Source organism: Alosa alosa, chromosome 15 (genome assembly GCF_017589495.1).
Source record: "Alosa alosa isolate M-15738 ecotype Scorff River chromosome 15, AALO_Geno_1.1, whole genome shotgun sequence".
NCBI classification, from domain to species: Eukaryota; Metazoa; Chordata; class Actinopteri; order Clupeiformes; family Clupeidae; genus Alosa; species Alosa alosa.
Genome location: NC_063203.1, coordinates 12,513,967 through 12,626,466, shown reverse-complemented (window position 1 = coordinate 12,626,466; position 112,500 = coordinate 12,513,967). Strand labels below are relative to the sequence as shown.

Below are 112,500 nucleotides of genomic sequence, written 5' to 3'. Positions count from 1 at the left end.
CTGTCCCTACAAGCGTCTCATGCTTGATCACCCTCAAGCACACTGGATTTTTTACATTTAATTTATATAGTATATTTAGTTTTGTTAGTTTTTCTTATCTCCTACTGTCTCTATTGTACAGTGGAGTTTGGTTATATGTTTATACTTATACTTATATTTACCATTTCTGCTGTAAGTGCATGTTGTGTGTGATGTCTGTATGCTACTGAGACCCCCTGAATTTCCCCTTGGGGATCAATAAAGTATATATCTATCTATCTATCTATTTGCTCAGTGCAAAGGCCAGTTTGTTTGATTTTTGCTTCCGCTGTCACACTGAATGCTGGACAATTGTATGACTTCAATGCACAGCTCTAAGTATAATGTAGCCTAGGCCTACCGTTTTCTTCAAAACATGTATGTGCTTGCTGATGTGCATGGTTCCATCACTACAGTCATGAGGAATATATATATATATATATATATATATATGTCTCACTAGCAAAATATTTTATATGCAATAACATTAAAACTTTCTTTATTTCTTAAAGCTGTGCATTGAAGTGACACAATTGTCTCAGAAGCAGAAAAAAAAGTCAATGAAGGACATGGACACATCTCTAAATGGAGGAGCGTAGGCTACTGAATTTATGGGCGGGGTTAACTTCAACACAGACTTGACAAGAGGTAGAGGTTTACCGTGTACACTTAGATTAGTGGCATGATGCATATTTATACCACAAATAATGGTATTTTGTTTGTAGGCCTATCAGACTAACTTCACATTACCTAGCAGGCCAATTGAACACACGCTGCTGCACAATGCTCGGCCTACTATCATAAATAAAACCAAGAGATCGCGTAAGGTGAGTAGGCTATATTTAAAGTACGAGAAGGGGTAGACTACAACGGACTGATAATACATCAACTATTTATGGTTTAAGGTTGTTGCAGTCCTGTTTCAGTTGTTTTGTTTCGTTAACCTTACGTTCGGTGTAGTATTACTTCCTTCCTTCGCGTAGCGCGCACATGGGCTTGCCATTTAGAGCTGATGCAATATTTCCACAAATAAAGGACGACAACTGTGCTTTTATTCACATTTAGTTCGAGTGTTTAAAGACAACATATATGTTGAACACATGAAATAGTGGAGAAGGAAAGTAGATGCTCGACAGACTATACCTATCTCTATTGGTTGATGATGTGGACATATTTGATTCCTTTGTGCCAGTGCATCGGCGTGGATTTCCTTTTATAGTCTAAAAAACGTGGTGCTGCTACTAGGTAGGTATGCATGTGTTCGAAGTCATAGTAAATGCTCGGACACATACTTGCCCCATCTTTATATAAAAAAACAATTACATTGTCGCGAAATTCCTCCACCAATTGCGTGTGGTTTTAATGTAACATTTGGATAATGCAGAAGTACGCGCACATTTGAGGAAGTCGGACCCCACAGAGACCATTGCCATTCCACTCGCAGTAACATAAAAGCTGTGAGACGAGACGAGCCACATCCGGTTAACAATAATTAGCGGGAAACTTCCATTGAAGAATGAATGGATGAATTACTTGGTGTAGAGATAAACGATAGGTTACGCCAATTGCCTTTTAAAGTTAAATAATACCGTTCGATATGCCATTTAGGCTAGTACTGGACGGGCACAGGTGATAGGTAGGTGAGATTTGCCAATCTTAATCTTCTGTGCGTGTGTTGTTAAATAGTAATAGGGTACCTTGCAGTCGAGATAACGAACATTTACAACAACTAGGTCTACTATACAATTTCCAATTTGTTTGACCTGTATAAAATGTATACTTTTCTGTTAATTGGCATATCAATAGGCTAATGGTTTGTCATCCTTTGCCCGCCAGTTAGGCTGTATGCATAATAGTGAGTGGAAATAAAAAGGCTATATTGTTATTGCCTATCCTTTGGGACGAGCCGAGGCTTTCGCTCTTTAGTATTTATTGGGTGTATTTTCATGGGTGTGTTTAGCGTAAGACTACAGTAATTTGAAATAACAAATGAATAAACTATTGGAATTTAGCCAAGTATGCTGACTGAGTGCACAGTATCTAAAGTGTGCTTTAATCTTCTTACTAGCCTAATGACAGATGTCATTTCAGCTTAAACGTGGTGGCACCATTGGGTGGCACAGTCCGGACGCAGCGTAAAGTGCGGTAACTGGAACCTTGGTACAGGATGTAACCTGTCACAGCACCATGTTAGCAATGACGCTTTTTTTATTTTCAAAAACTCTAGTAACATCTAGTAAATCGCCTGTCTGAACTGCCACGAATTTCATGGGCTTGTCTTGACATGATCAATGTTGTGGGTGTGTAAGGTGCGGTCACATACTATTGGTTAGGTGAGAGTTAGGCTACACCTAGGTTACACTCAGTTAAACCTGTTTTAGAGCACGAGTCTTGGGCATACCAAATTTTCATTTTTTTACAATTAACTCACCTGCGAGCCAGTCTGCCAGGGTATCACAATTACAATTTCACACCCACTGGAGTTTGACACTGTTAAACACTGTTTAATGAGTTTGCGGGAGTGGCTACAGTTGTATTTTACTGATAACATTACAAGTCTGATCTGTTTTGGGAAAGAAAGCCTTACTGCTATTGTACATAAAAAATGAAATTGATATTTCCCTCTTAAGGGTAATGCAGAGCTTCAGTTAACACAGAGATGGGTCCCTGTTTGGTTAGAATAGGCCTGTTGTTATGTTCACATGCATGTATTGATAATGGTGGTTCTAAGTCAACTGAAGGTCAAAGAGACCTATTTTAGTTTGAAGTTTGGTCAAAGAAAGCACTCAACCTAGAAGTGCCCCTACACACACACACACACACACACACACACACGCATGACTGTTTTGGAGTGGGCTCCATTGCGTCATAGCAGGTGGTTTTGTTGTGTTGTATACCCTTCACATTCCAAACCAGGGCCAGATCAAGTAATATTAGCATCAGCAGCACACAACATGTCCTGATTCTCTGGTCACCTGGACATCCTTGGGGGCGTGTGTGTGTGGGAGTGTGTGTGTTTGTTTGTGTGTGTGTGTGTGTGTGTGATAGCTCTCTGTGACCTATCACACTGTCCTTGATAAAATCCCTGCTTGCAGAACGGGGTCATGGTGCCCCACGATGGTCCTATGACTCACAGATGTCGAACTCTGAAGCCATAGCTGACATTAGGGACCGTCAACAAACCTCCACCAGCCTTGTTAGCCAGAGATCACCAGAGCTGAAAAGCCCATTTCTCTGTAGGCAAACAGCCAAGGCACAATTATTTTGGAGAATCCCAGAAGTGTTGCCATGGGCTTGGTCACTACATGAGTTGTGGGGAGGCAGAGTAGAATTTTTCTGATTACTAAGTCAAATCCCCACACACACAAACCTCTTGACCATCTAGTAAAAAAAAGTCTTAGCTGCCAGCCACGGGCTGGACTACACTGGCTCACCCCATGGATTTTTGACCCTCGTGAGTCGTAAGGAAGATCCATGTGACCGACTGCCGTTCCCAAATTACTCTCGTTGCCCGCTGTGTAGCGCCTTTGATGAGGACACATACCCCCACACCTCCAGCCCTGATTGGTGCAGAATGGGGCAGGGGCCCATTCCTTTCCTTGTCCACCCACCTCCTCTGGAATTAACTCTGGAAGAGTGGCACGAGTTTGCGTGTATGGGGCCATGGGGTGGCACTGTTCTTGGACTGAGTGTTGACTTCCTGATTTACCGACCTGGCTTATACCTATTTTATGTTTTTGTCCTCCAGGCGTGAGAGAACGTCATGTGTTGCCCTTGCAGCAGCCTGATTTCCAAACAGAACCGCATATTTGCAGCCTGTTACTTTTTCCTCCTCTGCTTTTTTCTTTCTCTCCTGTCATGTGTGGGCTACAGTGTGGAGGTGAGCATAGTCACAGTGGCAGTGTAAGATGTGCCAGGTGACTTCCAGTGCACCTTTCTGTCTACCACTCTGTCTCTCTCTGTTGCCACTGTTCCCAAGCTCTCACAGTGTGTCACAGTGATCTTTGAGAGCCTGTGGCTGAACTGTCAAATGGCTCCTGTCATGAGGCAAAAATGCAGCTGTGGTCTGGACTTGATATTTTTCAAATGTTATGTTATGTAACAGACAGGTGCTAGACATTTCTCCCTGTAAGGACACATGGTGGTACCTGGCAAACTAGCAGCATATCTTTCATTCATGTCTGCTGTGAAGAATTCAGTGAGCTCTGGCTACCACACTGTAGCAAGTCCATGAGGAAAATATTAGTGTCTGTTATGACTAGACAGCATTATGTAACTATTTTCTCTTTTGCTATTTTAAAGCTATGATATAACTTGCTTGGCATTTAGAAATTGATTGGGTATCAGTATCTTGTTTATTTTTTGATTGAATGCAAACTCAGTCTGTCTACAGTACCCGTTTAAAGATGTTGAAAAGATGCTGTAAAAATATTCATATGAATAGAGATTATTTCATAGGTCAGAAGAGGACTGCATTCTTTGTTTACATCAGTATCTGGTGGCTATTTGTTGATGAATTGAGGATCTGCAAAATGTTTGTACTGTTTAAGATCAAATACTTCACAATAGAAAACGGCTTTCGTTCAGACTTTAGCCACAATGTGGACTGATTTCATAGTCATTTAATTTGTGAATTTTTGTCAAATTGGGAATTTTTTCAACACTGCTACTCCCTCAAGAATAGGAATTGTAAATGAGATGACACATTATGTGGTATCGTAAGTTGGCAAATCAAATCAGATAGGCTACTTTGTCCTCTCATCTATCTGTGCACTGATAATGTTATAGATGTCCAAAGTGTTCTGGGTGTATCTGGTGCTAAATTACAGTTAAAAAACTAATATTATCACATTTCCAAGAAATGTTTCTGCAAATCTTTCAGCCACATAAGGGCATCAACAGTACATAGAATATATCCTCAAATAGGCCTTCTTCATGGCCTTTATTTATTTGTAAAACTCCAGGTAATGCAGTCTTGTGTGACTGGGCCAGTGTGTAGACTTGTCAGGCGTTATAGGGATTGGAGGAGGCATTGTGTGGGGGTTGGAGTGGGTGTGTGAAGGGGTGTGTGAGAGGTCTGGTCGTTACAGCTGCTGGGAAACGCTTAGCCACGTGACTTGTCACTGTTTCTATTTGTGAGCCAGAGGCTCTGAATGGTTTGTACTTGGGGTCACTGATGTACAGGCATTCAGACGTGTGCTCTTTAGGAGCAACACTTCAAATGAAAAAGAAGCCACTCGTCTTGGATATTACTTCAAACCTTTGGGATTGTTGCTCGCTCACACATCTAAGAAGTTGTTGTTTGTGTTGTTGACACCTCAGAGGGAAAGACTAGTCTTAGAGATCTCTGAGTGCATTCACTACGAGGATATCCAGGAATCATTCTTTGCCTTGAAAAGAGAGAAGATCGTTTATATATCTTGAAGGTTAGTTCACCTAGTCCTGGTATCACTGGTCTCATCATAGTTTACATTCGAATTGCATTTCTACTAACCATTTTAATCTTAAAAGTAAGATTTGGTTTTGATTTGTTTCTAAACTTTGTATATCCTTAGGGCTTTACTTTTCTCCCTTGAGTGATTGAGTATGCTGCTGAGTATATAGCAGCCATAGCTTGTACTGTAGTATGATGTTATTAGTGGCCATGTTTCATCATACTGGGTATGCGGCGTACTTAAGCCGGGGGTCCCTGCTTTTACCGTGGATGGAGGCTCCAGAAATTGGAGTAGTAGTAGTAGTATCACTCTTGAACCTGAGCCAAATTTATTAAGTTCACAGGGTACACCCTAGTCCCATCCCGAGCATTATTATTACACCCTAGTCCCATCCTTTTCATTATTTATTCCCCCTGCAAACTGACCCTTCCATCTACACATGTTGAGAGGAACCTTATGTGTTCATTTAGTTCTGTAAATGGCAGATGCTAAAAAGGGGCCTGTCATACTGTACTGTTGGGAGAAGGGACTGATACTCTAAATGCAGCCTCCCTCCTCCTGTGAGTGTGTGTGTGTGTGTGTGTGCGTGCGCGTGAGTTGTGTGGGTGGGTGGGTGTATGACGGTGTGACACCTACTGTATCATGTGTAGGCTGCCTTCTCTAGTAAGGGTGGCTGGCGTGAGAGCTGCTTCCGTTGCAGTTAATCATGTCCCCCTTGTCCCCTCTCCCCATGCCAGGTTCGGTGAGCAGCTGAGACGCAACTAGTCAACTCGAGCTGTATGTGGTCTGCTGCGGCTGTTGCTGCTCTGGTGACCAAGACTTAGAAGAATCCGAGAAGCTTCAGACAGCTCTTTCCAGGTTTGGCTACCATCTGACTTCCAACGACTGCCATATCTACAGTTGCAGCCTTGCCCTTGCCATTGCCAAGTTTGGGATAGGAGTGATACTTTAAATCAACACACCCACTGCACACACACACTCAAACACACAACAGTATATACAGTTGAAGGGGCTCCCACTTTGGTCGCTGAACCTAGTTCCAGAAGCTTCCAGAGTTTTACCCAAGATCTCCCAGCTGATTGCAGAGGCCCCGACTCCCGGATCTGGACTATTTTGTTATTGGGGCAGCAGTCATGTTTCTGAAGGACATTGGGCGGCAGCTACTGCGGGTAAAGGTGGTGGACTGCAGCGCCACCGAGTCGCGGCTGGCGCGATGCCTCAACACCTTCGACCTGGTGGCACTCGGTGTGGGCAGCACGCTGGGCGCCGGCGTCTACGTGCTCGCTGGGGCGGTGGCGCGCGAGGACGCTGGTCCAGCCATCATACTCTCCTTCCTGATTGCCGCGCTGGCGTCAGTCATGGCCGGCCTGTGCTACGCCGAGTTTGGCGCGCGCGTGCCCAAGACGGGCTCGGCATACCTGTATAGCTATGTGACGGTGGGCGAGCTCTGGGCCTTCATCACGGGCTGGAACCTCATCCTCTCCTACATTATTGGTAAGAGACTGCGAGTGTGTTTATTAGCTGTCAGGATGCACATGTTCATACGGCTGCATTTCTGCATTCCTATAAATATTGGAATACCTGAAAGATGATCTGCTACTCTGTTATAAATCCCAAGTTCTGTGAAGTATGTTATTGCGCTGATGAATGACTTTTTCATTTTCATCAATTAAAACGTTTCTTTGGTAGTTATAAATGTCAGTCTTTTTGTGACATGTTCCAAATACACAACTACACTTTTGTGTGCTCAGCTTAACATGTTTAGATAATACGACTCATAGTGTGTTCTTGTGCAGGGACATCTAGTGTTGCCCGAGCCTGGAGTGCTACGTTTGATAGCCTGATCGGCAAGCACATTGAGAGCTTCTGCATACAGTACATGACTATGAATGTTCCAGGAGTACTTGCTAAGTATCCAGACATGTTCGCTGTCCTAATCATCCTCACTTTAACTGGTAAGGCTCCTTACTTTATTCCATCCACTGTATACTATACTGAAATGATTTCATCGTATTACTACTTTAAATGTCTGTGTAGTCCATTTTAGACCATTGGTTTAAGTGTCATCAATGTATAAAGCCCTTCAGACCGGTTTGTGTTCCTTGGATAGCGTGAATATTACACTGTAGCTAACAAGATATAACATGGGAGGACCTAGAAGTATGTTGGCTGCACTTTTTCCCCCACCAATTTGTGGTCGATGATTCCCGGGACACTGAAGAACATCACAATTTCTTGTGATGTAAAGATTACAAATTTATGAAATTTGACGTCCTGAATCACTGTTATAATCTTTGCATGATTGCATACACACCAAATTTCATGAAGTTCAGTCCATGAGGTGCTTGCACAATGCTCCAAAAAACTCGAAACAAGGTTGGGTCAGTCATCAGTGTCTGTTGATCTTTGTTGTTCAATTTTGTCATGTCCAGAGACTCATTCTTGTCTGGGCAGTGTGAAAGAGGAAGCTCAATGCCCACGCAAATAATTACACTGCCAGTGCACGTACAGACACATAATCACACACCAACTAATACACTCTCTCACACACATGGGCAGACAAATACATACACACACACAAACACACGGTAAAAATATAGATGTACAGCACAGTAATGAATAATATGACCATTGTATAATGGCAGAAGTGTACTTAAGATTAATATGTGGGAGTTGCCAGAGTACACTTTGTCTGTTGTTGCAGACTTGTCTTAGGCAAACTCCGCACAAGACTGTACAGACACACACATACATGTGCGTGCACACACACACACACACACATGTATACACACACACACGTACATGATGCACGCACACACATAAACATGCATGCGCAGTTGCGCACACACACACACACACAGGCACACGGGTATACACTCACACTGGCACTCTATGGCAAAAATCTAGACATACTGCAAAGCAATGTGTAATATCATAGTGCCAGAAGCATACTTGTGCAATTCAAATACAGATGTACATTTGGATTTCATCAAAGAATATTTTGTTTGATGTTATAGACTTGTCTTAAGGAGCACACAAGTTCTCAAGTGACCTAATTTTAGACATACCAGAGCTCGTCTATGGAGAGCCTGTTCACTTAATATTAAGCCCCATTGTACCACTGAGTTCCACTGGGGGCAATTGCGGGCAACTGCAAAGTGAATGGGAGTCTTTGGAGCACGAAGGGCTAAATGTGTCTCTTTCACCTGACCTGATTGTCGTTGAAAAATCAAAGATTTTATTGTAGTTTCTGCAAGTTCAATATGGATTATAGAATCGAAAGTTGAATGAACGAGTACTTATGTCCTTTTGATTTCTTACAGGTTGGGTCATTGTTGCCCATAACATGCTAGTGTTCTGTTAATAATTGACGTCATTAACAAGTTTGAAAGGCTTTTTAGAACAAATAAAGTGACTTTAAAATATATAATACTCAGTAGTGTGTATTTTCTTTGCCTCCCCTTTCGAATGCAACATTCATTTCTAGACAAAAAATGATATCCTGATATATTATAACACCTTCTTTCAACAGTGTTTCATTAAATTAGGCCCACAACACCTCTAGAAGACTCAACAGTAGTATCTGGCATCCCAGACCCAAACCCATTCACACTTATGATGGTTCTCTACCAACAAATTCTTAAAGCTGCCTGGCTACTCTAGCTGTTGGCTGCAGCAACTTGAGATAGGTAGCTCCGATTTGTTTTGTTTTAGCCAGCAGCCAGACCAACTGATACCTTGTCTCAGCTGAATTACTGAAGCTAAGCAGTTGTGGGCCTGGTTAGTACTTGGATGGGAGACCTCCTTGGAAAACCAGGTTGCTGCTGGAAGTGGTTTGGTGGGTGGTCAGTGGGTGGCACTCTTCCCTCTGGCCAAAAAGATTGATGCCAATGCCCCAGTGTAGTGACAGGGACACTGTACTGAAGGAGATGCCCGACAATGTGACGTCACAGAAGCGCCGTAACCATTTATACTCGCGCTGGTGGTCACGACACTAGTTATAATTGTAACGTATTGTTGTTGTTGTTGTTGTTGTTGTTGTTGTTTTATTTCGTACTGGCAGTTCTCTGTGACCTCAACAAACAGAGATAGCAGGAATTGACCTTTAAGGCATTCCTCTTCATTAATGTGGCCGTTTATGATCCGATCGACACAACTAAACAAAACGCAAGCCCTTGATGTGGGCACCAACAAATACCAGCACATTTTTATGTCATCCCTGTTCATTGCTCTGGCAGTTCATGATCCTATCAGCAATATAACTAAACAAACCAAACTGCAGCCGTGGTGATATCCTTTACCAACACCACTCCCACTCGTATTATATTGCTTAATTAAGTAATAACTAACCAAAATGGATGTCTGTAGTTATGCTATATTGTTTGAAGGGAAGCAAATGTATTCTGAGCAAAAAACAATACCTCATTAAAAATAAATATTTTTGATCAAAAACACGGAACAATTATTGGTACAGTTGTGTTAAATGCATTGTAACGCCTCCCTTGCCAATAAAACAACTATTACTTTGTGTGTAACTTTTGTGCATTCTCCTCTTTAGCTCTCTGCACTGGTTTTCTATGGAGTTCAGATCAGGGGACTGTGATAGCCATGGCAGAAGCTTTATTTTGTGTACAGTATAAAAAGAGAAAGGTGAAGAAAGGTTCATTTTTGACACGGTGAATCTGAGAAATTGTACAGTTTTGTTATGACTATGTGTTTGTTTAAACAGCATTGAATTTAGAGCTTCCTGTCTGTTCCTCAGGCTTGCTTGCTTTTGGGGTCAAGGAGTCAGCCATGGTCAACAAGGTGTTCACCTGCATCAACGTACTGGTGCTGCTCTTTGTGGTCGTGTCGGGCCTGGTTAAAGGAACATTGAAGAACTGGTCCCTTGATCCTGATGTGGTGCTCAATCAGACAAAGTGAGCATGACTGTTTTTGTGTTTGTTTTTTCACTCTGATTTGATCTGATGTGACCTGGGTGTGCTCACTCTACTATTAAATAGAATTAGTGCAGTGCCCGCTCAAACATGCATAGCCAAATTACATGCCTGCAGGTAGGCCTGCTTTTTTCGGGATGGGGGAAACATCATTCCAGGTCAGCATTCCATAATGAATACTGAATATTATAATACGTAAGGGATAATGGACGACACACGGTTCGACTATACAAAGTTAATACACGTTTTAGATAGTTAAACGGCCCGGTGTGAAGCGGAGGGTTCCATCTAGAAAAGTGTATGATGATTCATCATTCCACAAAGGCCTTTGCCCTGTGAAACGTAGGCCACTTCAGCTTGAACATTCAAAGGATGTAATCCCTTGCTGTGCCACCACTTTTTTCACCACAAAGTAGATGTGCACTGTCACCCACCATTTTCATACATAGACTGTACTAAACATACATTTACTGTGTGTGTGTGTGTGTGTGTGTGTGTGTGTGTGTCCGTCCGTGATCACCTCTTCCTATTGTCCAGTGTGACAGTGACGCGAAATGAGGTAGGTGCTGGAGGCTTCATGCCCTTTGGGATTAGTGGAGTTCTCTCTGGCGCTGCCACCTGCTTCTACGCGTTTGTGGGCTTCGACTGCATCGCCACCACAGGTGAGCTCACGACTCCTTCACACATGGGTCAGGTCCACCTGGCTCAGGCGTTGAGACATACAGTGGATAACAACTGTTACTTACCTTACCAGTTGTGGTGCTAGAGCAGGGAGATTTAATTTTATGTTATTTCTATGGTTGGCCGTGCGTCAGACTTTTTCACCCTTGTGGTCCTGCAACCTAGTTCTTGCAGGTTTCCGTAAACACCCCACCCCCATGGTGACACCGCTGCAAGGTGACATTGGCATGAAACAATATGTTGGCTGAAAAGTGGAGTGTTGGTGTGAGTGTGAGTGTCAGTGTGTGTGTGTGTAAGTGAAAGGGGTTTAATATGTACGTCTGTATGAATGTCTGTGATTCTTTGTGTGTGTGTGTGTGTGTGTGTGTGTGTGTGTGTGCGTGCATGCGTGTGTGTGTGTGTGCGTGTGTTTTCAGGAGAGGAGGTAAAAACCCACAGCGTGCCATCCCTATCGGTATCGTGGCCTCCCTGCTTATCTGCTTCTTTGCTTACTTCGGCGTGTCCGCCGCCCTCACCATGATGATGCCCTACTACCTGCTGGACACCAACAGCCCTCTGCCCGCAGCCTTTACGCATGTCGAGTGGGGTGGTGCCACCTACGCAGTAGCCGTAGGTTCCCTGTGCGCCCTCTCCACCAGGTAAGGAACTTTCCGAGGCCAGGAGCTACCAGTAGTTCTGGTATTTGGTCACTCTTCCTCTTACTTTAAAGGTTTCATAGGTTTTGAACTGTGCTGGTGGCTTTAGTTAATGGCGTCTGCATGTGTTAGTATGATTAAGCACATGCTCTGTAGAATTGAAAATGTATTTTCCACCTTTTGCATATTGCTAAATGAAAATGAAAATGCTAATGAGCTGTTAGATACAAATGAGTTATTAATTAGTTCATTTATGTTTATTTAATTTAGACTATTTATGATTTGAATGTGTGCCTTGTGTTTGAGTTCTACTGCATGAAGCCCTGAGACTTACTGCAAGTAACTATGCTCTCTAACACTATAGGAAATGTAACCCAACTTGCCCTTCTCTCTCTTTCTTTCTTTCTTTCTTTCTCTCTTTCTTTCTCTCTCTCTCTCTCTCTCTCTCTCTCTCTCTCTCTCTCTCTCTCTCTCTCTCTCTCTCTCTGTGTCTCTCTCTGTCTCACCTCCTCTCCCTCTCTCCCCACCAGTCTTCTAGGCTCCATGTTCCCAATGCCCCGTGTGATTTGGGCCATGGCAGAGGATGGGTTGCTCTTTAAGTTTTTGGCTAAAATCAACCCCAAATCCCAAACCCCTGTAGTCGCTACGCTAACATCTGGAGTCGTGGCAGGTGACAAGGCCGCTTTCTCTCTTTAACATTTTAACCTCCTTTAAATCCCACAGGTATCCCCCCCCTCCCCCAGTGTGCTTTACGTTCAAATCCAGAGCAGAATGAGTGGCTGTCGTCCAAATAACCACGTGGCCCCCACTGTATGCCCCTGTGTTCAGAGAGCTGCAGGCTTCAAGCATAGTGGCTCAGCAAGAACAAGAATGTGCACGGTCATATCCATTCTTGCCCAAGCCTAAGTCCCCTTTTTGAGGCCTATGCTCAATGCTTGCAGCTTTTGTATGTCCATAACAGACGTGGCAGCAGGTCATGACACCGGATGCTAAGTCTTCCTCATCCTCCTCTTCCTCCACCCTTTCCCTTGTGCCTAGTCTCCTGGGCTCCATGTTCCCATTGCCGCGCATTATCTGGTCGATGGCAAGTGATGGCCTGCTCTTCTCGTTTCTGGCGAGTGTCAGCGAGAGAAAGTCGCCCGTCGCCGCCACTGTGGCGGCAGGGGTCATGTCCGGTAAGCATGGAAGGAGAGGAGAGAGAGAGAGAGAGGAGAGGAGCTAATGAAGTGGAGGAGATCAGACAGAGTCAGATGTTAGTGGAGAGATAATTTCATTAAGAGAAAGAATGAGAGTGAGAGAGTAAGGGAAGTTGTTGCACCATCACAAATATGTCTGTGTCACTGTCAGGTCAATTACTGTCAGCCCAGACCACAGATGGGAGAGATAGGTGCTGACCTTGGACCAGGCCGGCTTCCAAGGCCAGGTCCCTGTCTGACTCCACAGATAGATCTGATCCTGAGTCAGTGGCCATCCAGACGCCTCCACCATCAGACTAGACAGGCCTGCTCACCAGAGTCCTCGAGGCGATCTGAAGGAAGAGTGTGAGAAAGATGGGATGAAGAGAGGCAGTGGCTGTTCTATGTAAGATATCAGAGTCAGTTAAGCTTGAAGGCTATCAGCCCTCTTAAACTGCCTTAGAAACTGGTCCAAGATGATAACCAGACAGGCAGCATTTTAGGCGTTCTGTGGTGTTATTGTGGTTTATCAATTATGCATACCTGATATAGGAAGGTTTCTCTCTGACTATAAACTCAAGGGAAAAACATATTGTTAGGCTACTTTTCTCTTGCCCTCGGTGGGTTAAATGAAAGACTTGCTGAGGTGAGGTTAACAAGTGTTTAGGCCTACTCGCAAATTCAGGTTCCATAGCAGCTGGCCGTTTTGAATTGCTTTTCTTGAAACAAAAGCGACTCTGCACTGAGTCACGATTGTGAATTTAGCTTGGCTTAATAGTTTAATATTGTCTTGGAAAGTTATTGCTTGTTCACAAGTTATTTCATTTAGCATTATATTTTCCATGTGTCGATGATGGTTAGACATGACGTTCTCAGGGAGCGCAGACCTTTCCAAGGCCAAATGTAGTTATTTGCAACAAATCTGAAAGTGGACCTAGCAAAATATTTTGACTTGCTCAGTGATAAGTGTTTAATTTGTTTGTTTTCTGTGTAGCATATAGATCATAATTCTTGATAATTAAAGCAAAACAAAGCGAGACCTAGGCTTCTAGAGTAGACTGACATAACGCACCTATTGCTGAGACCCGCCCCTTTAGTTGGAATGTGATCATTGCAGCCTCAGTATACACGAGAGGAACAGAAAGACACCAACATAACATGAGGGATAGATGTATTTCTTCACAAAAAAATATCAAATAATAATGGATTGAAAAGAGGTACTAATAAACCAGACATGCTAGAATAGAGACCAGAAAATGGATATCCACAGTCCCTTTCTATCAACACCAGTGATTTTTATAGATAAGGATTAGGCTTTAAAACAGATGGTCAACATTTATGTTGTTTGGTCTGTTTTTGGCTGCATACATGAAGGCCAAGGTGGGCCAATGTATTTCCCCTGGTTTGAGGTAATACTGACATTTCTTCAAGGATGGCAGGTCTGAAAATATCTTCTCCATCATTAAGTTATTCAATTAGGCTAAACATGGCCTTAACTCAAAACAGCTGGTAGGCCTACTGTTAGGACTATGTCATTTTAACATGTAAAAGTGTCAAATGCAGCCATATTTAAATTCTGCTTACTGCACGTTTATTATAATATGATAATATTCAATATTAATTATTGCAGGTCTACCTATGTGCATGTAATGGAAATGTTGGTTATTCCCGATATCCCTTCATTTACGTGTTAAAATGTAAAATCTTTTTCAAATCTTCTGCGGGGGGTCTTTCGGAAATATGTCACCTTTTTCAGCCCTTCTGAGTTTGCAGGTATGTCTGTTATGTAAGGGATAATGTGTTGACCCTCGGTCCTTATCGGAAAATAAGTCCCGACTGGGCAAACAGGACCCCGACGGTGATCGGTGGAGAATGCATTATTCCTTACATGACAGTCATATACTTTGCAGCGGTCATTATATAGTTTTAACAGGACCCCGACGGTGATCGTTGGAGAATGCATTATTCCTTACATGACAGTCATATACTTTGCAGCGGTCATTGTATAGTTTTAACAGACCGCCGAATGTTGGAAAGGCCCATACATGGACATGAATACATAAATGGAACTTAATAAAAGACTTCATTTCAGCGTTCACTAGTAGGGTTATCTGATAGAATAGTAGAAAAGACTGACCAGCATTTACAGCGAATGAGAGTGACGACAAAGCAAAACTGGAATTTCATACGGAATCTGTGATATACAATCACTGTTTGTGTGCCGACATCTCATGCCCTGCTAAGATATGGAAGTTTGGCCTTCCATTTGCAAACAGTTTTCTTGGAAGAATTCCTGTTTACTTTGTGTCTTTTATTTATTGTATTATGATGTAAGAGAACAACCAACAGAAAGATAAATTTTGAACTTGTACAATGTGTACTTTAAAATTTGTCAAATGTTCATTAATTTACATTTCAGAGCTGTACATATGGGTTTACTCAAGCTTACTGAAAGTTTTTAACTTTTACTGAAGTTAAAATTATTGTTCGTAATTATTTTTGTGCCTCAAGTGCAGCAGCCTTATGTGTTAGAGCATACTTGTTACATGCTTATTTTGAAGGCTGTCTCTCTCTCTGACTGCAGCGGTCATGGCTTTCCTGTTTGAACTGAAGGACCTGGTGGACCTCATGTCCATTGGCACTCTGTTGGCATACACACTGGTGGCAGCCTGTGTCCTGGTGCTTAGGTACGTTAGCCAAAACTAATAGTCAAAAAAAAAAAAAAAAAAAAAAAAAAAAGAAAGTCTCCAGACCTAGGTTTTTCTTCAATTAAAATGTCTTCATTGAATGTCCTGAATGAATAGATTAAAAATGCCCACGCTTAATGCTTAACTTCCTAGCCACCTCTTTTTTCTTTCTTTCTTTCTTATTTACTTACACTCTCTCGTAGCAGATTGCCACACACGTGTACTGTGATGTAAAAACACGTGTGGTAAGTAAGCAACATTTTTGAAAGGAGCCATCCATGCAGTGTCAGCCCAAATGTTCACTATTTGTTTAGTGTCACTGCTGCATTTAATAAACAACAACACATTTTTTCTCAAGGCATTCAAACCATTTTCCCCATCGTTGATCCTGCCTGCAAGTCCTAGTAGGAAAGTTTGTTGGATCAAGATGTGTGAATTGCATTATATTACATTATTTCTCAGGGCTGATTGCTTTGCCCAGCCACATAATGGTGGAAACTCTTGGAATTGAATACCACTTGGATGGCCTGGTCCCTAATCCACTTGGATGGCCTGGTCCCTAATCACTAGACCCCCCCCCCCTCCCATCTGGCCATGTGACTGACCGGATCTCTCCTCTCTGTGTCCCCCTGCAGGTATCAGCCGGACCAGCCCAGTGCGGTCTTGCCCTACCAGGCCGCCTCCCAGGAGGAGGCAGAGGCCGAGGCCGAGGAGAACAACTCCGGGTTCCTGCCCCTACAGCTACAGGAGAAATTCTCGGTGCAGAACATTCTCTTCCCGAAGAACACAGAACCGTCTCGCCTCTCCGGCTCTGTGGTTAACATCTGCACCAGTCTACTAGGTGATAAACTGTTTATGAACACATTCCCTCTCTCTCTCTCTCTCTCTCTCTCTCTCTCTCTCTCTCTCTCTCTCTCTCTCTCTCTCTCTCTCTCTAACACACACAACCTCTCTTCCTGTCTCACACACACACACACACACACACACACACACACACACACACACACACACACACATACACACACACACACACACACACCTTCCACCTCTGCACAGACCATCAGGCCCCCCATCCCCTGACCGCTGCCCTCTCCCCTGTGTAGGGCTGCTGGTGTGTGTGTTCTGTTTGTGAGCACATGAAAGTTTCACGTGAGCACATGAAAGTTTCACGTGAGCACATGAAAGTTTCACGTGAGCACATGAAAGTTTCACGTGAGCACATGAAAGTTTCACGTGAGCACATGAAAGTTTCACGTGAGCACATGAAAGTTTCAGGTGAGCACATGAAAGTTTCAGGTGAGCACATGAAAGTTTCACGTGAGCACATGAAAGTTTCACGTGAGCACATGAAAGTTTCACGTGAGCACATGAAAGTTTCACGTGAGCACATGAAAGTTTCACGTGAGCACATGAAAGTTTCACGTGAGCACATGAAAGTTTCACGTGAGCACATGAAAGTTTCACGTGAGCACATGAAAGTTTCACGTGAGCACATGAAAGTTTCACGTGAGCACATGAAAGTTTCACGTGAGCACATGAAAGTTTCACGTGAGCACATGAAAGTTTCAGGTGAGCACATGAAAGTTTCACGTGAGCACATGAAAGTTTCACGTGAGCACATGAAAGTTTCACGTGAGCACATGAAAGTTTCACGTGAGCACATGAAAGTTTCAGGTGAGCACATGAAAGTTTCACGTGAGCACATGAAAGTTTCACGTGAGCACATGAAAGTTTCACGTGAGCACATGAAAGTTTCACGTGAGCACATGAAAGTTTCACGTGAGCACATGAAAGTTTCACGTGAGCACATGAAAGTTTCAGGTGAGCACATGAAAGTTTCAGGTGAGCACATGAAAGTTTCACGTGAGCACATGAAAGTTTCACGTGAGCACATGAAAGTTTCACGTGAGCACATGAAAGTTTCAGGTGAGCACATGAAAGTTTCACGTGAGCACATGAAAGTTTCACGTGAGCACATGAAAGTTTCACGTGAGCACATGAAAGTTTCACGTGAGCACATGAAAGTTTCACGTGAGCACATGAAAGTTTCAGGTGAGCACATGAAAGTTTCACGTGAGCACATGAAAGTTTCACGTGAGCACATGAAAGTTTCACGTGAGCACATGAAAGTTTCACGTGAGCACATGAAAGTTTCACGTGAGCACATGAAAGTTTCACGTGAGCACATGAAAGTTTCACGTGAGCACATGAAAGTTTCACGTGAGCACATGAAAGTTTCACGTGAGCACATGAAAGTTTCACGTGAGCACATGAAAGTTTCACGTGAGCACATGAAAGTTTCACGTGAGCACATGAAAGTTTCACGTGAGCACATGAAAGTTTCACGTGAGCACATGAAAGTTTCACGTGAGCACATGAAAGTTTCAGGTGAGCACATGAAAGTTTCACGTGAGCACATGAAAGTTTCACGTGAGCACATGAAAGTTTCAGGTGAGCACATGAAAGTTTCAGGTGAGCACATGAAAGTTTCACGTGAGCACATGAAAGTTTCACGTGAGCACATGAAAGTTTCACGTGAGCACATGAAAGTTTCACGTGAGCACATGAAAGTTTCAGGTGAGCACATGAAAGTTTCACGTGAGCACATGAAAGTTTCACGTGAGCACATGAAAGTTTCACGTGAGCACATGAAAGTTTCACGTGAGCACATGAAAGTTTCACGTGAGCACATGAAAGTTTCACGTGAGCACATGAAAGTTTCACGTGAGCACATGAAAGTTTCAGGTGAGCACATGAAAGTTTCACGTGAGCACATGAAAGTTTCACGTGAGCACATGAAAGTTTCACGTGAGCACATGAAAGTTTCACGTGAGCACATGAAAGTTTCACGTGAGCACATGAAAGTTTCACGTGAGCACATGAAAGTTTCACGTGAGCACATGAAAGTTTCACGTGAGCACATGAAAGTTTCACGTGAGCACATGAAAGTTTCACGTGAGCACATGAAAGTTTCACGTGAGCACATGAAAGTTTCACGTGAGCACATGAAAGTTTCACGTGAGCACATGAAAGTTTCACGTGAGCACATGAAAGTTTCACGTGAGCACATGAAAGTTTCAGGTGAGCACATGAAAGTTTCACGTGAGCACATGAAAGTTTCACGTGAGCACATGAAAGTTTCACGTGAGCACATGAAAGTTTCACGTGAGCACATGAAAGTTTCACGTGAGCACATGAAAGTTTCAGGTGAGCACATGAAAGTTTCACGTGAGCACATGAAAGTTTCAGGTGAGCACATGAAAGTTTCACGTGAGCACATGAAAGTTTCACGTGAGCACATGAAAGTTTCAGGTGAGCACATGAAAGTTTCAGGTGAGCACATGAAAGTTTCAGGTGAGCACATGAAAGTTTCAGGTGAGCACATGAAAGTTTCAGGTGAGCACATGAAAGTTTCACGTGAGCACATGAAAGTTTCAGGTGAGCACATGAAAGTTTCAGGTGAGCACATGAAAGTTTCAGGTGAGCACATGAAAGTTTCAGGTGAGCACATGAAAGTTTCAGGTGAGCACATGAAAGTTTCAGGTGAGCACATGAAAGTTTCAGGTGAGCACATGAAAGTTTCAGGTGAGCACATGAAAGTTTCACGTGAGCACATGAAAGTTTCAGGTGAGCACATGAAAGTTTCAGGTGAGCACATGAAAGTTTCAGGTGAGCACATGAAAGTTTCAGGTGAGCACATGAAAGTTTCAGGTGAGCACATGAAAGTTTCACGTGAGCACATGAAAGTTTCAGGTGAGCACATGAAAGTTTCAGGTGAGCACATGAAAGTTTCAGGTGAGCACATGAAAGTTTCAGGTGAGCACATGAAAGTTTCAGGTGAGCACATGAAAGTTTCAGGTGAGCACATGAAAGTTTCAGGTGAGCACATGAAAGTTTCAGGTGAGCACATGAAAGTTTCAGGTGAGCACATGAAAGTTTCAGGTGAGCACATGAAAGTTTCAGGTGAGCACATGAAAGTTTCAGGTGAGCACATGAAAGTTTCAGGTGAGCACATGAAAGTTTCATGTGCTCACGTGAAATTTTCATGTGCTCACCTGAAGCCTATGTGCGCACACGAAAAGTTTCATGCGGAGCACATGAAAGTTTCAAAAGACGTTAAAACCTTTTCACATTTTCATAATGCACACGAAACTTTCACGTGAGCACATGAAAGTTTCAGGTGAGCACATGAAAGTTTCACGTGAGCACATGAAACTAAACTTTAGATTTTGTTTTGCTCATGTCCCCTTAGGGGCTCCGTACACCAACCTGTCTTACGTCGTCTGTTTTATTGTCTTGCATTTTTAGTATCGGTTTACGTTTTTAACTTAAATTGTAATACTTTTGTTATTTTGTTGCTCTTTGTAATCATGTCAGGAGTCATTCTATCATTCTAAAACCTCTCTCCCTCTCCTCCCCCAGGATTCTGTATCTACTTTGGCTATGGCATTTGGAACAGCACAGAGGCTGCTCTGGCAAAGTCCAACATGACCAACGACATCACAAGCTTTAAGGACCTGATGAACGGGCATGCCATGACTCTCGAGAAGGAGGCCTTTCTCTGTAATGGCACTGACACTCCAGGGGATGAAGATAGTGATCCTTAAATGTGTCAGGTTGCAGAATTGTATCATCCTGTCGGACTGGTATGTTATGTTAGGTAAACCTGATTCAGGTACAGGATCCACAGATGAACCGCCAGGTTAATCCACACCATCATACCAAGCCAACCTTGTTAGCTTTTGCTTTCCAATCTCTGGTAAACACACTCAATGTCAGAATTCAAACTAACCAGATCAATTACGGAAACTCAAAAGGGACATTTGCCAAGTAACCCACAAGTCATCACAATCTCTCCTGCTGGGAATGGACATTCTTATTGTCATCGAAGCTGAAAAGATCCCAGGTTTCAGAGCCTAGGGTTCTCCAGCACAGTACAGATTCACACGCTGGGACTTAGCAGACCATCTAAGTATAACTCACCTGTGCGACAACACAGAGCTGACCAGCATTGTAGAACCAACAGGTGCACAGTTGAAATGCACCCATTTCAGGGACAACTGCTGCTCTAGAATAGGTATAATGATTAGCATAGTTAAAGCATAGTCCTGTAGATTGAAATTGAAATACATGCCATTTTAACTGTAACATTTGTATTACATATAATTTATACAGATATTGTCACAATTAAAGATGCCCCTCCCTTCCCAGATGCATACAGCTTCTCCACCCTTTGAGGTTAGTCAGAATGTTAGGCTTTTGTGCTAAGCCAACGTGACTAGGTACAGTTCATTCAAACACAGTGTTGCCCCCTAATGGTCATAATGATTGACTGAATGACATTTGGAGCATCCAGTGTATTTTATAGCGTTTCAGAATTGTTGCCTGCAATGGACCTGGTGCCTTACTGTCCTGTCCACTTTTAGTCAACACAGACCATCACGGAGCAAATTAGTTTTTCACTGTGGTTGTACAAATGGCTGTTGTTACTTCACTGTGATGAAATTGTTACGAATTTTACTTTCAAGTATGTATTGAGTATTTCAACAACCGGGTGAGAAAATGTATACAAAACATTTTAAACTGGTTGGTTCAGGCCAAGGATGTTTTATTCCAAGATACATACTTGATTTCTACTTGCAGGAAAAAAATAATTTGTATGATGTTATACACTTGTTGGTGCAAACTGAAGTTGGAGTACTATTTGACAACTGTTACTTTGTTCTTGGAAGTATACATCTTGAAAAATAGCCATGATCATTGGTTTGGAATGATTTTACCTAGAACCATGGTCCCATTTTGAAATGCATAAATTAATCTTTTTGTCAAATGTTGTAGCAGTATTTCCATGTGTGTCCATCCCTTGAGAACAACTGTATCATACTTAGGGTTGCAAAATTCCGGGAATTTTCAAAGTTGGAAACTTTCCATGGGAATTAACGGGAATATATGGGAATTAACAGGAATAAATGGGAATTAATAGGAATAAACTGGGAATTTTTAATATGGCAAGTTAGTCTATAACAGGGAACTTCAATGTAGTGGACAAAACCCCATCTTGCAGTCTAATATTAGTTAAAACAACCTGATTTAATGCAATTTCAGTCAGATTTCTACCCTGCACATATGTCAATCACATGCATACAGCAATCGGCATAGGCTGCTAGACATAAAGAAAACCTATGGTGCGTTCATATGCATGGGGAAAAATGTTCCAACCAATCGGATTTTGTTGTTGAGTGGTGTGGTGAATCTTGGGCAGTTCAGTGTTGCTAGTTTAGCACGCTAGTTGAGGCAGCCGTGGCCTACTGGTTAGCGCTTCGGACTTGTAACCGGAGGGTTGCCGGTTCAAACCCCTACCAGTAGGTGCGGCTGAAGTGCCCTTGAGCAAGGCACCTAACTCCTCACTGCTCCCCAAGCGCTGCTGTTGTTGCAGGCAGCTCACTGCCGGTATTAGTGTGTGCTTCACCTCACTGTGTGTTCACTGTGTGCTGAGTGTGTTTCACTAATTCACGGATTGGGATAAATGCAGAGACCAAATTTCCCTCACGGGATCAAAAGAGTATATATACTTATACTTATACTTAGTAAACCATAGGCAGAGAATGGGATTCCCGCTAGCATGCTAGCTAGCTTTGTATGCTAAGCTAAGCAAAAAAATGAACATATAATCATATTGCTTATTACAAAACAAAATGTTAATGTTTGTACATGAAACAGTTTGTATGAATTACCCAAAATTCCCAGTTAATTCCCGTAAATTTCCATTAATTCCCATAATTTCCTTTAATTCCATGGAAATTTCCCATTTGGAATATTTCCAAAATACCCCAGCTTAACTTCCCATGGTAAATTTCCAGAAATTTACCGGAAATTTCCGCCCCTTTGCAACCCTAATCATAGCCAGGTGTAGCAGATATGTTTTTGCTATGATTGTGAGATTGTATTAAGAGATTGTACTCTGTATTTTTTTTTTCTGAACTGTGCCTCCACAAATCTTCCCAACTATTCGATTCCATGAATTGAAGAATTCTAGTGCAAAAGCCATATCCTGCATACATTACAAGAATGTACTATATTAAAGGGATGTCTTATTGTCATTAATGCACAATGGAGAACTGAAATGAATGGATTAATGTGTATAAAGATATGCCCATGTATATCACCTAAATTATTTTTGATTTATTTTGAAGTTTGTATATGTTCAGCTGGGTTGAAAGCCAGCCAGCCAGCCATTCAGTCTGAAAGCCTGGACTTGAACAATATTGTCTGGTACCATACAGAAAGACCTTGACCGCCCATACATAGATACTACTGTGATTCAGCTGCTAGTCTTCACAGAGTTGTCATCAAAGGCAAGCTCTTTTTGTGTCAAGGTCAGTGGCATTTTGTGATGCCCCTCCAAAACATGTTTAAACTCTCTCTTGGTAGTGATGAGAATGTACATATAGTTTTTTTTTATGTGTCTGTGCTGTATAGTGCCTCCGCTTGACCTTTGCACTAATGGTGAACCTGGAGATTTGGCCAATCAATCTGGACACAAGTTTTCTGCTGTTTGATCGGCTGTTGCCTAACTGTGCCTTCATTTTATTTTAGCTTGTGATGATTTTTTTCCCCTTTCTTACACTTTGCTCTACAAGAGTTGAATCTTTGCCTGGCAAATGGTTGTATTTCTCAGTCAGTTTCTTACTAGCATATGAAAGTTTTTCTCTCTTCTGAAACTATGTTACACTGGGACTGTAGGGTCAACAAGAGAGTGCAGTGTGTGTGTGTGTGTGCATGTGTGTGTGCGAGCGTGAGTATGCGCATGCATGTGTGTATGTATGTGTGTGTATGTGTAACTTGTAAATCTCTGTATATAGTGCAAAGGGCTGTTAATTATGTGACACTGTTAAAAGAAATTCCAAATTTATTAAGACAATCTTTGTCAACATAAGTTAGCACAGTTGTGTTTCTTTTGTGCTATATCATTCTGTGATCAACACATGCCAAAAATTATTAGATGCCCCTTGAATATTTGTTATGAAGTGTACCCCATGTATTGTTTTTCAAATTTGGACCATTTAAATTGTCATGTTGTGTCATTCAGTTGCAATAACTGTTTACTGTTGCTATTTACTGCTGTAAATAAATATCTTATGAAGATTTTTCTTTGTTTGGCGTTTTTTTTTTTATGCTTGAAGAGGAAACAAGGGTAATGGCACACCAAACCAAACCTAATGGAGGTGTGGTAGCTTGCTTTAGGGGCAGCCGTGGCCTGCTGGTTAGTGCTTCGGACCTGTAACCGGAGGGTTGCCGGTTCGAACCCCGACCAGTAGGCACGGCTGAAGTGCCCTTGAGCACTCACTGCTCCCCGCTGTTGTTTCAGGCAGCTTACTGCTCCGGGATTAGTGTGTGCTTTACCTCACTGTGTGCTGAGTGTGTTTCACTAATTCACGGATTGGGATAAATGCAGAGACCAAATTTCCCTCACAGGATCAAAAGAGTATATACTTATACTTACTTCACACTAGATGGCGATGTTTCTCAGTAGTGACATTCTTACTGTAAGTATATTGGAGTTGGTTGAGTTTGCTGGTGCATGCAGCTACCTATTGCCATTCATAGTTTATTGTATTAGTTTACATAATTAGCACATTCTTAGAGCTTACAAATTTAACACTGAAATTTGGAATTTAACAAGCAGTCACACCATCATGTAGACTCAAATACAACTGTAGATTAAGTTAGTAGGGAAATGTGATGAAAGTCATTGCCCTGTATCATTTGTAGCTTCCAAGACACTTAGACTAGATCATTCCTCAACTGATGGTAGCAAACGATTTCATGTTGCAATGCAATATTGGGAATAACCTGGATGATTACAGTGCCATCACACATCTGTTTGTCAGTGCATAGCACATTCAGCAGAATGTGCCAAGTAGGTCTACTGCCATTTATGCCCTGACAATTAAATCTCTTGTATATTTTTAATGTAGTTGCGTTCTGTGCACAGCTGGAGTATGGTAATCCAGCACATGGTGCAATGTACTGTGTAAGTCTTTCAAAACCTCAGAACTACCTGAGCGAGGCGCTCGAGGCTCACTGTAAAATGGCAGTTTGAAACAGGGAAGGCTCCCGCCTGTTTACCATCCTATAGGTTCTCATTCCACCTCCTCTCCTCTCCAGCCTCTCCCTCCCCGTCTTCTCGTGATGCTGCCCTTCTGTCTTGGTACCATTCACACAGGAGATTGAAAGTGGACGCGGAGCGTTTACGACAACGACATTGTTTACTTGTGCTGGTAGGTCACACCTTTGTCATAGCGCATTCATTCTAAAAGGTGCTCAAATGTCAGTATTATTTAAATAAAAAAAAGCCTATGGTTTTCTGCGAGCCGATAGAAAACAACAGACAATCTCGCATTTGTGAAGGCAAGATAAACTGGTGTATGCGCATCATCTCCTTTTAGCTAAACATTTGTTGAACGTGTATGCTTTTTTTTAATGCAGTGACGCATCGCAGGTAAAATGTAATCTGCTCACCTTGTGCTAATAGCTTTTGATTATAGTAGGGATCTTATGTTTAAAATGTCGATTCAACGATAAGCCTCTGGCGTTGTTGTTTGTGTAAGTATAAAACTGAATTGGTACATTGTATCTATGTTAATGTGTTTATCGTTATTTTTTGCTTCTTTACCTGAGACATCCATGATTGGCAATCATGCGTGCATGCGCGCGCGTGAGTGTGTTTGTGTGGAGAAGCTGCATGTTGTCCATGCCACTGAAGCTGTCTTAATTCTCAGTTTGGCGAAAAACACGTTAGCCATGTCGAAGGGATGTTCAGTGGCGTCCTAGACTAGTTAGTGGCTAATTTGGTCCATGCCTAAGGGAACCCATACCAACACGAAATCTCATGCATGAAGGAGGTTAAGCAGAACTATTGCTCAGTATTACTATGTGCTTGCGGGTTTACACCGCCATGATTGGTATCAGTTCGGGTACAGTTTCTGTGTGGTTCAATGGATTTTTCAATGGCAAATTCATAATTCTAAAGTTTGTCGTTTTTGAAGTTTTAATTTAGTTAGCAGAACTAGTTCCTCCCTCTAATCTAAGCTTTAACATGCTATGATATCTATCTGACTATATCTAAACTCAGTATACTCAATTTAATAGTTAATGGACAACCTCTCACAAAGAGTTAGTATGTAGTTTTAAGTTATACTTATATAAAGGATTAGGTTTAGTCTATTGTCTAGTAGTAGTATCAAGTAATGCAAAAGACATGGAAATATCAAGAAAAGGTCTCTGGACACTCTCATACATTTCATCACCCTATTTCCCAAAAACATTATCCACAGAACCCCCCCTTTCTCCTCTCTTTCTCTGTGTCTCTGTGAGCAAATTATGCCTTTTCATCTAATTACTGAAAGAAGCAGTGGTAATAGGCCCATTTTCATAATCGCTTCTCTGTATTAATAGATGCTGAGACTCCTTTGTGAGAAATGAATTTGCCAAGGCAATGGCGCGGTTCTAAGAGTGCACAGAAAGGTGAACTCGATGTTCTCAAAACGGTGTTCCAGCTCATTTACTGAAATTCAACTGTTTTTTTGTTTTGCTTTTCTCGATGGTAATGTTGCTTTTGGGGGATGACGGCTGTGTCTGTTTTGTACTGCAGAAAACCACCAATCTGTTCTTTGATGATGATAAAATTATTATAATGTTGGTGAAGACATTCTGACTCTCAAATGCAGCATATTTATAAGTACAGGGAAAAACGGGTATATTTGATTAATTTTCAGTGTTAGGATTTGCTTGGGAGCAGAATAATTTCAGACAGTGTGGCCTAGAAAGAAGTGTCAAAATTCCCAAGGCAACAGACTCTGGTCACTGTTTCTGCATCTGCGGTAGAGAGTGAAGGCAGGAATTGAGCTGTGCCAGTGAAAAACGTAGGAACTACGCAAACCGCATGAATCAGGTCTGGACATGTGGTCATGTTTTGGTCATTTTTCACCTCTGAAGCTGTGAAGCTTACAGGCGCAGGTCAGGACCGTCTCCCCCCTCCTCTGTGTTTGGCTCTTGGACAGGTGGCCTGAGACGTGCCCCAGATAGGGCGAAACATTTTTTATGTCTGGGGAAAGGCAGGGTATTTGTTATTGTAGTATGGTTTGTGTCAAGAGTTCCTCCTGGACCCTGGTAGTCAACTTGACAGCCTTGTGTCCAGCAGGTAATTATCTGAGTTCATTAATTACCTCCACTGCTGAGGTGAAGGTAGGAAGTAACGATTTTTTTCTACCACTTAATCTTGAAGAAAGGATTAAAAATAAACTAATTAAAAAATAATGTCTTTGCTAAAAAGAAAAGGTGAAAGTCAATTTAGTCTTGAGCATAGCGATAATTCCCTGAATTGAAATATCAGTGCTGGAAATGTTTTAGAGTGCCAAATAAATGCTATCACCAAAACAGAGGCATGACTAGTGCTGTTGGTGGCCATTAGGTTGCTTTAGCAAGTGGGACACAGTCCATGAGCTGTTTCTCTTGTGGGGTGGGCTCACTGAAACGGTTGCAGTGATATGGAGGGAGCACGGCTGCCTTACAGGCCTGCAGGAGTTCACAGCTGGCAGACCACCACAGTCACAGGCAGACACGTTCCTACTTTCATCCACAAAGCAATGATTCAGCCGGCGGGAATGTCAGCGGCTAGTGGCCAGTCTAGTATAGGACCGGCCTGTCGAGAAATACCAAAACACATACGTGTAGCTATAATTAGAAAGCTGTTAGTTCCGTTCTCTCTCTCTCTCTCTCTCTCTCTCTCTCAGTCAACCTCCCTCGTTCTCCCACTCCATATCTTTTTAAGCCCCTCTCACTGTTGTTCTTTTTCTACCAGTCTCCTCTCTGTAGGCCTATCTCTCTGTTCAGCAGTGTGTCCATCTTTCTCTCTGCTGTTGTTTCTTTTCACATTCCCTTTTAATATTCCCCTTCATTCTTGTAGTATTGTAACAAGTGACCAAATATAGTACAACCACTGGTCATCATTGTGCTGCCTGTGTATAATATTCTTACATAACACTGAATTAGCTGTTTCTATCACATTCATGGATTACACAGGTCACTGTGTTACACAGTTGTAGTTGTATAGGCACATCATTCTATTATAAGAAATATTCTTTCTGCTCTATGATATTCTTATACGTAGTTGTTTTCAGTACTAGACATGAATAATCTTATAATTTAATGAATGTTTATATAATTCCCATAATATGTCTTTCTTTATTAGCTTTTGATTGGCTTATTTTTTATGCATGCTATTGATGAAAGGGTGCTGAGAAGATCTCTACTCTCTGGTTTTGAGGGGATGGGCCTTAGCACAGTGTTGCTGTGGGATGAGCTGTAACAGGCTGTTGACTTGCTGCTCATCTTGACTGAGAGCGGCTGGTCCAGGAGACCAGAGGCGATGAAGGGCTGGCGATAGAGACGGGGTGAGGCTGAGTGGAGAGAGGAGGAGGATGGGGGGAGGTGGGGTTGAGAAGGGGGTGCGGCCCCCTGTTTAATATTTCATGAGGTTCCTCCTCCAGTTTAGTGCCCAGAGACCACGCAGCAGTCGTTATCAATGTTCACGTGAGCAGGGGAGCGGAGGGGGGCTTGTCACAAGGGACATGCTTAGGGCGGACATGTACACACACACACACACACACACACACACACACACACACACACACACACACACACACACAAATACACATGCCACATGCACCTATATATATATATATATATATATACACACAATGATTGTATGCTCACACACACACATACAATGTCATGATACACCTGCCAATAGAAACAAACACACGTGTACACACACATGCACGCACATACACACAACACAGATATGGTTCACTCGCCCATGTTGTCCCAGAAGGTTACATTGTATGATTAGTGAGCAGGTGCTGTGGGCCTGAGCTTTGAACACAGGCTGGGGGAGTGTGCGTGTGTGTGTGTGTGTGGGGGGGGGGGGCTACTCTGTCAAGCCGTTAAGGCCGTAAATTACCTCTGCTGAAGAAAACCTCTTCATCAGCAGGAGCAGGAGGCTGGACAAATACAGACAGAAAAAGGGAGAGAGGAGAAAGGAGAGGAAGACATACACAAGAAGACTGCAGACAGCAGCAGAGTGCCACAGATCGCTGAGGAGAGAGAACAAAAACAATAGAGAGGAAAGTGGAGAGAGAAGTAGAGGGTCAGAGAAAAAGAGATAGAGGAAAAGAGGAAGGAACCGCCAAAGCCAGAGTGATATCTTGAAAGGCTGCAGCAGCATGGAGGCAGTCAGAGATCGGCCATGTGTGTACAGTATGTGTGTGTCTCAGGCAGCCATTGTGTGCTGTAGACATGAGCGTGCCACATCCAGAGAAGAGAGGGAGACATCTATCAGCTTGTCTCTCGGTCGCCAGAAGGGGGTCTCCCGTTCAACCATCTCCTGCTGTGCATTAAGGGAGGGAGCAAAAAGTGGAGCGTACGCATGCTGTGTGTGTGTGTGTGTGTGTGTGTGTGTGTGTGTGTGTGTGTGTGTACCGCCAAAGCCAGAGTGATATCTTGAAAGGCTGCAGCAGCATGGGAGGCAGTCAGAGATCGGCCATGTGTGTACAGTATGTGTGTGTCTCAGGCAGCCATTGTGTGCTGTAGACATGAGCGTGCCACATCCAGAGAAGAGAGGGAGACATCTATCAGCTTGTCTCTCGGTCGCCAGAAGGGGGGGTCCCGTTCAACCATCTCCTGCTGTGCATTAAGGGAGGGAGCAAAAAGTGGAGCGTACGCATGCTGTGTGTGTGTGTGTGTGTGTGTGTGTGTGTGTGTGTGTGTGTATGTATGTGTGTGTGTGTTTGTGTGTGTGTGTGTGTGTGTGTGTGTGTGTGTGTGTGTGTGTGTGTTAACCACTGCTTCCTGTGCCAAAGAGGGCTAACATCAGTAGGGAGAGGCATGATAGAGGAGGAGGAGGACACCACAGACAAGAGCCTCCACCAACTTCTTCCTCACAGGGTCTCAGCATGGAGGCAATTGGGGAGATTTTGTTCCCTACTCCCTGGCCAGAGGGCTGCTTCAGCGAGTACAGAGTGCCTAGGTGCTGTTTGCTGCTGCAGTGCTTGATGCTCGTGTTGTAAGACCACTTGTTGTTTACCTGTGAAAAGCAAAATGCTAAGCTGCGTTGGAGTTGCTTAATAAGTAGGTTTCTGGAGCTGTACAAAAAACTCAGGTGGCTTGTTTATGTTTTGAAATGGCAGTTTCCTTTGTGGCACAATATGCTCAGTTGAAATGTCTGTTGGTTCTATTTTTTTGTGAAGTTTCAAAATGCAGTTGGTGTGCCTACAGACTTAATATGGAGAGTCCTTTTGCTAAAATTTGTCCATCACACGTACAGTATGCACTGCTTAGCTCAAGTGTGTGTGTATGTCTGGCTATTTTTACATTGTAAACATATTTTCTATGTTTGCCAATGAGCCTGGAATGGCAAGGTGGAATAGATGCAAAAGAGATTTCATTTAAGTCAGATTATAAAATTGAATGGCTGATTGCAGGGTAGCTTCAGCCAAATATGAAGTATAGAGATTTCCCTTCCCAGAGAGAGAGAGAGAGAGAGATCTCACTACTGAGAAATAACGGATAGACCCATTTTTTACCTCAGACACTAGCGACCTTTCTCTTTAAAGACAGATGTCGCGGGAGGGTTCCCCTCTAATGGACATTGGATATCCACTCACCACCATGGACTGTGGAGGTTTCCTGGAAGAGGGTCCAAGCTTCTGGTCCAGACTTCCCTTCCCATCCCCTCTTGACAGATTGAGGTCCCTGTCCCCTTGGCAACCTCTCTCTGGCTGCCGCCTCCGTTCACTGGGCTAATGCATTCAAATGGGCGCTTTTAGAAACCATTTGCAGCACAGATTCTTTCTTCCTAGACTAGAGGCTGATGGAGGTGACTGTAGCGTGCTCTGTCTGTGAGCGTCTATTGCTTCTTCTGCTCCACGTGGATTCATGGAAGTCTTGAGTAGCAGAGAGCTCCTTTTGACATTCACAAGGCTCACCAGCAGAATTTTAAATATTGAAGTCACTACAGCATGGATCTCTGCCTGTGTCAAATACAAGTAAACAACAGCAATGCTCAGGACTGTGCCTCAGTCTAAGCCATCCATCTTGCTTGTTTCCTTCCTACCAAGGTCTCTCAGATCTCTCTTTTTCTCCCTCGGTTAAAGAGAGGGATTGATCTTGACAGCGGTCCACAAAGGGAAGCATCTTATGGGGGGAGTGCCCGCTGGTCAGATAGGTGTCTGTGCTGATTTTCCTGGGCCTGTATTGATTCTGGCCTTGACTGATGCAGGTGTTCGGCTTTCACTGTGTGGGAAGGAGAGTGGAGGGGTCTATTACCCTGTGTTTGCTGCAGTTTAAATGCAGCACAGCATACTTGGTGTGCAAGGGGGCCTTGGGTCAAAGCCTGGTGAATAGGAAATCATCGCTCATAGACTGCCATGTTAAGATGGTGTGCAATTTTGGTTTGCTGTAAGGGCTTAATAGATGGTCTGTACACTAGCGCTGTTATGCAAATTGAGTTTGCAAATGCTCTTTGCAAATACACAGGGCCCTAGGGGGACATTTCCCACAATGGAAATGAGTGATAGCAATCAGATTCTTCATTTTTCACAAAAAAAAGGTGAAAAGAAATAAAGCAAGCAGAGAATAGAATAGATAGATAGATAGATAGATAGATAGATACTTTATTGATCCCCAAGGGGAAATTCAAAATAATAGCGAGAGAGACAGAGAGTATGTTGTGTAACATAATCTTGTATGCTGTCATGCCCAGAGATTGCACGGAGGTTGGGGGCCGTGGGATGGGCAGGGTCTGTTAACTGAGTTCTGATTGATTAGCCAGCACGGTGTTGAGGCAGTGCTGAGGTGGCACTTGTTTCACTTGGCTGGCATCCTGCAGGGCCAGTACAGTCTGTGTTCTAAGGCTTTGTCGCACATATATCTAAAGCCCTGTTTCCAAGTACTCCTGCAAGTGAGAGCAATGAGGTCAATACTCTGTGTGTGTATATATGTGTGTGTGTGTGTGTGTGTGTGTGTGTGTGTGTGTGTGTGTGTGTGTGTGTGTGTGTGTGTGTGTGTGTGTGTGATGCCCATGAGATGAGCTGGTGTAAGTGTCCTGTCAGCAAATCACTACGAAGTTCCTGGTAAAAATGAAGGTCGAAAACAAGCCCAGTGCCCATGACGATGCCCCGTCTGTGTGACTGTCATCTTTAGATCTATTGCCCTTTTTTTGACCTCTCTCCATGCAGGCATGTTTTGCATAGTGACGTTTGTGTCTTTGATGTAGACATGCCCATGTGAGGTAGATCCACAAGGTGTTATATTTTGACAGGACAGGGTAATTTCAAAAATGCATCCATATAAATAGACTGAAGTCTTTACATGTGTTATCTGACATGATAAGGAAGAGCCGAGAGCTCCTTGGTGGTCCGTCTTGTGCCTCTCTATACAGTGCAGAGGTGCAAAGCCACAGCTGGGTTATCAGAAGTTACTCTCCAGTCTTGGGAAGTGTGCCCTGGGGACGAGTGAGTGTGATTTATACGAGGAGAGGAGTGGTGAGAGGACATGTGTGAGGAGAGGGGGTCAGTCGCCCAGGCTGAAGTGGGTGTGAAGGCCCGGGAGAAACTGACAGCTGTAGAGTGTCTGAGTAGCTCCCCTAAGGAGGAAGTGAAGTCATTACAGCAAAATAAAAATAGATGTATTGTATAAGGTATTTACTGCACAGGGCTGTACATCAAGTGCACTTTACTGTTTCTATCTCCCCCAGTGCTTTACCCAACTACACTGGCTGTAGTTCTGGCTTTTATTTCAGTGTGCATTAAACCATAAAAATGGATAAAAAAAATAATAATAATATAATTAAATAAGAATTAAGGTATTTTTCATACAAATATTTTTGTGAACATAACATTTTGCAGTGATGGTGAGACACTGAAATGATCTCTGAATTGATCTATTTTTGTCCAAAGCCATTAAACTGTAAGTTCTAGTCTTTTGTGCTTTCAGTGTCCGCAGAAAACGCAATCAAGCACTTCAGGAATGCTGGTTAGGAGGACTAATGCATGAGTGTTGAATGGTAGGCCTATAGTCAGATTGAAATGCAATGCCATTTCATAGACACAGACCCTGCCTCTACCATAATGGCTCCATAGTGGCTCTGAAGATGTTTTATTGATGGGCCAGAAAGAGGTCAGTCAAGGATACACTCGGTGGTCTTTTGCAGGAAGATGGCATCTGGAATGAGGACCGATGCCCAGACCTCCCCCGTGACCTTGGCTGGGATGAGCAGTTGATGGATGGGATGGAGGAGGAGGAAGATTAGGAGGACAGGGGGGGCAGAGAGGAGGGGAAGATGCACTTACATGTTGTAAAAATATCTGTATGAGGTGCACAGATTGAGACTGGGTTGTCCAATAGTTGTTGGATCCATAGCAACAGAAACCGAGTAAAGACAAACTTACTTAAATACTTCAAATGTATACTCCTATGACCTGGATAAGGTGGAGGTGTAATTACCCATTGCAAAAGCATGCAGGACAGTGTGTGTGCTCTGTGGGGGGACTAGCTCAGAGAGCAGGCCTGATCCTGCCCCCGGGCCTGAGCTGAGTTCTGCTGAATATGGTGTGCCCAGTGTGAACCCATTTTACTGCTTAGTGTGTGCTCACCTCTAGCTGAAAAGTCCTGATGAAGGGGAGGCTTTTAATGTAAAGATGGATGGTATTTACATTTAGCAGACTGCCAGGGGGAGGCTGTGTTGTATGACCTGATAGACTAGAAATGTTTCGCTTCGATTAAGAGAAAATAGCTTGGACAATGGACATCAAATGTGTCTTTGAGTGTGTTTGCCAGCATGTGTGCATGTTTATAAGTGCAGTGTTGGTGTCTATGTGTCAGTGTGTGTGTGTGTGTGGGTGTCTATTTGTCAATGTGTGTGTGAGAGAGAGAGAGAGAGTGTGTGTGTGTATTTGTGAGTGCATGCAAGAGCAATCAGACCCTATTTGTTGTTAATCAGCAGCAGAGGCTGACTTGAGAGTATCCAAATGCATCCGTCACCCCCAAACAAATCAACACACAGACCCAGTTCAGCCGCTGCAGGTTACCAATTGGACCAGGGAGAATGTCATTTCTCTCGATCAGGCCAAGGCCGAGCCTCTAACCCCAAAAAGCACCTCCATTTTAAATTGTGCCTTTTTCCTCTGACTGCCTGTAATGAATGTTAGATGTCTGCTGGCTCTGAATTGTGCTCCCAGAGAATTGTGGTGTATTGGAAAGTCAGCCTGTCTCCTAACTGGCATGCTGAATATCAACAAATGCTTCATCTGCCGGTTCACAGGTTCTTTAGCCTTTTGATCTTTATCCAAATAGTATACATGTTGCTGACAAATTGGTGTGCTTGTGTTCCCCTGTCGTGCACATAAATCTGCTGGCAAAAAGTCCACTCATGTTCTGGCAAGTGGGCAGGATGCATCAAAGACTCGAGATGCCCTCGGTCGAGACGAACCGCTGATGGATTGCCTCTCCTACCGCAATGCTATGTGTTCGTGACACTGCATTAGAATCGACTGTGAGCTGGTCCCAGGATGTGGCCAGGACTGTCACCTAGGCATGATTAATTGATCTATCAGCGTAGCTCTTGATGCAGAGGTTCAGGTTATGCCTGTTCAGATATTGCTGGGCTCTACTCCCCTTGGTGTGTGTGTGTGTGTGTGTGTGTGTGTGTGTGTGTGTGTGTGTGTGTGTGTGTGTGACCTAAAAGAAAGTGAGTGGACATTCGTTCAACTGATGTCTGATGTCTGAGTTTAGACACAGAAAAGATTCTGTTTAAGAGTCTTAACAGTGAAAGGAATTTTTAATTTGTGTGGTAGGCCCACTGTTGTGTGTGTGTGTGTGTGTGTGTGTGTGTGTGTGTAACCTAAAAAAAAGTGAGTGGGCATTCGTTCAACTGATTCTGAGTTTATACACGGAAAAGAAATTGAAGTCTGTTTAAGAGTCTTAACAGTGAAAGGAATTTTTCATTTGTGTGGTAGGCTGTTGTATGTTCAATCTAATTAACTGCCTGTGTTTACCTTCAAGACTGCTACCAGCAGCTGATGACTACATCAAATATATTTGCCAGATGCCTGAAATAGAGCAAAAGTTTACAAAGCAATTCGATATCACTTATTACAGATCTTTCTCACAGTAATTTCTCAACAGCTCAACTAATCCATTGGCTGAAGTAATCAATGGGAATAAAGTCTGAACACCAGTCTGCTATGACGTAATCGAGAATCACTGATAGCTAATGTAAAAAAAGAAAGAATATACCATCCATTACTTAATAATCAAAGAGGTATTCATGTAAATCTGCACTCAAATACATTGTATGATACAGGGGGAAGTATCCAGATGCTGCAGAAGTAGCTTTTCTCGAGGACTGAGCATGTTCAGTGGGACCAATGAGCTCCTGTTATAAGTAGGTCAATTGGAAGATTCTTTGGGCTGAATGGGATATGAGTGCTGCAGAGCATCAGGGATGTGCCTCGCTGGCTGCTGCTTTCATGATTTTTTGGAAGTGCCCTCAGTCCCTCTCCTTGTCAACATCACAGAGGATCTTTATCCTTTGGCGCAATTAGAGATGGCCTTCAATCTGTCTGTGATACTATTTTGTATTTGTAATATAAGTGAAACCACTAACTGGCAAGTTGGAAGACTATTCTGTCTGTTTGCCACATGTTAATCTTTCAGAACAGTTTTATTAGGATTGAAAACATGGATCATCATGATATAGAGGTCTGTTCAAAAACCAAACAATAAAATAGTGTAGAAAGTGTTATGCACATAAAGTCATGAATTATGAATACAGATAAAGCCATGGTGCTTTAAAAGCCCCTGAAACCATGCTTCCTTTTAAAGAACATAGGATTTTTCAGTGCCCCCATACAATTTTTGGCTGAAGATGCATGGATATCCAAACTTATCTTGATTTAATTTCAAATTCATGAAAGTGAATGTGGTAGATAAGGTGTATCTGTGCACTGGGCACAGTCTATAGTGCATCTGACAGTGATTATTTTGACTACATGGTGACAGGCATACTACATGTGACTGACGTGCCTACTCGACAGACAGTTAGTCATGGCCATTGTGATGCGATGACTGACACGCTCTATTACAGAGCATTCGTCATAGCCTGTGCATGATTCAACTCATGATTGAAACTCTTTTAGCGGTGATTCTCTAAACATGTGTTGTGCATTGTTGTAATGGAACCAACCTCTGCTCGGACTTCACCTGAGATGAATTGGCTTTGTTTTGTAAACCCGATTCTAAGCCTGTCTCTTGCTGGTTTTATCCATTTTGATGCAGCTATGGATATTAGCCAGCCAAACCCAGGTGAGCCGGTTTCCTCCTTTCTCTCCACAGTAACTGGACGGTTACGGTGATGACACTCCTGAGGCCGCTGCTCACCCACTCAAAGCCCAGAGACAGGCGGGCAGGCTGTGCCCACCCTATCTGATGGCAACTGGCCAGCTACGTGTGCCTGCTGTTTGTGATGACTGGCATCCGGTGAAAATCCAGAGAATCCCTTCTGAATCCAGCGCCATGCTGATATCATATCTCATTTCTGAGATGAAATGCATTGTGTCTTGGAGTAGGGCTAAAATGTGGGCTGTATGAATCTGACATTTTAATGTTAGATCAAAAAGCTTTGAGGAAAATGTTGAAAAGATAATCCGCTAGGCTTTATTGTAGAGGACTATAACAATGAGTGAGTGAGTGAGTGAGTGAGTGAGTGATTGTGTGTGTGTGTGTGTGTGTGTGTGTGTGTGTGTGTGTGTGTGTGTGTGTGTGTGTGTGTGTGTTTGTGTGTGTGTCAGTTGACCCAGAGACTCATACTGTATTTCAAGATCATTAAATGGAACAAACTGAACTCGTGTTTACTTTTCTCCATCTCATGTAGGAAGCAAAGTAGGTCTTGATATTGCATTGGATCTTTATTTTTGGAATGGCCAACCAATTATATAGTGAACATTGTTTAGTCATGTCAGAAGGATTATCCATTTTATTATGCTGTCTATAGCAAACTACACATATTAACTATTTATTATGCATATTATACTTTATTGACTCTTTTTTGCAATAATGATGTAATGTGGAAGTTATATGACTGCAAAAGTGATATATTGAGTTGAAGCATTGAGTATAAACGCAACAGTTTTGCTTTCTTTCTCTGGGGAATACATTTGAAGGGCTTTTGTTTTGTGTTATGAAACAGGTCTCTTCTGAGATCATCTTTTCTTTTATGCTGCCGGGAAGATTTCTTTCTGTCAAAATCATATTCCTCTTTTGGTGTGTCGTCTTAGCGTAGGTTTCTTTGATTACCGCCCTTCCCCAAAATTGAGTTATGAAAGGGATGAGGCACTTTGAAGATAAAATAATTGTGTTTTTTGTGAGGGTTTGTGTGGGCAATGGTGTAATACATTCACTCAAAATACCAGTGTGGTCTTCCCTTATTTTCTTTTTCAGAATACTCTGACATAGTTCTGCATTTCTGTTTGTCATTTCCTTGGGGAACAGTCCACTGACGAGCCAGTGTGGCACTCGTGTTCTTGTTGCTATAGGGGAGTTTGTAGGGATCTGTGCTATGCTCTATCTTCTACAGTTAGATTATGCTGCATAAACACTACCTGTCCACTACTAACATTAAGTGTCCAGACTTTTGACCACAGAGTATCATTTCACCACACAGCTGGTACTGTGAAGAGTCCCAATGTCTGAATTATCTTATTCTTATTATTCTTATTCTTATTCTTCCGCTAACGCATTTAATGCAGCTTCAAATGTTTAACGTAGAAACTTCATTCAAACTATGTTACGTAGGTCTTACTTAGGACATGGGGGCTTTGTATTTTTCATCTTTGTAACTGTTATACTTTTTAAACTATTAATTAAAAACTATTCAAAATTTCCCCATAGACTGGTTCTCCACGAACTGGCGGTGCGAGAGCGGGATGTCCACGTCGAAGCTGGTCTCGCGCATGTGTGAGGAGTTGTGCGACGTGTCGAAGTAGTCGGGCGCGGAGGGCTGTGGTGGGGGGCGCAGGCTGGCGTGGGCCTCGGGCACATGGGCTGATGACATCATAATAGAGCACTTAAGCAATTAGAATCCTAGGCCAGGTGTTCCGGCCACCTGCATCAACTGTCAGTTTCTCAGGCTTTAAGCATGCAGTCTCATTCTCTTAATAACACTACACGTCTTGTTCAACTGTTTCCTCTGTCCACAACATAATTTAACCATTTAAACTATCCACCTATTTAACTGTTCAGTCATTCCAACTATAATAAACCTCATCTAGGCCTACCTCGCAAATAATTTAACCTTTTAAACTATCCACCTATTTAACTGTTCAGTCATTCCAACTATATTAAACCTCATCTACCTAGTTCAGTCATTCCAACTATATTAAACCTCATCTACCTAGAAAATAATTTAACCATTTAAACTATCCGCCTATTTAACTGTCCAGTCATTCCAAATAAATTAAACCTCATCTACCTAGCAAATAATTAAACCTTTTAAACTATCCACCTATTTAACTGTTCAGTCATTCCAACTATATTAAACCTCATCTACCTAGTTCAAAACTAATTTATCTACCTTTTTTCAACCATCCACCTATTTAACTGTTCAGTCATTCCAACTATATTAAACCTCATCTACCTAGTTCAGTCATTCCAACTATATTAAACATAATCTACCTAGCAAATAATTTAACCTTCTAAACTATCCACCTATTTAACTGTTCAGTCATTTCAACTATATTAAACCTCATCTACCTAGTTCAGTCATTCCAACTGTATTAAACATCATCTACCTAGTCCAGTCATTCCAACTACATTAAACCTCATCTACCTAGCAAATAATTAAACCTTTTTAACTATCCACCTATTTAACTGTTCAGTCATTCCAACTATATTAAACCTCATCTACCTAGTTCAGTCATTCCAACTATATTAAACCTCATCATGTTGGTTGCCAATTAGCACATCATCTGTTTTATCAATATATTTCACACCATATGTTTTGCATTTTCATGCACTGGTAATTCCCTGGAATTTCGTTTTCTAGTTATAGTTATTATATTATTTAATGTATTACTTTGTTTAATTTGTTACAGGGGTATTCGGGGTGTGAACTAAAGGGATGGAAAGATTATTTGAAGCATGGCCTCAAAAACTGTGCTGCATTAAGTGTGTCTCCTCATCCTTTGTTATGGATTTAATTCCATGCTTCACTGTTTAAGCCACTCCATTGTTGTAGAAGTTTATTGAAGATAATGATTCTGTGTGTAACCAGTTTCAGCAATGGAACTAATTGTTTGTTTGGGGTAAGGATTACCTGAGTTATTACTAAAGCTAACAAACACATGTTGTGACTCTTTTGGGCACTTCTATTGCAAAGGTGAAGTGTTTGATGAAGCAAGCACATGTCAGTGTGTTTTTTTGAGTGCCTTCATTTGAAATGCTTGAAAAAAAAGTGACCCAAGAACATGAGTTTGAAGGACAACTCTGTCAATCAGCTTGAATCGAACACACAGGACAGTGCAGGTGAAGTCAGCAACAATAACCGGCAGGAAGAAGTATCCTCTGATAATGGGGACGCCAACGCCAACAGGATTCAGGTGGACGAGGAGAGGACGGGAGAGGTGGAGGGCTTCTCCCCCTTGCTGTCTCAGACTGAGGAGCAGGACAAGGTCATTATCTGGGGGACGGACTCCCAGTTTGATGACCCGGAGTTAGCGGAGTTTGAGATGCTGGAATGCCAGGAGCTGGAGGCGTACCTCGCGGAGGAGGATGATGAGGCTTTCACTACAGATGGATTGGCTGAGACAGGCTCTCTGTCCAAGTCTGGTCCCAATGAAGCTAACGCTAGCACGTCCAGTACAGAGGAGGCGGCGAAAGGTGTGCAGCATGTTTTGAAGGAGCCAGAGATGACATCTCAGGCGTCTCCAAGCAAAGGGGGCAACAGGACTGAGGTGAGCTCGGAAACGGACATTTTCGTCTCGTGCTTCTCGTCTGTGTCCAGCCTCGGAGGCAGTCTGGCCAGTGCCCTGGACAACGCAGGCCGATCGCAGGCCACCGAGTCCTGCCACATTCCTTCTGGGCCGCACAGGACTCTGTCAGAGGACCTGACCATCGCCTCTCAGTCCTGCTCCACCATCTCAGAGAGGGGTCGTGGATCTCAAAGGGCCGCGGCTCCCACAGCCGAAAGCACAACACACCTGTCAGGGGTCGACCTGAATCTTAACTCCACAGTTCTGCCTGAGGAGCCCATCCTAGAAGCACAAGAGAAAGAACCAGGTCAAAGCTCTCCTGAGGAGTGCTCAGGTCTGCTCACGAATGGCGTCGGTGAAAGCAACAGGAACGTCACAAATGCCAAATGGGAGCACATCAAACTCACAGATGCCGAGCAGAGCCTAGGAGAGCAGCTGAACGATGACCACCAGCCCACTGATGCAAAAACCAGCTGGAGCCAACCCCAGCCCACCAAGCTAACGACCTCCGATGGTACACATTCACTTGAGCAGCATCCTGCCCATCCCAAGCTAGTCCCTTCCACAAAAAAGACAAGTACAACAAGGCAGGTGGCAGCTACTCCAACTCATAATGTGAATGGTAAACCAGCTAAGAGTGATGAAGCCTCCGATGTGAATGTCATCTCACCCAAACCGATTGCAAAGAGTTTGTCCTGCCAGTGCGTGTCTCCCACCCCCCTGATTAAAAAACAGGCGTCCTTCGAGAGAGCTCGCAGTGCGAGTCCGTCCAGCCTGGACAAGAGGAAACCCTGGGGGAGTCCCTCCAGACCCGCCACACCACCGTCACCCAAGACCACGTGGTCCCCAAAAAGAAGGCCGCTTTCCTCTCCTGCTAAAACCACCAGCACCAGGGCCGCCAGCCAGGAGGGCAGCGACTCTCCACAGAGGGTCGCCAGCGGCATCAAGCCCCCCTCCAAGGTCGGGGTCAGCACCGCTATCCCCAAGGCTGTTCTACACCCACAGCCCGAAATCAAGCCCGCCACCAAAAACACGTCCCCACCCCAAAAGCCGAAAAACGTCCGCCCCAAGATCATCACGTATGTGAGGAAGAGCCCTCAAGTGAAACCGCCAGTGACCGATGGCCCGTATGAAGTGTCCACCTTACCCCCAAGGCTGACCCCTTACGCCAGTCCCCCAACTGCGAAAGAACCCAAGGCAACAGGGGTGAAGACATCCACCATCCTCAGTTCCTCCAACTTACTTTATGACAAATACAAGCAGGAGATGCAGAAGACCTGCTATTTCGGCCCAGGCTTGGTGGTGTCAGGGATCCGACCTCCCAGCTACACTGTCCCCCATAAGCTGACCGGCAAATCAGAGAGCTTTCATGGAGAGCTGCCCGAGAGGTACATGCATGAGGTGAGAACCTAGATCCCCTGACGGAAGCCCCTTTACTTTTCATATCTTTTTAATTACGTCTCTCCATAAGAGCCTCATCTCTCATGATACAGCAAGATGTTACACTGATAGGGCCGGCAAAAAAAGACGGTGAGGGATATTTAATGTATGTGGAATCATGATTTTCTGAATGCTTCTGGCTGCTTCGTCTTCATTTTGCATAAACCTTCCATAAAACAGATATCACTTAAGCAGAATGATAATAGCCTTAAACCCTGGGATCTGTACCCCTCTTCCATCTTATTGGTGTACTCTAATTACATATCTTTACCGGTACATTCATGCTAATTGTTTTCGTTGGCATATATGTATTTTGAACAGCTTGTTTCCACAGTGATACTAAAACGATGTGATTGTTTAATCCACGCACAGATGAGCCGGGCGACAGGTGGAACCCCAGGCCCTCCTCCCGGAGCCGGGGACGCGGCCGGTGTCTACCGCTCTCCCCGAGCCCTCCGGCCACAGTTGGGCCTGGGTGCCGTTGTCAGGCAGCCCGCTGCTAAAAACAGGATGATGATGGCAGGTCAGAGGTCGTCCCTGAGCTTCAGTCAGCCCGCCCCTGGCGGCCCACCCACCCACCACTACCAGGACCCCACAGGTTTGTGAACACAGACGCTGCAGCACGGTTGGCCCACTTCATTGCCCAAGGGAATGATGACATGCTTTCCCATTCACTGCTGTTGACGTGTTTACTTTGTTTCTTCCAGCACACTGACCTGCTACTGTGTAAGCTGCCGAACGTTATTAGGCTAGTGTGTCTTCTATATTTAAAAAAAAAAACATTAGAAAGACATGGGGGAAAATAGCCCTAATATGCTCTATATGGACTGGAAATGGTTCATAAGGACTGGAACTGTTAAAAACATCTAAAACCATACCTTATAACTTACAGTATATCTATATATGCAGTTTATGCTGTTACACAGTGTCTCAGTTCTGAATGTTTCAAGCGGGCTTGTTTATGTGCTAATTTCCTGGAGCTCTTTGAGACGCTATTCGTTATGTAACCACCAAACGTTTGAGTACTCTCCACTCCATCTCCACAGCCTCCACTGACACCATTTCCTTCCTGTTGACTGGAGGGCAGACTCACACAGCAGCAGCCAGATATTAGGTTATGAACCAGAATTATTTCAACTGATGCATATGTATAAGGCTTGACTTTTGCCACGTAGTTTCTTTGATGTGTAAACTACCTAAGCATGTGACAACTTCAGAGCTCTAGTATTTTCCCTCTGAACTTTGTGTTGAATCCTCCCCTTGGGTCGCTGCATCAATATTAATATGTCTGTCACAGAGAGCCTTCATGAAGGCAAAAGCTCTCATCACCTGGACAGAAAAAATGGGTCAACCATACATCCTGGTTTCATAAAGCTGATGCTGTGTGTGTATGTGTGTGTGTATATGTGTGTGTATGTTTGTAGGTAGGGGATTCTTCCTAATGAACTGATTAATAGTAAATGTATAATACTATTAATTCTAAAAATCAAATTCAAATTCCAAATTTCATACATACACCAGTTGGTGTGCTATGAAGATACACGCAGTAACTAAGCGCCCCCTCATTCAGAATCTCCCACTCCTGCTTCAACATTATTGTAACATGGTCTCTATTGAGAGATTCAGATATTGGAATGTGGCAACCCTTAGGTCTCATATCTCCATCCATTACCCATCATGCTGTGAGCGAGTAGCAAAACATGACTGGTGCTTCTGCCGCAGAGGAAACAGACGCTATGAGCAGATGATTTCTAAATTGAGTATGAATCACCCTGGAGCCGGAGATGAGGGAGAGCACGTCTCACGGTGGTGATCACGACAGTGTCTCTCTACACCTTCGTTAATGACCCAATAAGCCGTGGGGATGGGGGATTGAGGGACACCAAGTCATACAGATCAGATAAGGCAGGGTGTAAAAGGGAGAATCCAATCAGTGCTTTAGATGTGCCGCTTACTGACACCTCAATCCACTTGACAAATGGCTTGAGACTGTGTGTGTGTTCTGTGTGTGTGTGTGTGTGCGTGCGTGCGTGCGCGCGTGTGTGTATGTGTGTGTGCGTGTGTGTGTGTGTGTGTGTGTGTGTGTGTGCGTATGTGGCATGCATGTATGTGTGTGCACATAGAGTCTCCTGTGTGTTGTATAGCTTATGCCTATTGCCACAAAGACTTGTCCATACGCACGCTCCATGTTCTTTCGGTTTTTCCTCCGGGTGTGAAGTAGATTGGTTTGGCAAGGAAACAGTGGGCACCTACTGTATTTCACCCTAGGGTATGTGTTACCGTGGCATGGCAATGACACTTCAGCTTTAACACATACTAACCTAGCGGTGGCCTCTCCCTTGGATATAAAGCCCATTCACACAAATAGCTTTTACATCTTTTTGTAATGGAATAAAAAATATAGACTGCTGGCTTTACAAAGGTAAGTGCTCTCTCAACACTTGTGTATAATTGTGTATAATTTCTACTCCTATACGTTCATCAGAATGAATGGGTATAATTCAGTTTGATACTGGTTATTTTTAGCTGGTCGTGAGGCAAAATTGAATGTGCTAATTTGACTACAGCTGGACAGCCATTGTGCAAACAGAGATTTGGGCATCTAGAAAGGGAATAGCCGTATTCCATAGCTATGGGCTTCTAAATCTACCTATATCATATTCTACATTCAAAGCACTTCTACCAGAGAAATGAAAGCAAAGGACTCTTCCATGTAAAATATTCCCAATAATAAAATATATGTGCATTAAATAAACTGAATAACATTTAAAAAATGACCAATGATCGTTTCTACTCTTGGCATCTGTTTAGTCTCCTGTGTTGCATTACGAGGACATAACTCTATAGTTGTTTTGTCTGTTTAATGCTCTTCTCTTCTTCAGTCGACTAGAACTCTATAGTTGTTTTGTCTGTTTAATGCTCTTCTCTTCTTCAGTCGACCAGAAGAAGCTGCTAGCTCTGGAGGGTGGGCCCAAGACCCTGCTGCCCAAGCCGGGCCAGTCTGGCCTGCGTCCCCCTGGCTTTGCCCACCTGCCCCCCGCCCGCCTGGCTGCCTTTGGCTTCGTCCGCAGTGCCAGCGTGTCGTCTGTGTCCAGTAACCAGTCCAGTGACAGCACCCACAGCGACCCTTGCCGATCAACCAATCGTGAGTCTTACCTTGTCAGCCTCCTGTCAACTTGTGTATGCTGTGCTGTGTGAATTTGTCACAGGATACTGTTCCACCTGTTAGCCACAATATTCTGACCCTGTTAAAATTAGCATCTTATTGACAACAATGAATAAAAGAATGAATTAGTTTGACCACAGTTAACCTTGTCTTCATTTTCAAGATAATGAAATATGTTTTATTTCTGCTTTAATAACCAGGTTGATTGAAAGTTCAGTTTTTTGTTCTTCCTCGGAGTATGCAGTGGAGTGATCTTTAGCCAGGCCTCCCTCCCAATCCTCTCTCCCCATACAGCTCTCTCTGCTCCATCGACCCAGTTGCACCATTGTATCAGGATTAGAGTCTGTTACACAGCTTACTAGTCACTTCCTCACATAAGCTTGCATCTTAGCCATTATGTAGCAGAATCAATGCAGCTAAGCAGTGTGTGTGTGTGTGTGTGTGTATGTGTATGTGTATGTGTATGTGTATGTGTATGTGTATGTGTATGTGTGTGTGTGTATGTGTGTGTGTGTGTGTGTGTGTGTGTGTGTGTGCGCGTGTGTAGGGCAAATTACATTATAGTAAACAATCATGGAGAGTTATGGAGAAAAAGGGGATGCATGATGTGATCTGACACTGAAATATTGTCACCTAAATGGAAATTTGACAAAACATTTGTGGAAAAACAGACAAATAAACATTAATGCTTTTAGTAAACATTAACAACATTTGTGCACATTGCACCATTACTAAGGACTTTGCAATGCAAATGATGCTCTCTCTAGCTGTTCCTCTCAGAAGCAGATCGGGCGGCACAGCAGACGTCAGCAGGTTGCGTAACTCCTCAGCGCAGCTCATCTAGTTTGTTGCATTACAGCTTCTCGCGGTGAGCGACTCTCCAGTGCTTTCCTCCCCTGGGTTCTCTCTGCCAGTGTGTTAAAGAGAGATCTGGCGAGTGGACGGACTGAGGGATGGAGAGAGAGTGAGAGAGAGAGAAAGAATTAGAGAGAGAGCGAAATAGAGAGAGTGGGAGAAAAAGAGAGTGGGAGAGAGAGAGAGAGAGAGAGACTGGGAGAGATAGTAGTAGGAGAAGTAAACAATAAAGGGGAGACAGCATGAGAAAGAGAGAGAGAACATAGAGAGGCAAGAGCAAGAGATGAAGAGAAGAGGGGCTTGATCAGGGAGGAGTGTGAGAGAAAGAAAGAAACAGATAACACATGCATAGCTAACAGTGGTACTAATTACTCTAATGCAGCACTGAGTGTCCAGGCATCAGCTGAGGCTAAGAGCTGCCTGCATCTCTGACAGGTTGGTATACATATCCCACTGATGCTCCCTGTTGAGCACGCCGTGGATTTTCTTCCTTGCCTAACCGAGCCATCCCTCATTATTTTATACGCAGCCTTCAGGATGTTTTTCTGCCTGATGCTGCTTCTCTCCCATAAATTCAATCACCACAGACACTCTTGATATCCAAGGGAGTGTCTCAGAGTGTCTCCTCCTCCCACGCTCTGTGGCTTCCCGCTGTTGCTAGGCAAATGTGCTGATCATTAATGTTTTAACTTGCTTTGTGTTTTTTTTTTTTTTTTTTTTTTTTTTTTTTACGTAGGGTGAGTTTGACTTGCTTAGTGGGAGCTGTTGTAGCAGCCTCAGGCATGTTCAAGGAGACTTCAAAGCCATTCAATATATTAGGCTGAAGATAGAGCATTGATATTGTCAAATGGACTCAATTATTTTCTCCAATTTGCTAAAGTGTTTAAATACCATTACACTTATTATGTGGATTCATATTGATCAGTTGTCTTCAGTTTTTTATCAAATGCAAATAGGAGTAGGGGTAGGGATAGGAACCCAGAAGGAATAGTGTTGACACATTTTCGTGTGGGGGATGTCATTATCTTTAGGTCACTCTTTCAAAGCTCTTCACAGTGCAACGCAAATTGAAGCATGAGATCTATCAAAAATGATGGACAGAACTGACATATATAGATGCAGCATCCCACAGGGAGTAAAGTGAAGAGGCAGCTTGGAAGTGCGTTCTTGTTGTGGCATGTTTGGCCCAAGCCCACACTGTGTATTGCCTGGCATGTGTGCCACAATTCTCCTCCAAGCTAGATTCTGTTGCTACCTGGCAGCAGATGGCGGGGGGAAGTGTGGATGTCTGTGGGTGCCAGTGTGGACCCATAAATGCTAATGTAGCGTAGCCTCATAGCGATTGGAGAAAGGGTCAGTGAGAGGCACTTTGGATTTAGTATGTGGTGTGAAAAATGTAGCGAAGTGCTTAAGCTTTGCTTTGCTATGTTTTGAAATTACCCTGCAGCAATGTCCCTGCAGCATTCAAACATGTCCAGTACACTTCATTCTTCAGATTCCTTTACACGCCATTAGTGTCAGCTTTAGAGATGACTAGTGTGTGTGTGTGTGTGTGTGTGTGTGTGTGTATGTGTGTGTGTGTGTGTGTGTGTGTGTGTGTGTGTGTGTGTGTGTGTGTGTGTGTGTGTGTGTGTGTGTGTGTGTGTGTTTGTGAGTGATGGTGTAAGAACAATTTGCAAATGTGCAAGGTACAATTATTAACCTGTGAAACCTTTTTCGGCACCTGCATGTCACATCCTTCAATTATCGTGGATGTTGTCGCTCCCTCCCCTGTGTAATTTAGCTCTGTCATTTGGATAGCAGATACAGAGGCAGGCTCTCTTAGTGGGGCCTGATCTGTTTCACTTCCTTGCTCTTGACTAGCCAGACTGGTCTAGAGTGACTCCTCATCTTCGCCGCTAATAAGCCAACCCTACTCGGTGCTGAGAGACAAATGCTGAGTCAACCAGGACTGTATGAGGTGGATGAAATGCTGAAAAGGCCATTTAGCAGAACACGCCTTAGCCCCCCCCCCCAGCCTATTTCATATTCCATATTCCATATTCCATCTCCCATCCTCTCCCTGCCTCTTTTTGACCCCCTGGGAGTCATCAACCTAAATGGCTCGACTGTGATGGAAGTCCATTGAAGTTACATGGAGATAAATGAGATCCGAGGGACGAATAAAGATCGGGGAGACAGGAAACTGCTCAGATTGCCTTTTAATCACAGATCACTGGGGTTGGGCTCATGCAGAGGTGGATGTGTGATGTGTCTTTTTTGATGTCAAGTTGACAGGATTTCAAAATCCGACTTAAGTGGTCTGGTCAGATCCTACTAGTTGACTTGAATTCTTCATGCAGTCATAAAGGCTGTTAAGTATTTAAAGAGTTACACTTGATCCTGAGGCACTGGATGACCTGTTTCAAATGTGTGTGTTAAAAGTTAAATTACTCAGTTAATTGCCAGTATGCAGTACTTGTCTAACCCTAGGATTTGTCTTTGATTGTTGAGACTTGACTTGTTGATATGTTGTTGCCAGCAATGTAGTGGGGACCGGTTTATAGTTTGCTCAGTTAGGTTTTATTGCACCTCTTGAGTAATGCTTGTAAAAAGTATGCTATTACTGTATAGCACAAAGGAATTGATCATAATTAGGATTTTGCTTTAAATGTAGCGGTTGTTCCTTCAGAAGTCTAAGAGTCTTTGAACACACTTGTAGTTATTGTTGTAGAGCATGTTTTGGTGCAAGTGTCTACAGGTTCAGAGAGAAGCCAGAACTGTTGCTGCCGTCTAGACAGCCAGTCTAGGGAAGGTTTAATATAGTTGTGACTCAGGCCTTCTATAGGGGGAGGCTCACACAGTTGTCCCTCAGCCTGGACAGCTGATGGTCATCAGTGGTGCCTCTCACCGGTGTTTTTTACGACCTCCATCTTATTTACACATGGTGACACCACCATCATTTAAATCTTAGAAAGTACTGTGTGTGGCAGAGATGTGAAGTTTCAGAAGGTATCTTCAGTATCTCTAACATGTTAGCTGTGAAGACAGCTGTTGTGTCTGGCTATATTATCGCCACCCTGGAACCGTCTCTCTCTATATTAAGTATTGAGGCCATAAAACTGGAATCCCATCAGCTGTGTATCAATGGAGGTACATTTTGAGAGAGATGAGGATCCCTCTATTTAGAGCAGCACAAGAGTTAAAAGTAGTAGTAGCAGCAGCAGTAGTAGTAGTGGTAGTAGTAGTGTTAGCAATAGTGCATGGTTCTTTCAGGTCATCATTGCATTCCATTTAGAGGGGAAGGAGACACCTGCTCTTAATTGGCAGTCTTTTTTGTTAGCTTAAAGCATTAACAGGGGAGAAGCAAACACATTTAGTCTGGAGGGTTAGCTTTTAGCATTAGCGGTCGGTAAGCCAGTGTTTATTTGTTCTTCAGATCAAACGCCATCTTCATCCTTGGCGTCTTAGGTAAACATCAGAAGCCCAATTGCTCCGCTGTGTGACCCAATACAGTCTGGGAACCTCCATGTTTACATTACTGGGATCCTTCATTCCTCTGCTAACTTTCGCTTTCCAAAGGGAGACCTGTGAGGGGAATGACCCGCACTCATGTAAGTGTCCTTTCACCTACAGGGTAGTAACTCCATTGGACATATGCACATGCTCTGTGTGCAGATTGTTACTGTTAGAACTCGTACCTGTCTGCTGTTGTTTATTTTTATCTGGTCCTAGGACATTCAGAGGGTAGGCTAATACTGTGAGGTATAATAGCATATCCAATCTTTGTGTTTTCTGATGCAGAATAGACACATTTATGTGTTTCCTAACATAGCAGAGAATGAATTGCTCCCTCATCTCCCCTCTGTCCAACAGTTTGAGATGACATTAAGCACTGCAAGTTATGCAGTAGCTTCACTAGAATGTATGCTGCCCATGTCAATCTCTCAGTGTAAGCTGGTGAGTTCTTGGCTTCTGCAGCTGAATCTCAGCAATGTTTGATTTAAGTGATTTTAGGTGTCACCCATCAGACAAGTGTAGTAATAATATTGTATTTCAAACAATTATATTATTATTACTCATGATGCTGTCCAAGAGCAACACTAGAGGATTGTTATTCTTAGGAAGTATAATGTATTTTATGGAAAATGCTGATGTGTTAATGATCCCTTGTAGCAGCCAATAACGTAATAACCATAATGTAACATAATAACGTAGTAATGTAGAAATGATTATTGGCTGTTATTATGTTATTGAATGCTACATCCCTGTTTCAGAGGGCATAACAATATGATGCTCTTTAAACAGAGTGTTGACTCATCTTTAAATTGTGCAAAAGATTGTTTACCAATATCAAATTCAAAATGCAGATAATAGAGCTCTATCATTACCCTGATGTTTGCCCACTAGAGGTCCAGTTGAATTACTCTGTGGTTGAGTCAAAGACTGTGGTGGGAGTAGATTATTGATCATAATGATTTCTGAGATAATGGTATAGACTTAGGCTTCAGCTCTGTTGTAAGAGCACGCTATGAGCACACCGTGTGGCGGAATCTGATCCGCAAAGCCCACTGAGTCATGCTGAGGGATTTGGCCCTTTGACCTCAGTGTCAAAGGTCAGGTGATCGTCAGGGTCTGGACAGCCTCTTAACTACATTATCTGCAAGAATAACAGGTTAACTGCACTGCAAAGGATGCTGGGAGATGGTATCCTCCACATGCGTGTTCACACACACACACACACACACACACACACACACACACACACACACACACACACACACAACAGATGGATCTCTACACAACAGATGCTATCACAGTGTAGACACCATCACATGATGAAAGCCGGTGACGCTGAAATAGCTATGTCCAGAGTGGCCCACGCTGAAATAGCTATGTCTGGACTGGTTACTCTGGACTTGTAACCCGGAGGGTTGCCGGTTCGAGCCCCAACCAGTGGGCGCTTGGCTGAAGCCCTTGAAAGGCACCTAACCCCTCACTGCTCCCGAAAGCCCGTTGTAGCAGGCAGCTCACTGCGCCCGGGATTAGTGTGTGCTTCACCTCACTGTGTGTTCACTGTGTGTTCACTGTGTGCTGTTTGTGTTTCACTAATTCACCGATTGGGTTTAATGCAGAGACCAAATTTCCCTCATGGGATCAAAAAAGTATATATACTTATACTATGTATATGTCTGTGTTGAAATCCCAAAGCATGTGCATTACAGAGCTCCTATTCAAAACTGCATGTATTACAAGCGTAAATAGAACACATTCATTAAGCACCCGCACACAGCTGCCGGGATTCGAGTTAATAATAAACATTATGGTGGTGAGCAGAAGTGTGTATTTCAGGCTTTGTCTAGTCTGCCTGCTCTGAGGCGTTTCTCCTTTCTTTGATGGCTTTTGATAAATAATGGATGTACTCTTTCAGCTATGTGTGTGTGTGTGTGTGTGAGTGTGTGTTTGTGTAGGGAGGGGTCTATCCTCTGTGTGTGTGTGTGTGTGTGTGTGTGTGTGTGTGTGTGTGTGTGTGATCTCTTGACAGCATGAAATCACTCTCAATGCCTTTTTCCCTGAGGGCTGCATTTGACCCCCTACAGGGAGGAAAATATACATTTAGTAACTTTAACCTTCCTTATGTGTGTGTGTGTGTGTGTGTGTGTGTGTGTGTGTGTGTGTGTGTGTGTATGAGAGAGAGAGAGAGAAAAAGTATGTTTTAAATCTTTCTTTGACATTGCGCACACATTTTAACTTGCACATAAACACACACATACCGTGTGTGTGATGGACATGCATATTCTCACTCTGTTTCCTACTCTTTCTTGCTCTCCCACACACACACACACACACACACACACACACACACACACACACACACACACACACACAGGTGCACACTAATGTGCCTGCTGTTGTTTTCCCTGTCACATGTGATCGTGCTCTGGCAGGGACGTCTGGCCCCAGCACCCTGCTAAGCGTAATGGGAAGCATTAGCCACCTTCCCCTTCACCTCCTGGTGTCTGACGACCCAAATAGCAACATGACAGTAGAGGCGACTAGCTCCCGCCCTCCTACCACTCCCCTGACTGCACATCTAAAGGGCTGCCCAGCTGGATTGGATGGGTGCTTAAAAGATCCTGTCAGTCATTCGGTTTGCTCAAACAAAGTGGGGGGGCCACAACCGCTAATAATGCTCAATTCATCCCTGCCCATATCATCAATGTTCACTCTCTCACACACACACTCTTAATATGTGTTCTCTTTCTGTCTGTTTTGTCCGTTATGCTGTCACACACAGACACGTACAACACACTCATACATATGCAGATAGATACACACTGCTGTCTGTCAACCGCACACGTGCACATACTGCACAAACTGACCCATTTGTGCAATGTAAATGCAAGGCGATATTTCATGTGTGTAAAACTCTCATAAGGTCTATCCTGTGACAGCTTTGCTTCCTAGAAATACCATTTGTACTTGAGTCCCACACGTAGCTGGCAGTAGCAGAAACACACACACACACACACACACACACACATATACATACACATACACATACACGTGTGATGTATACTGTAGCTCTCCTCCTCACACAAACACAAAGATGTAGACAGCTCATTTGTTTTTGTCCATTTTTGTTAGAAAGGCAGCATTTCTGACATGTGTATTATTGCATTATATCACACAGGTGTGTACTTACTGATAGTAACTCTGGATGTGTGTGTGTGTGTGTGTGTGTGTGTGTGTGTGTGTGTGTGTGTGTGTGTGTGTGTGTGCGTGTGTGTGCGTGTGTGTGCGCGTGTGTGTGTGTGTGTGTGTGTGTGTGCGTGTGTGAGTGCGACAGTGTGTTTCTTCCTCTTGCTTTGAATCCCTCTCTGCACCCCTCTGTCTAAATCGCACACAGACGTGTTGAAACTCCCTCATACAGGATCTGCAGGGCTCTCTGGCAGCACAGAGAGAAATAAAAATGGGATTATCTGTGTAATCCACTCATAAAATGGAAAGACTGCTACAAAGACCGTCTCCACCCCCTCGCCATTTCGTTTTAATAATTACTGTCCACTTCTCCAGCATTAATATTGATGAGGGGCCCATCATGAGGACGGAGATCACCACAGCTGGTCATATGTCATCATGATCATTTATGAATGAAATTCACAAATGGTGTGACTGTATAAACTACAGTGGAAGAATATTTAAATATGTGACAGCAGCATACTTGAAATGAAGTGCATTTCTGTGCGGGTTGGTTATGCTAAGTCATGAATCCCCCAGCAGAGTGTGTAGGTGGATATAGCTATAATTGCTCTGCATGTGTTTGGCTGTGATGTTTAGTATCTCTGACTGAGTGTGTCATGGTTCTGAATATGAGCTTTTTTTCATAGGAGATGCACTGAAGTGTCTAATAGGTAAAAGATGCCTCTGAGTTGAGTCTGATGATGATATTCCTCAGAAAGGCCGTGGGAAGGCTCTGGATTAATTCCTCTTAAAAAAGGGCAGACTTGATGTGGTCAAGCCAAATCTAAAATGAGTAATAGCCTTTTGAGCATGTCTTGGCATTCTGTACCGGTCTGTTGACCCAGACTTGTGTGTTGTTGATTTTTTCTGCTTGGTTAAGTCCTTCAGTTTGCTTTGTCATTGCTACAGACGATTAATTCAAGGGCAAAAAGGTATAATTCGCTGAGTCACTCTTTTTTCCCTTCCCACCTTCTGCTTGTGGTGCGTGGTGACACAGGGGTTTTTGAGTCCAGGACGTGTGAACGCCTCCCGAGCATGCCTCAGCATTTCCAATGTGCTGATTGATTTCGAGGGAAACTGGATAAGGCGTGGCAGGGCGCCGGTGACTGTTGCGGTCATCAACCAAGGCAGAGACTCCTCGTTTGATATCAGGAAGATAAATGGGCTGCCAAGGGTAAAAAAAAAAAAAACGGCAAAAAACAAGCTTTCGAGGAGAAACGCTTGGACGTTATCGATTGCCCGTCATGGCAGCATCTTCAAGCTGAAAGCAACCAACCTAATGGCGTGACAAAAAAAAACCTTAGCCCTTAGTGTAATTATGGGAAGGAATGTGAAGACACTAAACATGAATTGAAATTGCTTTGTGGTGAGGTGTGTGTGTGTGTGTGTGTGTGTGTGTGTGTGTGTGTGTGTGTGTGTGTGTGTGTGTGCATGTGTGTGCGTGTGTGTGTGTGTGTGTGTGCGTGTGTGCGTCCCGCCCAACGCTGCTGGATATTGATGGGATGCATCTGCAGCCGTCTTTTCAAGCGAGCATTTAAATTCACTGTGATGTGAATATCACACAGCGGCAACCGCCAGGGAGACCAGATAAGAATGGAATGTCTCCGCAGTAGTTTCCATTAAAGTTGGGGGTTTCGGCAGGTCCTTGGATTACCTCGACTTCATTAAGTGGTGTGTGTGGGTGTGTTTGTATGTGAGCATTAAAGCATTACAGAGATAGACAAAAAGACAGACAGAGAATGTGAGCATGAAACACACACACACACACACACACACACACACACACACACACACACACACACACACAGCAATCAAATATAAAGGCAGGGAGGTTAAAGTTGGAGATGAAAGAGTATTGATGAATAGTTCTCTCCTTGTGGGAGGTCAAAAGTGTGTGTGTGGTGTGTCCATGAGCTGTTCACTGACCATCACTGATCTATAAAAAAAGACATCAATATGTGTGTGTGTGTGTTTCTGTGTGTGTGTGTGAATTTAGCTGTTTTGCAGACAGAATAAAGTTGATATCAATTGAAGCTCTTTCAGACTGAATGGCCTGACATGGATTTCTTTTCTCCTCTGGATTTGCTTGGTGCAGGTCCAGCCAGTGGCTCAGGCCTGGAGGATGTGTCTGTGCAGAGAGCGCCGGCGCCCCCTAGTGAGCCGCCCTGCCCTGTGCGCCGTGGGAGCCCCCAGCCCCCCAACGCACCTCCTCCCACCCGACGCAGCTTCCCTCCCCCTACAAGAAGCTCCCCCGCGGGTAAGGGTGCATCCTGATCCACCCGTCATAGAGGGCATAAGAGAGTATACTCTTACAGCATAAGTGGTATGTGTCATGTGGTGTCTATTACAGAGGAGCAGATCTAAAAGCAGTTGTAAGGATAGTGTAGTCAAGAGGCATCTAGTCCTCCAAAGCAATGGCATCAGTATAGTTAGTCAGTTAGTCTGTGCTTGACATATATTTTGTGATGTACTGTGGAATCAGTAATGAAGCCCCCAAAGCAGAGAGAGTCAGGATTGTCCTCATGCAGGACATGATGATGTCCACATATCTGAACTCTCATTCACCCATCCATCTATCTATCTATCAATATATAGCCTATATCTATCTATCTATCTATCTATCTATCTATCTATCTATCTATCTATCTATCTATCTATCTATCTATATGTTTATACTTACACTTACTGTATGTTTACCATTTCTGCTGTAAGGGCATGTTCTGTGTGATGTCTGTATGCTACTGAGACCCTTGAATTTCCCCATGGGGATCAATAAAGTATCTATCTATCTATCTATCTATCTATCTATCTATCTATCCTATCTATCTATCTTTTTTGTGATCAACTGTTTATTGATTTTCATAAACAGGGGGCAAGGTGGTTCCAAAATATGAAATATCTATCTATCTTTCTCTACATCACTTGAACCAAATACATTACTAGTGGGGGCACATGTAGTTTGACTTTGGTACTCATCTAATATTGCTGTTAGCAGCATCACTATGCAAGGAATGTTTGTTGGGTATGCTGGGTATAGTTCTCATAAAGGCAAGCACACTCAACACTTTCAAGAATGTCACACATACACACACACACACACACACACTTGGTATTTGAGATATCATAGCATGTGTCTGCATGACTGCATGACTACCCAGGGACTAATTGAGTCTAATAGATGTGAGAAGGATTTAGACGGTGTAGTGGTTTGTAATAAGCACCATTACTTCTCTTAATGATCATGCTGAAAGACATGTGTATATGCTTTTCAATATCAGAAATGCTTTGCAGTTTAGTCTATATATATATTCATATATTCATATACTCATATTATTTAGCTATTATCTTCACTGGTTGTGTGGATATACTGTACATTGACTCTGTGTAGTGTGTGGTAGCTCATTAGTCCAGTAAACAGCGTAGTGTTGTCAGGATACAGTCAGCATTTTACACCCAGAGCACACCACCAGAAGAGGTGCTGCAGGCCAGGGGATGAATCACAATGCAGAAATGTTTTCATTGTGGGAGGATGCAGATCTGTCCACTGTAAGCTGCTAATAGGAATATATGAGTTGATAATTCCAAAGTCACATTGTGTCTCTGTCAGCAATTGAACGTGATGCAAGCAGATGCAATAATGTCACGACACCCGAGCTCTGGATGATGAATTGTGTTTGGTGTGTGTGTTTATGGCTCTGTGTGGTGTGAGAGGTGTATAACGAGCCCCTCTGCTGGTTGTCTCTGGTGCTGCTTCTTGTGTAAATTGAGGGAAAGAACGCCTTCATATCAGGGTTGGGCACAATTCGAATTGCAATTCTGCTTCCTGTTTGCTACCTCAATTGAAATGCAAGTGAAATTCAAGAATTTAATTGGAATTTAAGAGCCAGTTTCAATTCAATTCTGGAATTTTGCTCAAGCCTGCTTCATATGCCCCTTCAGCAGTGAAGTGGTTTCATAAGACTGGAACAATGGCTCCACCCAGTGGACATCCTGGACTGTAACAGTTGTCACAGAAAATTATTTTGCATAATTAATTTATGGTTAATTAATACTGTATTAATAACTTAATAAGAAATCTACATGAATATTCAGACAGTTTGATATATGTGGTGGTTTTCAAATCCTTCAGATAATGAAACGTTTTGTTTGTTGCAGTCACTCGTAAAGAATTTCAGAAGGATTCTGAGAATACAAAGCCTGCAGTTTCCTCACCAAAACGCTTCGCTGTTGTGTCACCTAAACCACAATCTCCTGGTAAGTACTCCACTTTTCTTTTGTGTATGTATGTGTTTGTGTGTGTGTGTGTGTGTGTGTGTGTGTGTGTGTGTATGTGTTAGCCTACTGATGTGTACAACAAGATGTGTTGGTTTGTGTGTTTGTGTGCATGTGTGTGTGCGTGTGTGTGTGTGTGTGTGTGTGTGTGTGTGTGTGTGTGTGTGTGTGTGTGTGTGTGGGTAAATGATCTGAGTAGGCAGAGATCTTAATTTCCTGCCGGTAGTCAAGAGAGCGCAGCCCCTCACCCTCCCACTAGTCTCTCTGTGCCCCATTACCTGGGCCATGGCTGCTTGCCGTTGTCATGGCGACTGGGATGATGGCAGCAAGTGGAGCTTGGTGGCTGCTAATTCACTTTAGCCTCTTCTTAGATGCATGTGACTGAGCTTTCTCTGCCTTCTCAAACTAGATAAGGGTGGCAGTGCAATCTGATTAAATTAATTAGATTAGATATTTTGACAGCAATTTGTGTTCATACACATGTTCTTCAACATTAAATATATACACTTCGTGATTACATAATGAATACTCCCACACACACACACACACACACACACACACACACACACACAGGGACTAATTGAGTCCCACACTAGAGCAACTTTCAAATAACACATACGAACAAGGTCCAAAATTTAATATATTAATAGGGATGTGGGGGAGAGGCTGAGTAAAGAATTGAGATAAACATTTTGCTTTAGGAATGAGACAATAGGCCATCAACTCTATACATTCACATCTGTTCCGATCAGTATGCTATACAGGCTCTAAAAGGTTTCATGGAAGTGTGCATGTAATACAGTATGTCTGTCTCGCTGAAGTATGTATGTACTGTATGTTTCATAAATGACTGATAATGACGAAATCTTCTCTATTATTGTGTTACATGCTCCAAATGTAAAGCTTTTTGAGCTACATTCTTTGTATGAAAGGTGCTATGAAAATAAATCTTATGATTATTATTATTATGATTATTATTATTATTATTATTATTATTAATTATTATTTTAAATGTAAGCATGGGCAGACGTGGAATAACAGAGAAACAGAGAGTAAAACAAGAGAAAGACTAATATAAGAGAACCTGTCCATGTTTATAAACAGTTGTGGTCATAAGTTTACATAAACATCCTAAAATTGACTAAAAAGAGGAATAAAAAATCATCTTTTGGAAATTGATCTTAATGCCTGAATTTAAAAAATGAGAAAAAATCCAACCTTTAAGGATGCTAATTTTCTATGTGAGAGAATAATGTAGCGTGAATAAATAAATGTTCTTCCTTAAAATACAGGGGCCATAAGTATATATATATACACTGTACCCCCCCCCCCTATGTTAAATTCCCATAGAGGCAGGCAGAGGTTTATTTTAAAAGGCCAATTATTTCATGAATCCAGGATACTATGCATCCTGATAAAGTTCCCTTGGCCTTTGGAATTAAAATAGCCCCACATCATCACATACCCTTCACCATATAGAGATGGTGATGGATGGATGGAAAGTCCCCCTTATTGCCAATCATGAGATATGGTTAGGTTCTCTTCAGTGATCATAACATGACTCAGCCAGCTATAGCGAAGCCTTTCTGCTGATTCACCCTCACATCACACCTGCCAGAATTCAGCAGATTTCACCTCTGCACCTGAACCGTGCATCTGAACATGTCTCCTTCCTCAGTGCGCCAGAAGTCGTCTGTGGGCCGCTCCAGCGTGCAGGAGGCTGAGCATGAGCGGGAGAAGGAGCGGGAGAAGGAGCGTGAGCGAGAGCGCGCCCTGGTGGAGAACCTGAGGCAGCGCTGCGAGGAGCAGGCCAGGCAGCTCCAGAGCCTGCAGGCCGAGCTGGGCAAGGCCAGCCGCGGTCTGGAAGTCTTTGCCATCACCACCCAGCATTTCTGCCAGAAGGTACGTGACTACTACATGCACCTTGTTTAGGCTATCATTTTGCTTGGATTGTGTTAGTGTTGCCCTTGATAAAGAAACAGATGGTCTTTAAGGTGCACAGACTTTATGGCAATATTATTAAGTTTCTGTCTTAAACTAGTGAACTAACTACATAAAAAGCATGCAAAAACCACCAAGAACAGTCCAGTTGGCACTGACAAAAAGCTGATACACGGATACCATGCTAACTGGTGTCTTTTGGCAGTATCACTGGTGATGTGCTGTGAAGGTTATTCAGACATTTTCCATTTCCACTCCATAGTTCCCCGTCTGAAATGTCTAGTTGAAAAAAGGATGAATCTGAAGATAACACCATGCTAGTTAGCTAGAAAAAACATGCCTCTATAAGAGATTGATTGTTGCAGAAAGTTACAGGAATCTTTTCAAAGGCTTTATGTGTTTAGGTTGGTCTGAAATGCCACCTTGTTTCAGGTGTTGACATAAATCCACTGTGTCAGTGTTGCTCCTGCTGTAATCCTTGAAAGCCACTTACACAGAGAATTTACAGCTCACTTTGAGAGGGATGTGCTCCTGTCCCTCTGACGATGCCAGTTAGCTGTCCGCTGCTCCAGGAAATGTGAGCCATAGTGTGGAGGGATTGAAGTCAAACAAGGCAGGGGAAGGCATCCTTCTCTGAAAGAAATAATAAATAACCATAACAACAACAACAACACATTACATTTATATAGTGCTTTTCTCGATACTCAAAGCGCATCACATGGATGGGGGGACCTCACTAGTAACCACCACCAATGTGTAGCACCCACATAATAACGCAAAGAGTGCTACAGATTCAACTAAAGCTGCAAAATGCCTGACTTCTGTGTAACCACCCATTACTGTACAGGTATTCCAATTTCCAATTTGATCTTTAGCATTTAAACATGATTATTATGTTCTCATGGTAGTTCATTCACATAATAATATTGGATTGCACTGGAACAGTGCACTTAGAAGATGTGCAAAACTGATTTTGCGTTTCGATGACAAAGCATCCTGAGATGGCATGATTGTCTCATGGTAGGGAATAACATCAGCAGATAGGGACATGCTTACCGTACTTCCATTAGGTTACACACATCACCTGTCATGGCTTCATCTTCTCCCTGGTCAGCCCATCTAGCATCTGCAGTCTTTATTTTTTTGTTTTGCTGACAACATGTCTGTCTTACGGTCAGAAACTATTAACGTTTGGCTGTCCCAAAATGACTAGATTGAGACAGAGAAACAAGTCAAGCCAGGATGCAGGTTCCATGGAATTCAATTATAAGTCTAAGCACACAGCAGGGCTTAAAAGAAAACTGTTATTGAAAGCATGGGTAGCATTGTGTATACTTGCATCCTAGAAATGACTCACAGGCCTCTATGTGGGCATTGGGAAACAGCAGAAAGCTTAGTCTACAGTCTGCCCTGCTGGTTCATGCCTCTGTGGACACAAAGATGTTGACGAGGTTTAGTTGCAGCTGCATTGTTGTAGACAGGGTCCTCCTGGAATTGATTTTTGATTTTGAATACGTCCAGCTCACTCCCTTTATGGTCAGAGCTAATGAGCTTTGTTGCAATGTTGGTTTCAGAGGGATATTTTGATGTTGGTTTCACGAGAGAGGGATTAGTTCATAATGGACTTCAGAGTGTACAGACAAAGGCTCCAATTCATCTCTGTGGTTCTCATCATACATGTATGCTAATAAAGCTGCTAACTAAGGAAAAGCAAGACTTCATTAAGACCAAATAATAGATCATATTGAGTACTAGTGACCATTATTCTTATGTTTGGCTTGATTGCATTGACCAAGCTGTCACCCTTGCGTCTAATGATAACTGTAAGTTTGAGGAAATCTACAGTGGCTGCTGTTAGGACACTGTTGATGGAGAAGCTGAGGTATTTTCAGTAGATTGAATGGATGCATTGTTTTACTGTAATGCAGCCAGAGCAGAGAAAGAAGTGACTTCATACCTCTGTGCGCATTATCTGTGATGATGTGAGCTCTTCTGATGACATCTACTGTACAGCCGCTTGCCCTGTTAACAGTGAGTGGGAAAATTACAAACCTGTTGTTAATCACTGAAACTCTAAATCCATTAACAAAATTTTATTTTAATCTTCTCTCATCACTTACAATATATTATGCATGGTTGTCTGGGCGATATGAGATTTACATTTCTTTTGTTTATTTATTTATTTGCAGTATGTGGTCCTTCATGACCAGGGTTGGGTAGTAACGGATTACATGTAATCTGGATTACGTAATCAAATTACAAAAATCAAGTAACTATAATCAGCCCAGATTACAATAAAAAAAATTGTGTAATCAGATTACAGTTACATTGTTGGGGATTACCTGATTACATTTTATCATGCAAACAATGCAACTTTTTATGATAGCCTAGCTATCTTTTAATTTGACAAGCTTCGGGCTTGCCGGTTCGATCCCCGACCAGTAGAAAAAATGTGGGCAGGGGAAGTGGTTGAGCACTGCTCTCCCATGCCCACATCCACGGCTGAAGTGCCCTTGAGTAAGGCACCTAACCCCTCACTGATCCCCGAAAGCCGCTGTAGCAGACAGCTCACTGCTCCGGGTTGGTGTCTGCTTCACCTCACTGTGTGCTCATTGTGTGCTTCATCACACTGTGTGTTCACTGTGTGCTCTGTGTGCTTCACTAATTCACGGATTGGGAGACCAAATTTCCCTCACGGGATCAAAAGAGTATCTATACTTACTTACTACCTTATTTACTATTGGGGCAGGTCTCTCGGCACACTACCTGATCTTTTCCTCCTAATCTTAATGTAGCCTCTTGTTTTAGTGTTACCGTTTACTTTGAGAAAGTCACCAGGTCCCCCTGGTTGAAAAACATCCCAAAGGAATAATTTTCTCACCCCCACAATTGAAATGGACATGGTGTCATTCAATCTCAGGCCATGTCCCTGGGTCCAGCGAAAGCTAAATTCATTGTCCAGGTGTGCCCTTATAAAGGTTAAGCTGAGTTGTGCATGTTTGGAGAATAGTGATCCATGATCACATCCATGATGACTAAGTGATCAATTTTGGGATGGGGTGAAAATTTCAACCACCAAAACACCACCCCCAAAGTGGAGAATAACTATAGAAATGTATTAGTTTTGGGTGTTTTTCAGAAAATGGGACCTGGTGACCTCAAAGTAAATGGTAACACTAAGACAAGGGGCTACATTAAGATTTTTGGAGGAAAAGATCAGTTAATTCACACAGGAATGCTTTACTTAGAGCAAAGAGATTTCTTAGATGTAATGAAATCATAAACAGAATCAAATTGATAGTCAGCTCGCCAATGTTCCATCACCCGACCTTCTGAAAGAACGCCTTCTTCTACAGACAGTGCCGAGACGCTACGGTAGTACACAGACACTGCTCTCCACTGGCGGAGTTTATGATCATTAAGTGCCAACCCTTCTACCTCCCCAGGGAATTCACCGCGATTCTGCTGGTCGTGGTGTACATCCCCCCCAGCAACAAAAACAGTGATCGGAGCATGGCACTGAATGAGCTGTATCGGGCCGTCAGTGAACAACAAAGGGAACACCCGGATGCCTTCACAATCATCGCTGGAGATTTCAATCACGCCAATCTCAAAACTGTACTACCAAAATTTCACCAACATGTAAACTTCCCAACAAGAGGACAAAATACCCTGGACCTTGTTTACACCCCACAGAAAGAAGCCTACAAAGCCAAACCCCTCCCCCACATCGGACAGTCAGACCACATTAGCATCCTGCTACTGCCCCGATACAGGCAAAGAGCAAAAGTCACCAAACCAGTACTGAAGGAGGTGAGAGTGTGGCCGGAGGGGGCCGTCTCACAACTTCAGGACTGCTTTGAAACAACAGACTGGGATATTTTCAAAACAGCTGCCACCCACAACAACCACATTGACATTGAGGAATACACAGACACTGTGACCTTCTACATCACCAAATGCATCGATGATGTTACAGAAATAAAACACATCACCACTCGGGCCAACCAGAAGACATGGCTGACAGGAGACGTCCACAGACTGCTGAGGGCCAGAGACAAAGCCTCCAGAGCTGGAGATATAGCTGGCCTAAGAACAGCGAGGGCTAACCTGTCCCAGGGCATCAGGAAGGCAAAAAAGGATTACACAGACAAAATAAAAACACACTTCAAAGACAGCAGAGACGCAGAGACCTGAGCCACGGAGCTGTGAGAACAACACCTCTCTGCTAAATGACATGAACAGTTTTTTTTGCCCGTTTTGAAGCACAAAATGACACTCACCCACAGAAAACCCACCTCCCCCCCACGACCAACCCCTGTACCTGTCCTCTGCCAGCGTGAAGAGGACACTAGCCTCCATTAACCCACGCAAAGCAGCAGGCCCAGACAACATACCAGGCCGAGTGTTGAAGGACTGTGCAGAAGAGCTGAAGGATGTTTTTACAGACATTTTCAACACCTCTGGAGCAAGCAGTCATTCCATCACTTTTCAAAGCTGCCACCATCATACCCGCAAGCCAAAGAAATCATCACCATCATAAAGCTTCAATGACTACCGTCCTGTAGCACTCCGCCCATAATCATGAAGTGCTTCAACGGCTAGTCATGTCACACATCAAAGCCACCCTACCCCCACCCTGGACCCCTTCCAGTTTGCATACCGAGCCAAACGATCCACGGAGGATGCAATCTGCTCTGCCCTCCATCCAGCCCTCACCCACTTGGACAATAAAGACTCATATGTGAGAATGCTGTTCATAGACTTCAGTTCAGCATTCAATACCATAATACCACAACAACTCATCAGCAAACTGGACAAGCTAGGATTCAGCACCTCCCTTTGCAACTGGCTGCTGGACTTCCTGTTGCAGAGACCACAAGCAGTACGTGTCAGGAACAACACTTCAAGCACTCTGACCCTGAGAACGGGGGCCCCGCAAGGGTGTGTGCTCAGCCCCCTGCTCTTCACACTGCTAACACATGACTGTACAACCACTCACAGCTCCAACCATCTGGTGAAGTTTGCGGACGACACAACACTGGTGGGCCTCATCACTAAGGGATGAGGCTCACTACAGAGAAGAAGTAGACCTGCTGGCTAAATGGTGCAAAGACAGCAACCTCCTGCTGAATGTCAGGCCCCCCACCAGCCAGCCAGGAACCTAGGACACTAGGATTCAGTCTTCAGTACGCACAAACAACATTTCCTCCGAACTCTTTCCAGTCTCCCGCGGCACGCGTCAGGGTTGTCCTCTGTCGCCTTTGTTGTTTGCGCTTGTAATTGAGCCATTAGCATTAGCGTTGTGCCAAACGCCGCAACTGACTGGGATCTTCAGAGGTGGTCAAGAACACAGGGTTTCCCTATATGCGGATGATCTCCTGCTTTACATTTCTGACCCCCTCCTCTCCCTGCCATCAGCCCTTAATATATTTGACACATTCGGTAAGATCTCTGGGTACAAAATTAACCTGTCTAAGAGTGAGATATTCCCAGTAAACAGATCAGCTTGTACACTCTCATTTAATACCTTCCCCTTCAAAGTAACTCGTAAATTTATCTACCTGGGAATTAGCCTGGCGGGCCATCCTATATCATTGAAATGTATAGTCTGGCATCGAACCATTCACCTCGCTTAATCCAAGGGGCGGCAGAGAATTGTCTTTCAAACTGCCTAGGCATGCAATAGGCCAGCCCTTCACGACCATATCCGTATCCGGGTCGGCAAACGGCAAATACATCCTTCTTCGAAAGGAATGACTTCAGTGCATTGTGTTGCTCAACTTTCAAAGAAAAGCACAAGTCCAACTTCTCCAAAGTTGACGCTAACGCCCGATTCAAACAACCGCTCTTAGTTCGCCATAGCCACCTTCCTTGTTGTTCACCGACCTTGGGACTGTCGTTATCCTGTTAAGCCCGGCCTTAAGACTCTCTAACAAAATAGAGCGCTGTGATTGAATAACGCCCACGGTGTTAGCCAATAGAAATCCCTATGGTTTGATACTAGACGTACAGGCTGAGCAAATTAATTTGCCGCGCTAGGGTGCGCCTCGATTTCTAGGCTACCTGGGAATTACTATGCCGAAGATTTTTCGACACTTTTTAAAGAGAACTTTCCTCCTCTCATGACAAGGGTTGAGCAGCTCTTAGAACGCTGGGGCCAACTTGCAACTCTGTTGCAGGCTGAATTAACTCAATTAAAATGTCTATACTCCCAAAATTCACATATCTTTTTCAAAATATTCCCGTCTTCATCCCAAAGTCCTATTTTCGTAAACTGGATGGAACTAGCAAGCTCCTGTCCATGCTAATCATTACTTCAAACCATCTGTAATGGATAAGGCCTTTCTTATTTGGAGCAATGCAGGTATTAAACAATTCTATAATCTCTATCATAATGGAACTTTTGTCTCCTTTCAACATTTGTGCGATAACTTCAATATCCCAAAAAAAACTTTTTTCGCTTTCTTCAAATTCGTAACTTCACTAGGAATGTTTTCTCAGTATTTCCAAATCAACCCCAATGCACCCCCTATGATCATATACTTGATCAACCTCCATCATTTAAGGGAATTATATCAGCCATATATAGCAAACTGATGGCACTCTCACACTCTACTCTTTTTGATGTAAAATCTCAGTGGGAAGGGGAGCTGGGGGAGCCTATCCCCGAGGCATCTTGGGAGGCCACCTTAAGCAGAGTACATAACTCATCAATTTGTGCAAGGCATGGACTATTACAATTTAAGATTGTACATCGCATACATTGGACTAAACTCAGATTATCCAAAAGGTTCTCGGATGTAGATCCACTATGTGATCGATGTAAATGCCACCCGGCATCACATACCCACATGTTCTGGTCTTGCTCAAAGCTGGACTACTACTGGACTTCTATCTTTAACACTATTTCAGGCTTCCTGGGTCAATCGGTCTCACCATGTTCTGTTACTGGGTTATTTGGTATTATGCTCGAGTCCAGTAAGCTAACTAAGGCACAGTCTGACAGCGTTGTCTTCCTCACCCTCGTCGCTAGAAGGCTGATTTTGATCAAATGGAAAGAGAGCAAACCCCCAACATTTACACACTGGATCAAAGATACCCTTTATTTTCTTAAACTTGAAAGAATTAGATGCTCTTTGAAAGGATCAGCAAATAAGTACAATAAAATATGGGGACCTTTCTTAGACTATGTTAGGGAACAAATCACATTGCCTGACTCCCAGTAGAATGAGCAGAGACATGCTTTATATTTTATTTTATTTTTTTTTATTTGTGGAGGTGTATACAAGCTCCGTAATGTATAAGGCAGCAGTGTTAACCTTACTGCAGTGATGGTTCTGTAGACACTCCCTTCCCCTCTCCTTTTTGTGTGATTTTTTTTGTATACTTGTCTTCCTCATTGTCTTCCTTATTATGATTTTATATTTTATTTTATTTTATTTTTTAGTTTCTCAATTTTTTATTATGTCAGTGTTTGTTAGTGTTGTCAATATGTTCAATGTAAGAATGTCTTCTTGAAATGAACAACTTGCCATATCCATGTTGAACTGAAATAATGATAATAAAGAAAATAAACAAAAAAAAAGAAATAATAAACAGAAAAATAGAATGAGACTTCTTTCATCAATTCAGTGGTGGTGTCTTATACTTAAGGGACATATTTATTGAAGTAATCTAAAAGTAATCCTAAAGTAATCAGATTACGTTAGATGTTTTTGGTAATCCAACTGATTACGTTACTGATTACAAAAATTGCCATGTAATTTGTAGTCAGTAATGGATTACATTTCAAAGTAATCTGACCCAACCCTGTTTATGACTCAGATTTAAGAGTCCAATAATGTAGACAGTTTTGCATTATTAACTAGCCGTGCTAGTTAGAGTGTAAAGATACATTCATGCTCTGTGAAAAAGCCAGTAGCCTGCAGGATGGAGACATAAGGGAATAGTAAATGTTATTTAGTTGTATGGAATGTGTGCAGTAGTTGTGTGTTGATAAAACTCAATCTATTCCAATCTGTTGTTGTCACTCACAGGAGCCATCAAAGTTTGAGTCATCTTCAGGATGCTATTTCCTTCCAGTTAGCCAACATCCCTATGCTCCGGTAGTCTCCAGGCAAAATGTCCTGAGCTTAACCCAGCCGGAGGAGCTCTCTGCTGGGCATAATGAATTTGATTAGCCTCCATCCCCATCCCCAGGCCCGGGAGGCTTTTACTGTGATTGATCGGCCATCTCTGAGCTCCTTAGCCACACCCAGAGCCCATGCCCCTAGCTGAGTGGTTGGGGTGACAAAGACGTGAGCGTGACGGTGGTTGGGCGTTGGTCATTGAGTGTTAAAGAAAGCGCTGGAAGATTGTGGCCCATGTTGGTTTGGTTATGGTTGTGGTCATTTAATTTGAGTGCATGGGGAAAGGTAACATTTCAGTCACACTTACCTGAACACTGATATGTTACTCAATGAAACATTCCTATTACACATTTAGAATTTTGTTCAGTAGAACAAAAATCTCATTTGACCTGAGACATTTTGATTTTCGTTTTGATGATTAATTGGTACAAACTATAAAGTAAAGTCCGCACACCAATCGCTCCCAAGCAAATAATTTTTTTAAAAATCTATGATGTTTTGGGGCAAGCCCTTCTTCAGACATTTTATGGTACACACTTGTTATGAAAGCTTAGATATAGGACTTTTATTGTACTGTTCTATAGTAAATGTAACTGTAAGTGCAACGGAAATGCATTGCTCCTGGTGTAGGTCATTTCCCAGTGCGCTTCGTATCATTCCCATGTTACAATCATCATTTAAGCATGTCTGCCTTTGTTTGTGGTGATGTTTCAGAATGGATGTGTGCAGGTATGTAAATGTGGGCACACATATTCCCTGTGGACCCTGAGACAGAGAGAGGAGGGGGAGACATGCCGGTAACTCAGTCCTATATTGATCTGACCCCTCCCCCAGCCGTCTTTCCTCTGTTCCCTCGTTGACAGATGAGCCTTAATGTGCGTGTGTGTGTGTGTGTGTGGGGGGTGGGGGGTATCTAAGTTTTACATCAAGGGATATTACAGGATAGTGTGCACATGTGTGTCTGTGATAAATGTGTGTGAGTGCGTATCCGTGTGTGTGTGTGTGTGTGTGTGTGGTGTGTGTATGTCTGTGTCTGTGTGTTTGCATGTGTGTGAGTGAGGGAGGAGAAACAGAAGGGGTGGCTCGAGGAGAGAAGGCAGAGCCAGTGTTAGTCATTGTTCCAGGAGGGCACCACATAGGACACACACACGCACACACACCAAGACACAGAGGTGAGGCTATTTAAACTGAAGCATCCTCTCACTATTGCTATACCTCTCCCTCTCTTCCTCTCCCTCTTTCTCTCTCTCTCTTCCCCTTTCTCGTTCTGCCTCTTCCCCCTCTGTGCTGTTAGTGTCTCTCTCCCTCCCTCTCTTGCTTGTGCTGTGTGTGTGTACTGTGTGTGTGTGTGTGTGTGTGTGTGTGTGTGTCTCCCTCTTTTAGCATTTGTGTAAGCAGAGCCCTCCTCCCCTGTGCTCTGGTGCTGGTTGAAGCCGTCTGCTGGCCTAGCATGGGTCAGACATGCTGTAGCCAGAGACTCCACCCTCCCTGCTGTCTGGATGCCACGGTAACGGCGGCAGCAGCATCAGCACCACTAGCAGTAGAATCTTAGCCGGCAACAAGAGCCGAGAGCTGGGGAGGATCTCCTTTTTGATTGTGTGGCTGGTCTGTGCGTGAGTGTCAGTTTCAGCAGTGTATGTGTGAGTCTGTATATATGCGTGTGTGTGTGTGAGAGAGAGAGAGAACGAGAGGTCGAGAGGTTTGTGTACATGTTAGCTGTATGTGTTAGCTGGGTGAATGCTGTTGTGTTGAGTCATCTTACTATCCTTTGCAGTCCGTGGGTAAGCTTTGTGCCTGTCTAGCAATGCAGACTGCAGTATCCTTACATAATATTGCTTGAGGTAGTGGTATCAGTGTGCTTGTACTGTCTACGTCTAAGTGTATGTGTGCCAGACAACATGTGGTTGTGACACTAAAGCTTGAGCTATGTAGTGACTGAACACAGATCTGGTTCTTGGAATGCTGAAGGGAGTGATTTGCAGGGCACTGTGAAGTGCTTATTGTGTGGATTGTATCTGCTTTCCCACTCAAGTCTTCCAGTTGTAATCTTCCACAGTGCTCCTGCTGCAGAGAGTCTTTAATTGTTCCCTCCTCAATAAACTCTGTAATTGAAGTTGTAAATCTTTGAGCTCCATGTGAATGCTTATGGAGTCTCTTAAACTCAGTGTGAGGTGGAGTTGGGTGTGAAGATTGGATTTCGGATTGTGTCCTTGAGACGGAGTTTGTGTGTCTGTGTCTGTGGCTGTGTGTGTGCGTAGTGTATGTGATCATGAGTGGTGTTGTGAATAACAGTTAGGAAAAAAGCAGATGAGGTCTTGTGGGGAGAGGACAGGTGGAGCATTGTGATTTACAGCAGAATACCCAATGTTTTAGATTGGGGAGAAGCAGACTCATAAGCCCTCTCTATAGGTGAAGGGTCATCAGAGTGTGCAGAGCCTATGGGATCGTGACCTGAGAGGTGTCAGTGTGGTTGCCATGGAGCTGATGCTGGCCGTGCTTAGACATTACTGAGTCATGCTAGTTTGTTTACTGTCACTTGATTTGGATTAGATGAGCAGTTAGCAATGCATCGGTAAAAATGATCGTGATACATTTTAGCCCGAGTTGATTTAGAAATATCATACTAATGAGATATTGTTGAATTAATGGTTTAAGGAATATTTTTACTGTGGAACTTCATAATGACTTAAGTTATGATATTTACAATCAATTATCCCATTATTCCATTAGTATTCCATAAAAATAATACAAGAAAGTCAAAATATATTGAAGAATATGAAGTTCAGTGTCTAGTTTAGTGTTAGAATATTGAATTACTCACATGGGTTATGGGAAATCACTGCTTATGTCTGTGGTAGTCATGGAAAATATATGGGGAATCAATAGTCATAGATCATGTGGTGTAGTTGGTCATGTGGTGTGTTATAAGGAGTGCTTCTCTGGACTGTGAGTTAGTACATCCATTGTCAGGAGATTACATCATAAAATTGATGATGGCATGCACACAATGTACCCTCTGTTAAAGATGGGGGTGGCACGCAACCAAGCCTGCCTTTTTAAGGTTTCCCTTTGTTCAATGTTATTGTTTTAATATTGCCTATGTGTCTCTTTTTACTAGATGGAAAAGATAGCACCCAAACAATAATATAAACAAAAACATCAAGTACCCAAGACAAACCCAAACAAAAACCTCAAGTGCCTAATATCTACCCAAACATAAGATTTTTGAACCTAAACAGTAATGTCTGTATCTGTGTGTAGTCTACACAAGTTTCACTTCACATGACTAGAATACACAATGTTAATGTGGATTGTAAAGTTATCTATGCATTTTTGTCCACCGTAAAAATCCAAATCCCTGCATCATCATGTGTTGCAGAGTGAGAGAGCCAGCGTGAAGGAGAGGGAGCTGTCCCACGAATTGGGTCGGATCAGGGATGAAGTGGGTAAGTGTGTGTGTGTGTCTGTGTGTGTGTGAGAGAGAGAGACATGAGTCATGCAGTAGGTGCACTGAGACAGAAGGACATGTATTATACATAGATGTTAGACATGGCTGCTCCCCTGAGTGCTCTGAACACATCACAGAAGCTTCCAGAAGGTACAGTATACGTCAGGGTCACATTGTAAATGAAAAGGCCCATCTGTCAGGTAACCGTGCATTAATGTGTGCTGGCAGACAAGCTTTGGCATGGTTGTTCACTCTTGTATTCTCCTTGTTGGCATCACCTTGACTTTCATTCATTCTTTCTTTCTTTCTTTCTTTCTTTCTTCTCTGACATGTCCTTGGTTTCTTTTTCATTTCTTCACCTTCTTCCCACAGTCACTTATTGTTATTTCCCTCCATTCTCCATCACTCGCTCTATCCCCCTCTAAGCCATCTCTCCCTCACATCTACCATTTCACCCCTCTTTCTCACTTTCTCTCAAATTCTTTTGACTCCACATCCCTCCCTTCCTCATCTCACCTTCATCTTTCTCTCTCTCTTTCTCTCTCTTTCTCTCGCTCTCTCTCTCTCTGGATGAAAGTTTCAGCCAGCAACATTATTGCCAAAGCTCAATTGCACACACGTAAAAGGACAAATAATGTTGACCAGAATCCCCCTCATCCCCCCCCCCTCTCCCTCTCTCTCTCTCTCTTTGCCCTCTCTCCTCTGCCCTCTCCCCCTCCCCTATCTCTCTCCCTCTCTCTCTCCTCTGCCCTCTTTCTCTTTGCCCTCTCTCCTCTGCCCTCTCCCCCCCTGGCTGGCACTAGCCTGCAGCGTGGCCCGTTGGGAGCGCCTGCGTGGGGAGAAGCAGCAGCTGGAGGAGCGCTTTGAGCAGGAGCTGCGGGGGCTGCGTCAGCAGCAGCAGCTGGAGCTGGGCGCCCTGGAAGAGAGGCTGAGCTGCCAGCACCGCAGCCACACCCACCGCCTCCAACGCCAGCAACACCAGCAGCTGGACGAGCTGCGTGCCCAGCACCAAGAGCAGGTGACCACACACACACACACACATAGTCACACAGACAGACACAGACACAGGGACACATGCCACTCAACACTGCAACCACTGATCATAGACTACATACTTTGCTTGTGCGTGTGAATTACCAGGTGTGATTACAATGTGATTTATACAATCTGTCAGCTGTCTGTCTGGTGATTTGTTTAATGTTGTTTAATGTTGGTGTTTATTAGCTGTCTAATTGGGCCCTGTCAGGGGACTACAAATGTAAATTAGCCTAAGCTACTGTAACTGTGGTACAATACATAAGCATGTCCACCTGATCCTGCCCAACACAGCACAGGTCACAAAGCCACATGAACACCACGTGTTGCACACTGCATTTAGGTTTCAGCAACTCAAGAACACTTTGGACAAAAAAATATTTTACTTGCTTTACCCAGTGCATGGACACACACACACACACACACACACACACACACACACACACACACACACACACACACACACACACACACACATACACACACACACACACTGTAGAAAGAAACCTACTCCTGCAACCTACTACCTGTAGAACAATTACAATATAGACCTTCAGTGACATTCTAAGCACTTTGAGAACAAATAGTGTATGATACAGAATGCACGTCTTGTAACTGTGGAGACCAAAGATTCTAGAACGGAGCTCCGTTATATGTCAATTATGAATCAGAGCCGGTAGGGCTCTGCTATGAATTAAATTCTAATTCTATGATGCCACCCATTCAACATTTAAACTGTAAGTTCTTAATTCTATGACAGTAGCCTGGGCTCCTGTTTGCAGTCATGTAGCCTATATGCTCCAGATGTGTTTACTATTTGTTGTATTGCCAACAATGAAACATAGTCGAATATCAAGCTCAAAATCACCAGGGACACAAGCTAAGTACAAATTTATTCGATCTACTGTACACAGGTCAACCAAACACATACACTTAAAAGGTCACTTATACAAGCATACAGCAAGGATAAAAAACCAAAGCATCCCATAGAATTACATTAGAGAACTACATGCTCCCATAGAATTTAGAAGCCAGCGATATGAATCATGGATATTTGATACCTGTTGGATCTGGTTTTCCGAGGCTGGATATGGTTATCCAAGCCTGGATCTGGTTTTCCGAGGCTGGATTTGTGTTTTCCGAGGCTGGATTTGGTTTCCCGCGGCTGACCGTGTCCCTCTGTCTCTGTTAGGTTGAGGAGATGACTGAGAGCCATGAGGCAACACTGCAGGAGATGGAGGAGACCCACAACGCCACCTTGGCCACGCTGCAGGATGAGCACGCCAGGACCATCCGCAGTGAGTCTGCCTCCTCTGGGCCGATCTAAGCCTTAGGGGAACAGATTAAATGCTTCAGATAGCAGCTGTGTCCATCCAGTCAACATATGCCATGGAGGCTGCAGAGATTGGAGATGGCGTAGACTTGATAACAAAAATGACATCCACTGACATACTCTCCTATTACTCTACTGTATTTTAAAATACAGTTGGTTGTAATGATACATTGCTGAAATAAAAGTATATGCCATAAGGTTCATTTATAATTGTAGAGGACACACACACACATGGTTCGAATTACGGGGGGTATTGCGGGGGTCCGTACCCCCTAGATGAGACTTGGACCCTCACAAAAGGGATAAAAATAATAGTTTGGGGGGTACTGAAAAAATTAATAAAATGTAATGTTATCCAATAATGCATGTAATTAAATGCAGTATTACCATCACATACCAGCAATTCAGGATATAATCTAATGAAATACGATTTTCAAACCCTCACCCCCATTGGACTATAAACATTTCTCTGGTACGTTCAGACTGTGTTATTTGCTATGATATAATACTGATGAATTAAACCAAATGTACAGTGTAGGCTGCAAACGCCTGATATGGGTTAACCAGCGGTGGCCAACTGACCATACATTTGTCTAATATTTCACTGCCTTTGTAACATAGTGATAGCCAAACATCGAGTAGCAAGATCGCTATGGTTTAACCGGAGGTCTCCCTTCCACTCAGCGACCACGACCATCGATCGCTGCTGCTTATCTTAAAAATCAGGCCTACAATCACACGCCATAGGAGGAGTTCCATAGATATACTGACACGGGGAGAGGTTTAATGAGGCGATTTATCATTTTGTGCAATTTCATTCTTAATGTCTTAACACAAGGGAATCTGCACTATTATTCAGGGAATTTCCTTTTTTAAGCAAATGCCCATATTTGCAACTTTACCTGCAGTTTGTTTGAAACGCTATGTGAACATATAATAATCAATTGGGCCTGAAATGTCTTTCCTCGTTGCCATTATTAGAGATCAGCCTTTCTTAAAAACGTATTGCTGCACAAACGTTTTGTGATATAACACCAGGCGCACAATGCACTAGGCTACATTATATGAAATGCCTAGGCTAAACAACGTGAAGATATTTTTTTCATTTTCATTTTTTTATTTGCTTGATCTTTGGTAGGCTTTGGCTAAATGAACGAATTAAATGAACCAAAGACAGGCCTTGTATTAGGCTAGGTGAACTTGGCTATTAAACGGAAGACTTTCTGTGGCCCATCTGTAAACAATTCTGGTTCTTAAATTTAAGTAGTATGTTTGCCATTTCCGTGCTATTGGTCTATGCATTTCCAGGTTTGCATTGCACTGCTATACCAAAAAATATTTTTTGACTGTGGCGCGCAATTTTACGCACGGGGCGCACCTTGAAACAGTGTTTACCCAAATTCAACCCTTCCCATAAAGTGTAAGGTATATTGTGCTTGCTACTATGATTACAGTACTTTCTTTTAACTTGTCGGCCAGCCAGCCACAGTCATATGACCTATATTTCGAAGGAAAGTTGACTGTGAACCACAAGTGTGAAATCATGTGTGTAAGCCTAATGGAGAGTGACGTCACCAGTCGAAATAGCTGTACCCCCCGAAGCTCACGGTATAATTTGAACACTGCACACACACACTACCTCCTCTGAGGGAAAATGTAGTATTTTGTCTCTGTAATGTAAACTGCTGACACCACAATGAGGGTTTGCCTTAATGACGCTCAGAGGATAAATACTGTCATGAATACACAGAAATATTGAGATAAGTGTTAATTCTTGCTTTAGTTCTTGCTAAATCATTGTTTCCATCCCCACAGATCTGAAAATGGCTCATGAGCAGCAGAGGAAGTCTTTAGAACAGGAATTTGAGAAGCTTAGACTGTCCCTGCAGGTAAGAGTCAACAGCTCAACTCGGTAGGTCAGAGTTCAACATAAAAGGGTGGCTTTTTTACAGTTATTCATTCATAGGGAGAGAAGGGTAAAGGTTTTCACTCGCCCAGTGAAACAATATAGTTATAAATAAAACAAAAAAAGGTAATAGAATAGTATAAGGTAATAGAAAGTAGTATATCATATAATTTACAGTATATGAATGTATACGTTGTGATTAACTCTTGACCATAACCTGTCTTAACCTATGGGAGGTACAGTATTACTCTACATATCCATGAGAGCGTGGCCAACACCAGTTGCGATGTGACCGTAATAGTCAGGTACCTCCAGTCGTTGACCAGGTACGCGATGCCCGAGAGCAGCACGGCCGCCGCGGTCCAGTCCAAGCTTATCATCACCGCCGCCAGAGTGCGGTGGTCAATGTCCACCCACTCCACACACAGCACAATGGAAATGATACTGATGCCAGAGATGGCCACGCCTGAGAAGAAGCGCGTAGCGGCAAACATGGCAAAGTTGACGGAGAAGGCACTGGCCACAGCAAAGAAGATGGACAACAGGTAGGAGAACAGCAGCATGCGTTTGCGGCCGTACCTGTCGCTCAGGGTGCCAAATATGGCGGCACCCACCATCACCCAGCATCGTTTGAAGACAAAATGGCGACCAGAAGATGGTCGGGTCACTTTGGTCATTCCCCTCTGGTCACAAACCAGGTCCCACTCGGTGGCCAGCGTGCTGATGAAGGAACTGTTGTCGAACACCCAGCCACTCTGGCATGGAACTGCAGGGAGGTTAGTCGCATTGGAAAAGTTGCTCAAGAGGTGGAACTGTGGCTCGGAGAAGATCTGACAAGAGGACATCTCTCCGTCCTCCTGCGGTGGAATGCTCACGGTCAGTCTCTGCTCCCGGGTCAGATTCTCCAGGCCTCCTTCTGCTTCCAGAGCGCTGATGTCACAATGGTGGGATGGTACCGCAGCTATGAAGTTGTTGAGCAGGAAGTGGAAGGGAATGGTCAAACGAGGAATGACCAGCAAGAGGATGACCATCGCCTGGTGTCGCCCAAAACCCCCCAGTTCCACCAGCAAGTTCTCAAACTTCATCTTTCCTTCTGGTAATGTAAAAAGCCCTTCGACCCTCTCTCAGACTCGGTTGTGAAGCGAGTGCCTGCTTGCACTGTGGAACAGTCCTCTGTCCTGGGCAGTTCAAGAGAGCAGAGTGGTTTTCATGAGGCGTTTGCTTAATATAGCAAAGACTATTTATCCAGGGTAAAATGAGTAACTAAACCATATGGGATGATATAATCATTCAGTGGCTGTGTAGTTCATTAATACATATTTTTAACACACAACACAGTTGTTTTTCTTGTTTTTCGAACAAGCCTTTCAACCCTAACACACTATTTCTTCAGCACCAAGAGTGGAGAGCCTGGATTTTAATATAAAACTCAAGTAAAGTGACTCACTAACATAAAGGTAATGAGTCCTACCATTTTTAGGTGTTATAAAGACATTGTGCAGGCGGTAATGGAAGTTTCTGCAATATTCAGTGTTGCCCCCCTTTCATCCTCTGTCTGTGTGTGTGTGTGTGTGTGTGTGTGTGTGTGTGTGTGTGTGTGTGTGTGTGTGTGTGTGTGTGTGTGCATACATTAGGAAAAGCAGATGAATGATTACATTTTGTCCAAAGTGTCTTGACCTGTTGACCTGTGTTGTGTAGGGCAGGATCAGGTTGTAAGAAAAATGTTGCAAAACAAGTGCTTTAATCCAATAACATGCAGTAGCAAGGCATGCAACGATACAGTGACAGTACACGATTACCTTGGAAATACCAGTGTCAAAGTGAATGCTTAAACTACAAAATGGCACACAATATATACAAAACATATCATGAGGATCTGGACACCCGCTAAAAGAAAGGGTTGGCTTCACTTTCTTCTTGGTAACTCACTTTGTGTCAATTACAGTAGCTAACCGTTTTGCTGGAATTATCAGTGACGGGAATTACAATGTGGATTGTTAATTAACTTATGGCAAATACTGTCTGTGTGATGGTTTCACCCAGACCTCCTCCTGTGGCTCATTTTTATAATTGAAGGCCGCCATTTGGCTTTCCTGTCTCCAGACTTTGAAGGGCTGGAGCAAAAACTTACAAGGTGGACGAGCTCACATCAATAAGGCAAAATGAATCTAATGGATTTATTTTCAAAAGGTATTGTCATACATTCATGGCACCTTAGAAAATTGAACGCTTTACTTGACAGCATCGACATAAGAGTGACATGACACTGTCATGAACACATGACACTGTCATGACACATGAATCCTAACCCTAACGTTCTGACAAAAAACGAATGACGAATGACAGAAGCGTTATGTTATAAACGTTTATGACTTGTTTATGACAAATTCATGACAGTATCATGTCGCTCTTATGTTGATACTGTCAATTAAGTGTAACCCATATAACTCCCCCTTTCATTGCCCTGTACTAACATACTGCATGTTAGCCTAGGTGCCTGGTCACAATTTTGAGGTTCACCTCTGTGTAGTGTGAGAACCAGCATACCAACTCATCAGCTGCTTCTAAGGTTGATATTATGGAGTCAGTGCAATAAGACGAGCCAGTAGCTGTAACCTGTGGTGTAGGAAGGTGGTATGAGGCATTGGCAGGACATTAAACCTGGGAAGGGGGTATTATACTATCATAGTCTATGAACTTGTACTTTCCAAGCATTTGGAGATGAGCACCTCCCGACCGTTGCGCTCCTAGACAAACAACGTCTAGCTCTGCCACCGGTACGCTCAGGCCAATCCAAACTTTTCTCATCTGTTGTTCCTCGTTGGTGGAACGCGCTACCAGTTCCTACTAGAGCAGGGATATCCCTCCCCATCTTAAAAAAACTCCTGAAGACCCAGCTCTTTAGAGAATATCTCCTCTCATAGCACTACTTACAACTAAGCTAATTACTAATTCTAGCGCTTACCACCTGACTAGAACTGACACTTGACTGTATAAAAACATCATGCACTTGTTCTTATTGTACTCTACCTTTTAAATTGTTTTCAATTGTTTTAGATTTATTGGGAGAATTGTTTTAAAAAAGTTTTAAACTGTTTACCATGTTGTAAGTGGCTTTGTAATGTAAAGTCAGCCAAATGTAATGTAATGTAATAAGCAGGACCACATTTACTGTTACGATGTCATTTAGAATTTCTTGCATATCATACAGTACTGTATAGCTTCACATTGTAGCATAGAGCAGATCCATTCACATAAACCTTCCCTATTTTAGTTTGGTGTCAACTGTTGGTATCTCTCACCTTTTCTTCACATGAATAACAGTCAAAACAATGTTTTAAGGAAAATGGCTGTTAATGTTTTTTACAGAGGACTCCAGTGTCATAGCGATAGGACAGTTTGACTTGGCTGGAGTGATGGGACAGTGTGGGGAGAAAACAGTCATTGCTCTGTTCCCACTGTTTCACTATCAGACTTGCTCTTACACTTATGAATGGCAGATGCAATAGAATGTGCATTATAGTTTTATTGGTTTTGGGAGGTGGTTGGGTGGGGTGGGGGATCTGCAGATATCAGGTAGGGGAGGAGTCCCCCATTTCCTGGCTGCAGCCGTTTTGAATACTGTGATAAGGACATTACCTATGTCAGTTAATGGAGACACTCTCAGAGTCCTTCCAGTGCTCGGAGGTTGAGATGGACCTCTTCCTGGTCTGCTCCACGTCCTCAATGGTCTCGGGCAGTCGTACGTTGCGCGTCTCGGGGAGCAGCAGGGCCAGAAGGCCTGCCAACAATGCCACGGAGCAGAAGAGCACCTGGGGCAGCGGCCCCCACACGCCATCCAGGAGGCTGACCAGCGGGGCCAAGGACACGCCTACGCGGGCCACGAAGGAGCTGAAGCCCAGTCCGTTCTGCCGGAGCACCGTCGGGTAGAGCTCCGTGGTGTAGAGGAAGACACAGGTGAACGACGCCTCCGACAAGCCCTTCCCCAAAACAGCTACCATCGTCCGCAACAGCTTCATGCGGAGCGGGACGAAGAGGTTGACCGCCAGACAGGCTCCCGTGCCAATCAGGGTTCCCACCTGGCTGTACCGACGGCCGATTTTGTGGAGGCTGAAGTAGATGCCAATTTTGGCTGGCAGCTCAATGGCACCGTAGATGAGCTGGGTCACATAGACGTCAAGGCCGAAGCCTGTGATGTTGAGGCTGATGCCGTAGTAGGTGAAGGCCACCCCGTACCAGGTGCAGCCTGTGAGCATCGTCATCCTCCTCAGCTTGGGCGTTCGCACCAAATCCAGGTAGCTGTACTTCCGATTGCCCCTGTCCGCTGACATGATGACCGTGGAGAGCATATGCGGCTTCATGTCCATCATGACCTGCTCTCTGTTGTTGGCTCGGGCACACCTGGTCAGGTAGTAGTGAGCCTCGTCCAGCCGTCCGTTGGCGATCAGCCATCGGGCCGACTCTGGCAGCCACCACCAGGTGAGTGTGGCCAATGCAAGTGGTGAGGTGACCGCAATCGTCAAGTACCTCCAGTCGTTGACCAGGTAGGCTATTCCCGGGAGCAGCACGGTCCCTGTAGACCAGTCCAGACTTATCAACACCCCCACCAGAGTGCGGTGGTTAATGTCCACCCACTCCACACACAGCACAATGGAAATGATACTGATGCCTGTGATGGCCATGCCTGTAAAGAACCTCATAGCGGCAAACATGGCAAAGTTGACGGAGAAGGCACTGGCCACAGCAAAGAAGATGGACAACAGGTAGGAGAACAGCAGCATGCGTTTGCGGCCGTACCTGTCGCTCAGGGTGCCAAATATGGCGGCACCCACCATCACCCCGACAAAGAAGATGGTCGCGGTCACTTTGGTCATTCCCCTCTGGTCACAAACCAGGTCCCACTCAGTGGCCAGCGTGCTGATGAAGGAACTGTTGTCGAACACCCAGCCACTCTGGCATGGAACTGCAGGGAGGTGAGTCGCATTGGAAAAGTCGCTCAAGAGGTGGAACTGTGGCTCGGAGAAGATCTGACAAGAGGACAGCTCTCCGTCCTCCTGCGGTGGAATGCTCACGGTCAGTCTCTGTTCCCGGGTCAGATTCTCCAGGCCTCCTTCCGCTTCCAGAGCGCTAATGTCACAATGGTGGGATGGTACCGCAGCTATGAAGTTGTTGAGCAGGAAGTGAAAGGGAAGGGTCAAACGAGGAATGACCAGCAAGAGGATGACCATCGCCTGGTGTCGCCCAAAACCCCCCAGTTCCACCAGCAAGTTCTCAAACTTCATCTTTCCTTTTGGTATTGTAAAAAGCCCTTCGACCCTCTCTCAGACTCGGTTGTGAAGCGAGTGCCTGCTTGCACTGTGGAACAGTCCTCTGTCCTGGGCAGTTCAAGAGAGCAGAGTGGTTTTCATGAGGCGTCCTGTGGACTTAATATAGCAAAGACTATTTATCCAGGGTAAAATGAGTAACTAAACCATGTGGGACCATCTACAGTGGTTGTGTAGTTCATTAACACATACTGTAGTTGAATGTGTCTGCAGTAACTTGACTCCTACCTACCTGCTCTATCCTCTTCTTTTCAGTGCTTATGTACAGTATATATTGACATTCATCTATACAGGACATTTTTAATTTGGTTTGGCCATCTAGCCAAACTCTCTTAGTTTATTGCACAGTAGATAAGATCATATCAATTTTATCTAGCACTACAACTGCTCAAGTGGAAACGAGTCTGTCAACCCTGGCATACTACAGTATCTCTGCAGCATTAAGAGTGGAGAGCATTTAACATTCAAGTACTGTAATCATTACAGTGACCCACCATGCAAGTCCAACCATTTGTAGGTGTTCTAAAGACACTGTGCAGGCAGTAATTGCAGTTTGATCTGGATTCAGTGCTGACCCCTTTTCATCCTCTCTCTTTCTCTCTGTGTGTGTGCGTGTGTGTGTGTGTGTGTGTGTGTGTGTGTGTGTGTGTGTGTGTGTGTGCGCGCGTGTGTCCGTGCACTGGGTAAAGCAAGTAAAAGATTATATTTTGTCCAAAGTGTTCTTGAGTTGCTGAAACCTAAATGCAGTGTGCAACACGTGGTGTTCATGTGGCTTTGTGACCTGTGCTGTGTTGGGCAGGATCAGGTGGACACACTCACGTTTCAAAACCGCAGCCTGAGGGACCGAGCCAAGCGCTTCGAGGAGGCACTGAGGAGGAGCACAGATGAACAGATAGTGGTAATGTCTTCTGATCCTCTTTACTGAAGTGTGTGTGTGTGTGTTTGTGTATATGTGTGTGTGTGTGTGTGAACCTACTTTTCAGGAAATTCTGACACTCTCCGCACTGTTGAAAATATAGCAATTGATTATAGAACCACTGTTAACCTAATAAATCTGACTCCACTTAATATGGAAAAGTTTCACTTCAATGTAATATTGTTACCCATGGTAAGCTGATATAGGCCTTCCCACAATGCTATTTATGAGAATGCCTCCCATCACCGGATTAATTCGACTAATTTTTTTCTAGGGATAGATAGATAGATAGATAGATAGATAGATAGATAGATAGATAGATAGATAGATAGATTGATATATACTTTATTGATCCCCAAGGATAGTGTACAAATGCCCTCCTCTGCCAATTAATTTGGGTGGTACCAACACATAATTAATGATCCTACTCTGAAAGTTGGTCAGAGGCTATAGTGCTGACACAGACTGCTATGCTCATCTGAAAATTAAACAACTTACCAAAGCTACAAAGGGTTCAGGGTGTGCTAAGGGTTTAGCTGTCTAATTCCAGACTACTAGTAAAATCAGCGGTCCACCACAATACAACACAATAGTCAGTTCTTCTGTAGCGTGCCACTTCCAATTGATAGGGCACACACTTTCATGAAGCAGAGTGGCTTATCAAAAGTCCACATATGATTGAAAGGATTATCATCAGCCCGGGAATTAGGACCCTTTCCTGTGTGTTTGAATGGAGAAGTGGAGTAATGGTCAGGTTGTACACTTCACGGTTGCAAGGGTCCTTGGAATCAGTCTAGCATAGAAGTGTTTGTATTTGTTAGCCCTTAGTAGTCTACTGGTGAACATATGCTTTCCCCTAATCTCTAATATTCCATAGGATGCTTTGGCACCATACCGACACATTGAGGAGGATCTGAAGAGTCTGAAGGAAGTTCTGGAAATGAAGAATCAGCAGATCCACGAACAGGAGCTGAAGATCTTACAGCTGGAGAAAATGGTACCCTTTAAATGTAGACAGACAGACATACACTTTGCCATGATTGTCTGAACAGAATGTGAAAGTGAGCTCATATGTATTTTGGGCATTGTCTTGTTCTCACACTGAGTAATAATAAGGTTGCAGCAGGTAGTTTCTAAATATGTAAACTTTATTGGTGCTTACTGACCATGGTAGGTCCAACTGTGAGGTACCGATCTGACACACGCCAAGGACCCAAGTAGCGTCCCATACAGATAGTAGGGGGTGTCTATTCAGATGCCTGAATGTATACAAATGTTACAGGTATAAGCTACATACTCTCATGGGATCTACTTTTGTGCAGATTTATAGATCATTGGTTAATGATTCCCTTTAGTCTAAGGCCTCTATAGGTCATCATGAAGACACCTTACTATAGTGAGATACAATGTATGATTAATGAGTGGCCCTAAACTGTATGTCTTTAATCACCCTGTCGTCCTGCTAAACTAAATAACAGAATAAAGGGTGTCATTTTAGATATGTAGTATGAGGAATTTAATGTTGCACTCTGTGTGCCCTTGTTTTTTTGAGCAGGCTCAAAAGAACGTGGTTCTGGAGGAGCGTGTGCAGGTGCTGCAGCAGCAGAACGAGGACCTGAAGGCCAGGATCGAGACCAACATCGCCATGTCCAGGTACAAACATCGCTCAGCTCAACTAATCTGTAATGTTCTTAGATTTTCTAATAGCTCTTCCTCAGGCGCCCCTATTTGAAAGGCCACCCTTAAATGTACTGGTGCATATGGTCAATACACTGTACCAATGTCATCTACTCTTTTAACAAAGCAAAAAGAAATAAGAAGGCAATTTCTATCATTTGTATAGACATACGTAAGGCTTGTAGTGTGGGAATTAAAAGGCTCCACCTGACAACTGTCCATAAGAGTGTGTGGCATTTGGCATATGAATTCAAAAGCTTTACCTTTTGTTACTACTTACTGTCATTAATGAGCTAGGAGGTCCAAACCAGTGTCCTTATAGTGCTTCCTGGTAATATCTGTATTGTTGTGTGTAACAGATTATATTTTGTATGTTGAGAGAAGGCTTAAAAAGACTTTTCATTGCTGTTAACGCTAAAATAGCTTACCAATTTGAAAATAATGTTGACCCTGTTCCTTCACACTTTATCCAGACAATGAAATCTAGAGCCCAATCCTTCCTCCTAGAATTTAATTTGGACTGTGTGAGAGGTCTTCCGAAGCGTTGTCATTAGGCTACTGTTAAGTCATCTGAAGGGCATGGCCATTTTTTTTTTATATTTGCTCCCTCCAGGCAATTGTCCGAGGAGAACGCCAACCTACAGGAGTACGTGGAGAAGGAGAGCAACGAGAAGAAGCGCTTGAGCCGCAACAACGAGGAGCTGCTGTGGCGGCTGCAGACGGGCGAGCTGAGCCCACGCATGTCCCCCTCGGGCTCACCCATCCACCGCGCCGCCTCCGGGTCAACCTCGCCCTCTCGCGTCCAAAACTTCCCCAGATGAACCAACCACCCCACACACTAGATACCTCCTCGGCCTCTGTTCCTCGCTCTTGCCCCGTCTGTCCACTCAGTCGTCCATCTCCTTTGGATGGGGGGACTCTTCCTCATCGCTTCTTTTCCTCTCACTTTCTCCTCTCTATTTTCAACACATGCCAGGGACATTTTTACAGATAAATATCCAGATTGATATTGAACAACTCAAGCTCTCTCTCTCTCTCTCTCTTTCTATACTATTCTTTCTTTGTCATTCTATATTTTTCATCCATCTACAGTATTGCACAGATTCACCCGTGGAGCAATCTGGCCTAGGCTCTCTCAAATATACTGGAGGAGGGGGAGAATATGCCCAAACACAATGCCCTCTCTTTGTGCATATTTGGCTACTCTCATAAAGCTGCAGGACTGTCTCTGTCCTGATGAAGAATTGCGCTGTTATCTAGTCCATTGTCCAGTGTTTTTTTTTTTTAATTACTTCTTAAAATGTGAGTAGTTTGGTGGGTCAGAGCCCTGATCGTATCTCTCTTTACCTTCCTCTATGAGGCGTGAGATGTTGGTGAAAAGGTCCTTTGTCACACTCGCTTTGGGTTGGTTTTCAACAGTCCCTTAGCAATTCTGGTAAACTAGGTTCAAACATCATTGTGCCTGTCCCCAAATCTGCATTTGTGCTTTCGAGCAGAACCGCCAGCTATTTGTTGTGGCCTCAGATTGTATGGATGTAAACACACGAGAAATGGAAGCATTTTCTTTCCTTTTTCATAAAGCACCTTCTGCCATTCGCCTTCCCACAGGCAAACCGCTCACCAGCAATAGTTATACCAGACCAAGCAGAGTGGTATGCACACAAATTGAGAGCATTACAATGGTAATTTAGGTATCTTGACCTACAAAGAACTATACACCAGTGCAACTCCACACCTTATTTAAAAAGGCTGTGACGCAGGAAAATGCAGTAGTGATATCAAAGTAGACCAGTTGACATGAGCATGTTTTTGACCTCTTACTATCCACAGAATAAGTAGACTGGTATTTCATCAAAGATTTTTATGTTCTCGGTTGCAGTGCTTAAAGGTATGTTTACATCTTGCATATCTCTGTCTAACACAATCACCCATAAAGTGAATGCTTCAGGAACAGTGTACATGTATAACAGAATGTCATGTAAACACTCAGACTGTGAATTGAACAGTGACAGTTCATCCATCTTGATATCTGAAGCCAGTGTGTTTCCTCCAAGTCTGTATATGCCTGTAAGTGTCCTCGGAGTCATACTGTGCTTTCACAGGGACCCATCACCATCAGCCTTGTGCAGAATCATGTTTCCTCATTTTGCTCCTCAACCAGAACAGCAGGAAGAATACTCATGCTTTTACCCTGGAGGGCCACAAGGGTTTACAGAACTCACTCACTTCCTGTTGTGCAACACATTGATCGGTCAGAACCCTATTTCGCTATTACAACTTTCTTACCAAGAATTGTGACTCTGAAAACTACCTTTTATCGCAATGGACAGCATGCACTGTAAAGTCTTCCAGTTGTAACGGACAGCTTGTGGCTTCAAGGACATGGCTGGATGACCACATCTCCAGACAGCACATGGTGTGGTCGAATGGGCTGTGGAAAAAGCATTCAGGTCCCATGTCACCGGTCCTGCCGGATTTAGGATCTGTTTACCTCCAAGTTCAAAGCCCCATTTTGTGGAGCAGAGAATGAGAATTAATTCTGAAACATCGCTGTACTATGTCTGTTCAGGATCTGTAACCTCAAAGCCATTGCGAGTTTCTCCAAACCATGTGACATGTCTCATGCGTATGTGCAGTTGTTGGTCATACATAAGGGGTTCAGGGTGGCTTTGTACTTGTTTGTATTCACTAAATTGTTACACAGTTTCCAAATATCAGTATTTATGTGGACACCTAAAATGTTTTAGACGAGTGATTTCGACTTCTGCGCAAAAAACAACAACATAAAAACTAAAAAATATTCATGAATGTTTCATTTATAAAAATGTTATAATGTAATATTTTGAATTTGGTGAAATAATATTTTATCCAAGTGTACTTATCATTTCAGTTTTAGTTTTGGAAACATCAGAGGCTTTCTTTTTGCATATCATTCCATCCCTAAGTTTGGGTGGAGGCGAGGCTACAGTCTACTGTGGGCTGTGCTAATATGCATTTGTACTGTTTAGATAGAGACTGGGATAGTGCTGCTGAGATGGGATGTTAGATGGTGCTGAACACTCAGTCCACTTGTGTGGAGACTATTGCTGTTTGGGCTGGTCGTTAGAGAATCAAAGGACTCTCATTTCAGGTCAGGCCTTCTGCTTACGTGTGAGCATCTCATTGATTGTTTGAATGATACGAAATACACACACAAACATACACCAGGCTCCCAGTAGACAGGGTTTTGCACTCTGAGGGAACCTATACTGTACCTACCTATACTTAAATGAGTGTAAAGCACTGAACTCTCTCATAAGGAGTCCACTGACACTGCATATTCAGTATATGGCTGACCATGTGTATGGGCCCGATATCACTGGCTTTTTGTCCTTGTTAGAGACAAACTCAGGTTTAGAAAGAGAAGAAAGGCTGATGGGAAAATGAGAGCCAGCTTCAGTAGACTGAAGTCATCCATGTTAAATATTTATTTATTTATCTTACTTTTTATTTCATACTATTTGGAATGGATTACAGCTACAATTCAATCTTATAATCTGAGAAATCATGTTTACTTTACAGGTCAAGGTGCGAAGCCTACAGTACAATGCAACAGTGAAAAAGAAACATTTTCTAATACTGGTGTAACTCGGATTGCAAATGTGTAAAATTGAACTGACCCATTTGTAATGGTGTGTATTGGGTCAACCACAGCCATCTTTTGCTGACAGTAATTGTTCATGGGGAAGTGGAGAAGAGCTTAAGGAGGACTAAAGAGAATGCTAGCCCAAACTCAGTTTGTCAGTAAGGAACCCTACATGTATTTGAATACTCCTGATCAGGTACTGAAACTGCACTGATAGCTTTCGTGTCCCATGGATACAACTATGTAATCAACTTCTGAATGTCTGTTCCACCCTAACAAACATAACTGAGATAACTGAGTTGCTGTATATTAAGAAAAAGCAAAGCTGATTGTGTCATTTATTGTTACACTATTCATTTGCTGTTGTTTACTGTTGCTGTTGTTTTTAATGTACAGACTATTAAATTTGTATGTCAGCCTTGATTCAGCATTACGTTCAAATGAAGCGCATGTCTATTTAATGCTGTATTTGAATTTAAAACCTGTTTTAAAACATATTCTGATTTGAACCAACACTAGCTTAGAGGATGACATATTGGCCATTGTGATGAAATGACTAAGGGCCCCATTGTCTGTCCATGTTGCACTTTGTGTTTGCGTATTAAAATGTAATGAACAACAAGTGGCACTTATTTCAGCAGTTTATTTCTGCATCTTCATCCCATCAATTCTTGCGAGCGAACTGCTGCATCATGTCCATAGGCAGGGGAAAGATGATGGTGGAGTTCTTCTCGGCTGCGATGGAGGTGAGGGTCTGCAGGTAGCGCAGCTGAAGTCCAGAGGGAGACTCTGCGATGACGAGAGATGCCTCCTTTAGCGCCCGAGAGGCATTCATCTCCCCCTCAGCAGCAATCACCTGATATAGGTACAGAGTACAGTTCAAATTGACATAAACCCTAGAATGATTTACTCCTACAGCTACAATGTGCAGTATGTACAGTATTAGCCTACAGTTTTTACCAGTTGCTTTGGTGCAAATGTATTGCATTTCTCAAAACAATTAGTGCAAACTGCACCAAGTATTACCCGCGAAAGCTCGTATCTCAAAAGCAAGTATTTATACCACTGAAACTGTCAGTGTAATCAAAATGACTCATTCTCATGCCATTGTTTATGAACAAGGTAATCAAACTGATTATCAATATGACAGTTTACTCTGTAAGTCTAATGAACAATGCACAAGGCAGCACTATTTTCTGTGGCACAGCTATTTCAAATCTACTAAGTTACACATTATTGTGTGTGGAGAGGGTTGATTGCAAGAGAGTTGATATGTTTCAGTTTTTACTGTTCACAGACATTGTGACAGTATAAGGACAACAAAGGCTTTTACACATTGTGCAAAGGAAAATGATAAATAAACAGTAAAACACCCCTTGGTCAGAGCTGTGGTCCACTGTAAGCCAGATTTACTGTATAAGTAAATCATCCTGACATTCCTGTCTGTCAGGTCATATGTACAGTATATGTTAGACAGACTATGACAATTAGTAATGACAGATAATTCAACACTTTGATACTGATACTCTCTATCTGTGAAAGTTTTCTCACCTTAGCTCTGGCCTCCCTTGTTGCCTCTGCCTCTGCGGCCATAGCTCTCTGCAACTGGTGGGGAAGCTTCACGTCCTTAATCTCCACACGCTCCACCTTGATGCCCCATGGATCTGTGGCTTCATCCAGAGACTCCTGTATGTCAGCAATGAAGTATGATCTTCATTACTTTCATAATTACTTTCACACCTTTAAAACACTTACGTATTTAACTAGTATATAACTAGTATCTTCACTTACAGTGTAGTTCTCAGTACTTACGAGTTTACTATTATAAACTGAAAGTGGACCAATTTAGTCGGAAGAAGTATAAACATAGTACATGTACAAGTGTACCACAAGTACATTTATACTAATAAACTTACTACCTAAAGTAAACTTGGGAATTATACTTCAACTGCACTTCAGTTTACTTGATAAAATGAACTTTAAGTATACCTTTTTTTGATAAGGGTGACTCTAAAGCCTTGTCGTACTCTCCCATACCTGCATGCTCAGTGAGATGCCTTGTCGGTCAGAAAGAAGCTCTGAAAGGTTCTTGGTCCCCAGAACGTTCCTCAGTGTGGTTTGTGCCAACAGCCGGGTAGAAGAGTTGGCATTGGAGACATTAGCCACCGAGGAAATAGGGCAGCTGACTCGGAAGTACACTACTCCATCCACAGACACAGTGACTGAGTCTTTGGTCAGAATCTAATGTGTTGTCAATATTACAGTAATAAAGTCAATATCAGTGATACAGTCATAACCATCTTTCTATGTTACTGTATAACATTTCTGTGCAAATCAGTAGTCTTCAGGCAACTAATCCGATATAATTTCAAGGTTGTGTTTAGTTAGTTACTTTACTTAGGAAACTAGGAACGCAGTTTAAGTTCCACTGAGCAATAAAAGCTGTTAGACAGACCTCTTGTGGTGGAATATCAAAGGAGATGGTGCGCATGTCCACTTTCACAAATGTGTCTGTGAAAGGTACCACAATGAAAATGCCTAAACAGATAGAGAACAGGATGTCATCAGATTAGTCATCTTCAGTAATCAATGCATTACAGAACTAAATTGGAATTGATGTGTGTCAGATAAATGATCAGATCTCACCGGTCCTTTAGGTTTTCTATCCACAATACGGCCCAGTCTGAAAATAACAGCTCGTTCATACTCCTTCACAATCTAAAGGAAGTGAGTCAAACGATAATATTTAAATGCCCCTTATTTGCTATCAAAATAGGATTGTGAATAAATGGAGCAGGTTCAGGCTCAGTGATTTACACACTTCATATTCATTTACCTAGTAGTAAATTATTTATTTTGTTGATGCTATTTTTCTAATTTCAGTCTTCATTTATGTTGTACATATGGGAAACATACCTTTATGCACATGAATATAGATATAGGAAAAGTAGCCAATGTGAACAGCACAGAAATGAGAAACAATATCCAGCCACACCGCCCCAATCCTGTTTTCTCTTCCTCATCTGAGGGTAGAGGTGAGATGGATTAACACAATACACACATTATTTGTGTTTTCGTCATTAATATCAAAATGGTCCTTCAACTGTGCTCCATCAGGTCTTCCTCATGCCACTATGAGAATGTGAAACTAATAGTTAAGAATTGATGTGACATTTTAAAGACCCATCACCCAGATCAGGCACAGACACAGGCCAACAGTAAATCCAGATGATGGGGAATGTGATGTGTGTGATGTGATTTTTTATTCAAATCAGCAACTATATAATTCAGAATTAATTCTATAGTTTCTCTATGTTTACACTTCCCTTTTGTCATTGTTCAATTGAAATTACATGATATACTGTAGGCCTACTTATTTTAAAGTAGATTTTAAATAAATAATTCTAAATATTTAAGCAGAATTTACTGTATTATCTACACTATAAAACAAGTCTGTGCTGAAAGTTTAGCCAACCTGGCTGCTGTATGGTAATGAGAAATTAGATTACATCAGGTATCAAGTCCTTTTCCCGCTCACTGCATGTTGTTCATTTAAAAGTATCAAGTGATGTAAGTCACTCCAGTAACCGGTCACATGTCCTTGCTGACTCACTGTTGTCTGGTAACTATGCCTCCTCCCCTGCTAACTTCTCCAAAGAGCATACACAAGGGTCCCCGCTCCACATAGCAACCACTTTTAAACACAAGGAAACTTTTAAGAAATAGCATACCCTAAACTAGAAACAGTCAATAAGGATCTCAACAACAAGCTGTAAAGTCTGAAGTTATTCGGTCCATGTAGCATGTCTACAGTATGTTCCATTATAGCAGTCACCTACCCTAGCAGTACACTAGGCGCATGTGTGGATGGTTTACCTACCCTGTATGATGCTTTTGCTACTCTCACTGCGAGCATCTGCGATCTTCAGCTGGTTCACCATGCCTGCTGCCAGTGCACTCGTTGGGAAGCGTAAGGAGGCTTTGGAGGCCAGGAACAGCTCTACGCAGGGTGTGAGGGGGAGTGGAGGTTTTTGTCTCCAAGCATTTCAGGGTGTGGCCTATCCCCTTATCTGACAGCATCCCAGACTCAGCCTCAGTCATGGCCTGCAGTGCAACTAACCCCAGCTAAGTAGGTTTCAACATAAACAAATACAGAGCAAAGCCTATCTGCATGCTCCTGGTCAGAGTAGCTTCACTTTTGTTTTCTAATTTCCTCCTCAAAGAGTGAAATGCTTCTGAAACCCTGCTCTATTGATTAAAATGTGGTTGTGTTGTGACATGAATAAATCATAGGTGGATAATATGACACCACTGTCGTGAAATATGATCACACCACCGTGGTGGCGTCACACATCCAAGACCTTGTGAGTTTGGATTTTACTGCTCCGTAGGTATGGCATCGTGCATGTACTCTAGTGAATTTTTAATGCATAGGCTCATCATGTCATATGCATCTCATGTGTGTGCTTCTTCTTTTTTTTTTTTTTTTTTAAACCGCAGTGGACCTCCATAGTGCAGACGGTGGCTGTGAACTCCATTCACTGTGCACTTCCCTTTGCACACAGCCAGGGATTCATGTTCATGTTCCACCACAGAGTGATCTCTCTACGCTCAGCTGCTGTGTTGGGGCCCCTCAACATCACTTGTTGTTAAAAGGTATCCTTGGCCCTGAGGAACAGTTCCCTGGGGAGGAGACTGACTGCTTTAATGATGTTTGCCTTCTCTGCCCAGGACCACAAAAGCTCTGTGCAAAGTGCTATAGATTATCATTTGTATACACAATCCGAATAAAAACAGAATGTAATATTTAGATGCAAAAGGGACACTGACAACATATCAAATGTTGAAAATGACAAATTTGACTATTTCATGGAAAATATGTATGTTCATTTTGAATTTGATACCAGCAACACGTTTAAAAAAAAAATGGTATAGGGGCAACAAAATGCTGGAAAAGTTGTGTAATGATAAAGAAAACAAAAATTAGGAATATTTCACAACTAATTAGGGTAACTGGCAGCATGATTGGGCATGAAAAAGAGCATAGTCTCTTAGAAGAAAAGATGTAGGGATATGCATCACTCTTTGTAAACCTGTGTAGACAATTGATGAAACAATGTCATTTTAATGCTTCTTAAGGACATCATCTACAGTACATAATATTAAAATATTCAGAGAATCCAGAGAAATATTTGCAAACAAGGGCTTGGAGCTGAAAAACGATATTGGATGGCCATGGTCTTTTGGACCTCAGATGGCACTGCATTAAAATCAAACCATTTTTCTGTAAAGAAAATCATTATATGGGCTCAGGAAAACTTCTAATAACCATTGTCTATGAGCACAGTTTGATGTTCAATTCAGAAATGTGTTTGTGTAAACCAAATTAAGTGCATGATAGAATGACAAACATGATTAGGAATACCCCATACTGTTGAGCAACCGAAATCCTATATATCCTCTAGCAACTGGTCTCCTCAGTTCCTAAACATTTACAAACTTTTGTTAAATGAAGAGGTGAAGCTGCACACTGGTAAATATACCCCTGTCCCAACTTTTTTTGCAGCTAATACTTTTTCGAGATTTGTAGATTTTCAAATTCTGTTTTTATTCGCATTTTACATAACTTCCCAACTTTTTCTGATTTGGGGTTGTATATACATATATTTCACCACTTTATAAAATACTTTAATATACTGCTTGTTGTATCCAAGATCCAAGAAACAACAGGTAATATCCTTGCACCATGTTCAACTGTTATGTTCCCTGTGTTTCTTGGATTAGCTGACACATGACAGTGTTTTGTATGGTTGTGAGGATTTGACTTCCAAATCACTTTTCAGAGTTTTTGTCTAAAACGTGCATTAACAGCACTGTCACGACTGATAAAAACAGACATCCATTGGGTGTTCTGCCACGGACCACATAACTGTACATAATAGGCTGGAGTGGACGGCTAATGGGAGCAACAGTTGAGTTCATCTGTGACACATCTCACATGTAAAAAGTGCTTAAAGCAAAGAAAATGCCTGTGCCTGATCATAAAAAAATACTTATGCTACTACAGACCATCTCCCCTATAACTGGTCAGTAGGCTAAAGGAAGTGAAAACAAATCCGACATCGGGATTCAAGATCATGCCTTCTTATCTTTTATGAAATGTTGAAGTAGTAATAGTGTTAGTGGTTCTTAAAGCTGCAGTAGGCAAGTCTGACAGATTGAGGGGACTTAATTTGGAATGTTTACAACTCTCATGCCCCTCCCCCACTACCACCGAGCATCCCCTCATCGAGACTGCACCAGACTGTGATTGACAGTCAGATCTCACACAGCCCTGCTCTGATTGGCAAAAAGCATTTGCACGATAAAACATGCATTCGGGTGTATTATTTAATATATTATTTCACACACGTATATATTAAATGTGTGCGCGCAAATTCTCTCTGCGCGTGTGCACTCAGGGGAAACTGCTCCCCAAGCATGGAAGAAAATGCTGCGAGCGAGGAGGAATCTGACCAGCGCTCCAAACAGCCACTCGAAAAATCTATGCATGTGAAATAATATAATACGCCCAAATGCATGTTTTATCGCGTTACCACATCCAACTTGAAAAGATATGCTCAAGAGATCCATAACTTTCAGAAAAATGTTACTTTTGTTATGGATGAATATTATGTTTTGTTTTCATTCATGTCAATAAAATGTTTTTCTCCTAATCAAAGTGTAATTTGTCATGTAACAGAATAGGTAGGAGAGTACTAATAGTACAATTTTAAATCACACTAATATTATACTTAAATTGCATGCCTTTATAATGCTTAAAGTATCTTAAGACTATACTTTTATTAACATAACTGCAAACTTTCAAGGGACTTATTGTAGTCAGGAAGTACATTTGAAGTTAATTTAAAATATTACAGAAGCATGCCAAATGAATAGAAATGAGGATGATAAGAGTGTATTCAAAATACACTACTACACTATTATTAGTTATACTGTAATGCCTTTTAAGTACATTTCCAATACACTTGGAATGTTACAAAATTGTACTGCGACTGTGTTCCGAATGCTCATAAAATCTGTTTTTGTATAATGTACTTAAGAACACTTAAAGTTTGAAAAAAGTTGTTCCATTTTAGCACACTAATTACACTCAAAGTATAGTCAAGTTGGTATTAAGTTGAACTTAATACATAATTCAATACACTTAATTACACTTGGATTTGACGAAAAAAAAGTACAAACTGTACTTTCAAAAAGTATACTTTTATATTTATAGCCAAAATTAGCTTCTGGTGGCCATCTTGAAAATTATAAGTCTTTGAAAATGATTAACTGATACTTTAGTGTGACATATGAATCAGTGACCTCTAAATCTGATTAAACATATACTAAAACACTTTCCTAGGCTGATTAATGCTTCAGATATCCCAAATTAGCTTCTGGTGGCCATCTTGGACGCCATCTTGAAAATGACCCCTTTACTGGGGTCAGATTTTACTAGATTTTTAATATGTTATTAAGTACATCTAAAGGTATCATAATCAGTTGAAAAACCTTTTGTATCAATTTTTTTGAGGTTAGGTGTTTTTTTTTTCATATATTGACCCACCAAATAGACTGGAGTGGACGGCTAATGGGAGCAACAGTTGAGTTCATCTGTGACAGATCTCACACAGCCCTGCTCTGATTGGAGCTGTGGAATTTTGCAAAACAAATAACAGGCTCTAGGTGGAGGTAGAATTGCATGATCGATGCATGCTGATTTATGTTGTTCTGTCAGAGCATAGTGTCGGTTTCAGTGAATATGATCAAAAAATCTTGCCTACTGCAGCTTTAAGTTATGTGAGTGGACACACATACACACATCCGGATCCAAGATCATGCCCGCATATCTTGTGCGAAATTTTGAAGTTACTCAGACTAGTTATGTGAGTGGCCACACAAACACACAGATGGGTGGATGGCCCCCATTACAATGCAATACCTTCTGCCCCCTAGTGGAGGTGGGAGTAAAAGGACATATTATACAGTGTTACTTTCAATGAAGTCACCAGAGACAAAATGTTTTAATAGATCATGTGATTAAATGTGCTTAGAGTACAATACTACCTGAGGAGTGTAAAGAGATTTTCAAGTAATATTACTAATAAAACAAGCTCACAAGCAGCATAGCATCGCATCATCATCTTTGCTGGGAGATAAATACAGTCTTGACATTGTTTGAATCAGCATGACGTGCTATTGTTATTTCCTAACATATTTTTACAGAAGAGGCTTGCAAGTATCCCAAGACCAAGTGTAAATAAAAAGCAACCCTGATAATAGAGAACCCTCCACCACTTCCTCCAGTTACGAACGTCAGGCAGACAGGATAACGTACAGTACCACTAGCTCGGAAAAACATTCACAAGAAATAATTCATCCCCTCTGCAATAGCCATTTGGAATAACACTAAATGAACACTCCACAGCCCCTGTCTTGTATGTCTGTATGAATGTCTTTTAAATGTGAGCCTTGTCAAAGAAAACAATTTGTAACCTTTTGAAACGAAAAAGTATATCTAATCTAAATAAAGTGCAGTGGGACTTATTTTTTTACACTATATATATACATATACATATATATAGTGTACACATTAGTCGTGTTTGCAGAAAGATGTATGAAATAATGCATATTTTGCAGAAACAGGTGTAAACAGCCTTTTTAGACATGGCACATTTGAATGGGAACAGGCGGGCAGGAATGGGGTTGAAAAATCCATCCCGTGTAAACTCCGCAGGCTTTTGCAGGCGGGTGTGGTGGTGCAAAACGTGACAGAACAAAACAAAACATGACATAATTCTGCATGACAGTACCGGAATCCTTCCTGCTCAGGCCTCTAACATACCTCCTGCTGTAAAACACAAGTCACTGATTTTCCTGAGAGAGAGAGGTGCAGTGGGCGGAATGGCAGCAAGGCTCTGCAGACGGACAGCGGAGGACCTCAGCTGTCAAACTTCCTCATCAGGGCTTTGCGGCTGAGCTCGTAGGCCAGGAACAGGGCTCCGTTTGCAGGGAAAGTTCGGATCATGGTTGGGGTGAGACCAGAGTACAGCGGTGCCACTCCTACAGACAGACAGAGAAATAAAAGTTAAATGAAACTTTATTCTATACTCACATACTGTATATATACTTTTCTACAGTATGCATATACACATAATATATAGTACACTGTATGTATAGGCTCAATATATTTATATAATTGCATTTTTAACATGCAGAATTGCAGATGGCTTAGTTTAAAAACAGCTCACCTTCGTTGCGTACAATGCCAATGAAAGTCTTGAGGAAGCCCTCCTGCCGCCCGGCCAGAGACAATACTTGTATGCGGGACTTTACACAGTCGATGGGGTACACCACCAGCCAAAGGCACGCCCCCCCAAAGCCTCCACTGAACATGAGGGGAAGCACACCTGCAGAATACAACCACCACAGAGATCACACACCAGACTAAGGTATTTCAGATCAACGAGAATGATGAAATGAAATAATGATGTGGTAACATCTGAACATCTGATCTGACACTCGTTAAGACAGTGGTCTGAGCTGAATCTCACCTATGTCCTCTTTGTCCTTGCCCATGTGCTGAGCGAATGTGGAGCGGCTCAGCTCGTATCCGCCGAAGAAGCAGAAGTATCCCGGCAGCTCCCGGACTATGGTGGTGGTCAGGCCCTGGTAGAAGCCCAGCGGCCCATTAGTCCGAATCACGTTCCTCACTACTGCCCACACCGTGCTGGGGGAGAAACATTCAAATGAGTAGATACAACAGCAACAACTGTCACCCAATGTCATTTGGATATATTATTGTGTTTCTCAAAGAATTTTCTCTCTTGTGACCTTTCCATTTACTTTTCTCCTTCAGGTTTAAAAACCCCTGATAGCAGCTAGACAAAATGTCACACTACACACTACCACCACCACCAGTGCCTCCGCTTACTTAATCACCATCTTTTATTAACCCTTTGATGGATTCCCTTTTGCCGGACTGACCTCTTCTGGCCGCTGGCAATCTTGCCCGATGCCTCCATTTCATGCATGGCCTGCAGGCGACACTTCACCAGCTCCGTGGGGCAGAGGGCCAGCGAGGAGAAGATGGAGGCCACTGACCCCGAGCACGCCTTCTGAATATCACTTAACCACACGGCCACAGAGAGACAAGGAGGAGTGAGTGAATGAGTGAGCAGGACAGTGAGAGGAGTGGAGACACCCTGCTCTGGTGTTTATCATGGGGAGCAGCAGCTGTGTGTTGGAAAGACTAAAAGCCCGACTGACATTTTTTAATTAAAAAAAAAGAAAAGAAAGCTGGGACTTCTTGTTATGAAAATTGTATGCGGTTGCGAGTTCCGTTGAGAAAAAATGATAACGTGGTGAATCCCTTTTTTTGCATTTGCACTGCTGAGTACAATCCTCCAGGCATTCCAAACCAGCAAAGAGCTTAGATATGCAAATGATTCATGGCGACATTTTTACAACAAATAACATGATTATGTTTGAGCAGAAAAGATTGACGATAGACATGAGAACATCAGCAGGGCATGACAGGGGTTGCAGCTGAACTCAGATGCACTCGGGGCAGCACAAAACCATGTGTTAATTTACTGCACACACAAACACACACACCCACACACCAGAGGCTCATGTAGCGTACCTCCATGGCACTCATAGCTGAGATATGAAACTGGTAATAAACATGAGCAGGCATATCATGTTCGCTACAGGGCATGCCAGTCCGTGGGACACTTTACGTGGAGATCAACACGAGATAGGCTATATTTACTTGGTGTACATTCACTATTCTGGCATCAATATCTTTAGTATTACTGTAAGTAACTCATAATAAAATTGTCATACTATTAATGTATAATTTCAAATCAGTAGTGTACGAGTTGACCACATATTCTGTATAACACCCCACAACATAGTTTAAAAACATTGATGGAAGACTATTTTAAAGCATATCATACTACTACTGCAACTAAGTTTGGTAAATATACTATATATAAAGCTTAACCTAAATTACTACTATGTAATATTCAAATGTGTTTACAAAACCAGTAGAAGCACAATGCATTACAAGCACTTTGCCTCTGTGGTGATTTACTCATTGAAGTGTGCTCAAAGTCTAGGTAAGGCTTCGCTATCAGGACCCGTATTCGCAAAGCTACTAAATTGCACTAAACGTTTTTAACAAGGTTTCTCGTAAAACCTATTCACAAAGCGGCTGAGACCAACTTTTAGTACGTTGAAAAATGACAACTCCTTAGATAAAATAAGATAACATAAGACAAGAGCTCCGTTGCTATGGTTGACGTAATTTCTCTTGCACAAGCTTGTTTGCAGTGACCATGGTCTTTGGTGATGAGAGGGCATAGACCTCTGAAGTTCACCTACAAAAAAGCTGACATCTTTGTCCATATATGGAGATCTGGTCTCTTGTGATTTCTCTTATGGGAAAGTAACATGGGGATTTTGAATAATTGCACCTGTTAAACTCTCGCGGGGACAAAAAAAAGTCTGAAATGCAGACGTTTTGCTCTACACACTTTGTCCTCTGCCTCCTAGTGGATACTGTGATCTTCGGTATGTAACACAGCGAACTTTGACTTTTGCTGGTTACACCCCTTCCCCCTTTTCTCGTAAATCCCCCGCTCGAGTTGGAAAGTGTAAATTACCCAGCTTTCTTGCGGCATTTCACGCAGGCACGCCCCCTTTACCTCGGAGTTCTTGAGGGTACCCCGAGGTGGCCGTACGACCTTACGACAAACATGGCTGCACCCATAGTTGAGTTGAGATGACATGTATTTTCTTTGCATTTGTACTGTGTTGGTCATTTTAATGTCGATACAATGCTCTTACACACTAGCTTACATTGCTGTTTCAATCCGGTCACCAATTCATTCATGCATTGCACGGTCTTGCTGTGCGTGCAATACAATGTAACAATTTGTTTTCCAGATTTGTTAAGTTACAAAAAAAAGTTTTTATTATTAATTCACATTGACCATAAGGGACAATGAGGTATGTGTTCTCGTGTTCTAGACCAATGTCCAGCACTAACGAGACAGCTGCTGCCCTGGTGGCATCCATGTTCTTCCCAAAAAGACTACAAACCCCAGCGTTCGCGCTAGCAACTCATTCGTACATGTCGTACGGGTGGGCGTACGAGGATTTATGATACAAAAGGAAAGGGCCATTAGCTTCTATTAACACCCAGGTCTCCTTATATGGGCAAAGATGGCAGCTTTGCATACTTTTTGTAGGCGAACTTCAGAGGTCTGTACTAGCACCGCGAAGGACAACAAACAAACAAATAAATAAATAGGCAATAGGCTAGTAATGGAATACACTACAGACTGATGCCGTATATTTGCAATACAATTTCATTTAATTTCATTTACAATAACGTTACATTTAGTTTAGATCTTGACAATGAATGGTTTTAGTGGTTGTTGGTGGCGTTATTGCATCCCTTAAAACACACAATTATTCACTCCCGATTGAGATCTCCTGTAAGTGATTCTGCATGTGCATTTTCAAAACATTGCGACGTGAAACACAACAGCTGCTTACAATCGTTTCTGAATAGTGAGTTAGGAGTCCTCTCGTCTAGCCTTCTTTGAACCTGTCCCAGACTTAGGTGCTAGTTTTAGCACTAAAATACTTTAGGTGTTTCTCCTTAATCCGCCAGTAAGGAGCTAGGCCTTTTAACCTTGAAACTCTTTGTGAATATGGGCTCAGATCTCTCTGATAGCACATCTCATATCTCAGTGGAGGTCCTGACCACATGGCCTCATGGAGTCGCCTAATTCAGCATGTCCTCTTGGGCATGCTTGGACATACTGAATTCAACCTACTGTATTGTCAAAACCCACTGACCTGAGCCTACTGACAAGCGGTCACTGATTTCAGATAAACCCTGGATGTCAAATGCCATTGCCTGCAAGGAAAGGATAGGTCACACCTCAGCTGTAAAAAGACAACAGGACAGACCTACAGTTTGTTGCTCCAAACCAATAGTGGATTCACTCTAAGAGAGGCAGTAAGGTGTGATGGCAACAGTTTTGGAATCTTTAGGAATGTCAGGTTGCCAACAACTCCCTCTTTCTAAATTCCAGCGTAACGAAGAGGTAGAATGTCTTTCACTGAGCCAAAACAATAGTTCTGTTGAGTTGTCTTTTCACAGTTGGATACCCTGACTGTGTGACTGCACTGGTTCGGGTGTTTGTGTTTGGGGCGTTCGGTCACCTCAACTCGGTTCCCCGCTCCCGCCCAGAGACGTAGCGCACCACGTCCTGGCAGAAGCCGTAGCTCATGAAGAGCACGGCGTTCTCAGCGATGTTGGCGATGAGGGCCGGTGAGGTGCCCCGGTACAGGCCTCGCAGCCCCACCTGCTGGTAGACGGAGGTGAAGCAATGCAGGAAGCCGCGGTACATGCCCGGGAACGTCTGCATCTTCACCTTGGCCGTGTCGAAGGGCTGCCCAGTGAACACACACGCAGTGCCGCCTGGAACAGGAGGATTGGTGTGTTCACATAAGAGGGACAGAGAGAGAGATGAAAGATTACCAGTTACAGTAACACAACAGCAGAGGGAGGGAGAGATCGTAAGTTGGATGAGCACAAAATGAGCACAGGACATGGACTGATTCCAAAAAGCAGTGGATGGATGGTCATAAACAAAGACATCATTCAGTACAGTGAGCGCCACTCTCACTCACAACATGGCGGTCGGCCAGCGCGAGTGCACTTGGGGTCTCCCTTCAACCCAGCTTTCCGCTATCGCACTGCACACATGGTAGGACACACAATCTGCACGGGAACCACACAGCTGTGGGAGTGAGTGAACCACTGCACCTATACAATCCTGCACCCAGGGGTGGAAATGTACTTTTTTAAAATGGGCATATCTGCCAGCCACTGACAGACAAGTGCTCAAATTCACCAGCCACTCAACAGTAGATCCTTATTTTGTGTCTTACTTCTTTTACTTCTTATCCTTATTTAAATCTACCAGCCACTTTCATATTGGCTGGTGACCAGTGGTCAATCCAGCCCCTGTCTGCACCATTACACTGCATTCCTCAGCACTGCAACTGGATTTATCTGCAGTTCTAGCAGGCCTGCATATATCAGGGCTTACAATTAATTTTTCAAAATTAAAATTCCCCCTTCAGTGATTCACATAGGGGGGATTAATATAGTTTGAGGGGAATACTTGTGGGCTTAAATAAGTCTTAAACTACACCAAATTAGGCACAAGGCCATACCTTTTATAAACCGAGGAGTTTATTACACTGTTGTTAAATTTAAACTACGGATATATTCTAAGACATTTAGGCCGACACTTGTCTCTGGGCTGCTTCCCCTATGGGTTAGAGGAATAGAGTTATGGGTTATGGAGATAGAGCATTTTAGAACCAAACTCTTCAAGTGTAAACCTGATTACCTTTAAACTAGTTTTATAGTTTGGTGCAACTGGATTAATGGATAACCATTGATTTAATCCATGTTAAAACTTAATCCTTGTTGGATTAAGATACAGCTGACACAGCCATTATTTTTTAGGAGTTTTAGTTAGGAGCTACTTTTAACCTTAAGATTCTTTGTGAATACGGGCCCTGGACAGTATCAAGTGGCGCAACTGGCCACAGTGCCCGTACCACATTTAGGTCGACGTGCCCATGGGGACCTGGGTTTTAGTCGACCCAGGTAATTTCCCAATCCCACCCCACCTCGTTCAATTCAATTCCATATGCTTTATTGGCATGACTGTGCATTGTACAATATTGCCAAAGCATTACAAATGAGTGGGAAAGAAAATAAAAGCAGTGATAATGGTAATGTTAATAATACTGTAGTAATAACATATAATTATAAATACTAGTAATAATAGTAATAATGAAAGAAAAAAACGATTAGAGAAAAACTACAGTATAAAAAAGGAATAACCCCCCAAAGAATTAAATAATCTTTCTCCCACTTGCTTCCTGTCACTCACTTCACTGTACTATCAAATTAAAGGTATAAAAGCCCATATTTATTTTTAAAAGTGGAAAAGGTCTACCATACCAATAGCTCCAGCTGAGAGGTCTATGATGGCCTGGACAACAGGATGTGGAGCCATGATGACGAGGATGATGATGAAGATGAGGATGAGGATGATTAAAATACAAATCCCCCACACAGACTCTAGTCCTCTCTTACACGCCGGTCCCCCTCACAGCAGACTCTAAATCAGAATGGCAGCAGATCTTCAGGAAGGTCTACATTCACGATGCGATAGGCTTTTAAGCAGTTACGGAGAGGTGAAGACAGAAGGCAGACACTTCTGCTTTTTTTTAGCTGATAGTTCCTGCTTCCATTGTATTCTCACTTTATATCACTTTCACATACAGTAAGCTATTACTCAAGAGAGGATGAATGCAAGGTCATCCAACTGTCTATTTTTCATACCTCTACACACAAAACCCAGAATTGCTCACACAAAATGCAAAATGCCTGAATTCTCCAGCAAAATGACACAAGCAAGCATTCACCTCACATTATAAACACTTTTGTCATAATATGACATTTTGGATATGTCATGTCTTTCATTGACTTCTATGTGTATTTTCATCTAAAGTCATCTATAGAGAGAAGTTGAAATTCACAGTAAGCAATATTGAATCCAAAAAATAATGATTTTCCCAAATAATTTGCTGTTGGGTGCAGCTGGGTGTGTATTCATATGCCTGTAGACCCTTTCAACTGCAGAAACAAACATGTGTTCCTAAGACATATCAGGAGGCACAGTAAACAACATTGAGTTACTGTAATGGTACCTTGGGGACAAACAAAAATAAAGAAGACACTAATGTCTGATTAATTTTCATTTCAAAGTATCTGCATTGGTTCTGGACATTTCAACCAAAAAAGTATAATGTAGCGAGTGCCTGCACTATGTATAACCCCGGCCACGTGTTGGCAGCCTGGCGAGTGTGGACCCCTGGGACATAAGCGACCTTTTTATGTTCTGGGCCAGATGTGGAAAAAGAAAAACTAACTAAACACTGCCATTGAATGAGAGACATTACAATATTATATCATACAATAAGTAGACCTATCCTTTATAATACATAGTCATATACGGCTTTGCCTACTGGATTTTTTTACCACACTAAAATCCTCAGCTCAGAATCCAGTGTGGACCATTAATTACTGACTAATGGTTAACAGTAAGACGTGATTAAAAGGGTCACATTTTGCAGCAGTAGGCCAGTAAGCAGTTTAACAGTTCCACATCAGAAAAATGTCCTATTCTAGACCTACATCCAAGCAAGTCAATACCTAACACCTGATGGATAGGCCTAACAAGTTCACGTGCATACAGTCGCCTTCATAAAAAGAATGATCTGACCCTTTAAGAAACATGAGATCTATTTTGGTGTTGAGATGCGAACGAAGAATTAGCCCAAATTAGGCACAAGAAGTCTAATCCTGTTTAAATGAGTACGTGCCTGCCTGATACATCACCAGGTTTTGCCTTAGCCTACGCTATGGCACCAGAAAATGTGACCAGCGGTTGGACATATTTCAGTGAAACACGGTCTATTCATTTACGCACACATTTCGGCACAGATACTAAAAACGTGGATGATCCATACACAGTATGACAGTAAAGCCTTTACCTACCTTGTAGCCTACCTGCTGTTTAGCCGGACTCAAACCTCATGGCACATTCCGGCCCAGGCAATCTTGAGGATTCAGTCACATATGTTCCATATGGTAACACGTTAATGTCTGAGGTCTGGCAAAAGGTAATTTGGGCAAAGTCTATTTATTTGAATTTCTAGAGCTAGACCCGGAATTGCCGCATTCCGTGAAACCTGAACAGCAGACACCTGAGGCAAGTTAGCTAGCTAGTAAATGTAAAACGGAAAGAAAAGGTGTTTAAACCTATTTAAACATAATATCTCTGGTAATTAAAAACACACATAAGTGTGTGCAATAAATAAAAGTGTCTGTGTGAGAACTGCTGCTGAATAAACACGCGCCATCACGACCAAAGCAATAAGGAAGTGCGCAAGTCTCAAGGCGCACGCAAGAATGTTTATCTAGAATGGGGTAGTTCAGAGTATGGCCACAAGATGGAGATATTGAAACAATAATAATACTTTGTATGATTTGGGAATAGAGTTGGTCATTTTGTATTTGAGCAAAAAACTCACTTTGCATTAAGCGTGATCATGATGTCGGCTACAATTAGAAGTGATTCATAAACATTACTGAATGGCCGAGGCCATTTGTTACAACGCTTGTGCTAAATCTTTCCAGCGTCCATCGGTTTATAAAAGACGAACCATCTTTTGGCAGGTGTCCCAATTTGAAAGGCATTGATAAGCTTCAAGAGTAGGCTAGTTGATCACATTTCGTTTTTTACTAATACGTTTTCCGTCTGTTATCATACACGTTGGTTTGATTTTTTTAAAGTAGATTATTGCGCCAAATATTGATTAAAAGTAGGTTATTACATATTTTAGTATTCCGTATTCACATAGCTCATGTAGGCTACACATAAATGTTTCAATGGCCTATACAAGACAGTCTGAAATTGAATGGTTAAAAAACGAAAGAAAATACAGCGAGCCTATGACCTCAATTAAGTGTCGCTTTTAAAATCCCAAACGACTAAACAGTGGATTTCTTTATTTTAACTAAGCCTAATTGACTAGACTATAGGCTAATCACAATGTCTAAATTGAAAATTGTTTCTGATGTAGCCTAACAGGTTATTTTTAGAATATGCTAGTGAATTGAAAATGCGTTTTGCTATAAATGTGAAAAATAACTAGTCTATCTTTTACTATATGCCTTAGGCTGTAAGTTATTACAATCAAATCAATGCAGGTGATATAGGTCTAAGTTATTACAATGTAACCACCATTTATTAAACAGCTTGCTCGTGACAACGCTTTAAAAACAAGCTCTTCCCCGACAAATTTCCCCCGACTCAAACAAAGCGTTTTGAGGAAAATAGGTGAACACGTCCGAAAGAAACAATTCATGTAGAAAACAACACGGCTTTGGCAGATTCGTTTAATTGAGACAGGATATGTTTATCAGTCCAAAGAGAAGAAAACATTCCCCTGCTGTTTCACTTTTAAAAGGCGCACTCATTGGCGGTCCCGCGTTGTCACTCAAGTAGGGGTGGTGTCAGCTGACATATGATAGTTCCAGTAACAGCACTTACGCTCAGTACAACCACACTCAACAGGCAGGAATACGGATAGGCAAACAGCCTACGAGCGGAGTACTGCTTAGACTGAATTGCAGACAACAACTACCGCCTATCAGCTGGACAGGGACGTTTCTGAGTGTTTTGCTGCGCCACATCTAGTTTGGTGTTTACGCTTTGGACTTCGCTTGGATTCACGGACTTGTAGCCTACACTAATGTAGGTTAATAGTTTTAGCGGTGTATGTGACGCGACTTATTTCCTTTACCATTGCTGATCAATTTCGGTTTGTTTTTCTCTGGGTTTGTTGCGCATGAGTAACTTTCCCCTTGAAACTTCTATGTGACTCTTGGATTGGACTTTCTATTGCTATTATGGCTGAGGCAGCCCAGCGACAGTTAGTGGATATCGACCCGGATTTCGAGCCCCTTTCCCGGCCCCGGTCTTGTACTTGGCCCCTACCACGGCCGGACTTTAGCAACCCGGCTGACTCCAACACATCCTCGCCAGCTCCCTCCGTCAAACAGGAGCCCACCAACAATGCTGACTTCATCAACAATCTCAGCTTGTTAGAAGAGAATGAAGACTACCCAGAGCAGAAGCCCCTGGGCCTGTGCAGTGACTTCTCATGTCAGGAGAACTGTATCCAGACTCATCCACATCAACAGCAGCAGCAGCTGCCGAGCCCACAGATAGCGCACCAGCAACAGGTGCCCCTGCTCTCCTCTCCGGTCGGCTCGACCTCGTCGGTGGCGGCGGCCGCTGCTGCCGCTGCTCAGCGGAAGAGCAGCTCGTCTCGCCGTAATGCCTGGGGAAATATGTCTTACGCTGATCTCATCACGAAGGCTATCGAGAGCTCCCCGGAGAAGCGCCTCACCTTGTCGCAAATTTATGACTGGATGGTGAAGAGTGTCCCTTATTTCAAGGACAAGGGTGACAGCAATAGCTCCGCCGGTTGGAAGGTAGGCCTATGTATTTTCGTATAAATGTACTGCTTAGTAGTTTCGCTGAGTGTGTAGTTCGAAATCTTAGGAAGCTGTCATGCTTTAAAATTATCGACTGATAGCGTGCCAGTTATCCATGATAAATAGGCTACTTGGCTGGAATACAACGAAGTGTTCATAACAGAAGGCTGATGTGTAATGGGACGGATGATGAGACACGTGTAGAAACTCAGTCTCTCTGGCTGACATAGACAGAGAGACTTGGCAATGTCTCAAGTAGAACTATATATACAGACTTTTTCGATGTAGTCTACATATATGGTCTTGGAATTGCCAAGGTATTTTCTTCTCCATTGTATTTTGCCTGAACTCTGTTTTGCACCCTGGCTCTCCTTGAATGCTGCCTATTCATCGCTCAGTGCAGGCCACTCTGCCTGACCATTAGCAGCACATGGTCATTTTCAGAGACAACAGGTCAGTCGTTTCTGTGGCTGGCCGCTCGCAGTCATCTGATTCAGACCTTGAGCTGTTACCAAGTGTCTGCTGACTCAAGAGATCCCCCCCCACATAGACAGTCACACACACACACACACACACACACACACACACACACACACACACACATACACATACACACACCTTCCCTTCTCCAGACTGCCCCATCCCCATCCATACTCCCCCCTCCAAAGAAGATCAGGGAGATTGGGGCTATATATTACAGGGTCTGTGGTTCCCTCCAATGGTGTCTTCCGTTGAAATGACTCCCGGATACAGCACAGTTGTGGATCGGGAAATAAGAGAATGAAACTGAGTCACGGATGCTTCAGATCTAGCCTGCCTTTGGGCCAGAGTCACACACTCGTTTGGATGGGGGATGGCGGTGGGGTGTGGGTGAGTTGTGAAGCCTTTGGTTGTATTGTGAGTATTGATTTATCCATGGCATGCAAGAAAAGCCTTGACAACGAGAAGGTAAACAAGTAAACAGTGCCATGTGAAAATCCATGGCAACAGTGTAGTGGTGTAGCCTGATTGATGGAGGTTGCGCAGTATTTAGGTGTAGCTCCCCGCCTGTGGCCTGTCGCCACCCAGAAGGATTTAGGAGACAATTCCCTTACTGGGGTTTGTCAAAGTCACACACGTCACTCTGTGGCGGTTAGACAGGCTTACTCATTTTCTTTTTCTCTTGCGGGTGAGACTTTTGTCCCCGCATTCCACACAGACAGTATGTTTTGACAGGCATTGACAGACCCGTCTGAAACTGGATGAATAGAATGAGGGTTGCCCTCTGTTCTAGAAGTAGGATGAGTCCTGTCTTTTTGTAACTGTGTGTTTTGGTGATGCACTGCTGTCTAGGTATTGATGGCAGTGGAAGTGCACTACCATAACCCTGTGTTTGTCATTACGTGTGTGTGTGTGTGTGTGTGTGTGTTTGTCTCTCTCTCTCTCTCTCTCTCTCTCTCTCTCTCTCTCTCTCTCTGTGTGTGTGTGTGTGTGTGTGTGTGTGTGTGTGTGTTCACTCAGGTTGGCAGTGACAGCAATCCAGCAGTTGTAAGCCAGATAACAACACATAATTGTTATTCTTTGGATGTTGTATGATGTAAGAATGACATGTGGCTTACGTACACCAAGTTCATAGTACAGCTTAGATAAGAAACTATACTCAAGATCTCTACTCTCCGGCATTCACAGCACACACCCCATTTATTGGCACTTCCGATTACTGCAGGTCTTAAGTAACTTGTAATTACCTGTGTTTTGCTTTCCACTCAGGGTCACTGTGTGTCCAAATGCATGTCCTGTCCTTTTGACCTGTTGATCATTTACAAGAATGGTATAAGCCAGTGCTTGAACAAATATGTGGAGTTTTTAAGCTGTTGTTAACAAACCATTTACATGAATTGACATATGGTCTCAAAGTCATATATATATATATACACTGCTCAAAAAAAATATGGGAACACTTACAGTTTTCCACAATTGTTAAAACACATTTTTTTGAAACCTTCCACCTATTTCTCCATTCTCAAACTACATTCACAGAATGTCTGACAGTTCTTCCAAAATAAAACACTCGCTTCAAAAGTGCTACTTGTGCTCAGAACCAAACAGTGTCAGAGTACCAATCCAGTGTATGAGCAGTATATATATATAGTACAGTATATTTATGACTTTGAGACCATGTGCTTGACTTTGCTGTCGTACAGCCATCTCCACTCTCTCTCTCTCTCTCTCTCTCTCTCTCTCTCTCTCTCTCTCTCTCTTTTACCCTATTCGCCAGTACCGAAGGGAGAAGTATATGAACACAGTTGTCCAGTGCCCATGGGCACAGGGGCACCCTGCCTGCCTGTCTCTTCTGCCACTTGTATGGGCATGGAGCCCGCCCTGGATAGCGCTGCGCTCCCACTGGCCCTGGCACAAAGAGGGGTCCAGGCGGCGGGGTGGGCAAGACTGTGGGAAAGACGAGATGCCATTCAGCGCCACTCCTAGCTGGGTTATTCATAGATAGACCCCCTTGCATCTCTCCCACCTCCCCCTCACCATCCTCCTCCTCATCCTCCTCCTCCTCCTGCTAAACTGTCATGGCTCTATTAAGCCCTCTTTGTCTGAGCCCACTTGTCACAGATTGTAAAAAAAAGAAGGAGTGAAGGGGTGGAGGGAGAGAGTGAGGGAGACAGAGAAAGAGAGAAAGAGAAAGAAAGAGAGAGAACACAGTGGAGGAGAGGGAGGCAAGCACTTCATCTCCTATTCTTCAGAGTCTGTCGTCCACGGCACGGCAGATATCCCTCTTTTTTCCTGCTCTCCTTGACACAATGAAAAGAGAGAGAGAGAGAGAGAGAGAGAGAGAGCTCTCTTTTGTACAAGCCGTGCTTGCCGTGATTGGACTTTGGCTTGTCCAGTGGCGCCAGCACGCTGAGGCTCTGGATGGCTAACTTTGTCAAACCAGAGCAAAGAGAAGCCTCAGCTAGTTTTAAGAGCCACTAGCCTGTCCTCCCTAGCTCTCTTGCTGGCCTCATATTGCAACTCTCCTATTATGTTTTGCTAAGGGTCAAACCAAGTAGTTCCAAGTCAGTTTGGACAAGTGTTACTGTTCAGTGGCAATCATTCACTATTACTTACTGTTGTTCCCTCCAAACCATATGTGCATAGTTAATGATCAGAGTACAGATACAACCATTATCCCACCACTCATTCTGAGGGTCTGTTTTATGTAGTTTTGTACTTTGCTTTCATGTAAATGTGTTACTCTTATGGACCCAGGGAAGTGCCCTGAAACCTGTTGAATTGTGGGTGTTAAAATTTGACTGATCTGTGGGGTTTCCATTAACTTGCAAATTCTGAGTTCTGAGGAAGAGGCCACCACACAGATTGGGTAAATGTTTTTGCAAACAGAAAGAGATGATCTGGAACAAAAACGTTTCTTTCTTTCAGTCTTTCAGACCTTTCTGCTATTTAATTTGCATATTTACCACAAAACTTCAAAGAAAGCACTAGACTTTATTGGAAGACAAGACATGAGAAACATGATGACAGCTTCCTAGAAGAAAGACAAGTGGAGTATTCGCCTCCTGTTTATGCAATCAGTTGGCTGTGTATGCACATTTCATAAAGAGAGAGAAAAATCTTCCTTGGTGTGAGACATTAAAAGGGCAAATGCTGGTGATTTTATTTTGGTGGTTGAGTCATTCCTCACACACACACTCTCTCCCCCTCTCCCCAATGCTCTCCATTCCTCTTTCTCTATCCCTCTCTCTCTCTCTCTCTCTCTCTCTCTCTCTCTCTGTCTCTCTCGCGTGAGGTGAGTCATGACACACTCACAACAGGAGCCCACAGCTCACTCCTCCCTCGTGTGCATGTGAGCGAACGTGGTCATCGCCGAAAGCCACGCGCCAAAGGAGAACCAGGACACAGTGGCTCCTTTCCTCATCTCCTACTCTCTCTCTCTCTCTCTCTCTCTTTTTAAGTCTCCTTCTACTACTCCTCATCTCTGCCCTGGCCCACTGAACTTGGACCAGTTCCTGCTTGAAGCCTTTCGACTGTGATTTAAAAAGTGTTGTCGCCTAGAATAAACAACCCTTTTGTTTATCGACGTTCATCTCTATAATGTTTATCCTGGATGACTATCCTGTGAAGTTCTTCGAGTGATATATTAGAGCACACCACAGCAGATAGTGCTGAGGCAACAGTTTATTTACGCTCGTTCAGGAATGGGGTGGCGATTGAAAACGATTTAGGATTTTCGCACATGAACCCGGTGTCTTATTATCTTCATTCGCCTTGTGCAAACAGACACCCACACACTTGCGTCGAACACACGCATGCTGGCCATGTGTCGGCCGCTCAGTGTGTCCTACTCCACTTGCACGTCACTGGCCAGCACAAATATTTGGAGCCTGAGCTGTTCTTTGATGTCCTGAATCGATGGCCGCAGGTCCGGCAGGAGAGCAGGCAGTACCTTTGGTTTGTTGCCCTAAAGCCCTGATATAATCACTGATGCCTTCATAGACAGACAAATAACAAAGCATGGGGAAATAAGTGTATAGCATACAGTAATGTTAGAGGATTTTTGCATTTCTCATATCAGAATTTATGTTCTCATAACTGATCGTTCATCCTCCACATTATCTATTCACTTGTTTACATCATAAGAGCCATTTCCCTTTAGAACATCTTGGCACTTTCATGAAAAAGGTATGTACAATCGCCTGCTGTGTAGTCATACCCCCCAAAACAGGTATTGACAGTGTCCATTGTGTTGGCCAAGTCATGACATGTGGGTTAAAGCAGTTATATCATTATGTGTCAGACATCGTTTCATCAGGTTCTGAGGTTCAGTGAGGTTAGAATGTTTACTAAATTACGTATCATGCAAACTTTGATGTACCAAAGCAACTAAGAAAACGTATTGTTTATGTTTATGTCTATAGTTCTTACCAGACGCTTTTGTCCAAAGCAATTTGCAATGACATCAATAGACATTACGTTAACATTCAAATTAACAGTTTAACATAAAGTCTAACAGCCTAAATTAAAGTGTAATAGCACATATCACCGTAACTCTGACTTTTGGCCCTACATTTGGTACATAGAATTGTGTCAGAGTCAACGGAGTCTTCCACTCAGCGCTTTTTTTTTGCCCCTGTAGTACTGCCTGAGAACCAGCACGAGACCTGGAGTGTCGTCCTGTTCGGTTTTCCGAGAATGTTGCAAAGCAGGGCAGAGATGCAAGATCAAGCAGGCTGATCTTGCAAGCCTCTTTGAGTCGGTCGAGGGGTAGTGGTGGTGTGTGCGTGTGTTTTCTCAAGCTCAGAGCCGTCCCCTCTGCCCCTCCTCCGCCTTCACTCCTCCCTCTTTTTTTGTCGAACTTTGTCTCCATAACTCCCCAGTAGGATTGCCTCTCTGTGTTTGTCGGTCCTTTTCTGTTCTATCCATCTTGTTTGTGTCTGTGTTCGACTTGTAACTTGCTTGAGCTGTGCTGAGCGATTTAAGTAATGAAAGCCCTGAGTATAATATTTCAGATTTCTAAACAGCCACATAGGATGGGGTCGGTTTTAAAAAGCTGCTCCTGACTCACAGAGCCTTCGCTTCGCTCCCTTTTGGAGCCGAGAGCTGAGGAGTTCAGATAAGGTGACACTTATTAAGGGGTTGCATAACAAGGAGCGTTTTACTGGAATCACAGTGCCTCGGGCCAAAGTCTGGTGCCACTTGTTAGTCAGCGGAACTATGGCATGGAGTGAGGGCGCTGGTGGGGCACTATTCCTGCACTGTGCACCTCCCTTCCTCCATTGCACCCCACACACACACACACACACACACAAATGTGACACACAACCCCAAGCCTGGCATTAAAGCACCCCTGAAAGAATGACACACACACACAAACACTCACACATATATTTAAGTACATGCGCACAGTAAATTCCAGCAACAACTACTAAATCGCTGCATCTTTCTCTTTGTAATCTCTTTCTAAGCTCTTTGTCGTTCAGTTTTGTTTAATTATATTCCTGCTTCACTGACTATGATTTCTTGGTTGTTTGTTTTTTTTTGTTTGTATCTGAAGTGCTAAATCATTATACAGTACCTGCTGTATAATAGCTAACAGGGTCGATATATGTGTGTGTCAGTGTGTGTTTGTGTATGTGTTCAGGTTCTCAAGTGTCTGCTGCTTGCTCCATGCTTTGGAGTCTGTGTGGTATGTGTGAAGAAGGACACTGAGTTGAGGGGGGTGAGGGGGTGAGGCTGCACCCATCCAACATGGCCGTGTTCAGTTCTTAAATCTGGTTGTGGAAGCAAAGCAAGTCCCGCCCAATCAGAAGAGCCTACACAACACAGCAGAAAGAAGCTAACGCCACACACACACACACACGTCCACTCAGTTCCCCACCTGCCGGCTGCCATTTACGCCCTCCGGACCCCTCCACTCGTCTGACTCTAGTGACGGCCTGAGCTCGCTTGCTCGCTCGCTTGCTCGCTCGCTTGTTCTATCGTCCAGACACGGGCTGGCTTCCTTCCATGCCCCACTGCCCAGACTAAACATTTGCCCTGACAAAGAACAAAGAAGGAGGCCTTGTTTTTGCTTGTTGAATTTAGTGGTTGAAGTGGAGGCCGTGTGGTAGGTACGTCTGGCGGAATAATAATAAAAAAAAGAGTTGTAAGCCTCAAACCCTACAGCCCTCTTGCATTGAAAAGTTATTCTCTTGCAAACTCCAGACTGCCTAAGCACTATGGTGCAACATTATGCCGAAGTGGTGTTAAAGAAACTGCAGCACTGCGAAATGGAACAGGACACAAGCCAGACGTTACAGTGTCCCTGTGTGTCCTCTCCACTTCTCGTGTGTGTGTGTGTGTGTGTGTGTGTGTGTGTGTGTGTGTGTGTGTGTGTGTGTGTGTGTGTGTGTGTGTGTGTGTTGCTCCGTCTCCTGTCGGGGTGTGTGTGTGTGCGCAGGTGTCAGTGGCGAGGTGTAAATGTCCGGTGGCCAAGGGGTTTATTTTTGTTGATCGCTACACTCCCGCCCGCCTCTGTTTACCACTCCGCTGGCCACCTGGGAGCTGGCATGCGGTGGCACGCCGTCACATAGCGATCTCTGCTTTTAGTGGCGCTGATGTAACAGAGTGGCCCGGGGTTACGGCGTGCCAAGTAGGGCAAACAGGCAGGGACACACTGAACCGTTCCCGGGAGTCACACCCAGCATGCCTTACAGGGACTTTGTGTGGGGGCGGTGGCCGGAGCTTGGAAGCACATCCGTGGAGGGTTGGCATAGCTTCTGCTGTGCCCACCCACGCCACACACACTTACATAAGATACCCCGCCCCAACACACACCTTCCCCCCATCCTCTCTCATCTCATCTGCACCTGTGTGGGTTTATGTCTGTCTGTTTGTCTTTCTTCCTGGGTGGTCGTAAAAGTGCACAACCCTCCACCCAATAGTATGATATCAGGTGAGTCAGTTCTTTTCCGACCACTGTCATTCCAAGAACACCCTGAATCAGTGACTGTTTTGTGGCTTGGTCTGCTACTGCTACTGCTGCTGCTCTTGCTGCAGATAGAGTCAGCTGGCCATGTCCCAGGCACAGGACAGAACATCACATTCTCATGATTCAGTTTAAGTGCCGGCGAGCGAGATTTAGCCGAGAAGAGGATCTGAGGACAGGCATGGGCAAAGTGCTCCAGGGCGCGTTATCCTGTTACATGGGCGATGGTCGACATGCCGGCACGTCCTCTTGAAATGCAATGACTCGCAGCACGCGACAGATTTAGGATGACTGGTTGCCTCAGTGGCCCGATGCACAGACGTGTGTGTGCGTGTGTGTGTGTGTGTGTGTGTGAGTGTTGCCATGTGTGAGAGCCCTTCA

At 43.2% G+C, this 112,500-nt stretch overlaps 7 protein-coding genes across 13 annotated transcripts in view; 3 read left to right on the top strand and 4 right to left on the bottom strand.

Annotated features, from left to right (window-relative positions):
- The first annotated feature begins 4,817 nt into the window (after positions 1 to 4,817).
- Positions 4,818 to 21,557, top strand: LOC125308651 (high affinity cationic amino acid transporter 1-like). Its single transcript, XM_048265214.1, has 11 exons — positions 4,818 to 5,444; positions 6,191 to 6,947; positions 7,250 to 7,408; positions 10,216 to 10,372; positions 10,928 to 11,056; positions 11,491 to 11,709; positions 12,237 to 12,376; positions 15,466 to 15,568; positions 16,204 to 16,409; positions 16,672 to 16,692; positions 19,979 to 21,557. The coding sequence occupies exons 2-11, from the start codon at positions 6,587 to 6,589 to the stop codon at positions 20,173 to 20,175; spliced, it is 1,692 nt and encodes a 563-aa protein (XP_048121171.1). The 5' UTR covers positions 4,818 to 5,444; positions 6,191 to 6,586; the 3' UTR covers positions 20,176 to 21,557.
- A 17,570-nt stretch (positions 21,558 to 39,127) lies between these two features.
- mtus2b (microtubule associated tumor suppressor candidate 2b) lies at positions 39,128 to 86,069 on the top strand. Of its 2 annotated transcripts, none has more exons than XM_048263972.1 (14): positions 39,128 to 41,055; positions 41,467 to 41,692; positions 44,030 to 44,239; positions 53,934 to 54,095; positions 55,994 to 56,092; positions 57,789 to 58,012; positions 69,563 to 69,629; positions 70,435 to 70,649; positions 71,859 to 71,964; positions 73,815 to 73,888; positions 80,029 to 80,127; positions 81,023 to 81,142; positions 81,701 to 81,798; positions 82,436 to 86,069. In XM_048263972.1, exons 1-14 carry the CDS (start codon positions 39,151 to 39,153, stop codon positions 82,641 to 82,643), a joined length of 3,813 nt encoding a protein of 1,270 aa, XP_048119929.1. In that variant the 5' UTR covers positions 39,128 to 39,150; the 3' UTR covers positions 82,644 to 86,069. The 2 variants fall into 2 exon arrangements, with proteins under 2 accessions (XP_048119929.1, XP_048119928.1); XM_048263971.1 differs by having other exon boundaries at positions 81,698 to 81,798.
- Positions 74,059 to 75,446, bottom strand: LOC125307851 (solute carrier family 22 member 7-like). The gene has a single exon (XM_048263981.1). It carries the CDS (start codon positions 74,988 to 74,990, stop codon positions 74,133 to 74,135), a length of 858 nt encoding a protein of 285 aa, XP_048119938.1. The 5' UTR covers positions 74,991 to 75,446; the 3' UTR covers positions 74,059 to 74,132.
- On the bottom strand, positions 77,414 to 79,269 carry LOC125307849 (solute carrier family 22 member 7-like). Its single transcript, XM_048263974.1, has one exon. The coding sequence runs from the start codon at positions 79,185 to 79,187 to the stop codon at positions 77,550 to 77,552; it is 1,638 nt and encodes a 545-aa protein (XP_048119931.1). The 5' UTR covers positions 79,188 to 79,269; the 3' UTR covers positions 77,414 to 77,549.
- stoml3a (stomatin (EPB72)-like 3a) lies at positions 86,066 to 89,432 on the bottom strand. The gene is made up of 7 exons (XM_048263983.1): positions 89,328 to 89,432; positions 88,364 to 88,470; positions 88,095 to 88,165; positions 87,903 to 87,987; positions 87,485 to 87,688; positions 86,999 to 87,133; positions 86,066 to 86,303 (listed from the first exon to the last, which is right to left on the bottom strand). The coding sequence occupies exons 1-7, from the start codon at positions 89,386 to 89,388 to the stop codon at positions 86,112 to 86,114; spliced, it is 855 nt and encodes a 284-aa protein (XP_048119940.1). The 5' UTR covers positions 89,389 to 89,432; the 3' UTR covers positions 86,066 to 86,111.
- Positions 89,433 to 93,492: 4,060 nt separating this feature from the next.
- slc25a15a (solute carrier family 25 member 15a) lies at positions 93,493 to 102,528 on the bottom strand. 6 transcript variants are annotated; one of them, XM_048263977.1, is made up of 7 exons: positions 102,159 to 102,528; positions 100,557 to 100,716; positions 98,735 to 98,993; positions 95,480 to 95,620; positions 95,047 to 95,222; positions 94,744 to 94,902; positions 93,493 to 94,555 (listed from the first exon to the last, which is right to left on the bottom strand). In XM_048263977.1, the coding sequence occupies exons 2-7, from the start codon at positions 100,609 to 100,611 to the stop codon at positions 94,434 to 94,436; spliced, it is 912 nt and encodes a 303-aa protein (XP_048119934.1). In that variant the 5' UTR covers positions 100,612 to 100,716; positions 102,159 to 102,528; the 3' UTR covers positions 93,493 to 94,433. The 6 variants fall into 6 exon arrangements, with proteins under 6 accessions (XP_048119934.1, XP_048119935.1, XP_048119933.1 ...); XM_048263978.1 differs by having other exon boundaries at positions 102,171 to 102,528; XM_048263976.1 differs by having other exon boundaries at positions 100,557 to 102,528.
- Positions 102,529 to 103,727: 1,199 nt separating this feature from the next.
- Positions 103,728 to 112,500, top strand: part of foxo1a (forkhead box O1 a) — a 37,334-nt gene continuing 28,561 nt past the window's right edge. Inside the window, exon 1 of the mRNA XM_048264169.1 lies at positions 103,728 to 104,663. Within this exon, the coding sequence (XP_048120126.1) occupies positions 104,076 to 104,663 (588 nt within the window). The 5' untranslated portion in view covers positions 103,728 to 104,075. The remainder of the gene's footprint in view (positions 104,664 to 112,500) is intronic.

What these genes read in the sequence shown, in the direction of transcription:
- LOC125308651 (XM_048265214.1), top strand. Translation starts at nt 6,587, where the DNA reads ATGTTTCTGAAGGACATTGGGCGGCAGCTACTGCGGGTAAAGGTGGTG. An exon ending in CATCCTCTCCTACATTATTG is followed by an intron (nt 6,948 to 7,249) that starts GTAAGAGACTGC and finishes GTTCTTGTGCAG; the next exon opens with GGACATCTAGTGTTGCCCGA. An exon ending in CTGTGCGCCCTCTCCACCAG is followed by an intron (nt 11,710 to 12,236) that starts GTAAGGAACTTT and finishes TCTCCCCACCAG; the next exon opens with TCTTCTAGGCTCCATGTTCC.
- mtus2b (XM_048263971.1), top strand. Translation starts at nt 39,151, where the DNA reads ATGAGTTTGAAGGACAACTCTGTCAATCAGCTTGAATCGAACACACAG. An exon ending in CCACTACCAGGACCCCACAG is followed by an intron (nt 41,693 to 44,029) that starts GTTTGTGAACAC and finishes TCTCTTCTTCAG; the next exon opens with TCGACCAGAAGAAGCTGCTA. An exon ending in TACAAGAAGCTCCCCCGCGG is followed by an intron (nt 54,096 to 55,993) that starts GTAAGGGTGCAT and finishes TGTTTGTTGCAG; the next exon opens with TCACTCGTAAAGAATTTCAG.
- LOC125307851 (XM_048263981.1), bottom strand. Translation starts at nt 74,990, where the DNA reads ATGAAGTTTGAGAACTTGCTGGTGGAACTGGGGGGTTTTGGGCGACAC.
- LOC125307849 (XM_048263974.1), bottom strand. Translation starts at nt 79,187, where the DNA reads ATGAAGTTTGAGAACTTGCTGGTGGAACTGGGGGGTTTTGGGCGACAC.
- stoml3a (XM_048263983.1), bottom strand. Translation starts at nt 89,388, where the DNA reads ATGGTGAACCAGCTGAAGATCGCAGATGCTCGCAGTGAGAGTAGCAAA. An exon ending in GCATCTCACTGAGCATGCAG is followed by an intron (nt 87,134 to 87,484) that starts GTATGGGAGAGT and finishes GCTGACATACAG; the next exon opens with GAGTCTCTGGATGAAGCCAC. An exon ending in CAAGGGAGGCCAGAGCTAAG is followed by an intron (nt 86,304 to 86,998) that starts GTGAGAAAACTT and finishes TACCTATATCAG; the next exon opens with GTGATTGCTGCTGAGGGGGA.
- slc25a15a (XM_048263975.1), bottom strand. Translation starts at nt 99,126, where the DNA reads ATGTCCTGTGCTCATTTTGTGCTCATCCAACTTACGATCTCTCCCTCC. An exon ending in GAGCGGGGAACCGAGTTGAG is followed by an intron (nt 95,621 to 98,734) that starts GTGACCGAACGC and finishes CGTGTGGTTAAG; the next exon opens with TGATATTCAGAAGGCGTGCT. An exon ending in TGGCATTGTACGCAACGAAG is followed by an intron (nt 94,556 to 94,743) that starts GTGAGCTGTTTT and finishes GTCTGTCTGTAG; the next exon opens with GAGTGGCACCGCTGTACTCT.